This window comes from Juglans regia, chromosome 9 (assembly GCF_001411555.2).
Source record: "Juglans regia cultivar Chandler chromosome 9, Walnut 2.0, whole genome shotgun sequence".
Taxonomy (NCBI): domain Eukaryota; kingdom Viridiplantae; phylum Streptophyta; class Magnoliopsida; order Fagales; family Juglandaceae; genus Juglans; species Juglans regia.
Window position 1 is genome coordinate 18,988,223 of NC_049909.1, and position 144,179 is coordinate 19,132,401.

A 144,179-nucleotide genomic window follows, 5' to 3' on the forward strand; every position below is an offset into this window, starting at 1 on the left:
AATGATAAGTATTTTGTTACTTGAGAATATATTACTTTCAAAGTATGTTAGTAACTTAAATTCTATGATATGTTAACTTTCCTCCTTTTTCCATCTACCCACTTTGTCTATCAAGAGAATTCTCTTTTCTTAGTTTATTTCGTTTCCTTCAAGGCCGAAAAAGAAAGATAAATCTACAGTTTTTCAGCAACTCTCGAGAGACACGCGCAATACAAGAAGATTCACAAACCGCAAATTGTTAGGAGGATAGTGGCAGTTTTACAAAAATCACCGCGCATGGTTCTCACATGCCACCTCTTCCAGTAATTTTTCTCGACACACGCGCCAGATAATCAAAATCGCCACAATAAAATCTTTTAGTTCTAACTTTTGTGGCTGAAAAGAGACAAACGTGTTGCCTTCATGCGCAGTCACAGATTTCTAAGTTTACCAAAATTGGTTCAAACTGTAATTCGTCATTTTTCGCATCTATCTTACTGCTTTCCTTATTGTTTAGTAAAAAAAAAGTTCATCTTTTGGATGTTTGTCTATAGATGTTGAGTCATCTCTTTCTATGAATGATGATGTTGAGTCCCTGTTTAGGCAGAGTGTTGTCTTTTGGACGTTTGCTTGTGGAGAATATCAATAGTACTAGTGAAGATCAGACCAATCATAAAAGCAAATAGTGTATGGTAGAGTTCCAATTAATGCACTAATTGGTTTATGAGGTAATAGTTGATTTGAGAATATCCATACATGTATCTGGTCATGGATATAAATTTCTCTGATGAATGAATGATGATAATTTTCCTTTAAAAAAAATATTTAAATTGACGATTTTTCGTTTGGGAATCTTGGTATGGCAAGATGCAGAGGTATCTTGAGAAATAGACGGTGAATTGGTATTTGCCTTCTCTCTCCATTTGGGACAAACTCCAACCCAAAACAAATATGGCCTCTTATTTTGTTTGCATCTTGATTTCTTGGGTGTAATTTTTGAAACTGATTCAGCAATCATTATTTAATGGTTTCTTAATTTCACTTCTCTACCTTGACAGTTTTATAACATTGGGGATACCATTTTTTCTTTTTATTAAGTTTTATCTTTTTTTAATTCATACAACATTCATACAGAGAGAGTAATTTTGTTGCTGATCATCTTGCAAAAGAATGGGCAGTAGGTCATGTTTTGACCACTTATTCTTTGGTTATGCAATTGTCATCATTAGCTTTTGGGGAGTACAGGATGGATGCTTTAAGATTACCTCAATTTAGGCACTGCCATTACATGATTATAGTTTTCGACTTTGTTCTTTGTAATTGTAGATTTTGGTTGTAATTAGCACAATATAGAGATTTAATTTTTCTTAAAAGTTTGGTTTTGAATTTTTATAATCTTCAATTTTTTATGGTAAAAGGTTATCATTTGTCAAAAGTGAATGTTACCGTCCAGGCCATCTTTTTTAAAAAAAAAAAACACGTTCAATGAATTTCTATTTTTTAATTTTTATTTTTTATAATTTCGTTCTTTCCTTGATATTTCCCGATTCTTGCCTTGCACAATTCATGTGATACTTTTCATGATTTCATCCCTGAAATTAGGTCCTCAAAATAGCATCTCATGAAGTACTAATTGTAAAATTGGCTCTATATATGTAGGGTCAGACAGAAACCAATACACCAACACGAGTTGGCTATAGTACTACTTTGTTTTCTCAAGACTAAAGGTCAATGTCTGCCCTTGTAGCTGTGTTTCGCGTTTGCCTCCTTAAGCCGAGGCTTCTTTGTCTGTGACTAATTCCCTTCGGTAGCCGGCAACAAGTCTGAAGTCTTTGCCTTTTCATGTTTTTTTTAGTTTGTGATGTACTGTGTCTTTCACGTCTGTTAAATTACAACAAAAAGAAAGCCCCTATTCTGACTTGACTCGAACACACATGAAACATAGTTTCTAGGCGACAGAAGCAGCTTAATTTTTTCGGGATGTTCAGGTGCCCTATAATACACGATGGGTTGAAGACTTCAAAATGTATGAATTTCAGTATTGAGAATCTCGTGATCATGATGTTGACAGTCTTAGAACCAACTCAAATATATATATATATATATATATCTATATATCTATATGTGTGTGTGTGTGCGCGTTGAATTTCAGGTCAAAACGCGCAATTAGATAATAGATTTATGAGATCATGAGGTTAAATATTACCTAATTTAATCCTTTCATTTTCCGGGAGACCAAGTTAAGAAAATGATGGGAACAGTACCAAGTCATAAGGTCAAAGTCATCCTGAGTAAACAACCATCGTCACTCGTGAGCAAATTAATGACAAGGAAAACCGTGTTTACGTATACATGCATAATAAATTATCTGTCATTTGCATGTAATTAAAAAATATTAATATATAATTATTTTATTATAAAATAAATCTAACGTATCATATAAAATTACATCAATTTATAAATTTATTTTGTATAATCTTTTTAAGACTGTATTACTTCTATTCTATTAAATGATTGTCACGTAAAGATGTGTTTTACATGGCTTCCCAGTCATCCCTTTGTATCTTGTATTTTAATTCAATGGAAGTTTATTCGTAAAGTAAAATAATGTCTTTGCATGCCTGAAACGTACATTGGGGGCCGGGGTTCATACTTGCCCTATCAAATTGCGATGTTTGGAAATAATTTTTATCTCATTTTATTTTATTTTATTTCATCTCATCTCATTTCGTCTCATTTTATTATATTTTATTTCCTTCTCAAACATCATTCAAACACAAATATTTTCAAACTAATCGTTACAACTTTTCTAAACTTTCAAATAAAAAATAAAAAATAATTTTCAACCATTTCAAATTTTAAAACAAAAATTATATTAAAAATTTATATTCTAACAATATTTATATTCAATTTTTTCCCTTTATTTTTTCAAAATTTTCTCACTCCCAAGCATACCTCTATGCTAAAAGGTGTACATTTTTCTATTGTCCAGTGGAACAAAACAAACCACTAGGAAATGTTGCACATGACCATGCATGGGTTGACGTCTTCAAAATGTGGCAATATCAGTTTGGCAAATTTCCTAATGATATTGACAACACTACGTACGTACATTGACTTCATGATCAAGGTCTTAGACATAATCCAAGTAAAAGCGCGTAGTTGATTAATCGGTTGAGACTTATCAATTTATAATCGGTCTTGGGCAATCCTGGTAAAAGCGCGTAGTTGATGAAGGTCAGATAGAGAATTCAGGATAATCTTATAATATTTCGCCACGTATCGTATCAATTTATATTAATCTGTAAGGTTTTTTTAATATAAATTTTATGTGTAAATCAAATATTATATATATACATATATATATTATAGTTGCAACGTATTATCACTACCCAATATTTTTATAATAAAATTTATAGAGAATTTTTAGCCTTTTCATAAAGAAAAATTTTACTCATCATCCTCACACCACCCACTACACATAATTTTTTATTTTTTTAATTTTTTTCCTTACCAAATGTGTGGTGTATAGATAATGAGTAAAAAAATATAATTAGATTAGTAAGAAAAAATTAAAAATAATAATTAAAAATAATAAAATAAGTATGGTGAATGATGTGTGAAAATGCATGCCAATTGTGCAGTTTTTACAACTTAGGCAGCGTAAGTTCGTCTGTAAAAATTTTCTTTCAACAATATTGAAATAAAACCAATTATGCAGAGAGAGTATCTCAAGCACAGCTTCTATACTCGTAACTATTTATGTATGCCCTGTCCTTGAAATTGTTAAAGTTGGGATGTTTTTCCGTCAAAACCATCCGAGTACTGCAAGAATCTATAGATCAAAATGAACTTCAGAATGTTAGAGGCACTGTATTCCTGGAATTCGAGTTATATTGATGTGTTGTGGCAGTGCATATTTATACACTTTACAAAGGAATCAAATCTGTTACAAGGGTATCAAAAATAAGGAATAACAAAAATATAAACTTATTCTAGAATATTATTCAAAAGCTAGTTTAAATCAGAAGGGATCGTGCTAATACGCCCGAGTCTAGTGGGGTGTCAATAACGATGAAATTCGTTCTAAAATTAACAAATTTGTCTGAAACCAATGGCTTAGTAAATACATTAGCCAACTGGTCCTTGGAGCTACAGAAGGAAACTTTTAGAGTGTTTGCAGTAACTCTATCGCGTATAAAATGGTAAGTCCATGTCCATGTATTTTGTTCTATCTAGAATGGTAGACTGGATTTGCTTAGAGGTATATTGTCCCGATGTTGTCGTACCATAATATGGGTGGCTGAGATAGGAAGATGCCAAGTTCACATAGCGTTGTTTGCAACCAAATCAGATAATATGGGTGGCTGGGATAGAAGATGCCAAGTTCACATAGCGTTGTTTGCAAACAAATCAGCTAAAATGGGTGGCTGAGATAGGAAGATGCCAAGTTCACATAGCGTTGTTTGCAACCAAATCAGCCTAGCAGTTGTAGATGCAAGAAACTTGTAATCTGCTTCGGTGTTGGACCTTGCAAATGTCTTATGTTTATTAGAATTCCATGAAATGAGATACTAACTGAGAAAAACACAGAATCCACCAGTAAAACGTCTGTCATCGGGACAGCTTATCCAATCAGCATTTGTATAGGCTTGGAGGGTGAGATGAGATTCAAAAAAGATTTAAAGAACAATTCATGATTAAGTGTGGACTTGAGGTACCCAATGATCTTTTTAACAGCAGACCAATGAGGCAATTAAGGATAATGCATAAATTGACATATTTTATTTACAGCAAAAACTGTCAAGTTAGTTAAGAACAAGTATTGTAATCCACCTATAAAGCAAAGTACAATCATTAAATTCAGGGGCATAAACTGAAGAGAGCAAGATTGATATGTTTAGTATATCATGTCCAAGTTCGATGTACCACCACAAAAACACTACAATCCAAAAGAGAAAACCTAAAGATTAAATTATTAGTTTGCAACTAGTAAAATGGATAACGAGGCGATTCATCCACTGAAACAAATCAGGCTGATCATGTAATCACACAAGCATCTCCAAGAACGTCCTAGTTAAGCAAAAGAGTAAAACGGTGCTGCACGTAAAACGGATTTTTCTTTTGAAAAATTATATTTACCGTTCGCAATTATTATGCATTCTTTTTTAAAAAAATTGATAAATCTAAAACTTACATATAAAAATATATATATTTTATTTTAAAAAATTACGAGAATTACATACCTTAAAATTATTACTAATCTTTTCTTTTTACCTAAAATGATAACCTTCGGTGCCTCGTTACTTGAACAAAACAGTAGTTATTTTCTAGGTCGATCGATCTCTAGCTTCGTAGAGCAACTAGATTATTAAGACAGGGTACTAATTAGGTAGCACAGTTCGTTGCATGAGAAGGGAGAGGATTAATAAATCAGTACTAAATGTAAAAAACTGCAACCGAAAGGAGGAGGATGCTGAGGTGATCTTGATAAATCAGTAATTAACAACCACCTTTATCAAATCATGAACATTTTATTTGTAGGATTTATTATTATTAAATTATAATTAACTAGACATTCAACTCTTCAGTACTGGTCATGCGGGTATTGGTAGGAGTTATTATTTAGTGGTCTTAAAAATTAGACACATATATATATATATGTATGGTTCTTGATCAATTCTATTTTATAATGTTATATTATCCGATGGTTATATATATGACATATCATGATAAAATGAGAATAATATCTCCTCGTCGTCGAGACTAATTAATAATTAATGATATTTGGAGTAGATTTAGTTAGGTTCTCAACGTTTGTGAATATTTCGGATTCTATCTATGTTATAGGAAAATCAGGTTCTGTTAATTTTACCACTTAAATAGCTCAAACAAGGTCTTCTATAGTTCTCGGATGAGCAATAAATTTTCAAAGCAAGGATATTAATCAAGGGTATTGGCTGGATTGCTCTAAATCCTTAACTTTGTAACTTAAATTCAATGATAAGTATTTTGTTACATGAGAATATATTACTTTCAAAGTATGTTAGTAACTTAAATTCTATGATATGTTAACTTTCCTTATTTCTCCATCTACCCATTTTGTCTATCAAGATAATTCTATTTTCTTAGTTTATTTCGTTTCTTTCAAGGCCGAAAAAGAAAGATCGATTTACAGTTTTTCAGCAACTCTCAAGAGACACGCGCAGTACAAGAAGACTCACAAACCGCAAATTGTTAGGAGGATAGTGACGTTTTTACAAAAATCATTGCGCGTGGTCCTCACATGCCACCCTTCCGGCAGCTTTTCTTGACACACGCTAGATAACCGAAATCGCTACTATTAGATCTTTCAGTTCTAACTTTTGTGACTGAAAAGAGACAGACGTGTTACCTTCATGCATAGTTACAGATTTCTAAGTCTACCAAAATTGGTTCAAACTGTAATTCGTTATTTTTCGCATCTATCTTACTGCTTTCTTTATTGTTTAGTAAAAGAAAAAAAAATCGTTTCTTGGACGTTTGTCTATAGAGGTTGAGTCATCTCTTTCTATGAATGATGATGTTGAGTCTCTGTTTAGGCAGATTGTTGTCTCTTGGACGTTTGCCTGTGGAGAATATCAATAATAGTAAAGATCAGACCAGTCATAAAAGGGAATAGTGTACTGGTGGAGCTCCAATTAATGCACTAATTGGTTTATGAGGTAATAGTTGATTCGGGAATATCCCTACATGTATCTGGTCATGGATATAAGTTTCTTTGATAAATGAATGATAAAAATTTCCCTTAAAAAAAGTGTTTAAATTGATGATTTTTCGATTGGGAATCTTGGTATGGCAGGATGCGGAGGTATCTTGAGAAATAGACGGTGAATTGGTATTTGCCTTCTCTCTCCATTTGGGACAAACTCCAACCCAAAACAAATATGGCCTCTTATTTTGTTTGCATCTTGATTTCTTGGGTGTAATTTTTGAAACTGATTCAGCAATCATTATTTAATGGTTTCTTAATTTCACTTCTCTACCTTGACAGTTTTATAACATTGGGGATACCATTTTTTCTTTTTATTAAGTTTTATCTTTTTTTAATTCATACAACATTCATACAGAGAGAGTAATTTTGTTGCTGATCATCTTGCAAAAGAATGGGCAGTAGGTCATGTTTTGACCACTTATTCTTTGGTTATGCAATTGTCATCATTAGCTTTTGGGGAGTATAGGATATATTGATGCTTTAAGATTACCTCAATTTAGGCACTGCCATTACATGATTATAGTTTTCGACTTTGTTCTTTTTAATTGTAGATTTTGGTTGTAATTAGCACAATATAGAGATTAATTTTTCTTAAAAGTTTGGTTTTGAATTTTTTTAATCTTCAAATTTTTATGGTAAAAGGTTATCATTTGTCAAAAGTGAATGTTACCGTCCAGTGCATCTTTTTTGAAAAAAAAAAACACGTTCAATGAATTTCAATTTTTTATTTTTTATAATTTCCTTATTTCCTTGATATTTCCCGATTCTTGCCTTGCACAATTCATGTGATACTTTTCATGATTTCATCCCTGAAATTAGGTCCTCAACATAGCATCACATGAAGTACTAATTGCAAAATTGGCTCTATGTAGGGTCAGACAGAAACCAATACACCAACACGAGTTGGCTATAGTGCTACTTTGTTTTCTCAAGACTAAAGGTCAATGTCTGCCCTTGTAGCCGTGTTTCGCGTTTGCCTCCTTAAGCCGAGGCTTCTTTGTCTGTGACTAATTCCCTTCGGTAGCCGGCAACAAGTCTGAAGTCTTTGCCTTTTCATGTTTTTTTTAGTTTGTGATGTACTGTGTCTTTCTCGTCTGTTAAATTACAACAAAAAGAAAGCCCCTATTCTGACTTGACTCGAACACACATGAAACATAGTTTCTAGGCGACAGAAGCAGCTTAATTTTTTGGGGATGTTCAGGTGCCCTATAATACACGATGGGTTGAAGACTTCAAAATGTATGAATTTCAGTATTGAGAATCTCGTGATCATGATGTTGACAGTCTTAGAACCAACTCAAATATATATATATATATATATATCTATATATATATATATATGTGTGTGTGTGTGTGTGTTGAATTTCAGGTCAAAACGCGCAATTAGATAATAGATTTATGAGATCATGAGGTTAAATATTACCTAATTTAATCCTTTCATTTTCCGGGAGACCAAGTTAAGAAAATGATGGGAACAGTACCAAGTCATAAGGTCAAAGTCATCCTGAGTAAACAACCATCGTCACTCGTGAGCAAATTAATGACAAGGAAAACCGTGTTTACGTATACATGCATAATAAATTATCTGTCATTTGCATGTAATTAAAAAATATTAATATATAATTATTTTATTATAAAATAAATCTAACGTATCATATAAAATTACATCAATTTATAAATTTATTTTGTATAATCTTTTTAAGACTGTATTACTTCTATTCTATTAAATGATTGTCACGTAAAGATGTGTTTTGCATGGCTTCCCAGTCATCCCTTTGTATCTTGTATTTTAATTCAATGGAAGTTTATTCGTAAAGTAAAATAATGTCTTTGCATGCCTGAAACGTACATTGGGGGCCGGGGTTCATACTTGTCCTATCAAATTGCGATGTTTGGAAATAATTTTTATCTCATTTTATTTTATTTTATTTCATCTCATCTCATTTCGTCTCATTTTATTATATTTTATTTCCTTCTCAAACATCATTCAAACACAAATATTTTCAAACTAATCGTTACAACTTTTCTAAACTTTCAAATAAAAAATAAAAAATAATTTTCAACCATTTCAAATTCTAAAACAAAAATTATATTAAAAATTTATATTCTAACAATATTTATATTCAATTTTTTCCCTTTATTTTTTCAAAATTTTCTCACTCCCAAGCATACCTCTATGCTAAAAGGTGTACATTTTTCTATTGTCCAGTGGAACAAAACAAACCACTAGGAAATGTTGCACATGACCATGCATGGGTTGACGTCTTCAAAATGTGGCAATATCAGTTTGGCAAATTTCCTAATGATATTGACAACACTACGTACGTACATTGACTTCATGATCAAGGTCTTAGACATAATCCAAGTAAAAGCGCGTAGTTGATTAATCGGTTGAGACTTATCAATTTATAATCGGTCTTGGGCAATCCTGGTAAAAGCGCGTAGTTGATGAAGGTCAGATAGAGAATTCAGGATAATCTTATAATATTTCGCCACGTATCGTATCAATTTATATTAATCTGTAAGGTTTTTTTAATATAAATTTTATGTGTAAATCAAATATTATATATATACATATATATATATTATAGTTGCAACGTATTATCACTACCCAATATTTTTATAATAAAATTTATAGAGAATCTTTAGCCTTTTCATAAAGAAAAATTTTACTCATCATCCTCACACCACCCACTACACATAATTTTTTATTTTTTAATTTTTTTCCTTACCAAATGTGTGGTGTATAGATAATGAGTAAAAAAATATAATTAGATTAGTAAGAAAAAATTAAAAATAATAAAATAAGTATGATGTATGATGTGTGGAAATGATAGTAGAAAAGTTCTTACATAAAATATTAGAATTTGTAGGAAGAAAGACAGCATTAAAAACCATCGGAGTTTAAGTTCGGCCATGTCAGGGTGTATTTGGAGACTGGTTTTGAAGCTGAAAATTGTGTTTACTTAATGTGCACTCAACGAGCGCTCGAGCGAAACTTAACCCGTAAGTTCGCTCGAGTCCCGCTCGACATTGAGCTCGAGCGAGACACAAACCCTAGTGTTCACTCAAATCCCGCTTGACACCCCGATCGAGCTAATGTTAATTTGGTTGTTCGCTTAAGGCGCGCTTGACATGTCGCTCGAGCGAATAACGCGGATTTTGCCAATTAGGATTTTTAGCGTCGTTAGCTATATATTTTTCATATTTGACTTGTGTTGCACAACTTTCAGCATATTTTGAGATAGAACAATTGTCAAGTAAGTGCATATTATGTGAGAGAGAGCAAAAAGTCCTAGAGAGTGTGAGTTGAGATTGAATGATTGTAATATCTTCTGTTAATAAGATTTATGCAGCTCTGTGAATGTAGACAATTTGTTGAACCACATATATTGTGCATCGTGTGCTTAGTCGTGCTTGCTTTTACTTTATTTGTCATCGTTGGTGTGTGTGTGTTTTGCATAACATTTTGTAACAACTGGTATCAGAGCCAAGTTAGATCTGAAGGAGAGCGATGGTTGGAGATAAAGTGAAAGTATACGGGATCGATAAGTTCGACGACACTGATTTTGGGTACTGAAAGATCAAGATCAAGAACTATCTCTATAAGAAGAGGCTCCATCTTCCACTATTAGGAAAGAAGCCAGAGAGTATGGATGATATTGAGTGGACCTTGTTAGATCAACAGATTGGGAATTATTCGGCTAACCTTGTCCAGAACAGTGGCACACAATGTCAGTAAGGAGAGAACCACGGTGGATCTCACGGCGATTTTGTCAAGTATGTATGAAAAGTCGTCGACGAACAATAAAGTGTACCTGATGAAAAAATTATTTAACCTGAAGATGTCAGAATGTATGTATGTAGCCCAACACTATAATGAATTCAATACGATCACAAATCAACTGTATTTTGTATAGATTGAGTTTGATGATGAGATCAGAGTGTTAATTATGTTGGCATCGTTGACAAATAGTTGGGAGGTCATGAGATGGCTGTGATTAGTTCAGCTAGCAAGACGAAACTGAACTACAATGACATACGTGACATGGTCCTTGTTGAAGAGGTACGTAGCAGAGACTCGAGTGAGTTCTCGAGTTCAAGATCGGCTCTGAATGTTGACAATTGGGGCAAAGGACATGACTGGTCAAACTCCAATAGCAGGGGAAAGAGCAAGACGAGATTTGGGCAGTAAATCACGTGCTGGAGTTGTGGCAAACCGAGCCACAACAAGAGAAACCACAAGAATCAAGAAAGTGCTGAGGATGATGCTGTGAATGTAGTGGCAGAAGAAATACATGATGCCTTACTTTTTATAGTGCACAATCTGATTGATGATTGGGTGTTGGATTCAGGGACTTCGTTTCATATCACCTCACATTGAAAAATCATGCAGAATTATGTTGCTGGTGATTTTGGGAAGATATATGCGGCTGATGGAGAGGCATTGGATGTAATGAGAGTCAGTGATGTGCACATCACACTTTCAAACAAGGGCGTGTGGACTTTATAGCAAGTCAAACACGTTCTAGATTTGAAGAAAAACCTGATCTCTGTAGGATAACTTAATGATAGCAGTTTTGCAGTAACGTTCACTAAAGGGGCTTGAAAGATCACTAAGGATGCACTGGTCTTAGCGCATGGTAAGAGATCTAACTTTTTGTATTTAACATTAGTGTCCAGTGATGTGCAAGGAAATACAAGAGTGTAAAAATACAGACTTGATCGCGCGAAATATGTGAGGAAGCCAAAGAGAGTCAAGTTTGTTGTTCCTCATGAAAGGTTGGGAAAGTTGGCCAAGGTTGTCAGATCGGTTTGAGACTGGATACTCATAATGTAGTGGAAGTTATGAGTCGCCTTGTGGAAAACTGAAGTCGAGCTTGACTTCAGTGCGTCTTCTGGCTTGAAGACGGGATCTGTGAGCTGTAGAGATAATAGAGCTTAGTTGAAAACAATGACTAGCATGTGGAGACCCAGTCTCCAAGTGGAAGATTGCTGGAGTGTATGTGAAGACTAGTTTTGAAGCTAAAAAATGTCTTTGCATGATGTGCGCTCGACATGCGCCAAAGCGAAGCTCAACTAGTGAGTTCGCTCGACGTGCGCTCGAGCGAAACTTAATTCGTGAGTTCGCTCGAGTCTCGCTCAACACCCCGTTTGAGCCATTACGGATATGCTTGTTCGCTCGAGACACGCCGCTCAAACAAAAAATACAAATTTTGCCAATTAGGATTTCCAGCGTCATTTGCTATATATTTGTCATATTTGACTTGTGTTGCACGACTTTCAACATATTTTAAGAGAGAACAATTATCAAGTGAGTGCATATTATGTGAAAGAATAAAAAGTCATAGAGAATATGAGTTGGGATTGAGTGATTATAATCTCTTATGTTAATAAGATTTATGTAGCTCTGTGGATGTAGACAATTTATCGAATCACGTATATTGTGCATCATGTACTTGATCGTGCACTCTTTTATTTTATTTGCTATTGTTAATATTTATGTGTTTTGCATAACATTTCACAACAAGCCACTCCTCTTGTTGGCCTGTCATTTGAGGTTGCCCAAAACTCGTACCCAAAAATGCAAATTCGGACGAGTCTTTTACCTCTCAAAAAGAGTCGGCCTTTTTGTTGTTTCAGAGACACCATACCTTGCACACGACCATCATTCTGATTCCACATTTATTCTTTATTTTTTGAAAAAGAATCAAATGTTTTGGGAAAAAAAAAAAAAAAAAAAACTGAAATAATATACTCTTACGTTGTCTTATTATATACTATTATCTGTTGGAAAATAATTTGTATATTTTTAGTATGTGCAAATTTTGAAGTCTCTTTGAAAAAGAGGTTGAATCTAATTATGAAAAATCATAATTTTCATAATTTTTTAAGATGAAATTTATTTATTTTTAAATAGACTACAAAAGATTTGATACGTTTGGATAATAAGGTGATTTTAGATATTCTATTAATAATAATAAAAAAGTTATAAAAATTGATGATAAAAAATTAAATAGTAATAAAAAATATGTATAAAGTAATAATAAAATATTAAATAATAATAGAAAGATCTTAGCCTTAAATTAGTTTGGTAGATGAGATCATCTAATCTCATATAATCATCACAGATTTTTTAAACTCTCATATAAATATAATAAATAATTTAATTTTTTAAATTTTAAAATAAAAAATTATATTATAATAATATTTTATTAAACTGTTATCTTATTTAAGAGTAATGCTACATACAGTCGTGGAATGCGCAAACGCCGTGCAGTCGCTTTGAAAAAGAGTGGGGTCCACTATTAAAAAATTAATTTCTTTTCAGGTGGGTCCCTTATTTATTCACTTTTTTCAAAACGACTGCACGGCGACTGCACGCTCACGACTGCAAGTATCATTTCTCCTTATTTAATTTGGATAACTAAACGGCCCTAATAAAACTTTGACGGTCAACCATTGATCAGTTCTGTAGTGATTTTGAACACTTTCTCTACGCCGTACACCCCACGCCCAGGGCTGGGGCCCACCGTTCACCCCTCGCGAACAAACATCAGATTGTGACCTGACCATATAACTCCATTCTTTTTCCCGACCACTTGCAACAATTTCCCAATATAAATTGGCCATATCCATCTTCATTCTCCGTAGCACTGCCTCCTTTTACTAATTCCTCTTATCACAACCCTATACATACACCAACTCACATCCTCTCTCTCTCTCTCTCTTCTTGCCCTGATCTGTAAGCATGTGGAACTCCACTCTCACCCGCTTCGAAAAACTTTCACTTCAAGTATTAGAACCATGGAAATCCAGCGTTAACGCAAAAACCATATACAGAGATGAGTTAGACAAGAGGGCGTCAAGAAAGAAGCCAGGGAAGAGTTGCAGAGATCGTAGTACTGTTGCAGATTCAAAAGTGCCATTGCTTCCAGGAGATCAAGATGGGAAGGATTCTGAAAGACGAGGAGGCCGCCATGGCAGCAGTACTAGTAGTACTCATGTTGACAAAAAAGGGGTGATTAGAGTAAAAGTCAGGATGACAAAGGAGGAAGCAGCTCGAATTTTATCCAGGTGCAGAGATGGAGGGTTCCTTGAATTCAAAGACTTAGCGACTGAGCTTGTTCAAATACCAAAAAATCGTGTTCGTGTTGTGTCCCTTAACACCATCGACCTTGATCCAGTGCTTAAGAGCATTCCAGAAGAAATTGATGATGAGAATTAAATGCAAGTAGTATCTTATCAATACCCATTTTCATGGTTTTAATGTATTCGCAATTCTTTTGGAAGAACTACATAGAAACTTTCTTTTTCCTTTTTCGTTTATTTATTTATTTTTTTTTTGGTGGGCACGAGTGAATACAAATCCCAAAAGCGTAGGTGGATGGAACAGTACGATATCCAGTTCCAATAGATCTTGGGCATAAGCCTTACCCAAATTAACGTTTCTAAAGTGGAAAAAGAATTCGTCACCTTGTCCTCTCTCCATTTTGATTGGGGTTACTCTGCCGCGATGATACGAATTTAATATTTTATAAATTTTATTGATATGAATTTAATTTTTTTTAAATTGAGATATATTTAATTTTTAAGTTAAAATGTTTGAAATAAATTAAAATAAATATAATTTTTTTATGAAAAACTTAAAAAATATATATATATCATCAATAATTGATTTAAAATGAGTTAAAGTTAAGTTTATATTCTAAACACAATTAATCGATCGAGCCTCCAAATAATGGTCATGTTTTCTTCCACTAAACACATACGACCTTGATCCCCATTGTGATATGAAAGGCTTGTCAAGGGTACAATCACGGCAGTATGAGGGACAAAAAGACAGTTGAAGCCGATTGTAGGAGGAATTTAACCACTCATGACCTCATGATCTTTAAATGATTATCAGCGTGATTGCATGTCTTACTGACCGATTGACGTCCCTGATCTCCTATTCCAGTCAAACAAGATTGCAGATTTATGTTTTGGGTTTTTCCTTATATTTTTTGATAAATTGTTGCTCATTTATACTTGGGCCTAGCTGATGGGTTAACACCATTCCCATCCGATTGCTTAAAGCATCATTTTCTCTATATTATAAGATTTATATTTGGAATTTTTTTCAAATACATGCTCCATCCCATTTTTTATTTAAAGGAAAATGTTTAGGATATAAATAGTGACTCTTTATATTTGAGAAGCTATTCATCTCATAAATCACTTTTTATATATATTTTATAGGGACTAGTTAAAGATGTAGAAATAAAATAGTAGAAATAATAATAAAAAAATAGAAAAAGATTATTTTAATAGAATAGAGAAATGATAGAGAATTAGATATAGAGTTGTGCTACACATAAGCCTCACACTCTGCACACCACTTAAAAAATATATGATTTTACTCTTTTATCCTCATGTTTTATATTTCATATTTCATAAAACATAAGGGTAAAAGAATAAATTTACATATTTTTAAGTAGTGTGCAGAAGTGTAAGGCTTATGTATAGAATTTTTCTTAATATAAGATGTTTTTTAAAGATTAGTAAAATTTAGGAAAAAATTATATGCATAATCATTTTAAAAAAAAATGTAATTTACTATTAAAAAATTAATTTTTTTATATAAATTTATATTTATTCACTTTTTTAAAAAAAATTATGCGCATAAAAAAATTACAAATATCATTTTCTCAGCAAACTAGAGTGCTTCAATGCCCCGCATATTGCGGGATTAATTTTACTGGCAGCTGATCATGTTGACTCTCGACAGGCTCCTAGCTAGTTTTTTAAGTGCGCGACGCATGAAAACGATTTTTTTTTTTTTTCCTATGTGAGTAAGAACCTACTCTTGTCCTTATTACGTGCTAAATCAGGTTGACAAATTGCATATCATACTAGAAGAAGAATCGGAATTAATTAGAAAAAACATTACCACCCAAAAATCTCAAATTATATATGCCGTATAAAAGAGAAGTAACGATGAAAAAAAAAAGTTTAATATGCAAGATGTAGTCTTAGGATATACTAAAAAAACTTCAATATGCTAGAATAATCAGTACGGCCATCTCACCTCACATGCAATTTCAAGCTTCAATTTCATAATTTGTATATTAGACTAATATTAGATACAGTCTTAATATATACAAATCTCATGTAATTTCTTTAAAAATAAATAAAATCCATAATGAAAAAGCAGAATGCTTTATGTAAGTCTCAAGCGTGATCTATTTTTTTTTTTTAAAAAAAAAAAAAGATTGTGCGAGATTTACATACACTATACAACTGTACAACTTATTTTCTAATATATTAAACCCCACATGTCAATAGTATTATAGCAATTTTCTGCTATAGTTGGTATTGTCATATTCATGGATGGTGGCATGCATGCGTTATTTTCAATAGATTCATGGAAATGCGCCATAATTTACGTATGTAGACTTTCAGTTTGGGTCTATTTTTCTTTCTAACAATTAATTGGTTGAGCATCATGATCAGTTGGAGGAATTCATTTGGAACTCGGTCCCAATGATAACGAGTAATATCCGAGATTAAGTATAGGAAGGTAGTGAATGAGATCTTAAATTATTTGAAAATGAGAAATTATTATAATCATTATAAGAAAATTACTTATTTGTTACCAGTTATTTTTTTATAAAACAAGTCTATTCTCATTGTAAATAATTCGTCATAAATGCTCGTTTTTCTTATAGTATTTTTGCGATGATTTCAATGAAATCTACTCATAATTCATCTTGAGAATTACTTTTGAAGTAAAAGTCCAAATGTAGTTGGAGAAACGCATATACATGATTTACTGGTACTATATATCTATCAAGGTAGTTGGTTCTCATGAGAATGCAACTGATTCCATACAAAGCACTGCACATTTGAATATTCCATAGAATGAGTATCAATATATTGTGTATATTGAAGGCATCAGATCAATTTCCTGATTATTAAAACAACTAATTAAACATTTTATATGCACATTCATACTGGTTTCCTACACGCATTTTTCGAGAGGAAGGAAGATCAAAGAGAATGGGGAACTAAATTCGAACATGAAGGAAAAGAGATTATCTCGGTTAAGGTACTCAAAACATCCATGTCAACCACTATATATATATATATATATATATATATATATATATATATATGTCCTCTGGCTAAGAAGAAAATTTAATTACAAGTTTGGATCATAACCCACATCAAACTGAAGGAGGAGGGAAAGAAGAAACAAAGGCTGAAATAATATATTTGAACAAAACGGACTTGATCATGATGATCTGTCCATCTCAAGCAATTCAGGGCTCTCCATGATACTTTCCAAAGAAGGCTTCCATCCCTCAACTCTTGATCCTGATCTTCCTCTTTCAATCTCAATGAAAACATCTTCCATGGCCAGCTTCTTTCCTTCTTTATCCTTCAGCTGTAGAATGAACCACTCCAGCTCTTCCTTTGTCAGCACAATCTTAACCCTTATGGCACCTTTCCCAAAATTACTTTCCTGCACAAACCCACTTGCTCTCTCTCTCTCATATTCCTGCTGCTGCTGCTGCTGCATTTCCTCTGCTTCTAGCCTCTGCGTGCATGTCTCCATGCAGTTTCCCATAATTTTGGATATAATTCGTCCAGAATACGGTTCTGGGATCCTGAAACCACTCTAGCTAACAGAAAAGCTTGCTCTTTTTTTTTACGTTTCAACTAATGTATCTAAGATGGGAGATAGGAGATAGAGTAGGGGAAAGCAAACATATATATTTATAGTGCTAAAATATTACTACCACCACTACTACGTACGTCTATTAATAATATTATAGAGCAATAATAACATGAAAATCATTAGATTTGTTTCATTCATGTGTGACAAAACGCGTCCCCTATGTTTGAGTGATAGTGTCCATGTGTGCCACCCTAGCTAAGACAAATTAATTTAGGTCATGACGTGACACCAAAATGTCTCCCATGCCTGCCCTCAAAGTCACAGCTACTACTACGTACGTTGATAACTTTAAAAGACATCAAAAAAAGGATTAACTTGTAGACTTTAAGAGGAAAAAATATCAAAAGGCAGACTAAAGTATGTATATCTGGCTGCATCCAAATATATCCTCATGAATGTCAAATTTTCCTTTAGACTAATTCCCTCTCATTTTGTTGGGTGACAGATAAAAGTTCAAAAGTAAACAGAAGAAAATTAAGCAAAGCAAGCTTATACTTTACATATTCCCCAGAAAAAAAAAAACCACTTTTCTACACTTTTTTCTTATATTGACGTCTTTTTTTGGCCCCTCCATCTAGAGTTTGAAGAATTCGTCTTGACTGGTTCCCCTTTAGGAGGATCTTATTGCATATTATACTAGCTAGAATTACCACTAGCTAGACTAGAATCTAGCTAGAAATTATACTAAGGGAGCCAAATTTCATTGTAGTAGTTTTTTGATTAATATAGAAAAAGAAAAAGTCTAGAAGAAGCATCTTTCTTGACAAGGTCCCCCCTGCGCCCAAAACTTCCTCCTATCATATGATTAGCTCTATAGTCTTGTACCACCAAACGGCAAACAGGCCCGATCTATTTTTCTTGATCATCTGACCTCTCGATGAATGATCAGACAGTACCTCTTGTGTTTTCAGAGGTTTTTTTGTGTTTTGGCTAAGTAAACTTGATCATACAGTACCTCTTGTGTTTTCAGAGGATCAGTTACTTCATCCCATTTAATTACATGGTTAGGGATCATTTTAACATCCATGCAGCCATACAGATCTTGTTCCACTGCCTGCCCATTGTGCAACAGCATGAACTTGCGCCCCCACTCGCTTCTCTTGTGTCTTCAGTTAAGTTTATAACAGAACTTAACATAGCTAGTGCGCGCAAGACACAGCATGGAATCGATGTTATTATGACGACAAATGATGATTCTGTGCACAAAAAGATTAAGAAGATAAAGCCGAAATTGTAAGGTTGTAAAAGTGACCAACAGACGAATATTGATTAGGTTGTTTACAAAAACATATATTGATCACAGTAATCAATATCATGTTGCTTTTAAATAATAATAATAATAATAAAAAGATCGGAGGAACTCGACAATCTTCCAAGTTTAGGTAGGAAAAAGACTAGTTTTTATTAAAATTTTCAACCTCGAAACTGGTGGAATGCATGGACACAGAAACTTTTCCATTTTCAATGGCAGCAACAACCTACTCTTGTCCTTACTTGTTAAAGGAAGTTTAAAAGGTTGTTGATTAGTCGACGGTTCCATTTCACATTGAGTGGGTTCTGGGTCCAAATTGGGAAATCGGAACCTTGGATTTAGCGAACCCTACAACATTATTTTATTTTATTTTGTATTTGTATTAAAACATTATTATTGATGAATAATGATATATGCAATCGTGGAGTAGATAAGTACCATGCAATCGTTTCAAAAAATAGTAAGATTTACTATTAAAAAAAAATAATTTTTTTTTTTTTATATATCCCATATTTATTCCTTTTTTTCAAAATGATTATGCGACGTTTGATTACCTTATGACTGCAAATATTATTTCTCTTTACTAATTCCATTAAAACCTTAACATTTAAAGTTTAGTATTGTAGAAGTTTTTCAAATCTTAAATGGATAATATTGGAGAAAATTTTAAGACTAATAATTTCCTCAGAAAAATTATATTCAAAAGTCTCACACACCACACACCACCCTTTTAAAATTTTTTTCTCTTATCAAATGTGTGGTATATGAATGGTGAATAGAAGAATTCAATTGTTTTAAGAAGAATAAAACCAAAGAAAATTTAAAATATATATATATATATATATATATATATATATATATGATGTGCAGTGTGGAGCTTATGAATAGCAATCCTCATAAATGTAACTAATGTTATCTTATTCAGTATTTGGTCTGGCCAATTTAAGCAAATTAATATTCATCCAGTATATGCTTTACCAGGAGAAATCATTTCTTCAGTATAACATCGGCCAGCATGGTATAGAAAGACGGAAGGAAGAAATTTCCCATATTATCCATGAATATCCCACAAGATTCCTCACTGGTCAGGAAGCACCATCAAGACCTGTAACGACCCGTAAATGTAATTTCCAGGTAACCATGGGAATCTCAAATCAAATAGAAAGCACGAGTAATGACAAGAAAACCAAGAGCTAGGCTTGCAATAAGCACAGTAAATTATATCTTCCATGTCGAGTATGGGACATGTGTTTATGTAAGTACGGTTTCCATAACATACTTCTGCCAGTGGCTAGGTCCCAAGGATCAGACGTTCATGTGAATTGCAGCACATCACTGTACAAAAGGATCCACTCGTCTCTAGAACAGTGCATCTAGAGCAGTTCACAAGAAACTGCCCAATTACATTTTGAAGTTCATAAACAAATAATTTTACAAGTCAGAGCAGTTAATGATTGTAGCAGTATTCTAACTTAGAACGGCCTAAAAGCCATGTCGTGCATGTATTCTGAACCTGGAAGGCTCTATAGTCAACTGGGAAGTTTAAGGTTCACGTGCATGCAACTGCAGTAAAAATCCAACAAAAAACTCACTCTATGCGGCGGCGCTTCTTTGCAAGATTCTCAAACACCTGGTGGACATCAGCAGCTGTGATTGATTTTGATGAGTCAAATGACTCCTCAAAAAGGAAAGAGAAGGAAAAGATAAATAAAAATGCAGATCATGTGAGCGCAGTACCTTCAAAAAATAAAACAGCCAGAAGGCCAACTTCCATGCGTTCCCTTTCCCCAGTCTGCTTTATAAAACAGTACATAGGCCATTACGAAGTCACAATCAAGAGCATACCAAAAAACCACGAATCTCATCCTTCATATCAGCTATGCCACTTAGAATCTCCATTTTCTGTATATGACCAAGTTTATCAAATAAACTTAGCTACGCGCCCTCCTGTTGCAGCAACTTCTCTTTCCTCTTCTGTGTTGCCATTTTCTCGTACTCTACAATTGAGTCCTCCTTGTCCAGCAGAAAAGCAATACACTTCTGGTTGTAAACAACCAGGCACTTTTTACATCTGCAAAGGACATCACGCCAGTTTTTTGAAAGAAAAAGTGGTCTACCGTCTAAATCAGGAGAAGCAGCCTCCAGGTTAACTCCAAGAACACAAGTGGGATGTGTACTGGCATCTTTTACACATTGATTTGAAACCACCTTCTTCTGAGAATCTTCTCCAAGAGACAAACCGTTCACATTAGATGCAGACTCAGAATTAGCATTAGAATGATCTATTTTAGGATTATTATGAGCATCAACATCATTCCCTACTTTTCCAGATCCACAAGCTGCAGATTTATCTTCTATTACATTCTTATTATTGGCATCAATGGTAACATCACACTGTCTCCTTGCTGCCCATATGGACTGAGGATATCGTCCCAGAAACAAAAAAAATGGTTGAGCAGGCCCTACATATAAAATCCTCATACAGAGGTTCACTTTCCTCATCTCCTGGAACCTGTAGCATGGCAGAAAGATTAGTGAAGAACCAAGCAATTGCGATTAGATGAAAATTACTTTTGAGGTATATTTTTTTGTTTTTTGGGTGTAAAAGATGTTTGGATGGAGCTCAGAATTTATTTCACCAAAAAAGGTGAGAAGTTTTGAAAAATTTACAGTTGCCAATAAAGGCCAAGGCCTTGTATTATACCATTATCATAGCAATGTATGGTATCCTTGCCATGCAAACATGGCGTGATGCATTAAACGTAATAAGAACGAAGAAAAAGGGGGGAAACTTGAGAGCCATTGTGAAGGTACTGCTAACGACCTCATTAGAATTCTAAAGACTGAAATGCTCCTCATGAAACCAGTCCTCACAAATGCAGCACTGTATCATCTCTACTGGCTCTTCAACATCAGGATCAGGATAAGGCCTACCAAAAGTGCAATATGAGCCTCTGAAGTTATGATTATACATATTCTCAGCATTCTCTATATCCTTATTTGGAAAAAGCTTGAAGAAGAAATCCCCAAATTTTGAATTTCCACTTAAAGTTTCTCTTGGTCCAAAGCTCCACAATCTGGTTCAAGTAGAAAAATCAGTTATACTCAGTTGACATTAATATTAAAAATTCAGACAGTAAGCATGATGGAGACATGAGTTCCTATCACGACAGATATAATTTCCATGAACCATCTGACAACCTGATAGAATGCTGAATTTGGAATCCACCATAGCAACCATTCCAAACTAAGAACAACCATAGTTCCGATTAAAGTTAAAAAATGACCCCTTTTAATACAAAATCCCATGTACGCAAAAACAAGAAATGGGGGTTTGAACGTATGTCAGAAAACCACCATGCTTCTAAAAGAAACAAGAAAGCAGTTACATAAACAAGAAAGCAGTTACATTAGATCCCCTAAAGGACTGTATAAGACTCTAGTTCGAATGAAATGCAAACTCCAGCTCACATCATGGAGATAGAAACATCTACATTTTTAGAAAGAATAGAAAATTAAAAAGAATTGATCCTCTACACTCATGCATTAAATCTATCATTTTGCTTGGCTATTAAATCATTATACTCCCATTCACAATAAAAATTGTTCATACAACTCAGTTCATAAAAAAAAAAAAAAAAAAAAACAGTTAATGTAAGTAAGCAATCAGTACCAACTAGTTAGGAGTTTATCATTTACTCAAAATTTTAAGTCCTCCACGCTGAAAAGATTGTAGTAGGAATACCTCGTGACCATCATGGCAAGACAAGGAGCAAGCTGTGCAAACTCCGGCATTTCCCTCTGGGTTACAAGTCAGACATGAAAACACTGCCTGTCTCTTTATATAACCATTGGTATAAGTACATTCATTGCCTTCATCAGCCCCCAAAACCAGGTCTGCTTCCTATGTGTCACAAATTAGAGACATACAAATAACCCATTAGCTTAAACACAAGAAAATGTACAAGTACAAAACATTAATAATGTCAATAAAACGCCAACAATATTTTAGAATATAAGGGGAGGGTGACTGGAACAGAAGATGGACAATAGGAAAATAACTGCAGCTTACAATAAAACTGAGGCCCAGTGTGATTTAGTTATAGATTTATACATTTTTTTTTATAAGTTATAGATTTATACATACTGAGCTAAAATGAGATAAACATATTAAGGAAAAGAAACTGAACCTACTTCACATGGCCAAAGTGTGTGTGTGTGTGTGTATGTTTCAAACATTGTCTCTTATAATGCCAAGGCATCAATGCAATCTACATTTGAAACAAACAAGAAGATGAACCTGAAAAAGGTAGGAACGCTGACACCCCCATGAGACATGGTCGGAAATTATAGATTCTACCCTATTGGTTTAAAATGCCTAGTGTAATGAATTTTGTCAACCTTCGATATTTGTGTGAATACAAAAAAAAAAAAAAAAGTAAGGTTCTTATAGAAGATCTCAACCAATGCACAACAACTTGAATGGTATGTTTTCTTAGGTGAAATTGACGATCACAAACTTGATGCAAACCTAAAACAAAACAAAACATACGCAATTCAGAATCCTAAATTAATATCTTTTTGTCAGTTCTATAGCAACCAAACGAGTATATCAATACACTGGGTTTTTTTTTTTAAAAAACGCCAAATTATATATAAGAAAGAAGCAGACCAGCTCTTGTTCCTCCACTCCTTTAAGGTAATCTCGGATGGAAACAGTTTGCTCGGATTCATCTTCAAACGCATCCGCCATTTTCCCACCAAACTATATAACCTTAGGCAGAATCCGCTACCCGTTGGTGAACAATTATTACGCTCCGTACCTGAGATTCACTGAGAACAAGAACCAATACTGATGAAAGAAATTGTCGACAATGGGAAGTTTTGGGCGCTCTAGAAAAGGAAACCCTAGATTGGACGAAAAGGAAAGGGAAATTTCGAAGAAACGTACCTGACGCTGCGGCTGAGATATTTCTAGGGCAATCACAGGTGGATGGGATTGAAGAAGGGGAAAGTGTTTCGGGCAGAGAGAGAGAGGGGGGGTCAGAGAAGCGTTAAGGTTGAATTGTGGCAGGGACTATTCACTATAGGGACATTTTCCCGCCATATCGAGACCCCTGAAGTTCTGGCCAGGGAACTTGCCGATTCTGATGAGTTGCTGCGATTCACAAAATCAAATGCGTATAATCCGTTCCCTCCAATTGCGAACGGTTTTTTCTTTTTAAGTGATACTTGTGTGAAAGCGGGTAATCATTTTGAAAATAAAAATAAATATGAAAAAAATATATAAAAAAATTAATTTTTTAATAATAAATCATACTCTTTTTCAAAACGATTGTATGGTATTTGTACACTCACAACTATATATAATATTACTTTTTTAAATATGCTGAACTTATCAAATAAATTTTCAATTTTCATTAATTATTGACTTGATTTAGCATGTTCCTGCTTGAAATTATGCGCATAATTGAGCTCACAAGTTTTTTTTGTTGGCAGCTCAGATGTTGTTTATGTAAGAAATGCAATTCTTTATTTTTAATTATGTTATTTTTAATCATATTGTTTTGGACGTATGTCACATGTGCAACTGGATCTCCTCGGACAATCAAGGGTTAGCTTCCTTCTTGCACAAGTTCAATTTAGAGATGGCTCAGGGGTGATCTGGGGACCCTTCGATGCCTAAGTCAGTTTTCTCTAAGGGGGCTTCAATAGAAGTTTTTGCCTTAGTTAGTATGTATCTGGTGATCCGCTTTTATACAAGGAATGGGAAAGCAACTCGCACGCATCGTCAAAGGCAGTCCCATCACCTTCATACTCCAACCACCGAAAGCATTTAATGTGACGTAGTGTATCGGAGAAAACTAATTAATGTGGCATGGGTCTCTTATAGATACGTAGGCGACCTCTCGACCCGTGTCAACGGCACCTGCATTTTCCCTTCTTAGGATATGGGTGATGGTTGCTTCTCCCACACGTCCTTCAACAATCGCAACTCTTGAATGCTTAGGGCATGCCTAAAGCATTTAATGCGACATAGAGTATCAGAGAATAGTAATTAATGTGGCGTGGGTCTCTGATTAATATGTTGGCAACCTCTAGGTCTGTGTCAGCGGCGCCTGGTTTTGTCAACTCTTGTCGGAACTTCATCATCTTTCCTCGATCCCCGTTTCCACCAATTCGAGGGTCTTTTGGTCGGGCTGAATGGATCCCTAGGCCGTGAGATGGGCTTCTTATTTCTTGTTAGGTTTAGCCTACTGGGCTGGGGAGGTTACCCATTCCACATATAACTTAAAATGTCAAGTTTGAACTGTCTAATTATTAACCCACAATTTATTAAAATAAAATAATGCAATAGATAGATCATAGGTTGTGCAAGTGTCACGCACTCTTTTTGAAAAAAAGTGAGGTCTACTATTAAAAAAAAAAATTTATATTTCATATTTACTCAATTTTTTCAAAAAAAGTACACAATGCTTATTTACTCTATAACTATAAATATCACATTAATGGAGTAATTAACAGCATTGCTGATCACATTTGGGCTTGTCATGATTTTTAGCCTGTAAATGTTCTTCAAAGAATTATCTCCAAATGAACATAGGTTTTTTAGGCAAGCTTCTCCAACAATGTATATATGCTAGCTACATGTTATGTTTGGATGTTAATATGAGTTGAATTGAATTATGAATATTAATATTTTGTGGGTCTCATTGAGATGATATTTAACTTTTTTAGATTGAAATTATTTTAATTTTTTAGATTAAAATATATGAAGTAGGTTAGAACGAGTTTAACTTTTTTATAAGAAGTTAAAAAAATAGTGAATCTCTATCAATAATTAATTTGAAATGAGTTGAATTTGATTCAACAATCAAACACAATCTAAATCACACTGCTAGGACTAGCTTGTTGCAACGGACCTAGAATAGAATCATAACCAAAGACTTCGTTTGGTGAGATCCAATGCTACCCTACCCAAGCACAGTGACAACGTGCACCTTGCTTCACATCCATGACCAATCACTATCTCACCATATATTTCCCTTGCTAGTTAAAATGCATGGACGAGTGGCTAAATAACGAATGCGACCCAATGGACAATCACCATTTTACTATTTTTCCTTACCGAAGACATTGTTTTCACCCCATACGTATGGGACAATTAATAATTGTAAGGCTAAACAAATGATCAAGGGAGTTCTATGTATTGAAATTCAAGTATCACAAATACTCGATTGTTGTTGACAATAACTGAAAGACTGGTTAGGCCAAGAACTTAGACATATTTATAATTAATTAAGAGTAGTGTTACATATACTTACAGTTTTACTTATAGTTTTATTTACAATACTTATTTTGTTAGTTTTCTTTTGAATTTCAAATTTTATGATTTTCAGTCTATCAATAACTGACATGAAAAGAAGTAAGTTTTCTGTAAGTTTTTCTTAAATACATTTAGTATTTTCCATTATTATTATTATTATTATTTTATAAACAATGCTTAACTGTTTTATTCCTAAAAAAGAAATTACATCATTGCATCATGCCAAATGACTTGGGAAACAAAATCTGGGAAAGAGTCTCACCAAATCGCTATATCATCTACATGCCATGAATGTCTTGTCAAACAATGGGTTACAGAATTGGCCATTCGGCCTCTATGGTGTATTGTAACTTTTGGAAATCTTAAAACCAACCTCCTTTTCTCCTGAATCAAGCTCCCCCATATAGACATAGATTCTTGCTCTTTGTTTAGCTCTTGAACTACCAACATGGAATCACATTCAACTTGAAGATCAGCAATACCCAAAGGAAGACAAATCTAAAGCCCCTCAGCACAGCCAATAGTTCAATCTCCATAAGATCATCGACCTCATGTTCTGGTTTGTTTGATGTGAAGATCACCCTACCACCCTCATCTAGAAGAACCATACCTGTACCTAATCTACAATGATCATGGAAGATAGCACCATCTGTGTTCAACTTCAATGCACCCGAAGGTGGGGGCTTCCAACCACATTGAGGTTTGCGTCCTTTTTTCTGCTCCTCTGTTGCAGACATGAGCTCATTGTATCTTGTCAATGCATAGTCCAAGGCTTCTTCTAGAGTTAAGCTCTTATTCTCATAAAGTAATTGATTTCTTCTATACCACAACCTCCAAGCACATAGGAATAGCTTTTCAAATTCACCTTGTTGATTCGTTCTGATTAAGTGAGCCATAATCTACAGAAAATCAATCTAAACTTGAAACTCTTGCAAAAAACTAAGTTGTGCCTATAGAACTTCTTTGAAACTTGAGCAGTATAGTAGAGCATGATTAATGTCCTCCTCTTCCACCTTATACCATCTGCATTTGGCATCACCCACCACCTTTTTTGCTTGTAGATTTTTCAAAGTTGGTAGCCCATTCTTACACACCCTCCAAGCAAAGATCTTTATTATGTTAGGAACTTTTATCTTCCAAATCTTCCTCCACCATCTCCTTTGCTCCTCCCCATATGAAACCTCACCAAGTTGCCTTTCTTCACCTAGGGACATGAACAGTCTGTAAGCACTCTTGACACTAAATTTTCCATTAGACTCATGCTCCCACACCATGTTGTCAGGTCTGCTATTAGCAGGTAACATTATGTTCAAAACCTCATAAGCTTCCCTTTGAGGTAAGATTCTTTGTACCTTCTCCAAATCCCAACATCTTGTATGTTCATCTATCAGGTCTGCAACTATCCAGTTCAATTGGGTTTGAGTAATAGAATCTGAAACTGGGATTAACCTGTGCTTTGGCAACCAATAGTCAGACCACATATTAATGACCTTTTCATCTCCTACCCTCCGTCTGCACCCTTGTAACAACAAACTCTTTGCTTCCCAAATTCCCCTCCACATATAAGGAGCTGCGCCTAGCTTAGAATCTTTAAAATTCGAAGAGGGGAATACTTAGCCTTGAAAAGCCTGTGAAGTAGTGAGTCCTCCTCTTTAAGATTCCTCCATCCCTGCTTTGCTAAGAGTGCTAAGTTTTCAAGTTTTCAAGTTTTCAAGTCTTTAAACCTCATACCACCATTTGCCTTTGATTCACACATTTTCCTCCAGCTAACCCACCTAATTTTATTCTCCTCTCTCTTTTGTCCCTACCAGAATTTGGCAATCAAGCTTTCCAATTCAATGCATAGAAAGGAAGGAAGTTTAAAGCAACTCATTGTATTGGTGGGAATAAACAGGGCTACAGCCTTGATTAGTACCTTTTTCCCCATTGAGATAGAATCTTCTCCTTCCACCCTTAAAGTTTCTGCCATACCTTATTTTTAAGCTGAGAAAAAGTTTGGTATTTCCCTCCGCCCACCATGGAAGGGAGCCCCAGATACTTGTCATAATTTTGGCATTACAGCACTCCCCACAACTGCATGATCTCTGTTTGTTGATTAGGAATAACATTTTTGCTGAACATCATGGAAGTCTTTTCCTTATTCACATTTTGCCCAAATGCCTTTTCATAGATATTTAGTATATGCATTATATTCAAGTTGGTTTGTAAGGTAGCCCTGCAAAACAATAGACTATCATCTACAAACATTAAGTGATTAACAATAAGAGCATTCCAGATCTGAATCCCCTCTAATGCTCCATTCATCTCAACTTGCTTTAGAAGAGAAATAAGGCCCTCAGTGCACAAAATGAATAAGTAATGGGAGATAGGATCCCCTTGCCTTACACCTCTAGTAGGATAAATTGGACCTTTTGGCTCCCTATTTACCAATATTGAGAAGGAAACAGACTGCACACAATGCATAACCAAACCAACCCATTTAGCTCCAAATCTCAATTTTCTGCATCACTATTTCAAGGAAACTCCACTCTATATCGGTCATAAGCTTTGCTCATATCAAGTTTGATGGACATGAAACCCTTCTTTCCTTGCCTCTTCCTTTGAATAAAATGGACTAGTTCATAATCTATTAGGACATTATCTGAGATTAACCTCCCTAGTATAAAAGCACACTGTGAAGATGAAATCAAGTTGGGTAAAATACCCTTTCAGTCTGTTTGCAATCACCTTTGATACCAACTTGTACATGACATTATAAAGACTAATAGGTCTAAAGTCAGACACTAGTTCAGCCTTATTCTTTTTGGGAATCAATGTGACAAAAGTATGATTCAACATGGAAGGAAAATTACCAGAATTGAGGGCATGTAAAACAACATGAGTAACATCTCTACCCACAATATGCCAAAATTTTTGATAAAATAAAGAGGACATACCATCAAGGCCAGGGGCCTTTGTGGGGTTCATTTTCTTAAGAGCAACTTCCACTTCTGCGGTAACAAATGGCATGTCAAGCTTGTGTCTCATATCATCAGTAACCCTGCCAACTAGATTCTCCAAGAAATCAGCACTACCTCTCTCAGTATATGTTGTAAAAAGGTCTTGAAAATAATTAAGAATCACTGCATCTCTTGCTTCATCCACTTGCCAAGTCCCATTAAAGTCTCTAACACCTTTAATCATAATTTTTGCTTTTATCAGTGAAGCCTTGTAATGAAAAAATGTGGTTTTTTTTTTATCCCCTTCAGTTAACCATATCACTCTCGACCTTTATCTCCACATGATTTCACCCCTTTCCAACCACTTATGCACCTCTGATCTAGCATCCTTGATAGCCTCACGATTAAGACCCTTAGGATCTGCAAGTTGTACCGTTTGGAGTTTCTTCTTTGCCTTTTTTAGATTTTTCTGCACACGCCTAAAACTGTTTTTGCTCCACCTCTCTAGCTTTTCACCACACATACTAATCTGTTTCATCACCCTCTCTATTGTTCTTTCTCCAGTACTGTCCACCCAAGCAGTCTTAATAATCTCTTGACAGCTATTATCCTCCACCCACATTGCCTCAAAGCGAAATGGTCTCCTCCCTCTCCTTTGGACCCTATCAGACTGCAACTGTATTTTCCATTAATTAATGACTCATTTGTAGTATGACTCATTCCATTTTTGGATGTTAGTCCCCTTACTTTCAAAGTATTGATAGTCAATGTGAATGAAAATTAATTAATGAGTTGTATAAGGTATTAGGATTTCCTACAAATTTGTAATTAAAATATTTTTTTATAATTCAAAGAGATAGACGCAGTATGCAAACTCGGCTGCATTAAATGCTAAGGTTTACATTGTTTACTGATAGCCACTCTCCAAATTGTAGAAAGTGTTTAGATAAAATTAAAAAAAAAAAAGTACTTAATATGGTATGGCATTCTTCGATCCTTCACCTGCAATTGTGGCAGAATTCCATGTTGGTATCTTTACCCAAGTGCTTCCAACTTCCAAGTTTTGACTGCCCAATCTTTCACTAGAATATGCAGAAAGATTAGAAAATATACAACAATGGTTTTCTTCCCATTGCTTATGACTATTGTTAGAGATTTCCAACGGAATAAATCATAGTGTATGCTCTATCTTTCATTGGTTCGATCGAATATATATTTTAAACTTAATTAATAAAACAACTATTATTGACTTTTACAATATTTCAAATGACACGACAATTTAATCGAATTATTCAGATAAACTTTTTCAAGCTAACTTTGGAGGAAACCTTTGTTTGTTTTTTAATCCAAAAAATATATAATGACACGCCATTTAAGTGGACCAGGCAAACACAAGTCATTGCAATAATGGGTATGATTTGTTCTTTAATTTGTCCATTTCAGAGAATTAGTCGATGTTTATTTGTTAAATGGAGTAGGAAAGAATCATTCAAACACCACTAATATATATATATATATATATATATATATTTAAGATAGATTATTTGCAACGAGAATGATCATTTGGGATAAAAATAAATTTATTTTAACAGAAAATAATCATTTTCGCAGGAAATAACTGGTAACAAATAATCAATATTCTTGTATTGACGTAGGGCGTGTTTTTTTTTCTTTTTTTTTAATGAGTAATATTTATTTTCCTCCTTGTTTTTCCACCCATTTAAGCACCACGCATGCCACCATATCATACTTCAAATTGCAATTTTTGAGGGACAGTCGAGCACTTTGAATGCGTAAGCAAGTTGATTTAGTAACAATGAGCAGGTATCCGTTTAATCACGGGGACTTTGGACAAAATACAACGAAAACTTCTGGAGTCAAGATTTAAATTTAAGTTCTTTATTATGATATTTATATGAAATCATCAATTATCATAAAAGTTAAATAAATAGAAAGAGGTAGATTTACTTGTCTATATCATGTCACGCTGTTAATTTACATGAAAAACAACTCTATTCTTCATCTTTAATTTTATTATTTTTAGAAACATCAATCACTATATATAATTAACATGATATATTTTAAATAATATAAATTAATCACAATAATTGAAATTAAAATAATATTTTTTTTCACTCTAATTGACTTCTATGCGAGGATTTAATTAGTGATTAACATCACTGATCTCGTCGTTTAGTATTTTCCGGTTTCATAAGCGTTGAAGAAATCTCCATATTTTTCTAAAAAGGAAAAATTAGGAAGGGTCCATAAAATTTAAACAAAAAACTAAACTAATTATTTTATTTTATTAAAGGGCACATACTATTAATTACGCTACTAATATTATACTGATCTGAGTTTTCCTATTCATCATTTTTATATATCATTTTTTTAAAATTAATTGATTTATTTTACTTATCATTTATATATTGTATATTTGATAAGAGAGAAAAATTATATATATAGTATGTAATGTAATGACTGAATATCATAAATAGAATTTTTCTATTTTTCTTATACCCTCGAGCACACGTTGGAGGGCACATCTTCGCCTACCTCGATCGTTATTTTTTTTGAAATTTCAGCTCTAGAGAAAGTATATATATATATATATATATATATATATATATAGCCCCTCTGACTTTGGAGACTCTCCAATCTCCATCCCATTAATATTTAATTCCCACGTAGATTTGTTGCCTAGCCCCCCGCCCAAAAGCAGAGTATTTCGGACCTCTCACTCACACGAATGGCTGCCTTCCAAGTCTTCTTCTCCATCTTCTTCTTCTGCTTCTTCTTCCTTCCTCAAATAACATCAAGTGCCACCATCTGCAAACCTTCATCTTGTGAAGGCATCCAAAACCCGCCGGTGAGGTTTCCTTTCCGACTGATAGGCTCTCAAGACGAAGCCTGTGGCTATGATCCGGGGTTCGATCTCTCATGCAACAACCAAAACCAAACAATTCTCACTCTCCCTTCCTCTGGCGACTTCGTCGTCGTAAACATCGCATACTCGGAGCAGTGGGTTTATATCGGCGACCCGGAACAGTGCATTTTCAAACGGTTCTTGCACAACTTTAGTCTCTCGGGCTCTCCTTTCCTGTTGGGCCAATATCCACCTTATGATCTTCACCAGAACTCCACCTTCTACAACTGCCCGTCCAACGTAACGAATATGGACCGTCCATATTGGCCCATCGATTGCCTTGGCAGCGATGACTCTAAAGTTTTTCTCACGCGTACTGGTTACGATGTTGATTCGCCGCCACCGGCTTCGTGTCGGGCGATAGGGACCGCTTTGGTTCCAATGTTGCACAGGGATAATTTAGTGTTGATCAGGTGGGGGGAACCCAACTGTAAAGGATGTGAAGAGAGCGGTGGAGACTGTGCGCGCCAGGATGCTACGAGTTTCGAAGTCAGATGCTTTAATGTCCCGAGCAGCAGCCAAACTGGTACGTTTATAATTGCTTCGTCAAAAATTGTTTTTGCCATGGAAATGGGTAAATACGGTTTGAAAAAACCTTTTTCATTAACCTTTTTTAACCATTATTCATCCACAATCTCTCCGTCTTATATCAAATAATAAATAAATTTCGTATAAATCTTTTATAAACATATGTGTCACTCAAAAAATAAAAGTTTTTTTTACATTTATTTATGATGAGATTCATTTTTTTACAATGAAATTATGCAGAGCTTGTCTATTAATACTTATATAAATTATTTATCAATAATTAATATATATATAATAATAACAATTTTTTAGAATATAGAGAGGCTTGATCAATATATATCAACATTAATTTGGTGAAGTCAAAATAACAGAAGGAAAGGGGAATCCGAGATCAGGTCAGGTGGCTAGCTAGCTGTGTTTCATTCTACTAGGCCGTTTGGGTGTGGATGGCAGATCGCCTTCTTCCACGTCGACCATGTAACAAGTCACAGTTAAATCGTGGTTATAGTTGATTGAGTGGACGATGATCGCTTTCTTTGATTAAGAATTGTGAACGAGTCTAAACACTTCACTTACGACTTGAACACACATGAGAATTGGAGATATGGGCGGAGAGATAATCTTTTTTTTTTTTTTTAAATAAAACTCAATATTTCATTGATAGAAGTTAAGAATTACAATTTCTGTCCATAACCAAATCATTTACAATAAATTCTGCCATCTCTAATATCAAAACTGTTTTTTCTTTAAAAGTCAAAGCCTTAATCCTAGCTAAAGTGTGTGATATTGTATTTTTCTCTCTAAAAGTAAATAGTAATTGCCAATCAGCCATTATATGAAAAAAGAACTTAATATCTTCAACTATAGAACCCACCACAGACATCTCCTTAGCTTCCCTTTGGACTGCCATGATCATAGACTTTGCATCACCTTCAAAGATAGCATTATGAATGTTAAGTTCACTATACAGTTCTAGAGCCATCCTCAAAACATAACTCTCTGCCACTATAGGGTGTTCAACATGGTTCTTTTGATCACATACAGCAACTAGAGCTTCCCCTTCCTGATCCCTGATAATGATTCTCAATCTCATTCTTCTACCCTTCACATCCAATGAAGCATCCCAATTTATCTTCACTGAGTCTGGGATTGGTTTTTCCCATTTCAACGAACCCCTTCCACCACCTTGGCCCTGCTTTTCATGTTTCACTTGCCTTTTGCATTAGAGCTTTAGGACAAACTACCTTCATTTCGAACACAAACAAGTTTATTTTCATCCACTGTCTTATGAACAACGCTGTCACAAGTTCTAGTTGTTCCTTACTCAGCTTGTTCATCAGCTTCTCCCACAACAACATGAAGTCAACTTCCTTTCTATTCCATTTTTGAACCCCACATCTTGTTTCTGCTCAGTTATTATTAGCTGCTAGACACTCCCAAAGAACATACATAATGGTTTCAAATTCTGCAGAACAGATTGGGCAAGATTTTTCTGTCACTATCTTTCTTCTAAACAAATTCTCCTTAGTTGGCAATAAGTTGTTTCCAGCCTTCCATAGGAACATTTTTGCGGCACTGGGCATTGTAAGATCTCAAATATTACTCCACCTTTCATCCATAAACTCCTCCCTTGAACTTTCACCTTTGATTCTTTTTAATCTATCTAACTGTAGGAAGTATGCACTGCCAATAGAGAAATCACCTTTCTTGGAAGGGCCCGAAAACAATCTGTCTTGTGCCAATCCTCTACTCAAGGGGATGCGCAGTATCTGCTCAGCTTCATTAAGAGAGAAAATTGTTCGAATTAAGGCTTCCTTCCATTCCCCCTTTCTACTTGTCAATAAGTTCCTCAACGTTTGCCTCAACTTGCAAAACAGAAACTGGTGACTGTATAAAAAAAGATGAGGGAGTAGGTAACCACTCACCCCATATTTTTATCTTGCTGCCATCACCCACTCTCCACCTTATACCATCCTTCACCAATTCCCTGGCATGCCATACACTCCTCCAAATCAACGAGGGTTGATAACTCAGTTTTGCATCCAAGAAACTTGACTGTCGATAGTATTTCTCTTTAAAAACTACAGCAGCTAAAGACATAGGATTTCTAATTAACCTACATCCTTGCTTAGCTAGGAGAGCCAAGTTGAAAGGTTCCATATCCCTGAACCCTAATCCCCCCTTTCTTTTCTGCTCCCCCATCTTTTCCCATTTCCTTCAGCAGATACTACTTTCTCCCTGTTGTTTACCCCACCAGAATCTTGATAAAAGCATATTAATCTCAAGGCAAAACCTTTTAGGAAGTTTAAATACTGACATAGTATAAGTTGGAATGGCCTGGAGAATTGTTTTAATCAATATTAAAATTATTTTTCCAACTTGAAATTTTCTACCAAATTCTCTCATTTAAAATTTTGAAAGTATTGAATTTTAATCTTCCCACAAGGGTAGGGAGGCCTAAGTACTTCTCATAACTACCACAGGTTATAGAGTTACCAGCTTCCACTATCACATTTCTATCCCCTTCCCTAGTGTTGTTGCTGAAGAACGCTGATGTCTTCTCTTTATTGAGGAATTGCTCTGAGGCTTTCTCATACTTTTTAACACCTCTTAAAGCCTATACCACTCTTCTATCTTAGCACTTTCAAAGAGAATGCAGTCATCTGCAAATAGCAAGTGATTAAAGCTATTACCCCCCTCTAACCACTTGCACTCCCCTTGTTAGCTGTTGGTTTTCATAAAAAATCAGAAGAGTACTCAAACCTTCAACACAAATAATGTAGAGATAAGGTGACAAAGGGTCATCCTATCTCAGGCCCCCTTTTAGGCCATAATTTATAACCATGAAGACCATTTATGAGTACTGAAAATGATACAGACTTCACGCATCCCATTATCAATTCCACACATTTCTCATTGAAGCCCAATCTCTTCATCACAGCCTCCAAGAAGACGAGAGATAATCTAATTAGTTGAGAGATTAAGGTTCCGTTTATATGCTAAAAGTATTTTAGATCATGTAGTGAAATAACTTGTGAATAATTAGTAAAATAGTATGAGAATATATAATAATAATTGTGTTTCAAATAGAACCTAAATAGACCATATAGTTTGAGGGAAAGATAATCTAGGCACTTATCACGTTGTTGCAATTCTGTAAGTAGGATATCCCTTTCTTCACAAACTATGACTATTTATGAGTCATTTGGATAGTGAGTTGAGATAAAAGTTGAATAAAATATTGTTGAAATATTTTTTAATATTAATTATTATTTTAGGATTTGAAAAAGTTGAATTGATTATTATATTTTGTGTAAAAATTTAAGAAATTTATAATAATAAGATTAGATTAAATACTTTCACTATCCAAACGGGTTCGTCATCACAAATTGCCTAGTTCTACACAATTGCCGTGAGGATAAGAGCATGGTTCAATCAGTTTGTAAATAAACTATTTATTGTGGTTATAAAAATAATTAAGATATAATAGTAGATTTACTTATCTATATCCTTTAACACTGTTTACAAGAAGAATAACTTCATCTTTAATTTAATCATCTTTAATAACACCAATCACAATAAGTAATATGATATATTTTAAATAATATAAGTTAATCACAATAATTGAAAATAAAAATAATATTTTTTTTTACTCGAATTGACTTCTTTGCAAGGATTCACTCAACGTTACTGATCTCATCGTTTGGTATTTTCCGCTTTCATACGCGTTGAAGGGTCAAAATATCTATATTTCTCCAAGGAAAAATGGGGAAGACTCCATAAAATTCAAACAAAAACAAATAAATATTTTATATTTTCTAGTCTTGATTTATGCTAATTGATGTAGACTATTAATTGCGCTACCAATATTATACCCTCGAGTCCACATTGGAGGCCACATCTTCGTCGATCTCGATCGTTATTGTAAGGATTTCAGCACTACTGAAAGTACAGCCCCTCTTGACTTTGGAGACTCTCCGTTCCATTAATTCCCATGTATCTTTGTTGCCTATCCCCCCGCCCAAAAGCAGAGTATTTCGGACCTCTCACTCACACGAATGGCTACCTTCCAAGTCTTCTTCTCCATCTTCTTCTTCTGCTTCTTCTTCCTTCCTCAAATAGCATCAAGTGCCACCATCTGCAAACCTTCATCTTGCGATGGCATCCAAAACCCACCGGTGAAGTTTCCTTTCCGACTGAAAGGTTCTCAAGACGAAGCGTGTGGCTATGATCCGTGGTTCGATCTCTCATGCAACGACCAAGACCAAATAATTCTCACTCTCCCTTACTCCGGCGACTTCGTCGTCGTAGACATCATATACTCGATGCAGTGGCTGTATATCGTCGACCCGGAACAGTGCATTTACAACCGGTTCTTGCACAACTTTAGTCTCTCGGACTCTCCTTTCGAGTTCCATTATCCTCCTCATCTTCATCAGAACTCCACGGTCTCCACCTTCTACAACTGCTCGTCCAACGTGAAGAAGATGCTTGGATATCGGCCCATCGATTGTCTTGGCAGCGATGACTATAAAGTCTTTGTGGTGGGTATTGGTCACGATGATGATTTTCCGCCACCGGCGACGTGCCGTGAGATAGGGACGGCTGTGGTTCCTATTTTGCAAATGGATGATTCGCTGTTGATCAGGTGGGGTGAGCCCAGTTGTCAAAGATGTGAAGAGAGCGGCGGAGACTGTGCGCGCCTCAATGCTACGAGTCCCGAAGTCGGATGTTATAATGTCCAGAGCAACAGCCAAACTGGTACGTTTAATTGCTTCGTCAAAAATTGTTTTTGCCAGGTAAATGGCTAAATACCGTTTTAAAAAAATCTTATTTCTTAATGCTTAAAAATAGTACAACAAGTCGAAAAGGGAGAAAAAATTATTATCAGCCTGCTGTGACAATTCAGGCCTTAATCGGTGTGGATTGTAGTCCTCGATGGTGATCCGATGCGACTATATGGTATCCGTGTATACATCCATGATAGTGAATAGAAAATAAATGCATAAAAAATAAAAAGAGGGAGATACACAGATTTACGTAGTTCGACATAATATCTACGTCTACGGATCATTTAGGATAGGGCTAAAAACCGATGTATTATGTTCGGCTTCAGTCCAAAATTGACGTCGCACCAATGATGACTAGATAGCTTCAAAACCGGCCAAGTAGGGGGGAGAAAATCGACATCTTCGATGTTGGCGTGAGTTAGAGCGGTTCATCAGTCTGCCCTCAACGTCACTGTGAAGGAGGAGGCGAGTGGCAGGCTATGAAATTACAGTTGCAAAGGGAAGAAGAAGACATGGAAAAAAGAATAAAAATGAGAGTTTATTAAAATTAAGTGAGACGGTTTTGCATAATTTTTTTTATAAAACTTATAATTAAGACAACACCATTTCACTTACTTAAGTGAACCGATGCCGTTTTATATACGTATAATATATATATATAATCGGACGGTTCCACAGTTTAGGTTTGGCTTAGACTAAAACCGAACCAGCCGGCATCAATTTACTTAATTTTATACCGTCTGCCGATCAATTATCTGTCGGTTTCGATCAATTTCGGACTGCAGCGACCGATCCGCGTCAGCAACAGCCGATCCTATCGGTTTATGTAGAGCCCTAATTTGGGAGAGGGAGAATCTACTATATATGTTGTTTTACACTCTTTCATAGTCTCTCATCATCAATATATAATAAAGATCGGAGATCTATCTTTTGGGAGAGATGCTATCGCTAGAGTCCTTATCGTAAGGTTGAAGAAGTTGAAGCTATAGTCTGGCCAAAAATTCATTTGGAAGAAGCCCCTTGAAGTGGTCTGGTCTCTTCCCTTTATCCTCTATCCCTTGCCTTCTTTATGTCACATCTCATTTATTTTATGTCACATATCTTATTTTTCCTTTTTGACACATTTTCTTTCATCAATCTTTTGTCACCTTATTATTTCTTTTTTTCTTTCCTCTGAGACCCCTGCTTAAGATATTTTATCCCCTCCATTATTCATTAACCTTTTTTAGCCATAATTCATCCACAATCTCCTCATCTCATGTCAACTAATTTATATATACATATATATATACACACTAACAAATAATTTTTTGAAATGCCACATTAATAATGAATAGTCATAAATCATGATTAGGTCTTGTTTGGATAACGAGTTTTTCTCAATTCATTTAATCATTATAACTTTTCTAAACTATCAAACAAAATATAATAAATAATTTAGCATTTTCAAATTACAAAATAAAAATAATATTATAATAATATTTTATTCAACTTTTAACTCCCGTCTCATATCATCTAAACTCAACTCAAGTCACTATTCAAACATCTCATTAGTCATCACAAAACGTCTAGTTCTACACAATTGTCGTAGCAAGGTTGATCAGTTTATAAATACACTATTTTTTTTTATTGGCACCGAGTAATTATGGAGTACACTTCGAGTAATTGAAGAAAAAAAATCTTTAATCCAAAGGAGACGTAGAGATTATTTGCACCTAAAACTATTTGAACGTTAGATATGGGGGCATGCCACAAGCCCAAACATTTATCAATTGAGACAATCTCTAGGAAGTTATAAATACACTATTTATTGTGGTTATAAAAATAATTAAGATATAAATGAGTCGATACAGACATTCACATCAAGTTTAGTGTATTATTGATATATTCAATGTACTAATAAATGAGAGTGGGTGTCGATATTCTGTAAGGTCCAAGTAGATGAGCAATGCAGAAAGTGACATATAAGAATGGGCCGGAGGTTGGCTGTTGGGCAGCGGAGATTATTGGAGTTTAGAATTCTCAGTGAAGCTGTAATAATGCCAGCTCTTAAACATATCCGCCATAAAACAATAACATTAACATGGGTTAAACAAAATTTTAATAATTTTTTTTTTTGCTGATGTCATTTTTTTGTGGAGTTTTGTTACTGGAGTCATTTGAAACTTACCGCTCAAATGATCCTCTACTACTTTTGTATTTGTATTTTTTTAATAAACTATGGCACCACACGGTAGTGCCACATCAAGAAAGTCATCTGAACTAAACAGTAAATTTCAGATGACCAAATAGTATTTTTTTTTTTTTTTTTGTGTTTTGATTGCCCGAATAAAAATTTAATCCCATTAGTCATTTAATTTTTTATAATAATAAAATACTATATTTTTTATTATTTGTTTATTTTTTATCCAATTTTTTCAATGGTCATATGGTGTAGATTTACGGATCATGTCTTGTAAATATAATGATTGTATCCTCTTTATAGGTCTTCCAAGGAGTGCAAAGTACGGGATAGCCGTGGGTGTTGGTGTGCCCGGAGTATTGTGTGTGATTGGGCTCATGGGTTACCTATCTGGGCTTGTGAGGGCATATAATCGAAGTAGACGCCCCTCTAACACAGAAATCTCCAACTCAATTAATCCGCATCGAATCGTTTTTGCAACCGGACTTGATGGGCCCACAATAGAATCATATCCCAAGACTTTGCTCGGTGAGAGCCGGCGATTACCAAAGCCCAATGACAACACATGCCCCATATGCCTGTCGGAGTACCTGCCCAAGGAAGAACTAAGAACTATACCGGAGTGCAATCACTATTTCCATGTTAATTGCATAGATGCTTGGCTAAAAATGAACGCAACCTGCCCTATTTGCCGGAAGTCGCCCGATCATACGTCGGCTCTAATTACCCCTTCGTCGTCGTCTTTGTCCTCGTCGTATTTATTAGAAGTATGAAACTGTTTATCATGTTGTCATTGTATATAATTTGTTTAAGTTAAGGGATTGATTGCTTTGCTTCATTGAGTTATAAAAAGGTGGTTGTTTATATTTGTTTGATGAATAAATATGTCGGTTTTTTAAATGACAGAACAAGTAGGAGACAGTACGGCATCGATCGTTTAAATAAATAGAATCATGGACTTTTGATTGTCTCCAATTTGGGTGTGTTGAAGTAGCTAGAATTCTTGTCTTATGAAAGTGTAATTATATAATTAGCCTTGGTTCCCATTACTCCATACACAAGGCTAGCATTCATTGCAACTTTATTAAGAATATAATATAAATAAATATTTTGGTATTGAACTTACTCATTGAAGTGGAGTATGTCCCATACCGCCTGAGAGAAAGTATTAAAAATATAATATAAATAATTAATTGTCATTTTTTAATTTTCAGAGTCAATATATAGTGCATGGCTCACTTTTTCTCTGTTACATAAAGCTCCAACTCCATCATGTGATGAAAAGCTAGAAAAAAAAACACTCAAAAATTTTTTTTTTAACCTAGCTATAATATATTTTAATATATATAAAGACCCTTAAACATTCAAACATTTTTTTAATCTTTTTATATTTTAGGGAAAATCTGGCCGATTTACTGGCCGAATACGAGAGAAGGACGGGGAAACACAAAGATGCCTTGATAAGAGATCCAGAATGCAACCACTTCTTCCATGCATGCTCACTGCATGGATTCAATTAGGCTCGCATGCATTGAACGCCATGCAGTGTCCTCTGTGTTTTATCGTGGAGGCCGTGTGATCGGTAAATTTTTTGTTGCCGAGATTTGAGAATGTCAAGGGTTAAATATTACGTACATATATAGTTAGTATGTACATCCTCATTCTTCAAGTTTCAAGTCTTATTGGGTTTTGTTTAAATGCCCTAAAATTCCATCAATTTGGCAACAATGATATAAAGTATGAAAAATTATATTCTCAAGCCGGTGTGTAAATCAGCACGTATAGTAAAGTATTGGATTTTAAAAATAAATTTTAAAATTTATATTTTACAAGTTAAATCTTACCATTTAAATTATGTGGATAATATGCTCTACGTACTAATTTGATAACAAAATAAATAAGCAACAGGTAACAAATAATTGACTAATTGGGGTTTATATTTTCTATTTTCCCTATCCTTTAAATAAAAAGGCCGATAGATTTTTCTTATTGTTTTTATTTATTTTTTGAAGAAAGTAGGTGCACATGCATGAATTTTAATTTTGACGAAGCTCGTAATTAATAGGTATAAAGCATGCGTGATCCAGTGATAGTAACAAACCCATGTCATGAAAATCATGATCTTTCCGCGACGGAAATCCTTACTCTATGGACAACAAAAAGATCGATGCATGCAAGCTAGAATATGTACGCCTATATAAATCACTTATCCCTCACAACATTCATCAAAATTACCAAAGCAACTTGGTTCAAAATATTATCACCTATAACATTTTAAAAGTCCAGTCCAAACCATGAGTCATTATCAGCTAGCTTGCTTCCTAGCCATTGTTCTCTTACTGGTTTCAGGGTCATCCATGGCTGCACCCTCATGCCAAAACATTCTACGTGAAATGCGCCCTTGCGTTCCTTACCTGAGGAGACATCATCATCAGCCATCCCATGCTTGCTGTAATGGTGTCAGGTACGTCGGCAGGTACTTCAACAGCAACCGAGATCGGAGGGCTGCATGTGAGTGCTTCACGACCTCATCAGCATTATCATTATTCGGGCGGGTCCAGACTTCGGTCATCACTTCTCTCCACAGGAGCTGTGATGTCTCCATAAGAATGCCGCACGCCTCTCGTGGCCGCCTTGAATGTTCCAGGTAATTCTTTCGAGTCGTGTTCATATATATATATATATATATATTAGAGAGAAGTGTTATGTGATACTATAAATATAAATTTACAAACTGATGACATGAGTTTATATGATACATACGATCTATTTTATAATAAATATAATTTTATAATCTAATATATCACATTAAGTTACGTTAAATTTGTAGACTAATTATTTTTATGAGATCTTTTTGTGATAAAAATATTTTTTAATATTAAATTTTATTTTTTATAAATCGGTGAGTAAATATATTATTTGTTATAAAATCGGTTGTAATAATTTAAATGGCAATATTTCTGTTTAAAGATCAGGAAAATAAGTTCATATTTTGACATCTGATCATATGCAGGTTTTGATGAGAGAAGAGAAGTGCGGCCATTGAATAAACTGATCTGGCTCGAGTTCAGCAAGATGGGCCTCTATGTCTCTGTTCTTAAAATAAGATAAAGAGTATGAAATGTAAAAGCGACGCCGTTATGTTATGTTATATCTGTTATGCACGAATCAAGGATTCGGTTGAATAATATTGACTGCATGCAACTTGCTGTCCAGTACTCCTTGTTTTGCTTTCCCATATTTGCCAAATGCGACCCTTATCATCTAAAATCACCTTGTTCATTCGGCTTTGAGTAAGAGAAATAATATTTATAATTAAAGAGTTATAAGCGTCACGTCTTTTTTTAAATAGATAAATCTATAATTCATATGAAAAATTATTTTTTTTAATAGTGAATCTAATTTTTTCAAAAGAAGTGTTAGACTTACACACTTTATAACTGTATCTAATATTATTTTTTGAGTAATATTAAATACAATTTTAAGATATACAAGTCTTGCGCATTTTCTTTAGAAATAAGTGAAATCCATCATTAAAAAATAATTTTTTTATATAGACATTATATTTATTCATTTTTTTCAAATGAAATGTATGAAGGTTGCACATCCTAACATTGCAAATATCATTTCACTTTGATTTTATATACATATATGAGGGAGTTTTTCATTCAAAAGTGAAAAATAAACCACGAAAAAAATGTACTTTAAATTTTAATTACTATTTCCAAATTAAATGATTGAGACGTATTTAATTTATAAGATCCACATTATTGATATGATATGATTTAATTTGTAAAATAAAATTTTAACACATCAATATTGTAAATAGTGTATCATATACACTAGCTTATAAATAAAATATAAGTTACTATTACATCTACAAATGAATTACATAAAAATAATTTTACAAATTAATATTATTTCATTTGATATATTAGATATATTTTATAATAAAAGTAACTTTACAACTTAACGAATCACATAAAATTATGTCAGTTTGTGAGATTTCTTTTATATAATCATTTTGTACCTAAAATATTTCTTAAAATATAAATAGAAGCGTTATAAATACAAATAGATTTTATAAAAATGAACTCATAAAATGAAATAGTTTTATGTGATCTATTAAATTTATTTTATAATAAAAATAATTTTATAATCTAACGTATCAAAATACGTCAAATTAATTTATAAATTTATTTTTATATAATTATTTTATCTAAAGTATTTCTCAAACGTAAAACTACTCCAGATTATAGTCAGCAGAAGGTCGCGAATCGACTTGCTGGTCGAGTATTGGGTCGGGATGGTGCGGACGTGTCAGCTACGATTGGGCTTGAAGCGTAGACTGGGCCGTGCTGGAGCGGGCTCGAATGAAATGGGCCGATCTGGACTCGGCTTGACGGATCAGGGTAAATACGATCAGGTCCAAATTCCTCGTGGTAACTCTTTTCCGAAACTCTTCTGGGGTTCTTGGACTGTGTCCCTAAAACTCTTTTAGCTTCCTCTTCTGCCGGAGGTGGTTTCGTAAAGGTGAGCTCTCCTCCAAATCTTCCAATCTGCAGTAGTCTGTGCTCTTGAATTTCGGATTCGAACTCAAAGATTCAGTATTTGATTCGTGTTTCAAAGCATTTATTTGGCTTAGAATGGATATTGGATCGTTACTGTGATTAAGATTATGAACGAGTTTAGTGGCTTTGAATTGATTTCACGTTTGTGTTTTTGGAAGTAAACTTTGTAGACAATCGTTGTTATTTAGTTTGTAGGTTAAATTTTAGCTATGCTAACCAGTCGATGCTGTTAGGGTTTTGCTAGGGTTTAAGAATTTTGATCCGTCTTCTCGTTGTAATATTCTAATCTCGTTGTTAGACATTCTCCTCTGCTTTATTAAAAACCGAACATTTTTAGTGTTGACGTTTTGCTGGGGGTTTAAAGTATTTTGATCTGTCCCCGTCCAATCATTGTAGACTTATTCTCTCGAGCTTAATAGCCGGATACAATGTAATTTTTTATGCGTTCTTTAATGTTTTATCAAATTGAGTCTATTTCCTTTTTCTCATGATATTCTCAGACGATTAGTATTGACATTTACTTTCAGAATATCACCAATGGCTTATATGCGTAGTCTCTCTACAAGAGCGACACTTATTGCACGAAGATGCCAGCCATCTTTTTGTTATGTTTTCCATGATGACGATCGAAGACGATGCAAGATTGACGATGATTTTTCTTACCAAAGACCTGATAATTTTTCCCTGATGAGGTCATTTGGAAGTAGCAGCTTCAACAAGTCAGGGGGTTTAGGTGGCTTTCTCCCAGATAGAGGATGCTCCCACATGTTTCTTCAGCCGAGCTTCGGCCCCACATTTTGCAGGTATATGTCAACTACAGTTGGTGATGGGTCAGACAAAATTGAAATAATCAGTGATGTCCCTGGGGTTTTCACGGATACAACCATACAAGCTGTGGTTTCCCAGGTTCCAGCAGTGAACGAAGTTGCCATCGCTGCTGCTGATTCTTTCTTGCCTATCCAGGTCCTGCAGTACTTTATAGATGGTGTACATTCATTTACCGGCTTGAACTGGTGAGGACCCATTTGTAATTTTCTGTTCTTTGCTTTTCTTTTTTCTTGTTTTAAATTTTAGAATGACATATTTTGTAGCATTATGGTGACTGCTAGTGGATGCTCAGATATCAGATATTTTGGAACGTTGTTTGCTTTTAAGAAAATGCTTCAAGAATTATCACCGATAAAAAAAAAATGCTTCAAGAATTATCGACTGTTAAAAAAGAGATGATGCGCTGAGAACCAGAAATGAATGAATCACCATGAAATACCTTAAATTCTGACACTCAAAGACAGAAATTTTTACCTATTAATTCTTTAGTTTCAAGACTCCAAATTTAGTAAGGCGCATGCAAGGAGATGGTGGGTGAGCTTAGAACCATATCGCCAAATAAAATCTATGCCTGGATATCAACAAAGAGTAGTCCGGGATTTCTTAAAAAACCTCTTTAAGTCAAGAATGTTGAAATGGAATGTAACGTTTCCTTTCTTTTTTCTTGTTTGGTGCTTTCTCATGTGTACTATAGGTGTGCTAGGGTTGCACTCATTTGCGCTTTATGATGAAATTGACTTATCCAAAAAACTCCTCTTGAGATGATGAGTTAAACACTCTCCAAAGTGGCATCTTTTATGGTTGCCATTAATATTGTCACAGAATTTACTGTTTAATACTAGGTTTTCCGTTACTGCAAATAATTTATTACCATTATATGTTTAGAGGAAAATGGATGAACGATGTGCTTTCTCGCCCATTTGTTTTTAGTTTTCACCACCATCAAAGTTTTGAGGCCATTCGATGTTACAAATAGAAGATCTTTTTACTGTATTTTTATATCATTTTTTTACCTTCTTTCAGGTGGGCTTGCATAGCTTTGACAACTCTTTTGATTCGAGGAGCGACACTTCCACTTTTGATAAATCAACTAAAAGCTACTGCAAAACTCACTGTATGTGGCAACTTGTTAGTTACTGCAACTTGATTTTTCTAATTGAATTATATCATTGTCTTATGTGCTTGTTGATGATCTTATGCACTCGTACCTATTCTCTAATTAAGAAATTTTCCATCGATGTATAAATAGTCTTTGCTAACTCTTACCGGCTGTGCCATTACACATTCGTTGCTGACTTATCACTTCCACAAAGTACTTTCTTCATATCTTTTCGTATTGTTTGTGGAGAATCTATCATCTGTGCCGCAAAACTACATTAATCTATACAGTAATATTAAGCAGCAAATTTTTGTCAGACTCACATGGCATACATCTGTTTATTTTTATCTAGTGGTAATGCATCCTTTATGATTCGTGTATGTTCTGCAGCTATTAAGGCCACGCATGGAGGAATTAAAGCAGCAGATGGAGAATAAGGTATTCTGTGTGATTATTATTTGTGTCATGGTATCACTTTGTAAATCCCTGACCACCTGCAGTGGTTCTGTTGGTACAAATTACCCACGAGTCTAGTGTTACTTACCTAGGACAAGGTGCATGTTATTGCTCATTATTCAGATTTTTATATTTCACTAGTAAGTTGTTGAAGGATCAACTTGAGCACGTGCTTAGGATCCACGAATATCATGAGTAGTTAGCTCAGGTTTCATATTAGATAAAGCTACCAAGGATGTAGAATGCTACTTGAAATCAGCTTCTCATTTGTCACCCACCTTAGGTAGCAGACTCCACACTTGAATATATCTATAAAGTGCTTGAAAAGTCATTTAATTCTGGGTTTATTTGTGTTCCGAGAAATATTTAGTTATGTTCTCGAAATAGTGAAGGTCCGTCAAGATCTCCTTGTGCCGATATATACTCTTTGTGATAGACCTATATCTACTGTGGATGTGAATGCATTACGAAAGTAGATACTTATTAAAATGACAGGTCCTACCGATCTCAAAAAAAAAAAAAAAAAGAAAGACGTCCTAGCATGTGAACGTTCATCTTTCTTTTCAGGGTATGGAGCCCATGGCTGTGGCTGAAGGTCAACAACAAATGCGGAAGCTTTTTAAGGAGTAAGCTACTTTTCCATGACCTCTAAGGGAAAAGTTGTTGGCGTTCATAGTTTTGTAACTTTTTTTTAATTTAATCCCACAAAATTGTGTTGCTGATAGAGATTAATAGTTGACGTGAAAAAAAGCATGAATGAGCCCCATATGCTGTGATTGTCATATCAATTGCTTTGCAGTGTGTAGTGCAATCTCCTTGTTTAATCTGCCTTAAGGGAAATGTTTGGTGGTTTCAAGGCCATCAAGAAACTATTGAATATACTATTTTATGTTAATACAAAAGTGCATTTTGTTTATAGACTCAAGTATGAAACCTTTTGTGCCATATTCTCTTTTGAAATACAAGCTTCTATCTTTCTGCTAACCTTGATTAATCGACTCCCCAATGTGACATCAGTTTTCCTGACATCTTCATCCTGCCATTGTGATTTGGGCTTTGCAGATACGGTGTTAGCCCATTTACTCCCTTGAAGGGACTCTTTATACAAGGTCCTGTGTTCTTCAGTTTTTTCCTTGCGGTAAGATCATTTTATTTGTTCACACTATCCTGCTTATGCTAATTGATTGGTTTTATATTTTATCTCTAGATATGTCCCTGATTACATTTTCTTTGGCAGATTTCAAATATGGCAGAAAAAGTTCCATCATTCAAAGGTGGCGGAGCCTACTGGTTTGTTGATCTCACAACTCCAGATACGTTATACATTTTGCCCGTTTTGACTGCACTGACATTCCTAGTAACTGTGGAGGTAGGTACCTGTTTTATGTTTTAATTTATTTAATATTTTTGTACTTTCTGTTTAGATAGGGACCGTGATGAATTTGACTTGAGTATTTATTGAACACTATTGTTGTGTTTCCCTTCATATCATTAGGGTGAATGAAGTCCCCTTTATTCTAAGTTGACTTCCTAATTGTTGGGGTGTATGTGGAGACTGGTTTTGGAGCTGAAAATCGAGAAACAGAGTGTTTTCTTGATGTGTGCTCGACGTGCGCTTGAGCGAAGTTCGCTCGATGTGCGCTCGATAGTGGGCTTGAGCGAAGGTCAACCAGTGAACTCGAGCGAGACACAAACCCTAGTGTTTGCTCGACTCCCGCTTGAAACCCTGCTCTAGCCAATGTTGATTTGGCTGTTCGCTCCTGCGCCTCGAGCAAAGAACGCTGATTTTGCCACTTAGGGTTCCAGAGCCGTTTGCTATATATTTGTCATATTTGACTTGTGTTAGACGACTTTCAGCATATTTTGAGAGAGAACAATTGTTTAGTGAGTGTATATTGTGTGAGAGAGCAAAAAACCTTAGAAAATGTGAGTTGAGATTGAGTTTTTGTAATCTTTTGTAATCTCTTCTGCTTAATAAAATTCCTGCAACTGACGTAGGCAATTTGCCGAACCACGTATATTGTGCGTCATGTGCTTGATTGTGATTGCTTTTACTTTATTTGCCATCGTTGGTGTGTGTGTTTTACTCAACATTTCACAACACTAATTGCTTCACTTTTAACTTGTAGAGGTTGTATCATTATTCTTGTTCTACCTTTTCTTTTGCTGTTTTTTATCTCATTTTCTCCATTTTTTTCGAGGGGGAGGGATTCCTGAACTAATTTGAAGTTCAACTCGTTTTGTGTTTTCCTCAGTGCAACATGCAAGACGGTTTGCAAGGAAATCCTATTGGCAGCACCATGAAAAATGTTTCAAGGGGCCTTGCTGTTCTTGCAGTTCCGTTAACCATGAGTTTTCCGAAGGTAATACAACATTTAGTTGCTTTGGAGACATTGTAGTAAAGGACTTTTTTTGTGAATGCTGCTACATGCACGGAGTGAATCACGGAATAGTGCATGGATATGTGCAATAACCGTTACTGTTCACGCCAAGGTATCATGAACAGTCAAAACTTTGCACATATCCATGCACCATTCAATGATTCATCCTGTACACATATCATTTCCCTGTTTTTGTTCACTTCTAAGGGAAGCATTGATGTTGCAATTAATGATTGCCCTATAATGGTTGCACCCATAAAATTGGGTGTGTAATTTAGTGTTGATGGAGTCATAAGCGACTACATGAGGTGTCAGTTTACTTTATTAATTTTTCAGTGTTTGTGGTGTCATCTAAATGGTAATAGAGAGTCGTAAGTGTTGATGTATTTTCCCTTTTTCTTGCTTTGATGGTTGTTTCACTTTTAATGACATAGGAGGATATAATTTACTGTATGGCTTGAAGTCGAGCTGATGATACTTGTTTTTATGACACTGCAGGCTATATTTTGTTACTGGGTTACATCCAATTTGTTTTCGCTCACGTATGGACTGGGTGAGTCTTTTTTAGTTTCTAATTTAAGTTCAGCTTCATTTTTACCTTTTCCATCTAGGAAAGTGCAAAGCTTCTTCAGCGTTATGCAGGAATATGCATTGATTTCAGCTGTAGAAGTCTGGAAGTTGAATAAAGAACTTTGATACCCATTTTATGAAATTTTCTGCTCACTTTTCTTAAATGAAGTGCTTGTGATTTTTGAACTTTTCAGTACTTAAATCTCCTGGGGTAAAGAAGTTCTTAGGTATTCCTGAAATACCTTTGGCGCACCCGACTACTGCCCCTCAACCTGCCTTCTCCGCATTTTCAGCTCTGCAACGTTCTACAGTTGTCAAACAGGAACCTACCCCGGTGCTTCCTGAGTCAGTGAAGCGTTCAGATCAAACAACTTCTTCATCTTCAGTTATCAGTCAAAGGCTTAGAAGTTTAGAGAAGCAAGTAAAGGGGAGAAAGAAAAACAAGAAGAGGTAAGGAAAAAACATCCATAGTCAGATATCAAACCAAGATTATAACTAACGAGTTGACTGCTGTTAAAACCGGTGTAATATTCTTTGAAATGGTTACTCTATATTTATTGTTTTTGGATAAAGGGTTAACGGAGGTGGAGCCCTATAAAGGAGGGGTTATTGAATAAGATAGGTTGCAGCTCGAGTTTTTGTAAATTTTGTTAAATCAGTTGGGAATTTTGTTCTAGGATCTGTGTTTTCGGTGATGGCAGTATCTGTTATCTGCATGGGTTCAGGATTCCTTCCTGAGTTCACATTTGTTTTTTAAATATATAAATACCTCACTTATTGCGGACGAAAACCGTGTTTATAAATATTCCTTAAGGGTTACATCTCGACCAAAATTACGAAGATATGGTAGGTTTATTTTGTCTAGTTTGTTTACTCCTTGCGCTTTACATCGATATACATCTATATCATGTAAAAAGCTGTCCTAAGTCCCACTTACATCCATTGTAATTTAGTTTTAACTTGAGTGGCTTGTTTTTCAGTTTCAACCGGAGGTAGAAGAAAAACAAAATCCTCAAGGTTGTCTTGACTTTTGAGAAACTCCACCATGTCCAACACTGTTACAGATTAAAATTTGAGGTTTTTTTTTTGCACCAAAGTACTAAAATTAGAAGCAGATTTTGTTTCTGCAATTCCAAAAGTAGCCCCAAAATCTTACTGAGCTGACAAAAATGAGCTCACTCGACCTTCTGATTAGATTCTGCTCCCGCATATACATTTGACTTTTTAGTAATGATCATCAAATAAACAAAATTAATCACTTTCTGCCTCTAGTATAATCTAATTTCAACAAGCTCTCAGATTTTGTTTCGCATGAGATATTTTCGATAAATAATGCTGAATATAAGTTTTAAATAGATAAGTTTCATAAAGATTTTTTGTAAAATCAGTCTTACCAAAAAATAATTTATTTATTTTTTTATATTATTTTCCATGGTGGAGTAAACTTTTTTATAAAATGATTGTACGGAACTTAACAAATTATTACTCATTTTTTTAAATTTTGGAATTGGCTATTTTCGTGTTTCATATAATTAAAAATCTGTATTTTACCCCCATTTTCAAGATAACTTGCAGTCAAATTTCTTTTAGAATTTTCGTCGAAAGAGGGATAGACACATTGTATGGCGTTGTATACAGTCTCTCTGGTTTTGTCGCTGATTCAGAGCAGTGAGGCTACTACTTGGACGATCGTGGCCACTTTCCACGCCAGACAGATTTTCTGCTTTGGTTCTGTCAGGCTTGAAGATCCGATCTTTGCACATTCATCTTTGTATCTTTCCCACCACGAAAAAATTAAAACTCTCTGATTCTAACGCCTTTGTATCAACATTATTTGCCAACCCAACCAAGAAGAAAAAAAACGTAATTTGCATTGATTTCTCTGTACTGTCCTTTGACTTCGTTTCTCGTACGGTTTTTTTGCAGGAATTAGAAACACAGACCTAACCTACATACAACAACAACCACCACCGCCAGCTAAAATGGTTTCTTAAGTGATGCCAATTAATTTATAATTGAAGGGGTGCAAAGAAAATCCCAAATTAATGGTCGTTAAAAAGGGTGGTCCAGGAGGATTTGGGGTTATGGCAGACCTATATTTGCCAACTACTCGTACAGAAAATTTAATACATACCATATAGCGTAGAAACAAGCTCCATGATAGTGTACTTTTTTAGAGTCAGGACGGCCGCCAAGTTTGAAACGGACACCATTTTTAGATTTTCCTGCCCCAAGGATTTGTTTGTTTTCGTAGAAAAATTAAATAAGTATGAAAAATTAAAAAAAAACAAACGAGACAGACAGGAAATAAGAATAGTGATGCTACTTTTAAAGCTATCGTGTATTGAATAAGTATTTTACAATAAAATATTCTTTTTAAGTTTAAAGAAATTATATTTGTAATATTAGAATACACATATTTTGTGTACTTTATCTTTTTTAAAAAAATATTAAATATAAGATTTATATGAAAAAAATTATACATTTTAAAATTATATCTAATATTTGGTGTAACGTCGGAATTAATTGATGATAATGAAATATGGCATGTTGTTACACGTAGCAATTGATATCTATCGATTAGAAGTGTTTTGATGATGACTATTTTATGTCAACCCACCACACATCTCGTGCCCAACTTGCACTATTATTTATAGATTTGCTTTAGAGTTTCCACAATTTTTTTGTAAGACAAGTTGTTTGAATGAGTCCTAGCAGCGGCAACGTACGTGGAAGGAACCAACAATGACGTGTCAATCAATTGAAAAACCCTACCAGAATTAAGAAGATTTCAATCTTACGTACGAAAAGATGGTTTAACATTGTTAACCATCCAACCATATACAATATTTAATTCTCTGGTAAACACCATATCTATATATTTAATTAAAAACGATATTTGGAAATATTTTAAAAACACACGTCATCAAATGTTGAAGCATCATGCTCGTAATATTTAATTAAAACTAATATGATAAAATATTAATATTTTTATTTTATGTTTCCCGAGTATTACAGTCAAAATAATTATAAAAAAATTATTTTTATAATTTTATTTAAAACTCAATGATAAAACTAAGATTACTTTGAAAAAAATGATAATTATATAAAGAGAAATGATACTTGCAGTCGTGAGCGTGCAGTCGCTTTGAAAAAAGTGAATAAATAAGGGACCCACCTGAAAAAAAATTAATTTTTTAATAGTAGACCCCACTCTTTTTCAAAGCGACTGCACGGCGTTTGCGCATTCCACGACTGTATGTAGCATTACTCTTCTAGTAACACATCTCTTGGTAGATAGCCAACCCTATTCGATCAGGAATCAAAATAAGATTGGATCAGACGGCGAGGAGAAATTATTGAGAACGAATCAAGATTTTCCAATCTGTCAAGATTTGAAATTCAACACTGCGGTTGACCAAACCCAACCCATCCCCGCAATCTCACCGGACTCTCTCTCTCTCTCTCTCATATAGAGTCGAGAAAATAAAATTAAAGAAGAATAAAGAAGTCATATTTACCAATTTTGCCACTCCGGTCACAAACAGAAACAGCCACCTCGCTCTTTTACTATTGCGCTGCCTCTCTACGTGAGTGCGTGTTTATATATATATATATATATATGAATAGATAGCTAGGACATACATGCACATTCCTTAGAGATACAGAGGGTGGAGCGATCGATTTGTTGCTTCGAAGGGAGAGCGAGAGAGTCGAGAATGGCGCAGAATAGGTTTATAGTTGAGGTTGAGAAGGCCAAGGAGGCCAAGGATGGGAGGCCATCGATGGGAACGGTTTACCGCAGCGTTTTTGCCAAGGATGGATTCCCGCCTCCTATTGAAGGAATGCATAGTTGCTGGGATGTGTTCCGGTACTTATTCATTTAGAATTTTGTTTGGTTGCTGAGAAAAAAAAAAAGGTCCCGGGAAAAGAAATGGAGAAGACTTTTTTTTCTATATTTTGCTTTTTATGATTTCAAAGTAAGAAAGAAAGAAAAGCTGACTGCATGTGTTTGTTATGTTTGGATTTTAGCGAGGACGAATCTAAAAATAAACAACTTGCTTAAAATTTGTTCTTGAGGATTTCAAGTGCATAGATGACGAATTTTATTATTTTTGTGACGGTGGAATTAAGGATTTCAGTGACTTTATGTTGTAACCGAACCGGATCATGCTGCTAGATTTTATTTATAAGAGATTTTTTAAGAACCATGCTAAAATGAGTTTCTTTTTTATTTTTATTTTTCGTGCATGTGATTTAGCTTTGTGATTATTTTGTCCAAAGTTCTTTATTTTAATGAATAAATATAGTTCTCGGTTTTGCTTCTTTCAAAATCTTGCTTAACTGTGCCTGTTTATTGTCTTAGAACTTACTTTTTTTATTCCGCTTTACCATAAGATACTACAACTGTTTTTAATGATGAAAAATGGATAGAGTGATGAATTTATCTTTAGAGAAATGATTATTCCTCGAATCTTTTTGTGTACTTGTTACAGCATGACTGTCGAGAGATGTCCGGATAATCCGATGCTTGGTCGTCGTGAGATTTTAAATGGGAAGGTAAATGAATCTCGGTACAGTTTGTGCCTCTGATTTTCTGTGGATTAACTTTGATGTTCTATAACTTGTTTTGACTTTGAACTAAATCTTCATATTGTGCTATATGCCTTTGCAGCCTGGTAAATACGTGTGGCAAACTTATAAAGAAGTATATGAATTGGTAATTAAAGTGGGAAATGCTATGCGAAGTTGTGGTTTTGGGGAAGTAAGTCTGTATTCTATTATCTATTATACGAAAGATGCTTTTCCACCCAATACTTGCTTGAAATATCATCATAAGCAATTTTTGTGTCCGACGCTTACCTTTATCTATTGCTGGATTGTAGGGAGCAAAATGTGGCATTTATGGTGTAAATTCTCCAGAATGGATTATAAGCATGGAGGTGCATCTATTTTTTCTTTGATTTTTCCCTGATGTCAGTAATGAAGAAGGTGTATCTTGTAATAATTACCAAAGTAAAATGGAAAAGCTTGGGGTGGAGTCCACTCTCCTATGTTTATGCAGATTAATGATGCTCTTTGCTGCTTAGTTGTCATGGTCTTTAGTTTCTCCTAGAAACAGTACGCTTTTTCTCTGAAAAATTTTGATTAACACTGAAAAACTAATGCAGGCCTGCAATGCTCATGGACTCTATTGTGTTCCTTTATATGATACTCTAGGTATGGCATATTCACTACAATAGCATGGTTCCTAGATTACTTATAATATATTGGTATTGTTTTTCGTTAACATCCAATTAATTAAAACCAAAATACAGACCCATCTACTCTCTTGGTACTGAGGTTTTTTATAGCTTGAAAATATGATATAGTCTCTTATATATAAGACGTTCAACTTTCTTTCCAAAACTCAACCATTTATATGCATTGACCTTAAACCTTAAATCTTAAGCATCTTGTGAAATGTAATGTTTATTGCTGTTTGATCTGTTCTGGTTCACTGGTTAGGTGCTGGTGCTGTCGAATTTGTTATACGCCATGCAGAGGTTTCAATTGCTTTTGCTGAAGAGACAAAAATCCCTGAGGTACAATTATTATGTGTTTACATTTGTGTTTCCATCTAAAGTGCAGTTGTGGGTGCCTTTTAGAAAGATACTGTCATAGTCACTCCACACTTGAGTGTTACTGGAAGAGGTCACCTTTCAGTCAATGAGTGCTATGAAAGAGAGAAGTTGTCGGCCTTCTGTTAGTTTTTACCATTTTCATGGGACGGTTCTTTCTTATTAGCTTTTGCTTTGCCCTTTCAGGTGTTGAAAACCTTGCCTAACACAACAGAGTTCCTCAAAAGTAAGTCAGACTTGTCTTTTGGATTCCTTTGTTTATGCATACACAGATAAGAAGTATACACATTTTATTTTGCAGCACTTGTGAGCTTCGGCAAGGTCAGCCCTGAACAAAGGGAGGAAGTTGAGAAGTTTGGGTTGACAATATATTCGTGGGATGAATTTTTGCAACTGGTAGGATATTTAATGCTTTTCTTTATAGTGTGTTATAAATCTGTTATCGTTTTGAATGTTGAAACAAGCAAAAGGGCACTTTTTCTTGAATCATGTTGAATATATTCCTTATATTATCATATACGTTAGAAAATATCCTAGGGCCGCTGGGGAAAATATGAATTTTTGGCATGTACTATGAATAGTTTGGTTATACATCTTTCTATATATTTTTGAAATGTGTCATGGTTTACTTTTTTTTCTAACAGTCATTCATGAACCAGCAGATAATTATACATGTTATTTGTTTATAGTTATTGGTTCTGATACAAGATTTTGTTTGCCTTGTATTCATAGGGTGATGGAAAACGGTTTGATCTTCCACTGAAGAAGAAAAGTGACGTGTGTACTATAATGTATACTAGTGGAACTACTGGTGATCCCAAGGGTGTAATGATATCCAATGATAGCATCATTGCTCTTTTAGCTGGGGTGAAGCGCCTACTCGAGAGTGTTAATGAACAAGTGATTTCCTATTCATTTTAACTTATTATTTATGGAAACATGAACCAGCCTCAATCCACTAAAAATGGAGAGTCTAATTCCATTTGTTCCTGACATAAGACACTGGCGCATATGGCCATTTAATTTAATTGATCTTTTTATTTTTGTTTCTTTTTATAGTTGCAAGTAAAGGACGTATATCTGTCATATCTTCCTCTTGCACATATCTTTGACCGGGTGATTGAGGAGCTATTTATTTTACATGGTGCCTCAATAGGGTTCTGGCGTGGGGTGAGTATGATTACAAATTTATCTCACCCAGTGAATGCTCAATATCATAACTGCTTATTTTATTTCTGCAGGATGTCAAACTTTTGATTGAGGACATTGGGGAGCTAAAACCAACTATTTTCTGTGCTGTCCCACGCGTGTTAGATAGAATATACTCTGGTAAACCTCCTTTTGGGGCTGAATATATATCGAGTTTTATTATTTGATATTTTCTTATGTGTTGAAACTAATCAGAAGAATATTGACATTTCAACAAGGAAAATGCCCTTCTGTCATGTGCCATCATTTTAGTGGGGCACTGAGTTGCCCTTTTTAACTTTTTATTTTTTATTTTCATGCCATTTTACTTTGAAATTAATGCACGAGAAATTTTTCATCTCCAACTGTTAATGAATAATACTCGACCTGCTTATTTTCAGGTTTAAATCAGAAGATTTCCTCGGGGAGCTTCTTGAAAAAGACGCTGTTCAATTTTGCATATTCACAGTGAGTTCTACCCAAAGTCTTTAATTTTCATGTGCAAAATAAGCAAATGTGAGGTCTTTGGAAGTGACTGTTTATTCAGATGTACATTAGGCTCCATTGCACCCTTCTTCAGTCCTTTCAGCACGGAGGACTTCTTTTCATCTACCGTTGAGATTACTTAAGATCAAGAAAAATATGGTACACCTGTGCAAAATATGGTACACCTGTGCTCTTGAATAGAAACAACAATTTTTGTAGTAAATCATGCTCAATCACACTTGGGCTCCCTTTTGAAGTATAATTGTAACATTAAGGCCGTTTGGTTATACAGTTCAGATGAGATGATATGAGATATTTTGAATAATAGTGAAATTTTTTAGTTAAAATGAGATGAAATAGTTTGTAAAAAAAAATGTGTTTGGATAGTGAAATGAGATGAGATAGTTTTTAATTTTTTGGATTTGAAAAAGGTGTAGGTCCCACTGTTGATTAGAGAGCCGAAAAGTGCACTGTTATGCACTGTTTATGCACTGTTCACATACTGTTTATACACTGTTCACTGTCAGTTTTCACTCTTCATGGTATAAATTCACAATTGATGCTGAGATTCTTCACCAATGCCATCACCTTGTGTATCTGACTTTAAGACTTTGTCGAGCTTGGCTTTGTATTTAATGTTGTTAATTTCCATTGTCTCGTAACCTGATCATAACCCTTTTCTATTGTTTGACTGCTGTAGCAAGTTTCATAACATGAAGAATGGGAGTAAACATGATCAGGCATCTCCAATTTGTGACAAAATTGTCTTTAGTCAGGTTATGCAAATGCACATTCTATGCATTCTCCTCTCCCCCAGTGCCCCATCCAGACGTTTTTAACACCGACTGTACCTACATCCTGGTTACTTTCTGAATCTCATTGGGTTTTTTGTGCTTCCTCAGGTGAAGCAAGGTTTGGGGGGTAGGGTTCGCCTTATTCTGTCTGGAGCAGCACCTCTTGCCCCCCACGTAGAAACTTTCCTGCGAGTGGTGACATGTGCTCATGTTATACAAGGATATGGTATGCCAATCTTCACAAGTTAATTTTTACTAGATGCCTTATTTTCCTTGTGGGCTTGCATTGATGCCCATGTTGCTATTTCACGACGAGCATGGATAATTATGAGTCGGGCTACTCTGCCACCCAAAGTAGCCCGCTCAATTTGACCGCTTGGCCAAATTCACTATTTTATTTTTTTTCAATTTTTTTATTCATATTTTTTTTTTTTATCATTTTAAAACATTTTTAAAAAATATAAAAAAAATATCAATACACTAATAATCACTCCTTTAACTATTAAGTAAAAAAAAAATTAAAATACATAAGGTGTCAAAATGAGTTGGCAAAGTAGCATTTTTCTAATTATATTCTGTATCAATACTAATGTAGGTCTGACAGAAACTTGTGCGGGGACATTTGTCTCACTGCCCAATGAACTGCCAATGCTTGGTACAGTAGGCCCTCCTGTACCCAATGTGGATGTGTGCCTAGAGTCTGTTCCTGAAATGGGATATGATGCCCTTTCGAATACACCACGAGGAGAAGTATGTGTAAGAGGAAAAACATTGTTTTCAGGGTACTACAAGCGTGAGGACCTCACCAAGGAGGTCATGGTTGATGGGTGGTTCCATACAGGTTTTCCCATCTCATGCTTTCCTTTTAGATTTAACTTTTATTGTCACTTTTCATTAACTTTTAGATTTAGCCTTGCTGATGATGATCTTGGCCTCAGGTGATATTGGTGAGTGGCAACCAGATGGAAGCTTGAAAATCATTGACCGCAAGAAGAATATATTTAAGCTTTCTCAAGGAGAATATGTTGCTGTCGAAAACTTGGAGAACATATATGGTCTTGTTACTGCTATTGATTCGGTAGGCCTTTGAGCAAACAAACTGGGTCTCGTTTTGCAGGATGCATACCCTTCTGTTTTCCTTTGCTTTGGTTGCTTGTATGTAACGTGGATACTTCTACGCATGCTGTGACAGCATCATTATTGCTGTGGTACCTATAAAAAAAAAAAAAAAAGACATCATTATTGCTGTGGCCATTCCACACCTGCACAAAAATTGTTCTAATTACGAAGAACTTGAAGTTTAGTAGTTTAGTTCACAAATATGATGCTGAGTTTTACTTATGATGACCGTATTCTATTCATGCAACATTGAACCACATCAGACATAGATGTCTACCTACTAGATCTCTCTCTTTTTACCTGCACAGGAGTATGGTATGATACTTGCTGGCTCCCTATGGTCACCTCTTCTGATGGAGACAATTCAGAAGAAGTGATAATCATTCTTGTAGCAACTTAGTTGTATGGTTATTCTTTCCTCATGAAGGATATATGATTTCAAAGTTTAAGTAAAACTGCACATTGAATGGTTCAGTTTATTATCCAGCTTTGATCTGCCTAGTGAAATCTATCTTAGTTTGACACTGTTATTACCCTTCCAATTTTAGATATGGGTCTACGGAAACAGCTTCGAGTCCTCCCTTGTGGCTGTTGTGAACCCTGGCAAGGAAGCACTCGAACGATGGGCCAAAGAAAATGGCATCACTGGGGATTTCAATTCTGTCTGTGAAAATCCCGCGGCAAAAGAATACATTCTTGGGGAGCTCACGAAGATTGCTAAAGAAAAAAAGGTTTGCTGCTTACTTTCTTTGACATTCGTCCAATGAGTAAACTTCTGACTTGCAATGACTAAGCTCTTTCTGATCTTAACTTCTGCTCTTCCAGTTGAAAGGTTTTGAGGTTATTAGAGCTGTTCACCTTGATCCTGAACCATTTGACATGGAACGGGACCTTATAACTCCAACCTATAAGAAGAAGAGGCCTCAGTTGCAGAAATATTATCAGGTCTCCTCTCTCTCTCTCTCTCTCCCAAAATACATCTCACTTTAGGAATGATTTTTGAACCAGCAAAAATTCCCATTATCATGATCTATTTTACATCGAGCAGCAAAAGAATGATTTATCTTATGTATTGACACAATTAAAAGTATTAGACACAGGCTGTGGTATAGGTCTATCCCAGATGCAGCCCTTCCTATGCAGTAAATCCATTAAACCAGGTATTGATGTGTTGATGACACAGCTATCTGTATGTCCTATGGCTTTACAAGGGGAAGGATGAAATTGCTGTCATTGCCACATTGACTGTTCAACTGGAAAATCGGAAGTTCGGCACATGTATGATAGCTATTAATCAATCAGCAAGTCAGCATGATGCCATCTAGAAACCAAATATTAGGAGTGCTATTCATTTTGTTCCACTTTGATCGTGGCCTTTGGACTTTAGACTTCACATTATACCCAGAGTCTTGGCTGTACTAAAGAAAAAGATCCTTTGTTATGAAATTACTGACGTGATCTCTTCATTGCACAGAATGCCATCGACAACATGTACAAGAGCGCAAACAAGCCCCGAGCGTGAAGGGAATTTTACTTCTGGAGCCAGAATTTATTTTCTCCCATTTAGCAATAGCAATGCATTGTCCAGTTATTTTATTCTTGTGACTCTGTATAGCTCTTTTCCATAAACCAGCTGATGACTCTAAATTAAAATGTGTAACCATAGGGAAAAGACAAACATGCTCTAAAAATGAATTTAATGTTCTCAATTAATCTGTCCATTAAAGCTTCTTAGTATTCTTACAGTTGTCGCCTCGATACATCAAAGTTATAGCCGAAATATGAACGGTTAGATACCATGAAACATGTGAGGAGAATTTTGTGCAAGGTACATGGGCAACGGTTCTATGATCATGTTGTTCAAGCTTGTGTCCTCTTTTCATGTACTGCTAGGAGGTATTCAAGACAGGCGAGGAATCTCAGAAAGTATCTCATTGAATTTAACAAAAAATAAATAATAAAAAAATAGAAAAAAAAAGGGGGTTATGGGTCTAAGAAACTGGTCTTCACCAATCTTTACAAGCCTTTGATCAAATCAAGGGATAAGTTATTTTGATTGATCTGTCAGAGATTGCAGCAAGCTTAATATGTTAGTGTTCTAAACTGACTGACGAAGAGATTTTACTTTTACTTTCTTTCTGCCGGAGGAAAGGAAACTGTGTTCTGTTAAAGGGCTGTATAACTCGGGTTTCCATTTTTGCATGCCGTTTTTGTTTTTGTATGAACAGAAAAGGTTAAGTTGCGGCTATGCTTTATTGCAAGGCACTTTGGATGTTAGAATCTTGAGTTTTGTTACTCATAATCTCTACATATTACACACTATTTTCTTTTTATTAAATTAATTGAATTTTTTTACTCATCATCCATATATTACATATTTGATAAGAAAAAAAATATATAATATGTGATGTGTAAAAATGATGGATAGAATTTATCTATAATCTTAGATCACTTTCCTGCTGCTTCGAGAGAGAGAACAAAAATATCACTCTCCTTGCTCTTCACTGAAGGGACCTGACGGATGGCTTTGAGATATATCCAAACGACAAAAAACCCTGCTACCGTTTAGATGACAAATGACTGGGCTATAAATGACGTTTTTCTGCCTTTTTCATTGAACTATGTAGCAGATTATTTGTAATAGATGAATGAGATAAAAGATGAATGAGATTGAATACTGAAGAAAAATGAGAAATTGTGTATTGATAGAGATGAAAAGGCCTTCTTCGAGGGAGGCTCCTCCAATGTCTGAATAGAGAATATTCTTGATTGTTTTTGCATAACTAACTCTGTCATAGTGATAGACCTAAATAGTACTGAAAGCAGGAAATTACTAAACTGACCTTAACATATAATGGGCTGTATCTATTACATGAAACATCAAATAAAAACAATGACGAAGGCCCAGTCGGTGAAGCTCCCAGCCACGTTCCTTGTCACTTGAAGCCCGATACTCTTCTTTCATCGGCCCATGAAGCCCATAACATTACTTGAACATTCTAGGGCTTGGTCGAATTATTCTTCCCCAATTTCTCTCAAGACTTCATCACTTCGTACGCCCCTTCGCACCCGACGCTTCTCCTCTTCACCTCACTGTCCCTTAGCCGTCGTGTAACAAACTACGACTACCCACTACTAAGATATTGGTGCTCTCTGTCCTTCTACTGGACAATATGATCAGCGACGTTCAAATTATAAAATTATCGGCAGAAAATTTTGTGGAATTTAGACGACGAGAAGGAATGGGGGAAAGAAAAATGTTATTATTTTGAATAATAGTGAGATTTTTTGAGTGATATAATTTGTAAAAATTTATATATTTGGATAATGAGATGTAATAAGATAGTTTTGACTTTTTGAGATTTGTTAAACGAAAATACTAAAAGTCTAAAACCATAATTAAGTATTTCCAACTTGGATCCCGACTGGTTTTTTTTTTTTCTTACTTAATGATTAAGTAAGTATTTTTTTTATTGATATTGTGAATTTAAAAAAAAATTAAGAATAATAAACAAAATGCATGAAAAAAAGCAAAAGAAAACAAAAGGATACACACTAGGCGGGATCCCGAATTATTCCAAAAAAATAATTTCTCTTTTTTAAAAGATATTATTCTTAAAGATATTATTGTCCTAAAAAATAATTTAAATCTCAAAATATATTAGAAAGTTGATGGTTGAAATTTATAATTTCTTTTTTTAAAAGATATTTTTATCTATTTATTTTTCTATATATAAGAAATTAGTAATTTTTTATTCTAATTATAAATTACAATAATTTTGATTATTGTAATAAATAGGTATATGAATTATGTTGTAGATTTGTTTTAAATAATTTATTAATTTCGAATTTTCTAATAAAATCTTAAGATATTCAATACTCACAAAATTATCAATTTCTTTGTGAAAATATATTATTCTAATACTAACTGTGTAAGATTCTTTTTACTATTTATGCAAGAAAATAATGAGATGAGTTTGAAAATTTAGAGATAAAATAAATATGTGAAATTAACCGTTTGGATAGATAAAACTATCTCATCTGTACAGACTAGATCAGATGAAAACCGAGCCTTAATCTCACCGACAGTTGGGTCCGATTGATCTGAAAATTTCTTTTTATTATTATTATTATGCTTAATGATTTAAAATTTTTTTTTAATAATATTGTGAATTTTTTTTTTTAAAATATTTAAGGATATAAAAAAAAAATTGAATGAAAATTTTTTTTACCCTTATCAGTGGGTGTAGCACTGCTCATGGGGGGTAAGAGAAATTCATGGGAAGCGAACCACAGAAAATTTGGGCTCTGCTGTTGGACACAACAGAAATAATAATTTAGCAACCGACGGTGCAGTAAAACTAATACCCCCCCATTGCCGTTCAGCTATTTAGCTGCAGTAAAACTCGTGCCGTTCAAACGACTAAAAACGATTAGTTAAAAGTTAAATTTTTATATTAAACTATAAAATATATCACATTAAAATAGCTATATTTCAAATATAACTACAGTAATTTTTAAAAATTATTTTCAAATTTAAAAGACACTGTTTATTCATCAAATCTATTTTATATCATTTGTTTCTCTCTTGAGGTCTCAATCAATGTCTTTTTAATTTCTATTTTTAATCTATAATTTAATTAGAATATGATTACTAATTAATATATAATATTATGAATAGTAAAATATGATAAAATAAAATAAATTAATAATTAAAAAAATTAAATATTTTTGAAACTATTAATTATTTATTACTATATAATAAATAAATATATAATCTAATGTGGAGATTTAGGGCTCGTTTGTTTTCAGAGATGAGTTGAGATTAAAGTTAAAAAGTTGAATAAAATATTGTTAGAATATATTTTTAATATTATTGTTGTTTTAGGATTTGAAAAAGTTGAATTGTTTATTTTATTTTGTGTGGGGATTTGGGAAAGTTGTAATGATGAGGTGAGATGAGATGAGATGTTTTTGAAAAACAAACAAGGCCTTAATGTGGATAATTAAAATCAAATTCATCTTATATTATTATATAATAAAAAAATAGCTATTCCAATATGGAGATTTATGTGAATAGAATAGCTAAAAGTTAAATTTCTCTTACATTCATAAAAAATATCCTTTAACTTTAACTAATTCAATGAGAGTGTTCTAAGAACATTTAACTAACAGATGCAAGTCAAAACTCGAGGCTTTTTAACATGACCGACACAATCTTTTTGCTTAGATTTTGACAAAGAGTACTATTTGAGAATGAATCGTATTATTCAGAAGTTTTACATTCTGCATATCACTTAAAAATATATAACTCTATATTTTTATCTTCAAATCATATATTTTTAAGTAGTAGTGTGCAAAGTATAGAACTTATGTTTAAAATTTTTCATTTTTCATTTGACAATAGACAATATTTGATAGATAAAGTTTCGTTTAGAACTAAAATACTCTCAATACATCTCATCTTATCATTATAATTTTTTCAAATTTCATACAACATATAATAAACAATTAAATTTTTTCAAATCTCAAAATAATAATAATATTAAAAAATAATATTCTAATAATATTTTATTTAACTCATTTAAAATTATCTCATCTCATTTTATCTCATTATCCAAACCAGCTATTAACATCTCACTTATTATATATCAGTACACAAAGTACCAAAAAAAAAAAAGGCATCCTACTTGAAAACTGGAAAACCTATTTTCCACAAGCAAAATTTGGGAAGAAAAAAACATGCTACCTCTTTTCTTTGTTTTCACCCTTTGAATCAAAACTTAGAAAGCTGACTGATCCAATAGATTGATTTGATCGTCTCTCTAATTGAAGATCGACATAAAACGCCAATTTCCAGAGTCTGGCGTCGCGTAGCATCCAAAGTTCCAAACTGCTCTTTAGCATCACTTTCAAATCCACTATCCTCGATCACCTAAATGGAAATAAAACGTTTGGACTTTTTTTTTTGTTAAAGCCATTACTCTAATCCACCTCGAGTAACAGATAGAGTCAATATTGAAAAAAACCAAAAAAACAAAAACAAAAACATAAAAACATAAAAAAAAAAAACCAAAAAAAGGTTACGATTACATGGAGGTGGAGAATGATAAACACAACTCTTTACGCAACTTTTTTCCCAACTATGTTTTAAATTAATGGTATTTTTGTAAAATAATATTAAAGTATCATCATTTTACCAAAATATCCACATTTTAAAACACGGTTATAAAAATTGTTGTGCAAAGGATTGTGTGTCCATCTTTACCGGCAATATGGAAAAGCAGTTTTAAGGGTCATCCCCGGTTAGTTCAGTTCCATCTGGGACGTATTAATGCCTCTATCAAGGGGAGATGCGTGAATTGAAGAATACTGCAGTTCAAGTAGCTCCTGTTTGCTATACTTCAATCTTTGATCTGTTTCGAAACAATCGAAAATGAAAATTAGGGAGGGTTATAAGATGCTGCAGCTGGGAAATTATTAATTAGAAGTCTTACCTACAAAACATGGAGAAATGTGTATATTCCCCAGCTTCTTGTTCACTAGCAAGGTCCTTGAAGTTGATCGCGATGGAGATGGACGGCTAGAGCCAATATTGTCTGCTGGTAAGATGTGTACAAGTTCATGCCTGACTTCGATTTGAGGATGGTTTTTACTGAATGACAAAATGGCATCCTCAGTCAAGAGCCAACAACCCCTCAGATCCAACATTTTTAGAGTCCGTGAGGGAATGAATGAAGCAAGCCCAAAATTTGTCAACACACTATCACGAATGCTGAGATTTGTCAGCTTTGGGAGAGATGATAAGTAGTGCAGGGATAGATCTGTAAGGGAAGTACTTCTGAGAGAGAGATTTCTCAACTCTTGGAAGCTTGATAAAGGTTTTAGAGCATCATCCTGGACACGAGTCTGCTCCAAATTCAGCATTTCCAAATGACTGAGACTTTCTAGGGCTTGCAGCGAGAGAACTGAGCGTGGCTCAGCACCTGCCCGGTGGATGAATCCTAATAGTACAGAGAAATTTTACCCAGTTACCGATATAGATATCAATGATAGATAAGAAGAACACAAGAAAGAACTTTACTGGCATTACAGGAAACAGTTATGAATGTACATGAATACAAAAATTAGTAATTCAAACACAACTGAAAGTTATTGAGAACTTAATTGGGACCTCCTATAAGTCTTCCAGCCAACAAAAGGAATCCCTTAAGTCATTGACTGACCCAAAAAAAAGATAGTTCGAAAATTGCAGCAGGTAGATCAGAAGGGAGCTAGTCTGCTAGCTGAGGGAGCGTCATAGTAGATTAGTAGTAAATAGTAGTAGCTATTATTATGATTATTATTATAAATAATATTGCCTTCAAAATTGTCTATCTATCAAGGAGTTGGTAAAGAAACAAAGCAAGCTTTAGTAAGTTTTAATAGGGGCAGGAATCAGCAACTGCCATATTACGAGCATTCTGTTCTTTCCCATCTCAGACCCTGATTCGGAAAGCAGGGGTGCCATAGAGAGGGGGGTTGTTTGCTTGTACACAAGGCTAATTATTCAGCAATCAGTTGAAGGGACACCAATGAAATCTTCATATAATACTGTGTGTCATGCGATTTTATGAAAAAAAACTATCTGAGAAAGGAACACAATGTCATAAAGGTCATCATCATGATGTAAGGGCATTAAAATTTTTTGACAAGAAGCGGGCCAAAAACTCCTGCTGAGATCTTAAAAGTCAAAATATTTTCCACAGCCGTAGCTCATACCAGTGGAATATTAGCCAGAACATAACCCAATCAATTATTTCAGGCCCTCACCTCCTTTCAGTCACCACATACTAACATCTGTAACTCAAAAGTTAATGAATGAAGCTTTTTTCCATCTATAAGCAGAAAGAGCATTTGATAATTCATACCTTTAACATTGGTATTGCTTAAGTCGACAACCTTCATTAATGGCATATTGCTGATATATAAGACTGCGACGTCATCAATAAGTGTGGAAGACAATGATAGAACTTCAAGATTGGGAACATGCCCAACTAAAATCTCAACTCCAGCGGAGGTGAGTCTGGTGTTGCTGAGATTTAGATTTTTCAAATCCACTCCTATACATGCAATGTGCTTGACTAAATCATCTCCAATCATGACGAAGCTGAGATCCAAATGTTTCAGTGCTTTCATGGAAGGTAAGAAGCAGAATTTTTGAAGGGAAGACTTGGATAAATCCAAAAAGGACAGGAAACTTGTTTCAACATATATAAAAGCCTCAGCCTCAGCCTCACCAATGAATGTAGCTCCAGAGAAAATAAGCTTGCTTAAAGGAGCTTTACCTCCATCCCCTTCAAGTATAGAGTTAATGGTACAGTTACTCATGTTTAGGCATTCAAGTGACGACAAATTTGGAAATTTCGTGACGTTGGTCCAAGCTATATTAAGGAAGCTCAGTTTGGAGAACTTTTGAAAAACAGCTGCACCTTTGTTAGACACCTTGCTTCCCCAAAGGTCAAGGTACTGTAATTTTGTAAGAGCCTAAAAAAATAATAATAATAAAATCATCAGATTGTGCTCTTACAAATAATTTGAGAAATTCTCAGAATTTACAAAAAGGAATGGATTCAAAATTGATGGGATCGAACTTCCCTTCAATGTAAATTTTTATTATTTAGTTTAGTATACTTTAAAAAAAAGAAACTAGAAAGAAATTAAGAAATTACAATTAGGGGTGTAAGTTAACCAGTCCGGACTGGACCGATAACACTAATGGTCGGGTCTCGGCCCATTAGTTTGCAAAAGTTTGGTTTTCGGTCCAATCCTAGGTTATGATTTTTTTGGACCGGACTGGACCAGACCGACCGAAATACATATACATATATTTTTAATCATTTTTTATATAATATTTTATATAGTAGTTGTATAAATTAATTATGTAATTTTCATCTAAACTATGATCATTGACCATATATGCTAAATATAATATTAAATATTAACCAATATGCTATTAACAATTAACTAATAAATCCTATGATAAATCATAATATTATATGCAATGATACATACTCTAGTTACCTAGTATCTGCACCTAATTAAAATAGTTAGGTACATTTTTTGTAAGATACCTAAGTTACAAGTATGAAATATCCATGGACCAATTATTCATTAACCATATAAAATATTAAAATTTTAATATAGGCCATTATGTATTAACTATCATAATTCATACACATACTATTGAGTATTGAGTACAAAGTTAGTAACATCATTAATATAATTATAACTAATGAATTTATTAATGAGTTAATTAGATAATCCACATTAAAGAGTTCACTTAATTTTAATTTTATTATTGTATATAATTTTTATCATTTAATACATTTTCTAAGAAAGTAAAATGGAAGAAAAATGTTGGGCTTTTTTGTATGTTGGCCCATTTTGCACTGGCCCGGACCGAATTGGACTGATAGATAATGGTCCGGTCCGGTCTCGGGGTGGAAAATGGGTGGATCAAAATTTTCGGCCTGGTCCAAAAATCCCCCCATGGACGGACTGGACCGGACCGGACCGGACTGATTACACCCCTAATTACAATATTGTTGGAAGTGATAATGATGATAGTGGAAATGGTAATGGTGGTCGTGGTGGTAACAGCAGCATGAAGGTGGCCAAGAGCAATGTTGTTGATGGTAATGTGAAAGTAACAATGGTGTAAGGATGGGGTTGGCGGGGTGTGGAACAGGTGGTAGTGGTGACAGTAGTATGCAAGGTGGTGGTACGGAGACGGTGATGATGGTGGTTTAAGTGGCATTCACTTAAAATATGGAATTTATGAATTTTAAAATTGTGAGTGGAGGCAAAAGTAAGAAGCGATAATGGAATTTCAATAAACAACTTTCCAAAATATACACACTTGAACAAACCCAAATATTTCGCACCAATTTAAACCCAATAAAATGAGCATAACCAATGCTACTTTTATTCATTGCTAAATGGGGATGAGCAAATGATTAAGATGAAAATCAGTACGCTCATAAAATAATAATTTCAGACGATCTATTAAGTTTCACTCAGAAAAACTGGCACAGGGTCTTGAATCTTGATTTCAAAAATGCACTCTTTGTAGAAGAAAAATAGGAGGTTAAACCACCAAATTGACCACCCCCAATGGTATGGTGGAGGGATATGGAGCAAGCTCTGATTGTGGAGCAGTCATGGACCAGGAAGAAAAAAAAAACGAGAGAAGTACAATTATGTACCATGTAATTTATTAAAAACATCTCCACAATTGGAAGAAAATGAAGTACCTTGAGTGAACTCAGTGCCTGATCAGTGACAGGCAAACCCCCCAAGTCCAAGACAGACAAGTTTTTAAGCGAAGAGAGAAGGACAATTCCATTCGTGGTTACACCGGTTTCTGATGCATATAACTTTTCCAGTGATGAAATGGATATAAGATGCTGAATGCCCGCATCAGTAACCTTCAAGCATCTAGAAAGATCCAATTCCTTTAAACTCGTCATTCCTAAACCCAGAGAAAACATTTAGAAAATGTAAAAAATTGACTTTTTGAAGTCCTCCTAATTGTATGGTTTTATAATACCTGTCATAGCCCAAAGAGCTGAACTAGTGACTCTATGGCAATCTGAAACTTTCAAGGAGCGCAGGTTCCGAAACCCTCCCAAGTATGCCATCCATTCTGCGTCCACAGAGTTCTCACCTCTGAGATCAATCTCCTCCGCACTGTGTTTGAAAACTCTACGAGAGCAGAGCTAGCTTAGCAAAGACCATGATCACAAAAACAAGAAGAAGAAAAGGCAGCAGCAGCTAACATACAGAAACTAATTGACTCCAAGGGCAAAATACTAGGATTTAATGACACAAAAGGAAAACAAATTTGATATACTATAGGAACCTACACGTTTCTGAGTTTGCGACGCGAAATAGAATGATTGAATGAATTTAACCAAAATGGCTTAAAAACTTAAAAAAGAAAAATTCGTCGAATACTTGAGTTCACTCGACTTATATTATACGAAAGTTTCAGTCTGAAATTTTCCCCCACGGATTCTCAGCAACCAAATCGAGATAGTCATGCAAGCTGTAACTTATCACATCTAATAGAGACACTTCGCAACCACATTGATTTCTGATGCACGAAAAATCGAAACACGGGAGTCCCGCTCCTTAGGGCTGCTAAAAATGCTTAGTTAAACAAAATGAAGAAACGGTAAATCGAAAATATAGTTCTCTGACATGAACTGAGCCTAATAGTGTTAGTTGGCTGAATCAAGCTCAATTTTTCAATAAAACGATCTGTAAATGCAAGCAGCTGCAAATTTCACATATAATTAGAGGATTTATTTTTTAAAATATCATCCAAGTAAATAGAATTCGCAGAACTAATTATCTTCTGATAAACACACAAGAAAGTAAAAGCTGAAGCTTATCATTGATCAATTCGGTGCGATTAAAATATGTCCAAATTTCTTTTTATACTACGTTTTATGAGGAACCAAAGAGGGAATGATTTAATTAGACGTACTCGAGCAAAGAAGGGTAGAGAAGACGACGGGTGAGGAGGCGGCGGAGGAGAGCGTCGGCGAGCTGGGAGGGCAAGCGCTCGAGGCTCCGCCTCTGTCTCCGCCATTTCTCCACGCTCTCTCTGCTCTGGCACGCCGCTTCGATGCAAAGCCCGACCAACTCGCTCTCCATTATCTCTCTCCCTCGCTCGTTCGCAGCTTTTGATTCAGATTTAAATATATTAATCTTGATCTGTGGAAGGCGATTGTGTTTGCGTCTTTGACTAGCTTCTGCTGCTTCTCCGAATCACCAACGCCTTCAAGGGTGAAGAATTATTGTCGATGAAATATTCTTTATTGTTTGTGTTGGGCCTTGGCCGTAAAACGTCTCTTCAATTTTTATAAAAAGATTATATAAAATTAAATTCATAAATTTACCTAATTTAATTTAGTACGCTAGATGTAAAATTATTTTACTATAAAATATAAATCATGTCAATTTAAAATTTCTTTTTATGTAATTTCTTTTTTATAAATGCAGCACTTCTCAAATTTTTAATATATGCATTTAAGGAATAACATTTAGTACATCTATATGAAACTAACGAGAATTAGTTATCCAAATCAAATGAGATGAATTAAAAGTTAAAAATAAAATAAAATATTATTAAAATATAATTTTTATTTTAAGATTAAAAAAATTAAATTATTTATTATATTTTATTTAAAAATTTAGGCGTCAATTGACTGACACATGAAATATTTTGCATGTTACAATCGTCGGTTGACTGCCTTCAACACCTCTCTCTCATAAGGGTAGTGATAGGGTTACTATCTTATTATTACACATTTATTACTTATAATTCGTTATAAGTTTTTTATTTTTTTATCATTTTTTTAACATCCTTAACCATTAAGAAAAAATTAAAAATATATATAATTTTATTTATAATTACTTCCTTAACCATTAAGTAAAATAAAAAATTAAAAAAAAAATAAATAATAAATAAGTAGTAGAAAGATAGTAATCTTATCAATTTCCTCTCATAAACCATGCTCACTCATGTGACCAAGTGCCAAATTAAACATCGTTTTTTTTAGAGAAATGATACTTACAGTTGTGAGTGTGCAAGCGCCGTGCAGTCGTTTTGAAAAAAATAAATAAATATGGGACCCATATGAAAAGAAATTAATTTTTTAACAGTGGATCCCACTCTTTTTCAAAACAACTGCACGATATTTATGCATTCCACGACTGTATGTAATATTACTCTTTTTTTTATATATATAATGGAGGACGCACCTCTTGGTTTTATTGAAGCTCTCTTATGGGTGAGAAACCGTGGTAACAATGTAACAATGTGAGCAACCAACTACAACCCAGCTTTAACAGCAAAACAAACCATACCAAAGAATAAAATTCAACCAATTATATACAAAGCATTTCTAAAATATGGGAAGCCAAGCTTATCTGTCCGAATCAAGCCCCTGATCAAGAGAGGAGGAACAAGATTCATCTTAGTCCATGAACCTGCACATGATTTCCTTGCCTGAAAACATGACTAATTGAAAACATCTTGCTGCTCAATAAAACCATCAATTTCTCTCAATAATCTTAAAAAAAAACCAAATAGGACATTTAGCTCGTCGAAACCAATTAACCACAATTAAAGAATCCATGATCTCTATCTCTATTTTATCCAAACCGTATAAACAGATTGTTCTCACTCCAAGAAATAATGCCATGGACGCTACATAATTATTTGTGCCATGGTCAAGTGGAGAAGAGAAAGCAAAAACCATTTTGCACCTGCCTTCCTCAGGTTTCCTCTACTGCTTCCATCCACATTAAGCTTGAACCAACCATGTTTAGGTCGATGCCAATGAATAACATGCATCGGCCTCTGTCTTCTATGAACTCTCGGTATAATATGCAAGCCTTCTAATATCTTCTCATCTTGTATAGTTAAAGGCTTAATGGCACGCAGCTTCTCACTATAAGTCTAACAAGCCAGAATTCAATATTTCTCCAAGTCTCCTCCACGGATTCAGATGTTCCTTTCATTCTTACTTTGCAACGACATATCCAGAGAGCCCAAGTAATAATGGCTGGAATTATGCCAATAAGAAGCCCTTTTGTTGTCGCCAAATTAAACATCTTGTGAAGTCTGATCGACGCTAGAACGGATGTCCAGTACCTTCATATAGATCCCGTGTTTGTTTCATGAATCTCCACTATCATTAGTCGTTACTCTAAAGAAAAGCAGTTCCTCCATTTCGGATTACTTCCACTAATTCCCTACATTAGGCCATGTTGCCGATCAACCCCTCAACAAATATTATCATAAAAGATAAGATTAATATAATAAGTATTGATTTAACTGACTTTTCAATCTTAAATTTTAGTTAACGATATTATATTTATTATAGATTGTGATATTAAATATATAAATTTATTGAATGTAAATTATTATTTAATTTCATGAATCACTACTATAAGGAGATGTGATGGCTCAATGATAAGCATGCGGTGTCTCAATGAAAAAGAGATGAGTTTGAAACTTCATGGTTACCATTTGAAGATTAATTTTAACAAGCATGCATGAGATAGGCTTAGAGCCTTGCCAAGTCTAAATTTTAGCTAGAATGTTGTATTTTAACTATAACATGGATTTATAGCTAAACTAGTCCACATTGGACTAGCTATCTTGAAGTCTAAATAATAATAAAATATTAAATATTTTAATAATAATTTTTTTTTTAATATTTTACAAATTTAATTAATAACTTTATTAAAAAATAAAATTATTATTTTTCAATTATTTTTTCCCTCAACCTAATTATTCAATAAATATATTTTGTAAACCATTCACCCAACAATCATATATACAAACATACCAACATTTCTTCTACCCATAAAAACAATCCACTAAAATTATAAAACAATCTACAACCATTACAAAAATAGTCTACTAATCCATCAAAACAGTCCACTAATTACAAAACAGTCTACTAAAATTACAAAACAGTCCACTAATCCATCAAAGCAGTCCAATAATTACAAAACAGTTCATTGCCATTACAAAAACAGTCCACTAATCAATCAAAACAGTCCAATAATTACAAAACAGTCCACCATTCCATCAAAACAGTCCACTAATTACAAAACAGTCCACTAAATATACAAAAACAGTCCACTAATCATCAAAACAGTCCAATAATTACAAAACAGTCCACTAATTACATCCCACATGTGGCTGGGCAGCCACTAAATGCTCAAAAAATAATGTACTACCAACATTAGAAGTTAGAAACCTCCATAAGGTGTCGAAGGAGATGTAGATGTACATCCGGAATAGAATTTCGAATCCTTAAAAATTGCCAATTGAATATTACTGAAATATTCTTGTTGCATGGCATTCATGCCACGTACATCTAGCATCATTATCTTTAGTTCAAAATTCTTCTGCTCTAGTTCAAATTTCTTCTCCTCTAGTTCAAACTTCTTCTTCTTTAGTTCAAATATTTTGTCACTTTTTTCGTCTGCTTTCAACATAGCATTTCTCCGCTCTTCCATTGTCGTCGCTCTATCCTCGGTCATTTTAGCTAACGCTTTTTTGATCTCTACCTCTTTGCCTTCCATCGACTTCCGCTTCCTCTCCCTTTCTTTCTCTACTTTTTTGCCTGGAGGTCTCTCAGTAAGAACCTCCAGGTCCTCCTCGGCTAAATCAACATCAACTTCACCAACATATTTTTCTTGTGGCTTTCTCTTCTTACCAAAGGTAGATACGTGTTGCTGCCATTTTGGTTGGTGTCTCAAAAGACACCAACAATGTTCCATTGTAAAATTAGACCCTACCATCTCTTTATACAACATCTTGGCCTTCTCAATCTATAAAGGTGAAGGAATATGTTTTAGTTCATAAATAAGTCCAACATAAATTCATGATTAAAAATCCAATAATTACATACCTTGTCTTGCTCGGTTGCACCACTCGGGTGCAATGACTCTACCTGTGCTATATATGCACAGAACTTATTTGTCAATTTTTGAATCGTGGACCATCGATTCATCAATGAGCCCTCAGAACGGTCAACAATGTTTGGTTTTTTATATTCATGGTAAAATGTGGTAATTCTTTCCCACATTTGAGTTGACTTTTGATCAGTACCCCTGATCGCATCGATACTAATGTTGAGCCAAGCTGACACGAGGAGATTATCCTCCTCTACAGTGAAAGATGCACCTCTTTGAACTTTTTTTGAATGATGCCTCTTTTCACCGTCAGTTGTGGTTGCTTGGATTACAACATTAGAATGTTGCGTTGGGGTGCTATTACAACCTCCTCCCCCACTTTGTAATAGAGTGGTGAAGAAGGGGTCATCCTCAAAATGTGTGTCCATCCTTGAAAAAGATGAAATTTTCAAGGAGTCAGAAAATTGACCCAATATAGGTCCAAATTCACAAGATTCCAGCATATTCTGGAACAGTGACTGAAACAGCCAGTATCAACACTATAGAACTCCACAAATGCAACATATATATTATTTGAAGCAGTACAAAACAGTGAAGAACAGTCTATAACACTTCACCTTCTATACAAAACAGTCCACAGTTTTATTTGAAGCTAACTCTATTTGATTAATGCCTCTATTTACTGGAAAGTAAAGATGAATGGATTTCAAATCTGGATTGGTTATTGGCGCACATGTATTGAGTGAATTGAGTGAATGAGCTTCAATTTCAGTTTTAATTTTTTGAGTGAATGAGCTTCAATTTCAGTTTTAATGGCGCACATGTAATAGAGTGGTGAATGAGCTTCAATTTCAGTTTTAATTTTTTGTTCAGCACAAACATTATGCTTCTGGTCCTTACAGTTTACAAAATTCTTCAGATTTTGAGAAATCTGAAGAATTTTGGGGACATGAGGCGTGCATTATCTAGTATGTATTATATGCAGCTTTCACTTTCCTAGAAGATGGTCTAGTATGTATTATATGCAGCTTTTACTTTCCTAGAAGATGGTTTAGTAGATTCTTTTTCTTCCTACTTATGAGTTGATGTTGCTAGTGAGGTTGCGTTACTTCTGAGTAAACAGTGAAGAAAGTAAAATGGACTTGAGGTTTGAGATGTTTTGGCTACTACAAAAACATTTTTCTGTTTCCATCTAAAATAATAGAGAACCTACTTGCTTGCAGCGCTCTGCAATGCTGTTTATTGATCCAAGCAGCAAACATTAACAAAAAAATTCATGTTGTTTCTGAAGGGTATAGCCCAGCAAACATCAAGGTCTAGCCCAAAAAGTATAGCACAAACAAATAAATTCATGTTGTCATGGGGACTATGGCTGCCATGAATAACCTGGTGTCCCAAAAGTATAGCACAAACAAATATGGTACAGCCCAGCAAACATCAAGGTCCAGCCCAGCAAACCTCAAATTGCATCTCTTGTATATATTCCAAAGATAACTTATCATATATCAATTAACAAAAAAATTCTGGAATTAAAGATTTATAGATTTATAGATTTTCTGGAATTGATTCAGCTTGCAATGGTAATAGGCATTCTCTTGTAAGACAAATTTTCTGGATTAAATATGGCACCATAGAAACTTTAATTTGGTCTTGCCTCATTTTCTTATGAGTGTACCTCTACATCCAAAATGATGTGCAAGAAGAAATCCATTTAGAAAGTATGGCACCATAGAAAGTATTTATTTTCACAGGATAATGCTCATCCAAGCTTAAAGATAATGCTCATCCAACGTGCAAAAGTAATTGGCCATGAAAGTCTAGCTGAAAATTTTGATCTGAAGATACTTTGAGCCCTTGGAATGTCTTTCTCTGTTGCTCTTATATGTCTATCTTTCCTCATTTTTAATGTTACTCTAGTTAGGAACAAAAGATATTAAGATAAAGTCATCAGTTATTTTTTTTTTTTGATCGGTAATAAAGTCATCAGTTATTTAAGTCTACTTTGTTATGTTGTGTAGTTTAAGTTGATTTCTGCAATATTTGTGTTACATACTGATGTATAATAGTTTGACCCTCTCCATTCATAACTTATCAAACATATTGTAAAGCATATTGTAATTGAATACTGTTTTATTAAAAATAAGTTCAGACATGTTCTGCTATTTGATTATTTGACTCTATGCATTCTTAGTACAACAAATGTTTTGTTTGGCCAGCCTGGGGAAACTACTTGTATATATATATATATATATATATATATATATCTAAAGGTGAAAGAGATATTGCTATTTTCTATTCATTTTCTACTCATGAATTGCTTTATAAAGTAATATGAACAATCCCCAGCTTGGTCAATCCATATGAATCACTTTCCATGAAACCGAATGTCTGGATGGAAAAAAATGATCATGGATCCCCACAAATGGCTTGGAATATACATAAAGAATTCTCAATTTCTTGTCACTTTACAGTCTATGTGATACCATCATCACCTGAAGGATCTTTCAAACTCAGTTCTTATGTGGGACTCAAATTCATTTGTTGTGGTGTATTAAGTTAATGGTCTTATAAGTAGCAATGATCTTATGCACTACTGATATGTGTCTATACTTTCATAAAATTGGTGGCATGTTAAATATAGATGATATGTGTCTATAGAATAGTCCACGAGGTCAGCAAGTTATGTCTACCAATTCAGAAACCACAATACCCAAATCTCAAATCAGATTCCAGCACAAAAATACCAAAATCACAAACCAAAATACTGAAATCTCAAAGCAAAATACTATAATCACTAAACACTACGCATGACCACAGAAAAATACCCAAATCACAAACCAAAATACCGAAATCTCACGAGGGTTACACGAAAATACCCCAATCGCGATTTTGAAGTTCAGTTTGTAGAGGAAATGTGCAATCTTTGGACGAGGATTCACGGGCAATGCAACCTTGTGACAGAGTTCCGCGCAAACCCTAAACACAGTGTCAATCATTTGATGAAATGTGAGAAAATAGAAAGAGAAGAGGGAGAGGAAATCGTCGCAGAGAAGAGGGAGGGAGGAGCGAGGAAGAGAAATTACCTTTTGGGCTGGAAGACGCCGGCAGGACGACGGAGAGAAGGCGTCTCGCGCTTGAAGAAGATGAAGGCGTCTCGCGGGTTGAAGAAGGCCTCGGGCTACGGAGATCTCTGTTTCGGGAAGCAGAGATGAAAACGAGATGAAAACGAGGGAAATAGACCGGGAAAGAGAAAATAACGTGGGAAGTAGATGAAATAATAAAATACTAGTATAAACCATGAACAGTAACTCGCTATATTTGGAGAGGAACTTAATTTTACTGTAGCTCAAGTCTTTAACTTTATATTTTTAGCTAGTCCAATGTAGATGTTTTTTTTTACATTTAGCTAAATTATAGACTTGCATTGGCATTTGGCTAGTCCATTGCCAATGCTCTTAGAGGCTTAAGAGGCGCACAACCCATGCCCATGGGCCTAAGCCCAAGGTCTATCTGCACGGCCCGTTCGAAGAGACACAATGCTTGGGTAGGGTCAAGCCTTGCACGTGGGCTGAACAAACACAACGCTCGAGCCGAATAGATACTTGAATAGGCACAATGATTCAAAATTAAATCAGAAGAAAGAGATATATTGAGGGGAATCGAACCAATACCCTCCATTTTCCAAAGAATGCAACTATCCATTAGACTAGGCATATCTATGAAGCATTATGTCCTTTAAACTAGCAACTACTAATTGAAAACTCACAAGTTAAAAATTGTGATATTTTACAAGGTGACAATTTATTCTCTATAAATAGAAGATGAGATCCACGAATTTAAACATTATATTCTTTCATATTTTCAGGCTTATACAAAATTTTATAGAAATACTTGAAAGAAAAACTTCATAATCATTATCTGTAATTGGTGGCTTTGTTATATCCTAGAAGTGAAATGCTTATAACCCCGATAACAAACTCTTTTGAGTGGGGATAATTATCATTTTAAAGATAGTATTTTACATGCCTCAAAATCGTTTGTTTTTTTTTTATTCAGATTACTCTATCTGTTCAAATTTCTTTAACAAATGCTATGTTAAAGTCCATATTGTAAAATACTAAAAAACTGAAACTTTTAAATGGTCAGACGGAAGTAGTACTACTGTAATGTGATAATATTGTGCGTGGCACCTCTAGCTAGCAAGAAAGATATTCTAGATCACTTGAGATGCATGGCATGCATGATGATTCAACGTCTCTTTAACTTATAATATTTGTTTTCCCAAAATAAATAATTAATCGCATTCACCAGTAGTACTGCTGCAGTGTTAATTAATGTTTTACGTCTTAAACTTTGGTTTTAACTTTTTCATTGAGAATACACCAATTTATAAACTTCCACGATTTTAGTGGGTACGTGGAGTACTACGTGATCACGAGCTGTTCTCTGCTGCATGCTGCATGCAGCATGCTCCTTAGCCTCCTCTCCTTTTGGCCCGAGAGTTCAGTCAAAGGATCGATGATCTCTTCTTTTAACTCCTTTGGTGATCGAAAGGGTAGTAGGCACATGACATGATCAACCAGCTTAACAGAACAGGAGTCTGACCAAAACTAATATATTCACGATTGATCACAAAGAACTAAAAATAAAGCCATGTTTCGTGACTATAGATATATATCATGATCACGTACGTACGAACTATATCTATAAACAAAATCAATTACGACGCTTCTTTCCTTAATTAATCGGCCCGTGCATGCTAGTGCACTATTACTTTATATATCCTTCTTTATTAGAAACTGAGATAGTAAATGCGAAGTAGTACCTCAATATTCTCTCCTGCTATTTTTAGCAAATAATGAGTCTGTATGTATAATATGATTTGTATAGACTTCCGTGATTTTCGTGGATATGTGAACGTAGGACTAGGTGATCGGCTAGTCTCTCTCTACCGTATGCACCTTTTCCTTTGTCCCAAGGTCAATGACCTCTAAAACTCTTTTCGTGATTGAAAGGCCACATAACATGACCTATTTTATAATTAATATATACACGACCACAAAGAATTAAAAACAAAACAATGTTTTCTGGTCTCATGATCACGTAAGTAGGAACTCAAAACAAAACCATTTTAATTTCCTGTTTTGATCACCTACTTCGACTGCATTTCATCATCAAACTGTTATCTGGCAGTCAGCCATTACAAGAGGAATTCGTGGTTGAGTAGGACTCTGCGGCCGCTTTATATAATAAAAAGAAAGCTGGCCTTTAGCCGGCCTCGTAAATGGTTATAACATTACAAATGAGCCAACTTTGTCCCCCTTTTGATGGAAAAAAGAAGATTAGGGATTTTATCTTTTTTCTGGCCAAATATTCAGAGTTTATCAGCATATATATGACAAACTGCATGTACTCGAGAAATGCACAAATGTATACAAAATAAGTGCGTAAAAATGAATTATCTATGATTTCCACGTAATATGAACGGATATAAGTTTGTAACCTAAAAACATTAATTCATCTCCTTCAGTATAGCGTCATCTGAAGGAACGAGTCCCTTGTTTTTTTCACAGAACGGCGGAGTCTCTTGAACTCGATGGACACAGCCCTTTTCCAAGGTTGAGAACTAAAAAACACGCAGCTACTCCTGTAATGGACGTACGTACTGCGCCACAGTGATCCGAAACGCCACGTTATCTATTCGAAAGCCCACACGTCGACAGCCCGGCCATTTGCCGACTTTTGGCTTTTTACACCTCTCAATCCAAAATCACATGTACGTACCTCTGTTTCAGCGGTCCACGTCTTCCTAGCTTGGAAAAATCTAAACCTCAAACCTGTTAAAAATTAAGAACGCCATCTCTAGAGACAGGTGGCGCGCATCCTGCACGAGGAACCTTCATGCGATGGCTCGGATTCCCTCTTTTTAAAACCAGTTTGAATCAGTTCATTTCGTCGCAGTTGAGGAGAAAGTGCACGAGGAAATGTAGGTGAAGAGAGGAAAATGGTCTTCTGCGATGTCAGACTCCAAAAACCCTAAGCAGAACAGAACTGACGATAAGAAAGTACGTCCAATGGAGAGCATGGGAATTGATCTCGCTTCAAACACGAATTCATAAACAAGCTGCGCAAGAGAGACGTAAAGAAACTGATTTCTCGTGAAGTCGATGGCATCGGCAAAGACAAGGAACCGAAAACAAATATAGACATCGGAGAGCTGAGTATGGACGTTTCGTCATCCGGTACTTTGTCGTACTCCGGTGGCTCTTCGGATGATGGAGCAAAGCCGATCGAAGTACCGGTATCCGGCGGGGTCGGAGGAGGAGGAGAAAAGGGACGGAGCTTTGCACGTCCATCGCAAAGTTCTATATCGGTGATCGGACGGCGGAGAGTTATGGAGGATGCGGTGAGAGTGGCACCGAGGTTCGCTGCACCGGGACAGTACTGCGATACGTACGATTTCTTCGCGGTGTACGACGGGCACAACGGGGACACGGTAGCGAACGCGTGCCGGGATAGATTGCACTTGATTCTGGTGGAGGAGGTGGAACGGTGGTGGAGGACGTGCGGGGGCCGGGGAGTGGACTGGGAAAATGCGATGGTGGAGTGCTTCGCGAAGATGGACGAGGAGGTGAACGGCGGTGGGACAGACGACGGAGCAGCGAGAACGGTGGGATCCACGGCGGTTGTCGTGTTAGTGGGGAAGGAGGAGGTGGTCGTCGCCAATTGCGGAGACTCAAGGGCGGTTCTGTGTCGTGACGGTGTAGCCGTGCCTCTATCACATGATCATAAGGTAGGGTTGGACAGTTAACGATTAATATTAGTTTGTGGAACATCGTGTATTTATTTAAAAAAAAAAAAAAAAAAAGTAAAAAAGAGAGAAGTTTATGATTAAAAAATTAATTTTTTTATATCAATATTATATCTACTTAATGTTTTTGAAATATTATTTTTCTTACGTCATATTTAAGTTATTAAGAATTTTATTACTCATCATACACACACTATATATCATTTTTATTTTTTATTTTTTTTTAATTTTATTTTTTTAAAATTAATTAAATTCTTATATTTATCATTTATATATTATATATGTGATAAGAAAATAAAAATAAAAATAAATATAAATACGGTGCTTGGAGATAATAAATATCGATAGTTTCTTGCACGTGGCCTGGGCTGATATTGGATCTTCTTTTCAATTTGCGAATTTCTAAGATATTTAGTTACAGTACTGCAAAATATCTTTACCAATAATCATAATTGGAGGATACACTCTTCAGATCAGATATTATTCAGTGACTAGTTATTATTCATGACTGACTATATATGATTTAGTTTATGAAAATTTTATTATTTGTATAGGGTGTACTGCTCTGATCATCTACCCCGCCAGTACAATAACTGATTTTTTTAAATAATTGAAAAGTGGCATTTTTATTTTTCAAAACCAAATCCAGCAATTCAGATCGGAGACAAGACAACACATCATAATTTCAAGCAATAATTTAAAAATGAGCTTTGCGTATTCTTCTTCTATCTTCGATCCTTAGCATCTCAGAATGCCTTTGATTTTTGCTTGGGTTTAGAGAGGGTGTGACAATTAATTCCCTCAATAATTATTATTAAAATACAAGTGGTTTTTTGTAGTTACTTATGGCTACCACACAATGCTGGTACGTTGAATGTGTCCATAATCCTGCGCTAGAATATGTTGCAACTTGATCTTGTGCATTTCCCTTGAGGCTTTCTTAGGAAAAAATAATGACCTGTTTTGCAGCCTGATCGACCTGATGAAAGGGAGAGAGTGGAAGCAGCAGGAGGAAGGGTCATAGAATGGAACGGCTCTCGTGTCCTCGGCGTCCTTGCCACTTCAAGATCTATAGGCATGTTTCCAGGACTAAACATATATATATATATATATATATATATATATTGACCCAAATTTCCTGTAAATTTGTCCACTAGAAAGCTCAAGACGTTGTTAAGCCATATGCGTCTTTCTCATACTTTCTGTGCAACTGATGCAGGAGACCACTATTTGAGGCCATATGTGATTTCCGAACCAGAGGTCACTGTCACAGAGCGAACTGAGTCCGACGACTTCATTGTAATAGCCAGTGATGGTCTCTGGGATGTTATCTCCAACGAGCTTGCCTGCAAGGTCGGACAGATTTGTCTCAATGATGGTCGTGTCAAGAGGAAGTTTTCATATGATTTGAATGGAAATTGTGCAGCAGATGCAGCAGCAGTGTTAGCAAAGCTAGCAATGGCTCGGGGGAGCAAAGACAATATCAGTGTTATAGTTGTGCAGCTGAGGAAGTCGCGCTAGCTTCCCCCGACTTTCTTGTTAATTTATATGCGGGGCTCGCTTTGCGTTTTCACTTAATTCCATGCAGTACAGCTAGAGGTTTTCTGTTTTGCTTTGTTTTTCGATTTTGTAATCATAAAGAACTTCTTATATAATAAAAACATCCCTCGACCTCCATTGAGATTTTATCTACCAACAAAATACTCAGAATATATAGCTCGGATATGGGAATCTTTCCTTTCTTACCTGAAGTGCAGGTTGAGAGCATGGTTTCATTTTGTCTAGCATGGTAATGGAACTTGAGGTGATATAAAAAAACTTCGAGACCTATCTGTATAAAGTCATCAAGCACATTTGGAAGATAGCAGAAACCTCCATTGAGATTGTTTCATCTTCTTCAGCCAGGATGACACATTGGCCTTAGATTCTACTTGACACGGTGAAGGGGCCTTAAGGGCTCTCGATCCTCCAGTGGTAATGACAAAAGCCAGTAGTCAAGTGCATACTCCTTACAATCGTCCTCCCCCAATCAAAATCATAGATATACACTGAAACTTCGGCATTATTATTTGTTTTTGGAATTAAAGTGAGCTCCTGTGATCTATAATAAACCAGATGCAATAACTTAAGAGGTAAAGGAAATCAGTTTATTTCTGCAGTGTTAAGTGTGTGGATATACGGTGTTCATACCCCTGTGCTATCTTGTCCTGTTTTAAGTAGATGGCTGTCATCTTTCATCTGGTTTTTGCATATAGACGCCCGAGATGTAATTTTTTTCAACAAAAAACTGTTCTTATAGTTTACTTTGGTTCCTCGGATCACTCAATCTGTAACTAGAACCATAAACAAGCCCTTACAATTTATCTGCTAGATAAGAAGCAAATAGAGAGAATACTCTTCATACCACAAACAAGAAATGTTGCAAAGCTTACAACATCACAACACAAAAAAGAAAAGAAAAAAAAAAGAAAGTGAAACAATTTCAAAGTACAAAGAAAGAAAAGACTTCTTGAGATATATTGAGAAGTCATTTTCTTCAACTCTCAATCGTCGCATTGTCACTGCCCTTCACTCAAATCACCCTATAGAAATTAAGTGGAGGAGAAAGGGGATGAGCACACTTTTTAAACGGTCTCTTCACACCTTTCTTCCTCCAACTTTCAGCCTTATTTAACCTACTTTCATCTAAAACCCTAATACGAAACCAAAGAAAGAGGTGAAAACTGTGTGAACCTTTCTGGACTGCATTTTGTATAGCTGCACAATTCTTAAATTACGAACCCAGAAACTGTGTGAACCTTTTTTGTTTAACTCGGTTTCTTCTTCTCTTAGGCCAGAGTGTAACTTGAGACTGATACGTCTGCTGGTGAAGCCGAATGGATGTAGACGAACTCAAGGCTCTTTCCAGCAGGTAAAGAGTTCAGCCATGAAGGAAAAACATACGAATCACCGGACTTTGTGAGGCCCCATAGAGGACCATACAGCTTGGATACTGAAAGATTGAGAAATTTGAGTGTTTTAGCAGACTTGTTGGTCACGATTGTCGAATATCTGTAGTAAGATTTTCCCTTGGAATTCCATGAAGCTGTCAACTTCTGCTCTATGGCAATCGGGCTAGAAGATGATGCTGCAAAACATGATCCAAGTTAGACCCTATTTTCCAATACCCATTTTATCAAGCACAGCGCTTCTCTATTAAACAAATCGGTAATTTTGACAGGCCATTAGGGCATCAGTTATCAGTCAAGATTTAATCAGTATACTTCCTTGAACTGCAAGTAATGCAGACAGATATCATCCAAAACAGAGGCCAAGGGATACCTCTAGCTGGAAGTTATTAGTTTGTTTTCTTGCCTTAGTTTAACTTATCCAAGAGTTCCTATCTCTACTGCCTATCCAACCTGAAGACTTGGGCTCATTCTGTAATATTTTCCTTTTCATTAATGAAACTTCGAGCATTCCTTAAAAACCAAAAGATACCTGGAGCTGGAGTAACTTTGGGTTCTGAAGCTGGCTTTGGTCGAGTAACAACCTGTTTAGGTGCGGGGGGAATCACTGCAAGAAAATTTTATTTATGAAAGATCATGACTTAATGCTCTTAGAAAACTCCAAGCGAGAAATTAGGTGAGAAACTTTAATTGTGTTGTAGCTCAATTACCTGGAAGGAGCTGGTTATACCCGCTGTGACCACCACCTAGTCGTGCCAATACACCGAAAAGAGGAGCATTGTTGTAAGTAGCAGGCTCAGTTTGCTCATAATTGTCTCTTTCATCAGCAAAGTTGTCGTAGGCATCGGGACCTCCAACAACAGCACCAACAAGAACATTGGGATCACTTCCTTTCCTGCTAAACCAAGTGGCATAGCCCCCTCGGCAGCTGACAAATGAAGAGTCAACCTTAATGGAGACAATTGAGGAAGCCCTGTGGTGAACTTGTCTCGGGAAGTTGTTACCATATCCAACCATGTAACTTGTGGCTCTTGGATTATCCCCAAGAAGGTAGTCAACCTGAGGTGTTTTAACATTGCATAAGGTCAAACTGTATTTCAAGCTGAGTGAAAAACAAAGAAAAGCAGTACTTCCTTAACAAGAAATAGCGATCGATCATCACAGTACCTGTGATTTGGAAAAGGAGAGAAGCTCCGATGGTGAAACATTGCCAGAAGCACATTTCATGTATCTCCCAGCAGAAGCAAGATAGTCAGAGTAGACAGTGGCAAGGAAGGAGGCGCTTGTCACGAATTGCATGTTGTTCCACCTCTGTCGAAAGATTAGGCCGCCAGGAGTCCTCTGAACGTTGCGGGTGCCCTTTCCAAGGCACGAACACATGAAGTATTCTGCCTTCTGCTGGTACCTCTCAAACACAGGAGCATTGCGACCAGCTTTGCCTTGCATTAGGAACTGCAATATTTAAGCAAGAGACAAGATCCACTCCCCAACTTAGCAAGTTTGCAACTATGTAATCAGTTAAGACAGCATGATTCCGATTGACATGAAACACAATTATAAATCAAATCAAGTAGCTAATGCTCAGTTTCGTGTAAACATTAAGTACCTTAGCTACAAGTGTCTGAACCCCTGCATACTTGACATCCCAACCAAACTCGGTCATGCCCCATCCAGTTCCTCCCATTGAATCACCATTTTTCCCGAGGTAGTTCAAGTAGTACTGGTTGTTAGTTGCCTGATACAACCATGCAGCAGCCCAAAGCAGCTCGTCCTATGTATACCCAAATAACCAATTAATTAAAACATTCAACTACCAGACAATAATACATGTTATTGTACGTAGTAGAACGTAAAGTTAGCAGAGAGTTATGTTAACATACATTATATCCACTGACAGAACGGTAGTACTTCTGGGCAACGTTAATGCTGCTGTCATATTTGCCTCTGTATTTGTCCGCAAACTCGAATAGCTGAAAACAGAGAAAGGAACCAACTTTGGGAATTAGAAACTACTGTGGCAATGCAGGTAAAACCATATCACAAAAGGTGAGAGGTTAGTTTCGACGTGTGCACCGACGATGTTCTCACGTGAGGAAGACAACTAGTATGGCGCTTTTCACGGATCATTACATGTGGACGGTCTAAGATCTGAAAGTACGACAAATCGTACGTTCAAAAGACACTACCCGTGATACACGGGAACAGTGTCCCCATGATCCACGATGCACGCCGAAAAATTTTGCCAGTTATTCAACGACATCGTTTCCTATTTAGCTTCCCATTCGCCAACTAGTTAGCACAGTATTAAATAAAAATGGAGCAATCATAGCCATACCATTTACACTTTTTCTAAAACTTTTTAATAAAATAATATTTTTTAAAATTTTAAACACATCATTATAGTTAATATTAAAAAAATATTATTTTATTCAAAAGTTGTAAAAAAATTGCAGAAGAGTAGGAAGGATATCATTATAGTTAAAAATGTAGACTCGAACAAGTAGTTGACCTCAATTCCCCAAGTTAATGTCTCCACGTCCCAAATGTACGTGGTCTGATTGTTATAATTTTTAATTTTTAAAATATAAGTCTAAAGTTTGAAACCCCTCTCTCTTAATAATAATAATAAAAAGTTAATGTCTCCGCAAGATGTTAGGAAAAAAAAATGCATGCTCAATTTCAAATAACTATCAATAATCCTAAAATTCTGTGATCAAAATTTGCACATATTATTTTTATTTTATATTAAACTTATTGATATTTAAAAATGAATAATTTCTGTAAAAATAAATATTAATAAATTAATAATAGATACACGATATGAAAATTTTGCATATTTTTATTTTAAAATAATAAATAAATTTTAAAATACACATGAAAAAAATCGACTTTTACATGAGTGAATTTACACAATAGTACTTATGGCACAACTATTTGCAAATAAACAAATAATTTAACCAAAATGGAACTAAAACTTTTAAATAAGTTTCATATTAGATAAAATATGTTGTTATTTAAATAAACAAATAATTAATTGAATTTTAGAAGTTGTCTAACTTGAATTGTAAGGATATGAATAATTAATTTGAGGTGATTAGTTGAAGATCTTGGAGTAAGAAAAGTAGCGTGACTGACTGGCTGGCCGATTGTCAAATTGGTGCCATAAATGATAAAGAAAAAAGTCTGTTGCAAGCGTCCGGTTTAAATAGCGTACAAATAGGATTGACGTGAAAATCACTCATCTTAAATCCCTCGAATTTGAAATACTATCAGATTGTGAGAAAAAGCTGTTGAGAGAGATAGAGATGAGAGAGAGTTGAAGAGAGATAACTGATGAGAGAGACGACCCGAAGAGCGAGATAGAGAAAATTGATTAGAGAGAATGCTAATAAGAGAAAATATGTACGTTTAAAAAAATAATAATAATAATAATAATATTATGTATTTAACGTTAAACGACTGCGTATCGATTATATCTGTATATAGAAAAACTGAATGATAAATGCCCACTACAACTCGGAATTCCGAACCAGTCTGACAGAAAGTTACCCAGCATAACTGCCTAATTAACCACGACGGTGGTGCTACCATGCACCGGTCTAGCAAAAGGCTAGCGATAGTTAAACCGAATCTGATGGTTCAGCCGACGATACGCCCTCAATTTAACATGCGCCGCGTGCACACAGCATCTGGGCCACTGACACCAGTGGTCCCACCGTGGGTCTTAACTCTTAAGTCTCTTCCCTTTTTAAACCTTTGGCTCTTTAGTTTTTATTTGGAAACCCAAACACTTTATTGGAAGAGTAATGCTGGAAGAGTAACGCTGATTATCATCTTAATTTTTATTATTTTTTTATCACGTCAATATTGTGTTATTAGATAATTAAAAATTATTTATTATATTTTATTTATAAATTTATTATATAATGATATGTCATAAAATGTTAAAAAGATAATAAAAAATTAATGATAAATAAATTTTTTCTTAGTGGAATAGAAAGAGAGAGCCAGACAGACGGATTTTGAAACCTGGATGGCATGGCGGAGGAGCTCACGGGAGTAAGCGGGATTCGAGCGGCGGAAGACAATGGAGGCGGCCGACATGGCGGCAGCTGTTTCACCGCTGAGATCCGATCCGGGATTGCTCGGGTCAATCTTGTAGGCCCGGCGGTCGGTTGTCATGTCCTCCGGCCTTTGCCAGCAGTAGTGGTCACTGTTTCCATCTCCAACCTGACAACCCACGCATCAAGCCATTAACATTCAATTATTTTGGGTTTTTATGTATAAAATTAACTGTCAGCAAATGGGTATCCGTCCAAATTATGAATAAGTAAAAAACACAAAATTATACAACGTTGATTATATAATAATAAAGAGCGGTATTATTATGCAGCTCAGAGTAGTTCGCTGTAAGTTACTGTTAAGTCAAAATTAATTTTTTTTTTATTTTTTATTCATATTTTTTATCATTTTAAAATATTTTAAAATATATATATATAAATATCAATACATTAATAATCAAAATAAGGTATCAAATAAAAAAATATATATGAAATATCAAAATAAGGTATCAAATAACATTATTCACGAATAAAGACCATTTGACTTATATCGGTTAAAACAGGACACTTCCTCTCCAAATCGACTGCATTCAGATTTTTTCAAACCGGAAAGATCTTGATTTTTTTTTTTTTTTTAAAAAAAAAGAGTAATTTGTGGGCTCATTTTCCATTAAAATAAAAAATAAAAATGAAGCCTTCACTTTTTTAAGCTTTAAGCGAAAAAAAAAAGGTTTGAAGTTAACCATTCGGTCAATATGGTGCAAGTTACATCAAACTTCTGCATCAAGTGATGCTAACAAGTTGAACCTAAAAAGTAAAAAAGGAGTGTAAGAGAGAAAGGGGAGGGGACGGTTAGAAGAGAATAAATACCGATTGTTAAAGTAGGGGAGATGAAGAGGGATTAGAAAGGGAAAAGGTACCTCTCCATAGAAGACATTAGGTTCGGGGTGAGCTTTAATGAGGTAATCAGTGCCCCACTTCAAAGCATCCATGGCGTGGCTGAGCTCCCCACTTGCAGCCATTTGCTTCCCATACTCCACTATACTCCATGACATCATTGTTAGGGTAAATGCCATTGGCAGCCCAAACTTCACATTGTCCCCTGCATCATAGTACCCCCCAACCAGATCCACCTGCATATATCCCCAATATAATACAACAAATTAATGAAAAAATGTATCTTTTTTAAGAACTGAACTTTTGACTCGTATTGAGAAGTTGAGAAATTATAAATCAGCTGCCTATATTTCGAAATGGGAATGCAAAAAGATTTCAATGAGAGAACGAGCTTTACCCCACTGGCCTTGCCGTCAAGCAAACCAGAATTAGCTCTCCATTTGACTCTCTGGTTGTGGGGAAGGTAGCCAGATCTCTGAGCTTCAAAGAAGAGAATGCTTTTGCTCAGGGCTTGGCCGTAGTCATGGCTAGCCAAAGCTAAAGGAAGCGCGAGAAGCAGAAGCAGAGTCGTCATGGAAATGAGTCTCACAAACCTCTCCATAAGAACAATAACAAAACAAACACAGTAGCGGTTTCAGTGAAGAAGAAACACTCTGGTTTGTTAAAAACAACAGAGACGGATCTACTAATCAACAAAAACTATATAGATTACACAATGGGAACTCTCTGTTTTTTTAGGCCCCCACAGAAAAGTTGATTAAATAGAGAAAAACTGGCAATGCTGGGATATGATTTATCAGCTAAAATTTCTGATAAACACACCAAGATGGAGATTTTTCTTAAAGGAAGAGAGCATGGAGTGGGAGTTAGGGGGGAGGAGCTCAAGGGTCTATATATTGAGGAGGAAAGGAAATGAAAGAGAAAGGAATCGTTGGGCTGGAAATTAACTTATTAACTTATTTGTTCACTTCCATAATATTGCTCTTTTGGAGGGCTGGAAACGGTTGAGAAAAGAACAGGGACATGTGGGTGTCTCTGGCTCTAACCTGGAAGGGTCGGTGCGGATTTAATTGTATTTATGGAACAGAAATTAAAGAAGAATTACTACTGCCCATAAAGCAAAAGAAGTTACGGAACTGTGAAATAGTAAAGAAATAACTTTCAATATTAAAATAGATGGAGACGTGAGAGACTGCCTTTTGGGCTTTGGGGGAATTCCCACTCTGAATTATCGATTCTACGGGGACCCTGTTCTTTTGGGTCATTGATCATCAACGTTGTTGCCCTTATGAGTCTCTGTGAACAAGGGACACATTGAAAGTTAAAAAGTGAACAATGTCTCCGTGGCAATCATTAAAAAATTACCATATGTAAACTCGATTGTCTTGCAAGCAGCTACTTCATACAAAAAATTGTTGGACCACTAAATAGTAATTGGATGATTCTCTTATGACTCCCATGATAATGATTCAATTAAACAAGTGTTTAGGAAACACTCTCGGCCAAGTTTTTACGATGTCTATTATATGGAAAACTTTTTTTTTTTTTTTGTTTTTTTTCGCATGCACAAGAGATACATGATAATATAATAAAGAACTGAGTAATACTAAAAACAGTCTTAGAATGTATAAATTATACGCATATATATATACACACAGAGAAACAATTGGTATACACAAAATTCCAATCCTACAAATGTTGGGAACTTTCCTTCAGAAATTTCGCTTCCCATGCATCACATATGACTATATTGGACCACCTTTGAATGTGAAAGGGAATTCAAACCAAGCTCGTTAAAGTTCCATGCTACAGATATTTTGGGTGTGCACATCTTTTTCGCTTTTGCCCTTTTTCTCTGTTGTTGTTTTCTTTTCTTTTCATTATTATTATTACTATTTCAATTTACATGGTTGATGCGTTTTGCATCTTTCTTGGCGTATTTTTGCTCTAGTTCAGACTGCTCCACTCACTTGTATATATACAGATTCGTTTATTTTCACACTCTCTTTTTTTAAAGCAACTATTGGCTTTTAGTAATGCAAATGGTAGATATATCGTGAGCTTATTGCAAAAGTTTAAATTGACATGAAGATGTAGATTTAATTTTTTATATTTTTTTCACATGTGAGCCAAATTTTTATTTAATAATTAGATTAATTAGATTAAATATTTAATTAATTGAATAAAGTGTTGAGTAAAATTTTTAAAACTAAGGTCCAGTTTAGATAATGAAATGAGTTGAAATGGTTTTAAATAAAAGTTAAAAATTGAATAAAATATTATTATAGTATTATTTTTTTAATAATATTATTATTTTTAGATTCGAAAAAATTGATTTCTTTATTATATTTTGTATAAAAATTTTAAAAAATTATAATTATGAGATAAAATAAAATATTTTTATTATCCAAATTTAAAAGAAGTAGTAAATGTAATTATTTATATAATTTTACAGCACATGCCAAGATAAATTTCTAATATTTTGCGTTTGCAGCCCCTAAAATGCTGTCAATGACTGTAGTATCACCCTTACTGATTAATTTCACAATAAAAACTAAAGAGTCCCAAGTCTACAGGGTACTGATAATCCTACCCAGAAGTCCGGCATGCATTTACACATTATTGTTATTCCATGCTCATAATCATGACACGTAATTAATTAGGTGTACCGAGGAAACATGATGCTTTTAATTCCCGTACTAGTCTCCATTAATTGTGTTGTGTACACACAGCAGCACAGCTGCACAGCTTACTTGTGTTCGTTTCTCGAAACATTAACTTTGTGTAAGTAGAAATAACAAAAGGCTACCATGCCGCCCCAAACTAACTGCTCTAATATATAATTTGGTGAATTTTTATTTTATTTTATTTAATAATTAAAGAAGTAATTTTAAGGGTATTAATATTTTTTTATTTTTTAAAAATATTTAAATCTATTAAAAAATGTGAATAGAAAAAAAAAATTAAAATACAACTAGTAATAAAATTGAACGGACTAATCTAGAGAGTAGAGTAACTCGATTCGTAAAAATAAACACCTGTCCATTTTTTTTTTATATGAGAGGAGATACCATGCCGCCCATATTTGACTGTTACAGAATATCGCTGGGTAAATTTTTTATTTTATTTAATAATTAAAAAAATGATTTTAAATGTATTAATAATTTTTTTTATTTTTAAAAATATTAAAAAAATATATAAAAAAAAGTAACTACAAGTACGAAAAGCAGTGTTGCGCCTAGTAGGTCCGCTATTTTTTATTAGATAAAATGATGGATACAGTAGATATAATATATTATATTAAATTATGTTAATTTATAAATTTATTTTTTATAAAGTTATTATTTATATATATATTTAATAATAAATCAAGATGAGTGAGACGGTGAGGGTACGGTGGGCATGTGGCAGGTAACATACCATAGCATCAACACGTGAAGAAGGTGGATCGTTATCAGTCGGCCAGAACCCATCGTTGTTGCTGAAGCTCTCTTTAATTATTTATGGAATAGTAATTAATGTTTATTTTGTTCAGGCATGCTAGCAGAGAAGCTTTATTACGATGAAAAATTGATAAATATACGTCATTTTTTATAATATTTTATATAATAATATTTTAAAATAAAAATTATTTTTATAAATTAATTTGTAAAAATAATATTATTTTATCAAAATATTTTTATTTTACAATATATATTATATATCCGTGCCTGCACCCTTCTCCAAATAATTAATTAATATTACCCTTCTTTATTTTTTGTTAGCCCCATCCAACAATCATGGGTATTAATTATGGCTCGTGCTGGCAAAAACACATGTTAGCCTGCGTTGTTTTTGAATATTTTATGAATTCTATTAAAGATTTATTAGATGTCTTTGAATAATGAAATAAGTTTAAATGAATTTAAAAAAATAATAAATTTTATTAATAAATTAAGACGAGGTTCACATCTAAACATAGACTTATTTGTTTATATGCTCAATGTATATATTTTATATAGAGATTGATTTAAATTAATAAAAATAGGAAAAAATTTTCATTTTGTATCGAATAAAATGCATGTTAATGTGAAAGTTTAGGAAGATGTTGAGGACATGAAAAAGGTGGCGGTGTTGTTACCTTAATTAATCGTATACGTTTCCCGGAACTGGAAGATGATAGCTGCACGTCACGTTAGATACAACCTGTAGCAAGGGATTCGAAAACCCGACAATCCGACCAATTTACCACGTGTAAACTCCATCAAAATTGAGTTTTCGGAATTGATAGTCTAGATCCACCGACAGTACTTTCATATATTAAAATTAAATTTTTAATAATAAATTTTATTATTTTATAAAAAAAAATGGACGAGACGTACATATTTTTAAGTTATGTTTAATATTATTCTATTTGTATATTATAAATTTAGATTTAGATATAAAAATTGTTTAATTTCATCTTATTATTATAAATTTTAAAAAATTTTAAATAAAATATTATAAATAATTCAATTTTTTTAAATATTAAAATAATAATAATATTAAAAAATAATATTTTAATAATATTTTATTTAATTTTCATCAAAATTTATCTAATTATCAAAATAATAAATTAAAAAGTAATTTAATATACAATCGTGTATAAACGTTACGTAATTATTTAAAAAAAATTATTATTAAAAAATTAATTTTTTTTACATAAATAATATATTTTTTTTTTAAATATCTTTTTTTATAGATAAAATTAAATAAAAAAATAAAAAAATGAAAAGAGAATAAGAAGAAGAGTGAGAGAAAAGAGGAAAATGCTAAAAGAAGATATGGTCAAAAAGATAGGTTCCCGCGTCAGAACGCTTATTCACAACCGGAATCAACGGTCTCCGCCGAAAAACGATAAAATTTTTATTTTAGTTTGTTCAAACTTACTTTTTTAAAAGTAAAATTTAAAACTTAAAAAAATAAATACATAAAAAAAATAACAGTACGACGCGACACGTACGTCAAAGAGGATACTTTCCGGAAGAACTGGCTGGTGCCGGGTTTTTTCGGCAAGGTTCGCCGGAAATACTTGCCAGTGGCTGTCGGCGGAGATTATTTTAAGAGCTTCCCATAATACCTTCACCAGGCAAATTTGGAATTAAGGTCTTTGACAATTTTAGTGACCCCAAAGTGTTGTGTATCATTTAAACAGAGAAACGTACGTTTAGTATATCATATATTATTAAAAGATACTTGTAAAGGGTACAAATTTTAAAAACATTAAAAATAGATTAGAATAATACTAGATACAATTTTAATATGTCCAAGATCCACGCACTCTATTTTAAAAAAAATAGAATCCATCGTTAAAAAAAAAATTATATAGATCATATATTAATTCAATTTTATTAAAAAATACGCGAGACTTACACATACTAAAAATGCCAATATAATTTCTCTAAAAATTATATGATTATATGTCTGCATTTATAAATAAAGTCTTGATCCGAAAACCTGACCAAATGAGTAACAAGCTCACAAAATCCTTTAAGAAAGCAAAGGTCAATAACTTCACATACATTTTTCAAAATGGTGCATTGGTCCTATTTGGGAAGGCCTACATGGCTAAAATGAGGAAGGAAAAAGTCTTCCTTCTTAGTGGAGGTCTTGTTGGTCGATACCCCAACAGTGTCCCCTAAAATAAGAGTTACATATATAAATATATATATATATATATATACATATATATGATGTTTGCAGTTATAGAATGTGTTTGTGCATTCTTTTTTTAAAAAGTAAGTAAATATGAGATTCACGTGAAAAAATTAATTTTTTAATAGTAAACCTCACTCTTTTTTAAAAAGAGTACTCGATGCTTGCACAACTCATAACTGTATATAGCATATGTATATCTCACTTTTCTATATTTTCTATGAGTTAGATATTCTTTTTCTTTTTTTTTTTTTAGAAATGTTGGAGCATTCACATTAGCAAGGGATGATTCAAACTAATTTGACATTGAAATGTATGCTGCATCTTAATTGGTGGACAAAAAGCCCAAAGAATTCCAAATTTCAAAGGTACATATTGCTTCCTACATTTGGGGGACAGTTGCCACTTGATTAACTCAATTGAAATAAAAGAATTTAGTGGTTGCTCCACTACTGAGTACTGGCATGTGTTCTAGATGACCTTGCACGCCAAGAGTTTCTAGTTTAACAGGGTAGGTGTTAAACCTACTCTTGCACCCCAAGACATTGATCAGCATGAGTTGGACTTGTCCACTTTGGTTATTGAGTCTAAACCTACTCTCAAAGCACTCTTATATGTTACAGACTTATATTTACAAGTCGATGTGGAATTTATTAAAGTAGTTACTTACATAGTTTTATTGAGTCTAAAAATCTTTAAAAATATCCAAAAACAATATTCTAAACATCAAAATGGAAGAAATAACCCGAATGTTCTTAAAAAGAACAAATATGACATGAAAAAGTGGGATATTTTTGGTTGATGGAGGTGATTGGGCACTTTGAAATGCTCAGTTTTAAGGTCGGTAACTCATTCACCGTCGTTGGCTAGATTACTGTGGGTTGAGATTAGCCGGTGACCCTCTTTATTTTTTGGAGGCCAGCCGCAGGGCACCATTTTCAGAGTGCTTTTAGAATAGCTACTTTCACAAGTGGTGTGGTAGTTGGTAATGATATAGCCCTCTTTATATGTCTAGGTAATTAAGAATCATAGCTACTACCCATGTCATGGATTTCAGAAGGGCCTTCCACTCATTATATCGAAAGGTAGCATGTAATTTAGATTGGGATTATATCTTTTTTTCAATTGTAACGATTAAGCCAAGAAAAATGATATTTACAGTTTTAAGATGTACAAGTCTCGCGCACTCTCTTTAAAAAAAGTGGATAAAATTAGAATCTACATGAAAAAATTATTTTTTTTTAATGGTGGATCCCATTTTTTTTTCAAAATGAGTGCGCAAGACTTGCACACACTAAAATTGTATCTAGTATTATTCTTAAGCCAAACTATATATAGCGGGCTTTTTGTACTTTAAAATGAATGGAGGATTTGAAATCTCCATAAAATCACTTATAAAATCCAACTTTACTTATTAAGTAACTAATGTGAGGCTTCGCACTTATGACTATCTTTATAATCTACCTATTTTATGTGGATTATTCATATTTTTAATGTGGGACTGTAGTATTGATATTCTAAGAAGGATTTGCCATAAAACATATTCCATGACATGGTGTAGATGATGCAAGTAGGTGGTAATTAATAATGAGAAATTATACTCTTAGGCCGGTTCCCTTTACCAACACCACACACCGTGGCGTGGTGAACTCGATCTAGTCGCCACATCATGGTTTTACACTCCTCAAAGGAGGGGATTCGCACGCAGTCTTGTAGATGATAAATTTTCTCCCTCATATCCCTTCCTCCCCATTCTCTTCTCATGCAAACTCTAAACTTCTCCCTCAAATCCCTTTCTTCGCCCTCTGTTTGTCGCCCTCACTCCCATCTCTCACACTCGAGGCCGCAGTTCCTCTCCTCCCTCTCCTAACTTTTGTAGCCCTCTTACCTACACTTCTCTCTCACTTCCCACCCGTAGCCCTTTCTCTCTAAACCCAATCTATGACCCGAAGACATATACAACGAGTAATGCATCCAGATTTTGCTCAACCATGAATCTATGCCTGCGTTTTGTAATGAGCCCTCTTGTGCTGTGATTGTTTCGAAGTTGTGTCCCCTACATCACGTTAATTTGAATATTTGACATTTCAGTATGTTGTGTTTAACATTTGAGATAGAATCATCTGCAATTTGCAAATTTTGAAGTTTGGATGTGCGTTGGTTGAATGTTTGGATTTTTTTGGTTGTGTCCATAAGCTATTTGAATGATTGTTTTGGTTATGCCCTCACTTTGTGTGCGAGTGCGCATGCGTGCGCGTTCGTTCTGGGATGGGATGATTTGGGATATTGAGGAGGGCTGAATAAAACGCACATTTTGAAAAAATAATTAAAATAAATCCACTTCACCGAGTGTGGGGTGTTGAGAAAACAAGGGCCTAAGAGTAGAATTACTCATTAATAATTGGACAAGAATAGAATCAAACTTTGCACTGCCCTACCCATCTACCATTGTGCATTGCTTTTTTTATCCTCTCAAAATTTCTTTAGAAACTAAAAAGAAGATGGAACCTTGTCCTCCACTTGTCCTTGGACTAGGTACCAAAAAATCAACATTTTTTAGCAAATAAAATAAAAATAAAACTCACCTTTCGTAAGTCCTTGCATGCACATAATAGGATGTAAATTTTTTTTTCATTAATCGTTATTTTTCATCCCATACTTTATATTTTATGAAAAATATTTATACATATTATGAAAAATAACTGATTTTATAAAAAATTATAAATATAAGATATGTGATGTCAATAGTTATTGATTTGTAGGAAAACTTTAATATAATAGTTTGGTCCTTTTAAAGCAAAGATAATGGCTTGCGCAATATATGATCCTCTCACCATAATTGTGTGGCTTTGTGCTAGGGCCCTAGCCCTAGCTAGGCATCTTAAATATCTGCATGCAATACGGAAAAGAGAACCTTTGCCGATAGCGGGCTACAAACTGCAGAAGCTTCAACCATATTAAAAGCTAAAGAAAAATAATAATAATAATAATAATAATAATAATAATAATAATAATAATAATAATAAAAGTTGCGTGGTTCGATCTTGATGCGTGTTCTAGCAAACTGCAACTTTTGGAAGCTAGACGGAGATAGACTGATATGAGGCACGTGACCCCATTTGGATCTTATATGATATGAGCACGTCCCCCTTCTTGAGAATGAGAGACATTAATCACTTTAATGGCATGGGAGTGATGGGGGTCACCCTCATCCCCTCCCTCCCTCCCTCCCTCTATTGCCTTCTCTGAACTTCATCAAACATCTCTCCGAATGGTATTAGGTATTATTAGGATTTGCCTACGAACATGTTCCTATCATACACCATCATATGTGAAATCCCAAATACAAAACTAGTTAATATGATTGACAAATGTTTTATTCATAAATAAATCTTACAAAAGTAAATTTATAAACTGATGTGATTTAAAGTGATCTGATAGATTGTAATATTATTTTTTCTGTAAAATTATTATATAAAATTATGTCAATTTGTAAATTTGATTTTATGAGATCTCTTTTAAAGAAACAACACTTCCTTGTAGAAGAATATTGTTAACAAAAGAAAGAATAAGATAATCTTAATTAAGAGAAAGACACTTAGAGGGAATACAAATAATATGGCTAGAGAGTAATTAGGGACTAGGGAGGAAACTATAAGGGACTATTTGGATACTTGGAATATCTTAATATATCTAATAAAATAGTTTGAGTTAAAATATTTTATTAGATTTTGAAAAATGAGAGAAAAAAAATTGAATAAAAATATTAAAAAATTGTTTGAATGTAATTTTCTAATATAATTTCTATTTTAAAATTTAAAAAAGTAGTATTATTTTTTGTTTTGTTTGAAAGTTTAAGAAAATTGTAATGTGTAGGTAATGTTAGATGAAAAAATTAAAAATTTGAAATTGAAGAATGCTTTATATGTGAGTGATATTTGAAAAAAAAAAAGAGTAGTGCTACTCTACCGGCCGAGTAGCACCGCTCGTTGTTACCGGTAGTTGCAAAAGTATTTTTTTTTATTCACATTTTTAATGTATTTAAATATTTTTAAAAAATTAAAAATAATATATCAATACACTTAAAATTATTTTAAACCGAACAGCACATTTGAGACGGCAAAGTAGCATTTTTCAAAAAAATACTGTTTAAAATTATCTGATAATACTTGAGAACGGTATTCAAAAAGGGCCCCAAGCGGGATACATAAAAGAAGTAAATAGTAAATACCTTGAAAGATTTGGCATATATCACCTCCTCAATTGAGTAATTTTGTCCTTATCCCACATGTACACTGATATATCCCCCAACCAATCTGTGCATTGCTAAAACGTACCCAACTCAGTAATCCACTTTTTTCCTTTGTTTACTTGTGCCTTAATTACATGAATTAAAACCAACCTTATGGGCAACTGAAGAGGTATTATATATTATTAGTTGAATAGAGCTATGACTGATAGATATCCAATTAAAAGAATCATGTCCAGGAAAAACTGATGAAAAAGCAAATTAAAGCTTTCCACTTTAGTACTTTGTTTTTGAAGTGGACTTTTACAACTCAGCGCAAATCAAGCAAGATTCATGAATATATATGCATATAAAGCTAGGGATGATCGAGCCAATCAAGGAGAGAAATATGGTACTGCGGAGGACTATATTATCTCTTTATTTTTGGTATTATCTCTTCTCCAGGCCAATGCATGCCAGATACGACTTTATAAATCAAGGACTCTCGACCAGTACCACCTGCTCCAACTCATTGTTTGTCATTTATATATCTTCCCATTATTTGCACCAGATACGTACGTTGCGTACTGCAAAATTGTTGTCTATGCCTCCCTCCACTTCATTATATCTTAAAGCGAGCTTTCGTGCACGATTTAATTTGGCTTCTTAATTAGTTTGTAATGAGGTTGTTTGGACCGCAATTGCATGCTTGATTAGCGGTAGTACTACGCTATATACTTCTATATATTGGTGATATATATATATATATATAGTAATGAAAATTATATTTTAATTAAGTCGATCGGAATTCAAGATGCCGCACCATCTACATTGCTAATATGACAAGATTTAATTTGTAAGAGCGTCTACAAATATGCATATGTAAAATATCCTCTTTTGTATAACCACTTTGTCATTCAAGCAAAATTTCTATATTGGCTTATGCATATTTATTATTAATTTTTTGCTAAAATCAATTTTTTTTATATATATTTTACAATTAGCATCCACTATATACATTTGACATTAATAATACAAATGTAATAATAAAAAATATAATTTTTTTATATATTATATTAAAAATATAATAAAATGAAAAAAATATATATAATATATTATAATAATAAAATAAATGTGCATGTGAAGGTTTTGTTGTGTTGTTAAAAGAGAGAGAAAATAAAATGATTGTGAGAGAGAGAGAGAGAGTGGGTGGAGAGATAAATAATGATTAAAATATATTTTGAAGAGTGAATAGTAGTTATCCAAATTTAGATAAGTATTGTTCATAACTAGCTAAATATTTGAATATGCATAAGCCAATATAAAAGATTTTAGGATTATATTATACAAATATGACTTTTCATATACATATGTATAGACCAATATAGATGCTCTAAGAACTCTAATTTGCGACAAACTTATTTAGTTTAAATAATGTTAATACTCAACATCAATCCACGATATGTCGAAAGCCATTGTCACCATGAATCATTGAGCATCTTCAATAGATTAGTCAAAGTTAAATGATAATTTTGATGAATGTAAAATAAATTTGATTTTTGGCTATTCAATTTATATAAATCTCTACATTAGAATAACTATTTTTTCATTATATAACAATAAAATAATGTAAGATGAATTTGGTTTTGATTATTCACATCAAATCTCTACATTGGATTATCTATTTATTCATTATATAGTAATGAGTAACTAATAATTTAAAAAATATTTAATTTTTTAATTATTAAATTTTTAATTTGATTATATTTTACTATTCTACCTATTATATATTAATTAATAATCATATTCTAATTAAATTAATATATCAATTGTAATAAAATATGTGATAGAAAGAAAGGAATAGAAAAATAATTGATAAAATATATATTTGATGTATGTACAGTAACCTTTAAATTTGAAATTTTTTTTGAAAGTCACTGTAACTAGATTCCAAATAACTAATCCATTGTGAGTATATTTTGCTCTCTAATAGCTAAATACTCAATGAATTTAGTTTTTAGCTAATTTATTGAGAATGCTCTAATAAGCTCTTTTTAGTAAAAATGATTTGCCAAAAACTTTTTACTGCAACATATATGATGATTAGAAATATTGCAGTATATATCATGATCCAATACTCACGCGTAGGCACTGCCTACGTAGTGGTGGCTATTTTTATCCATACGTGAGCTGGGTGCTCCTGCCGTTAGGGCTCAAGATGCCGACGCTTGCGGTGGGCGTGACGTCCAGGGTCACATTGGCGCTTGTGGTTCTGTAGTTTAGTTGTTAGTTAGTAGTTGTTTAGTTGTTAATGGGTTTTATTTATAGTTTTTTTGGTTTATTTTAGTTTTTAATAAAATAGAAATAGGCTATTGGATTTAGTGTCCATAGCAGTACTCCATACTTTTCTTCTCTGGAAGGATAGAGGGGGACTTCAAGTTTTGTTTTATAGAGTGATTTTTCTGTTATGAGAGAGTTTGTTGAGAAGTTAAGACAATGTCTGTTACAAAGAAATTTATGTGTGAATAAGTCCCAGAGCTGATGCGTAGTTTGACTTATAGTCTAGATTTTTTTTATGTATTGATAAGTCATAGTTGTACTTCGATTCATTAATAAATGAGTATGTTTCCATAAAAAAAAAAAAAAAAATACTCGATGATCTGTCACTTCCATATTTGCCGACTAAAACAAAGTTGTATTTAATTCATTGCTGTCGTGTTGGTTGTCTGTAACTAATGTGGGCTACAAACACATGCACTTAGTGAAATTACCCCACCATGCGCTCATGAAGATCATCAAGATAAAAGATTATTTCCGTTCATATATACTTCATACGCTCGCTGATTAACCAACTTATATGCATGCAGCACCTTGTGAGATTTTTTATGTAATTCAGCGGGGCATTATTTAACCCCAAAATGGTGAACTTTCATCATTATACTCGTACACAAACATAATAACTGCGAACACAAAAGAAAGATCAAGGCTATCATCTACCCTATATTTCGGAAAAAAATGGAAGGGCGCGGCGTGCTAGAACATATGAATATTTGTTATTAATGATGATCAGTAAAGGGGCACACACATTGAGGCCCCACAAGAATGAGATGTCCCAAATTTCCTAGTACTCGTTCACATGCAAGGTGAGTCCGTATGAAATAAAGATTCATTTACGATAATTTATGACAAAATTATAAAGAGTCCCGCTTTTAAGCAGTCTGACTATTTTTTATAGACAATCAATCTTCCTATTATGAGTTGTCACATCAGAAATTACACAAAATAGTAAACAGATGCAACCATGCACAATCATAAACCTAAGTCACCGGAGCCCCTCCCTCTCGAAACTCATCTCATCATCGCAATTTTTGTTTCATCTCTTCCATCTCTTTACTCTGCCGCCCAAGAGCCTTGGAAGTTCCACCGCCACCATCTCAGTTTGAAGCTGATAGATTTAAACCCATAGCTGCGAAATTGAGAGAACCCTTCCAATGCAAAACAACTTCCAATGATTGCTGCTCCGTGAACGATAGCACCAAGTGTGAAACGTTCAAACGTCGCCGATACCACAGTTGCGATGACCGGTTTGCAGGCGGGATGCTCAGACCCTATTTGCTTCCTTAGGTTGGCGTTGATTCCCGACCAAGCCACCATCAATGCAATCCATGCCAATTGGGAGCACCTTCGCCAATTGCACGAAGCCGCACTAGATTCATACAATAATTTTTTCTTTCTCTTTTCCCCTGCTTATTTACCAGTAAAGCATCAAGGAAAAATAATAGAAATGAAAAATTTTGATCTTTGTGACAAATTGGTCGTATTTCAAGTTATTCCATTAATCCATTAATTTTTTTCATTAGCGATTGTAATGAACCAACTTTGGACATTAATCATTAATTTTTCTTTATTTTTTGGGAATAATTTAATTTTTCGCGCAAGGGGTCCAGAAAGTTTCAACTCCTACTGGGGGTTCATCAACACCATTAGGAGGGAATGATTTTTACAATTTTACAAAAAATACAACTTCAAATGCGAGGGCTCAAAAGAACACCTACCTTAATCAAAATCTCCTATGCCCTAATTGCCATGAGCCAATTTTTTGCAGTAGAAACAACTCCGCCTCCTTCAAATAGCTCTAAACCATCCACCTCATGGAATTCTATTAAAAAGCAGCAAAACTCCAATCATCAATCAACTGGTAAAAACACGATTAACTCGAGAAATAAGTATGACCCATCACCAAATGTTAGAGCAAGAGGGGAAAAATTATTTCTTCTTTCGTGCGAGAGGGGCGAAGTGGATGACCTAGGGATTGACTGTCGGTCACACCATCACCAAATTGTGAAGCCTACATGGCAATCAACTATTGGGGGTTGTTATTTGTGGGTAATTAGCCCAATCAATCCTAAGGTTTTCTCAATTATAAATATATTGTGGAAAGATAAAATACCATAACCCATAATATTTGGGCTCAGCCCACTAGACCACCACTAGAGACGAGAGGAAATAAGAAAGAGACAAGAGAGACATGAGAGCATACAAGTGTCATAGAGGTTAAAGGGAAAGAATGAAGAGAATGGAAGTAGACACAGGCAAAGGAGACCAGCCACCTCATGACAGGCTGGCATGTGCAGTGAAGGGTCAGACACGCAACTACCAACAGTTGCAGAAAGATGATCATACAACTTCTTAGGAAGATTGACACTCTCTCTTAATCAGATCTTATTCTCAGCAACCTCTCGAGAAAGACAACGTCTCAAACAGAAAGATTTCTAACTTTCTTTGTATAGTGTGATATAAGAAACAATGAGTGACTGTAAACAAATATATTATAATAGAGACTCATCTCCCCAAACCCTCGTGGACGTAGGCATGTTGCCGAACCACGTAAATCTTGGTGTTAATCTTTCTTTACTTTTTCTATACTTATTTTTCATTCACCGCCATAGGCGTAGGCACTGTCACAGTATAGCCGCACCAGAATACTGTCGGGGACTTCAAAAAACACCCAAACAACTCAGTGGGCCGGAAATAAATATTTCTTTCCTTCTGGCCTGTTGTGCGATTTTTACAATATTAACCGTTATTGCTTAATTCTACGAAACACGACATCAACATGTATTGCAACTAAAAAGTTGGTGGCATATCTTGCGTCGGCGGGAGCTTGGACCGTAAAACAGTGTTCATTTGTTTGCAAATCACAGCCGTCAATGCCTCTCTAACAACGGTGATTCAGCGGCCAATCATAAATGCCAGGACATCGGGACACTTCTCTCGGGGCCCACCATGTGGTGGTTCCGGACATGTACATCTATCTCATCCCGCCCAAAAAATGGGGAGCTGCACCACTGCACGTTCTGCGTATGACCGTACGTGGTCCGGTAGGGAGGAAACGCGTGGTGGACTTGATGCTACGCTTCACATGCACGTAATCGGCCACCATGGTATTCGGCCGTAAACCGATAAATTAGACAGTAACGAATATAAAAAAGTAACCTTAAAAGAAAATGGACAAGAAAGGGGAATAGAAGGAGAGTCAGGAAGGGACGTGGTCCTGAATGCTGTTTTTTGTTCGGCATGCACGTTGGCATCCTCGGACGCGTTACACGCACGCACGAAACCCAATAAAACAAAGAGGTCGGCAGCTTTCTTTCATGTTTTCACCTAAACATTATTATTATTATTTTACTTCGCTTGGGTCCAGTTTGATAGGGACATATTTCACATCTCAATATGCATATATCATATAAATAACGGAGAGGTAATTCATGTGTGTGGAATCCAGTCGAATCCCATATGCAAACAACAACCGATAATACAATTAATTATCTAATTTGTCTTAATCTATAGTCTTTGAACATGCGTTAAAGGTTTAAAGCCATTGATTCTCGCTCATTGCAAAGTTACGACAGAGAGTAGAAACCACAAAAGACTATATTAAAACCTCGAATGTATATTTCAGTTGCTAATACTAATAGTCATCGACAAAAAGTGAAAGGAGACGGTGGTGGTTGGCAATGGCCAAAGAAAACCATATTCAGTGGCCTCGTTTGTTTTTGCAAATGCAAATGAGATGAATTAAGATAAAAATTGAAAGTTAAATAAAATATTATTAAAATATTTTTTTTATTTTGAGATTTGATAAAGTTGAATTTTTTATTTTATTTTATATAAAAATTTAAGAAAGTTGTAATGATTAAATTAGATTAATTGAGTTAAAAAATTTCCTGAAAACAAACGAGGTAGACTTCCAGGTTCCCATCAATCCTTGTCCCTTGATCAACTATAATGGGCTACTTGCAAATATAAACGATGAACAAAGCTGGGTCAAGATGTTGTGGTACATGTTTGTTGTGATGAATTCCAGGCCAGGCCCAACCCAATCAACTCCCCAGATCAGATCAGCATGAGGACAAAACACAAATCCTAGTTGAAATTCTAGACCAGGGTCTTAACAAGTTATTGAACTTCCTCTCCCAAGAAAAAACGTCCAGTTACTCACAACGCAAACATCAGCTACATGGATTCTCTTCAAACTAAACGGGGATTTAAATATCTGCAGGCCGGTGTTCTTGTAGAAGAGGTTTTAGGATTTAAAGTATACAACAATTGTCATACCGAGCTTCATATAGATAGAATTGGGGCATAGAGCATACTAAAATGCAAATCAGAAGCTGGACGTGTAAAGTATCAATAGGAAAATGGCCAGAAGGCTAATGGGTGTAATCCCATAAAGCATACCATAAACAAGCAAATTAAGTATATGAACTTTCCTTAAGAGTTCTTTTTCCGCCGGGGAAAGTGAAAAAATCAATAGGCTTGAAGGAAGTGCATATTATAGGAACAAAATTTACCTATCACACTCTTCCCCGTTTCTCCCATTCTAGTGTTATGTCAACACTGATGCAACTAATCTCTCCAACCTTCTTTGTTCAATCGACGTGAAGCCAGGCCTTTGGCTGAGAGGCTTGGAGTATGGGGCATTGGTAGTGTCCTTGGTGCCTCCTCATCATTCCAGCCATCACCCCAACTGTTATCCCAACCTTTGATAGAGTCTGCCTCTGATTTTTCCACAAAGGAAACTGGAAGCTCCATTTCTATATTTTGATATTTGGAGCCATTTCCTGAAAAATGCCTCCGCTTGAAGCTGATGCACGTCCAAGCTGATACCAGTATCAGTAATGAAGCAAATAAGACTAGTGCAGCGGTAGGGCTTCGTTTCATGAAGCTTATAAATGCAAGCTTAGGGGTATTGCCAAACCCCTGGGAATTGTGTGCAATCAGATCCCTAAAATCAAGGCTGCAATTGCCACTTCCTGCTGTTAAGATGATCAAACTGTCAGTTCCTCCTTCTATGATAGAAACCTTTACCTGCACAATTTAGGTATCGATACTTATCAAAAAAAATTTAGGTATCGAGTCACAACTCTACAAGTCTCTTAAGTATTTCTTCACATGGAAAACCAAGCAAAAAAGCCAAGCAAGCTTGTCAATTCTTCTGAGTGAATTCATTTTCCGACTTAAAATGCAATGCTCTGTGAGAAAAGCCATAACCATCAATACTGTCAATGCTATATGTAAACATCTTTATATGAGAAATGCAAGCCGCAAGTATGACAATTCATGCCAATGTGTATGCCTCCAAAATTCATATCTGAAATTTCAAGAATTTACATGGGGCAATGAACATAAAGGTTTCAAGAGCCCTGTCTTAAATGCACCCTATGGCTATGGAAAAATGTAAGGACGAGATGATTAATTCTTAACTAAGTAGGTCCATTCTCAATTAAGGATAAATTAATAATATTTTGATGTAGGTATTTGAATCCCAGATCATTGTGGAGCAGGTGCTGCATCCAGAACATAGACTGAAACAATTCAGTATAACAACTTTATGTACATTTCATCAAGAGCTGATAAGGAACATAACTTTTCAGTCTTACTAGATATTCTAAGAAGACAATATAAACATATTCTTGCATAAACTTCTCTACCGTGATTCTTAGCAGATAATCCCAGTTTAGGTTCAATAGTAGTATCTTCCTTGAAGCGAATGGGGGCAACACATTAAAAAAATCCAATATCACATCCCATAACACCAGAGGCTATTGAGTGTCATCAAGAAGGGAAAGGGAGGGGGGAATAAAGAAAGGAGTCAGATTATATGTGTCTACTTCAATTGAAACAAGGAGATAAACTGAATTGGATTCAGACATTTTCGATGCAACACAGATTGATGTAGTGCCACAAATTCATATGGTAATGAGGGAAAACTAAGAACAGAAGAGATGAAGGGAATAATTTATAATTTATGTTGGAGATAAGAACTCCACACCTCAGTAGGAATAACAATCTGCCAGTTGTTAAGAATGGATTACGCAGCAAGAACTCCAAATAAATAACACAAAGCCTCATCCCAAAAACAAGGAACAGTTAGTATTTTGGAAAGATACCTTTTTGTGTCCTTTCTCTTGAATTTGAACTTTTCTTTCCTCTAGCAGGACAAAATCAGGAGCAGAGATAGTAGCAACAAGGGGGCCTTTTCCTTTGTTCTGAATTAAAAGTAACAGATCTGGAGATTCTGAAGAATTTCCAACCACCATTACATTCAAAAAGGTAAACATCAATTCCAATAAATACAAGGTTAAAGGAATTCCAACATATTTGAGCCTGTCAGACAAGCAATAATATATATGATCAATGTTTTGAAAACATAAGACATTCAATGATCCTGCATTTTACATAAATGCTACTATAACTCAGACCAACTCAGATTTAGATGGATCTACTAATTTAAAAGTGATCCATGAACAAGCCCTCAACCAAGGATCCATTCTCCTATTCCTTGCCAATTGACTGGTACATTTTGTCATTTATTGCAGAACAGAGAGTCCAGACTAGAAGTTAACTGCATCTGACTGCCAAACCCTGTTTCCCATAATGGACAATTATCTGAAATGAAATGTTAAAATAGAGATGGATTTTACAGTCCAGAGGTAATGACCAATTATGTAATTGAAAAACTAGATATCTTCACCGTGTTTAAAAAGTGATCATGGATTCTCCAAACCCATGTTGTTTTTTACAGTAAAGTAAACAAGGAAGGCAATTCTCACAGGTTACATCCTCAATCTACAGCTCAAAACCATAGAAGAATATTTCCTCCTTCATTATCACTTTTTTTTTTTTGCCAAATGCTTTCTAATAGCTGGAATCTTGCCAATTCATTAGGAAAGAAAACAATTTGACATAAAAAAAAACTTGTTTAAAGCTGCTGCTTAACAACAACAACAACAAAAAAAACAAAAAGCCCTGCTAATGGAGTTGGCTTCAAATGTATGTGTGGATAACATCAAATGTCACAATCAAACAACTAAGACGAGCAAGATTACCAAATGCCAATTAACAGGGAGAAAAACAATCTCAGTTACACAGTGTCAATGCTTACCATCCCCTGGAACTCTCAAACATGCAACCAACTTGTGATCCTCGTCCGTGCACCTATTCGATATATCACATTCTTCACCCCGAGAACCCTCATTCCTCCCTGACGTGGAAGAGACCACACCCCCTTCGTTGCCCACCTTCCTAGCCACATCCTTGGATTCAATGTCTTTTTCATTATCGCCCTCCTTCACTTTTGATTCCTCACTCGCCCTGCCCTCGCCCTTTTGCACATCATCAGCTTTGCTCGACGATGATTGCCCGCTTGAATTCCTCCCATCCTTCCCCTTCTCAACAACAAGACCCTTCTTTGATCCATCCACTTCGTTTCCACTATTTTTTACCTTGCCAAATTTAGTAGAATTCAAAACCAAGCTCGATCTACCTGTATTCTCGTTTGAAGCATCCGTTTCATTCCAGAGAAGAGCAATTCCGGGGTCCAAACCAGTGTGTGCACTTGCATTCACCATCTATATTCAAAATGCATAATCAAAAAAACACTTCACAACTTAAAAAATGAATGAATTTCCTTTTCTCCATTGTTTACCTTCAAATCGGCACGAGAGCAATCAACGACAGGTAGTAACACGAAGAGGCCCACCAAAAGAACAAACTTTGACTCCATGTTCCAATCAAACCCACTTGTTTGAATTACAAAAAGGCCCTATTTTCATGGAGATGAAGGTAAAAGCTAAAAGACAAGATTTGTCGAATGGGGAGAAAACAAAACAAATATGTGTAGATGAATTGAAGAGAGACCCAACTTCCAAGTGTGAGATTCCTGACCTGGAACACGAAAAAGCTTCTGCACGCATTTTTCCCATGCGCTTACCACTAATCGAACAAGCTCCGCCTCTAACCGAGCTATGTCGAGCTGGTGCTAGAACAGTCTGGGACCAAACATGCCCGGGAGAAGACCGACCGAGTTCCAGAGAGTCAAAAACCCAAAATCCTGGATTATTTATTGCCATCACCACGAATACCGTTTCGTTTAGGTCGGGATCAAACGAAACGTTTTGTTTCGTTAAGCCTCGCAATAGTACTAGTAAATCAAGAAAAATAAAGTTTGATCCTAAAGTAATATGAAGATTATGAAAAGAATAATAAAATAAGAAATAATTAATAATTAGGATATTGTGAAATTATATTATAAAATGAATGATTGTTTAACAAATTGAAACATAATTTTATTTCTTAAAAAAAACGATTGAATTGAAAAATAGCAGTCCAACTGCATTTGCCATTTGCAAGTAATTTGCTCTTTTTTGAAGTAAAAAAAGTCGTCAAATCAAACAATTTGTTAGGCCTACTACTAATTTCTTATCTATTAGTGGTAGAATCTAGATGACGTGAATTAAAACAGCATATGGCAAGAGTCAAGACGGGGACCCAAGCAAGGTATATGCATAGCCCATTTGAATGGCATAAAATAAAGGAAAATGATTCACTTCCCGCAATTATTCACTTTCGGACTACTGCTGGTAGCTTCCGCTTTCATTTTTATTTTTATTTTTAATTTTTTTTACTTAGTAATTAAGGATATTTTTTAATAATATTGTGATGTTTTTATTTTTTTTTAATATTTAAAAGTATTAAAAATACATATATAAAAAAACAAAAAAAAAACTCCTATGACTAACCGAAGCTCTCAGGAAGCTACGAGCGGTGGCTATAGAGCCACCTTAAAACAAATTATTTTCATTTAATAAAGCCACATGCTTGCAAAGTACTACATCCAAAATGAATAATGTTATATACAAATCTTAAATAGATAAGTTTCATACAAATCTTTTGTAAAAATACGAGTCATACTAATAAAGAATAAATTTTTTTACACTTTTTAAGATAGAGTGTACTTTTTTACAAAAGCTTTTATAGGACTTGTCTACGTGGCTCTCATATATTTATAGTTTTGCATTAATTTTAATATCTGTTCAATTAAATTATTATTTCTTATAAAATACAAAACAGAACGTGAAAGCATGGAAATATGCCTTGAAAGGCCAGGAAATGGAGCTATAAAGTAAAATTGGGTTGTAAAGGTTCGAAAATGGGCCTTAAAAATGGCCCAAACGATTCAGCCTTGTCAAGTGTGCGGAGACCGGACAACTGAGCTCCCCCACCCACCTGCTTACCCAGTCGGACCGAAAAGGAATGTCAAGTTAAAAATTTAATAAATAACTAGTTTCTCTAAAATAAATCTACTGTTAAAATTAGTGCAATGTTAAGCCTACCAAAGTCCTATATTAAAGTCTACTGTACTAAGAAGAAGGAAAAAAAAGCAAAGGGAGAAAGAGAAGGCTTGACAATGACAAGACTTGATTGGATATAAATGAAAGATGTAACATAAAAGAGTACTGCTATGGGTCAATTTGGGATCTAAAAAGTGTCCAGTATTTTTTTTTTCTTCTTTTATTTATGTATTTTTTTAATTATTATAAATATTTTTTAAAAAAATAAAAAATTCACAACATTATTAAAAAATATTTTTTTAATCATTCGATAAAAAAAAATTTCATTTGAGATATTTTTTGGATCTCGAATTCGGGATCCAAAGCATTTCTCAACATAAAACTGGATGACAAAATGTAAAATAAGATAAATGGATTTGAAAATAGAAGAGCTGCAACAAAGATAAGAACATATAAAGAGAAGAAATGAGTCAAAGAATTCTTAGATGATTTTTCCTAAAGAGCTCGATTGAAATGTTATTGAGAGCTTAATGGGATGGAGAGCTTATCATTAAATTTTACATCTGATGATGTTTTAAAAATTGCACAACAGGTTAAAAAGGGAGAAAGAGTCATTTTCAGCCCACTAAGGCGACTTGGGCCTCAATTGGTGTTGTTAGAAGTTCCCGGTAGTGTGCTAGTGCAACCGTACAATGTCGGTGCGTACGTTTATAGCGATGAAATACGTAAAGAAAATAAGAGAAGATGAACACATGAGTTTACGTAGTTCGGCATAATGCCTACGTTCACGGGCATTTGGAGAAGAAAAATTCACTATAATATTCTTGTTTACAGTCTCTCATTCATCACTATACAATGGTGGTTTTGGATACATATAATGGAGAAAAATTCTTCATTGGAGCTCCATGCTCCTAGGTTCAAGGAGAAGTCGAAGAAGAAGAAGAACTAAAGAAGAAGAAGATCTCCCTGGAAGTCGTCCGGATCCCCTAACACCAAGGCTTCTGCGCTCCCTAAACCCCCTAGTTACTAACATGATGAGTTGGGCTAGGCTGGTCCTTGGGGCTTCATTATTTTACCTCCTCACAACATCCACAATCTGTAGATATTAGTTTTAATGTTGAACTGTGTAAATATTTGTCTTTTTTATTTTAAGTTAAACAAAGCACTCTCTCATTTTGTTCTCTATTGAAATAGTATTTAGGTAGTGGATGTGGATGTATTGAATGTTACTCTAGTCTATACTATGTAGTACACTTCGCCACTAAACTGTGCTTTCTAACGTTGGTATGAGAGTCAAGATTTAGTTGTTCCCAGTTTATATTTTTTCTTGCATATGCTTGAATTATGGGTGCCATTTTTTGTCCTCTAATTGTTTTAAAAAAGTCGTTTAGTGTGTGCGAACCAGTGGTGCTGCCACAGTTTTTGAAATCTAGGTTGAGCCGTCATGAGCAGTGAAGTATTGCACGCACCATGCAAGGTGCAGCACGCACCAAGCAGGGTGCAATGCCACCTAAGTGGTGTTGCGCACACCAAAGAGGTGGTGCGGCAACACCTTTGTTTTCTCCGAATAATGCCTTGTATCGGCAGCTCAAGATGAGGTAAACTGCAGATGCGGCTATCTGTAGTTTTTTCTATCGTTGAGACGGTGGTAGCTGGCAACTATGGTGGCGACAGCTGCCTTACTGCAATCAGTGGCATTGTTCACATGAACAATGCCCTACTAAGAGGTTGAAGATGACTTTTAAGTCATCTGGGCTGGGCATGGTCCCTTCGGCCCATTAGTTTTCTTCAAAAACAAAAACATCTGGGCTGGGCCATTCAGGCCTTCTGTGTCTCTTTTTTCTTTTTTTCTTTTAAACAAAAAAGGCGGTATGGGCCGTTTTCGCGGCACAACATTGTTTAAATCCTTTTTTTTAAACACAAAAAAAAAAGGATGAAAGTGGCACCCTTGGGATTCGAACCCAAGACCATCGGTTAAATAAGGGCAGCACGCACCACTTTTACGACTTTCCTTTTGTTTAGGTAGGGGTTTTAAATGTATTTATTATACATTTATTTTGTATATAAAAATAATATTAAAAAAATTATTTTGCATAATTTAATATATACTTAGATATATTGTTATATTACTTGTGATCTTTTATTTAATTTTTTTATATTAAATGTGATTACATGTGGATGTATGCTTATATTCATGCTTCTTTTTTTCTTTTTCTTTTTTAAATTCCATAATGTTATATTACATGTGATCTTTTATTTAATATTTTAGATTAAATGTGATTACATGTATGTGTGAATTGAGCATGTGGATATGTGATTTTTTTTTATCATTTATGAATGTTAGGCTTGAATGTTTAGACATTAGTCTTCATTTCTTTCAGTGATAAAATAGAAAATTCTCACTAAGTAGTTTTAGTCAAAATTGGCAGTGTGAATGATACTCCACAAAGCTGACTCGATTTTGCGCTATGTGTTTGATCACTCCTGAATCTATAGTCCACATATGATAAGAATAAGCAATCATCAAATGGCTAGTTACAAAAACAATACGAGAAAATTCAGAGCATACTTTCTTCGGCTCAGTGCAGTCACAAGTGAAGTTGCATTTCTTTCCGCAGTTGAATCACTCAAATTTTGATTTGTTTTTCTCGCGTTTGTCCCTCTTGTTGCGCTGAGAAGTTTCTGACATTTTCTTAACTTGTCCAGCAACTACCCCTATCTTGAACTTATTGCGGCTAGGCCTAGATGCCTTTGCGCCGACCAGACTCAGCCACACGCCCACATAGGCTGAATGTTTGGGCTTAGCAGCCTCTAGCTCCAAGTGATGCGAGACATCATCAAAGTCATTGATATTCTCATTATGTATCAGATTTTGGCTTATATTTATTCAAGAATTCGGTAGTGATCGTATCACTGCCTAGACTTGTTGTTCATCAGTCAAATTGTTTCATGCCATCCTAAGTTCGTAGATCATGGTCGACATAGCCCTAAGATGCTGTTTTATCGTATGATCAGAGCGCATGTATATCAACGTGGGGAATGGAGTTAGCGTGGAAGTGTTGGGACTTGGTACCTACAAGCTGGACTTGCAGGGTGGCCGCCGCACTCTATTTCTCTATAATGTGCTATATGCTCCCTAGATCCGAAGAAACTTATTTTTAATAGTTACCGTATTAAGACTTGGTTTTTGGATTGTTTTTTAAAACAATGGTGTTTCCTTTTATTTGGGCAATATGTTTTATGGTTATGTTTTTTTATCAGACGGTTTTATGATATTAGATTTGGATTATTCAAATATGAAATTATTCAAATATGAATGAGTCTATTGATTTTCTTTCAGCATCTTATAATTTGGATTCATATAAATAGCATGTTAGGCTTGGCCACATAGGACAAGATAGAATGATTTGGTTAGCTAGAGAATGTCTGATAGGCAATCTCACGCAAGGTCATCTTGCTCACATGTGAATATTGTCTTATGAGAAAAGTCAAAAGAAAATCGTTTAGAAAAACCACTTAGGCATATGTAAATATTCACATGTTAACCAGATGCGAGATCCTCTTTGATGCTTTGAAGGTGAGCAAATGGAAGAACTCGAGAACTCGAGTTAGACACTTAAAAAGTGGCTAGACTAAGATTTGTACGGTGTTAATAAAGACATATGCTCTTTAAGAAATAAAAATCCACCATAGCATGTCTTCATACTACATATGCTTATTCGATTCGATCAAATGAGTAAGTGAATAAATAGTTTTCTTATTTCTCATTGTATAAGTCTCATATTTTTTAAGTATCATTTATTTACTTTTGATTATTTCATAAAACGAAAGTTGTGATGTCTGCTATTTCAACATTCTATCTATGGCTCTGATTGTTACGTTCTAAAGGCATATTTTACTCACGCGTTGTGGAACATGAGAACCGGACTAAAACAAGCAGATCGAGAAACCGACATAAGCTCATCTCTGACAATGTAATATATACGTGATGTACCTTAATCTGATTGTTTCAACAAACTCCCCAACCAGATCGATGATATCGATGACCTTCGTTACATCCACAGACATATCCATGTGGCGTGCGTCGGTGCTGCATACATTCAACGTCAACTTACCCTACCTTTTCAGGGTCTGAATCTGATAAGAGCACAAAGCTTTCAACAAAGCCTGAAACCTTTTTTTTAATATAATTAAAATTAAAGAGATGGATCTGTTAAGGCAGCAGATTTTCCTGCCTCAGAACAACATAGTCAAAGGGAAGTTTCTGGAACACTTGCTAAAGTTCTACAAGGATATCTTGCAATAGAAGGATATCTTGTAATAGAATAGCTAGGTGTCATAATGTGATTAGAAGGAATTCTGTATAGAAATTATATCTATATATTGGCCAGCGTATGTACTAAAGAAAATACGAGAAAATGAAAAACTGAAAGGTGATTGAGGCCTTTTCACAAACAGTTTATCCTCACTGTCTTTACACACTGACTTCATTAGGATCTAATTTCATGCACAATCAAATCCAAGCCACGGTGCAAAGAAGTTGGCTTTCCCCCGAAATCATAACATTGTACTTCCGATGAATGTGAATCTGGGAAATGCGTTTGCCTTTTCTGAAAGATTTTGGGCCATGAGTTGGATGTTGATGGTCCAACATAAGATTTTTTTTTTTTTTTTTTAATCTCTTATTCACATGGCAGCTTTTAGTCCCATTTCTTCGCCATTCTAGGACAGCCCCACAATTGTAGGCCATGTCAAAAATATTAACACATCGAAGTCGTTATAACTGGAGGATCACCATAAATAGCCTGATAACATCCATTCATCGGAACAAAAAAATTAATTAAATTTATAAATTGAGATGAGTTAATGAGATATATTAGATATATTTTATAATAAAAATAATTTTATAATTTAACATATCACATTACGTTAATTTATATATTTATTTTTAAAATATATTTGTAGTCAAAATATTTCTAAAAAAAAAACCATTATTTTGATTATTTTGCATAATTAATTGTTTTCTTTTTAAATTTCTGATTGTTATAGATAATTGATATTGAACTGATGGAGCACAATTCAAACCTCATGTTCATCTTATATTTGATTATTTTTAATTATATTAATTAATATGACATATTATAAACAACGTAAATAACTAGAAAACTAAATAAAATATATGGCATAAATAAGTATGACTATAAATATGAAAATTGAAAAGGGCAAAAGAGAAACCCCATGTTACAATGTGCCAGAGTCCAAAGTAGCCATGCGTTTAGATGTGGTTCACACCCATACAGAGTCTGTCCCGACTGTACGTGGGGGGACCCTTTCCGTGTGACCCAATCACCTACCTCCTGACAGATCTCCACCACATGGGCTTTGGGCCCATGTGGGAGGCTCCAATAGACCCAGCCCTTCTGGTCAGCATGACGTCATTTTTTCTATCACAGACGAGGCCGTTGTTCTGCTGGGAGTAATAATATATTTTCACAATTATATTTTAAAATAAGAATATTTTTATAAAATAATATTTCTCATTTTAAAAAATAATTATATAAATTATGAAAAGTATTGTGATTTTCCTTTCTCTTGCAGGAGATATTTGGAATCCTAATTTGTTGTTGGCGGTGAAATAATTCACGAGACGACAACGTGGGGCAGGTTTGAGTGAAGCTCTAGAACCAGAATGGGTAATGCGTGTCGGGTCCTTGAGCGAGGACCACGTAAGTAGCTAGTCGGCGTCGCCGGATGGCTTTATGGCGACCAAGTCCGCATACGGCCAAAACACACCTTTTTGAGTTGGTCAAACTTTGAATTTTATTATATTCTAAATCTAAGCTTTATTTATTTTATTTGAATTTAAGTTAACTAAATATAAATATTTACTTAGTATTCATAAAAATTATATCCTACACTACGTGAAATTATTATTTATTTTAAAATTTTAAGATTGTGAAAATAAATAAATTTAATAATTTATATTTATCGATATTTTATCATCATTTTCATGTTAATTTTATTAGAATCAAGATAAAACAACATACATTCTAAAAAAATAAAATAAAAAAGGCAATAATAAAACGTAGCTAAGCTTGAAACGTCGGTGTGAAGATGGAAAAATTGAAGGACAGCAAGAGATTCCATGCTAAAGGCACAGAAAGGGCCAAGGCGTACTGAAAAACGGAGCGAACCATATGGGAGGATTGACTTCTGGGAAGCTGCAGTTAGGTCTGTTCACATGCAAGCAAAAAAGAGGGAGAAAAAAAAGAAACAGAGAGAAACTTTTGTAGGGTGGGGGGGGCATAGGGAGAGAGAGGATGGGGGGTTGTCCTTAATTTCACGAGCATTGTTTCGAAAGTCTATCGTCCAGTTGCCCAGTCTTACCTTTTCAAGTCGACCTTTACGTCTTTGTTGCACCATACTTGGACGGGTCCCACTCCTTTTTCTCATTTTGATAACCCTTGCATGGGAATGAAGAACAGGTCGATCAAGGAAAGTCACCCTCTTGGCTTATCACAGATCTCTCCCTATGGCTCAACTAGCTTAAGCAGCTTGTCTTTTCATGAGTTCAAGAGCCAAATAAATAATTTTGGACACGTAGGATTCACAAGATAAGTGTTAAAATTACAAAACAAAATATATAAAAACAAATTTATAAATTAACGTTCGATTTATTTTATAATAAAAATAATTTTATAATTTAAAACACTAAAACAAATCACTTTAATTTATAAATTTATTTTTATAAGATCTCTTTGTAATCAAAATATTTTTCTATTCACAATTTTAATGCTTACATTTTGTAAATCAAAACAAAATAGAGGACACATTATACTTAGATTACACAAGTAAAATATAAGTTACTTGACGTGAGACTCGTTTAAATTGTACAAAAGAATTAGAAATAAATTTTTTATATATTAATTTAAAAAATGCTTAGTATGTTAATAAATTAAAATAAATATCTAATCATAGAAAAATTCATAAATGAATTCATAACAAAATTATAAATATATATATACGTGCCCTAAATATTATAATATATTACTCGTTTATTTTCACAGATGAGATTAAATGAGTTGACATTAAAATTAAAAATTGAATAAAATATTGTTATAATATATTTTCTTAATATTATTTTTATTTTAGAATTTAAAAAACTTGAATTTTTTATTTTATTTTGTGTGATAATTTGATAAAGTTGAAATGATTAAGGCTACATTTGAATACTGAGCTGAGCTCAGTTCTTTATAAATAATAGTGAGTTGAGTAGTGAATGAAGTTACGTGAGACCTATTTAAACTAAGTTTAAAATTTATTTAGATGTTAAGATTAATTTAATACTTTTTATGAAAAATTGAAAAATGTTATGAGTCTCATATATAAAGATGTGTTAAATTAAAAAAGATTATGAGTCTCAAGTGTAAAGAGATTTTTAATTGAGATAAATTTAATAATTTGAGAATTGAATATTTAGATATTAAATTCAGTTTAAAAATAAACTGAACTGAGTTGAACTTAGCTGAATCTTATAACTAAACATAATCTAGATTAGATGAATTGAGAAGATTATAAAAACGAACCAGGCCTTAGCCGAGCCGAGTGAGCTGGGAAACAGTTTCTCATGGCACGAGACGAAACAAAAAGCAGATCCGTTTTGGGGGAAAGGGAGGACGCGTGGCACATAAGGTATGATGCCGTGGACTTTAGACGAAACTGACTGTGTATGTCATAAATTAAAAAAGGTTATCTTTAATGAACGACAGCAGCAGCATCGTCATCATCAGAGAAACAGAGAGAAATTTGGAGGGTAGTACGGTCCACTGGGACCACACGGAATCAAACTGAGAAACCCGGATCAACACTCGATCCTCCTCATGATTCACTGTCTTCATTACGAGTATTGGTGCTTCCACAATTACTACAATACCCCTCAAGTTATTGCCGTCAAACAATAATAATTTAAGCGATTTTATAAAAATATATTTATAAACTAATGCGTTATATTTATTTTATAATTTTACGTAATACATCAACACATATTTATTTATCATTTTATTTTTATAACTTAATAAACTTTCATCCTTTTGGATTATGCTTAATAAATAATAATTTATCACTTGCATTTGTATCAAAGAATTATTTTAACTCATCTCATATTATCATTATAATTTTTTAAAATTTTTATTTAAAATATAATAAATAATTTAATTTTTTAAAATCTAAAAATAATAATAATATTAAAAATAATATTTATTTAAAATTTAAATTTTATTTAAAATCATCTTATTTTATCTTATCTCACTATCTAAATCTTACCTTAGAGAGTGGTTCGGTAGTATGTAATTTTTCTTTCTTTTTTTTTAAATTTAGTATGAGTTCTTAAAATTTATAAAAATTATAGAAGAGACTGTTCCATCAGTTTGCATGAATATGGAAATTGCTTCATTTAGAGTATTCTCATTGGATTAGCTAAAAGCTAAATTCTATGAGAATTTAGCTATTAGGTCAATAAATTGCTCACATTGAATTAACTATATTTCAAATATTTAGAATATAACTATAGTAATATTCAAACTAATTTTCAAATTTGGAACACACTATTCATTCATCAAATCCATTTTATATTATTTCTTTCTCTTTCTTTTTAATATTAATTATTTCTCTCTCCATTTTAAATGACAATTGAAAAAATATAATTAGAATACAATTACTAATTAATATATAATATTATGAATAGTAAAATATGATAAAATAAAATAAATTCATAATTAAAAAAATTAAAAAATTTTCAAAATTATTAATTACTCATTATTATATAATGAATAAATGGATAATCCAATTTGGAGATTTGATGTGAATAGTCAAAATTAAATTCATCTTATATTATTTTATTGTCATATAATGAAAAAATGGCTATTCCAATGTAGAAACTTATGTGAATGTAATAGCTAAATGTTAAATTCATCTTGCATTTATCAAAAATATACTTTAACTTTAGTTAATCCAATAAGAGTGCTTTTAAAACATTAGCATTGGTTTATGCATATGCATATGCAAAATTATCTCTTTTGCATATCCACTTTGTCATTCAAGCAAAATTTCCACATTAGCTTATGCATATTTGAGACAAAATAAAATTTATTATTATTACTTTTTTGCTAAAATCAATTTTTTATATATATTTTGCAATTAACATCCACTACATACATTTGAGATTAATAATACAAATGTAATAATAAAAAATATAATTTTTTAATAATAATATATTAAAAATATAATAAAATGAAAAAAATATATATAATATATTATAATAATAAAATGAATATGCAAGTGAAGGTTTGTTTTGATGTTGAAGGAGGGAGAAAATGAAAGGATTGTGTGAGAGAGAGTGGGAGGAGAGATAAATAATTATTTAAATATGATTTGTAGAGTGAATAGTGGTTATCCAAATTTGGATAAGTACTATTCATAGATAGCTAAATATTTAGATATGCATAAATCAATGTAGAAGATTTTAGAGTCATATTATGCAAATATGACTTTGCATATACATATGCATAGACCAATACTAATTCTCTTATACAAGCCATTTGCATTACGTTTTAGATTTTGACCACTCACATGAAGGGCATCGAAGTCATTTCGTAAGAGGCCACTCTGTAAATTGGACTGGAGTTCTAACCACTTTGGACTTTTGCTGTTATGAACAGAGAGAAAGTTTAAAGAAAATCAATGAAGGAGGGCTCTACCCTGCAGTCTACAGCTATAAATACACTGATGCCGGAGTTCAATCTTTTCTCAATACAGTGATTCTAAATCCTTCTTCTTCAATAGCAGGAAAAATAAAAGCCCATCCAGTCCTCGTTCTCTTGAGTTCCAAAACTTCTAATGCTTCTGTTTTCTCTCATGGCGACTCCTTTCCTCCAGTAAGCTTTTCCTTCTGAAACCCACCCAACGTTCCTTCTTCTTCAGTTATCCACAACTCCTTGGATCACTCTGTTTCCGAACTAAAGTTCAATTTTCTTTCCTCTTTCCTTTTTCATCCCCTCTGTTTTATGTAAGGAAAGAATATAAAACTGTCTTCAACCTTCGCCATTTTTGTTTTCTTTGCCTTCCTTAGCTAATTTTCACCATCTCTCAGGGAATAAAGGACCAATTTTTAGTGGCCTTGTTTCCTACGCATTGTTTTTATAACAAAATTTTTCTGTTCCAATTTTCACGAAAAAAAGCACTCGGAAAAAAATTCCATTAACTATGGAGACAATCCCAGACCAAAACCTTCCGTTTACGTTCACCGTCGGTGCCGATCTCCGATCATCTTTATCGGAACTCATATTAACAGGTGGCACCAACACTCTGGACTCAATTTTCTCTCGTTGCCCTCCATCAAACACCATCACCAGCTCGGTTTCTGAGCCTCTAGGTTCCTCGGTATACCTCCGCCAGAGAGATCTTCTCCAGAGGTTCTGCCAGGAAAGCCGAGGAAACGGTGCGTTTACTCTCAGTTCGGTGGCTTACCCATTTCAGAGCTCTGCCTGCACAAGCAGCACAAGCGGTTACATAAATCCATGCAAGAAAAAGCTATACAGAGGAGTAAGGCAGAGGCACTGGGGCAAATGGGTGGCCGAGATTAGACTACCCCAGAACAGAATGAGAGTCTGGTTGGGTACCTATGACACGGCCGAAGCCGCTGCTTACGCCTACGACCGTGCTGCTTATAAGCTTCGTGGAGAATATGCGCGCTTGAATTTCCCAAATCTTACTGACCCAAGTATGCTAGGTTTCGGAGACTCTGCAAAGTTGAGTGCTTTGAAAAGCTTGGTGGATGCTAAAATCCAAGCGATTTGTCAGAAGGTGAAAAGAGAGAGAGCTAAAAAGAATGCGAAGAAAAGCAGAGCAAGTGTTGGGAGTCATGGCAATGAGATTGAGAAGGCAATGAAGGTTGAATCGTCTCCGTCGTCATCTACGTCATCGTTCCCGGTGTCGCCATTGGATCTGGGTGATAATTGGAGCAGCGAATTGTTATCATCAGAAGTATCTGAGGACGAGTTTTTGAAGTGCGAGAATTCACCGACCTCGGTTTCAACAGGCTGCCCAATCTCAGTGGCAGAGGAACCTGAATTAGAAGGATGTTCGCTGGCGACGATGCCGTCTTTCGATCCCGAATTGATCTGGGAATTCCTCGCTAATTAGAAGAGTGCTTTGTTTCTCGAGCTGAATTGGTGAAAATTGTTGGGTGGATTTAGGATTTTAGAGGTATTTCATTGGATGTTAAGCAGGGTTTTTTAAAGTGTAAATGTTAGTGTTGGTGGGGGCTCTGTAGGCAATTTCTTTATTGTTCCGAGTTAACAGTGTTAGCCTTAGAATTTTGTAGGGCTACTTGTAGCTGAGTAAAGGGTTGTTATAACTTTTGGTTATGTCTTAGCCTTCTGCCTTTTAGTACGAAGGCATTAAGAATATTTTGTAAGAAGTACTCGCTGCCATGCACAAAGGGATTTCATATGTGAATCCTGGGGGCTACTTTTAGTTATGTTGCCATGTTTTCGAGTTCTGGAATAAAGTCCACAGTTTCTAGATTTTGTTTTTCTAAAATCAAAGATCAGGCCACGAAGAAGAGCCATTATAATAAGAATTTTGCTACACAACCTCCATCACATTCTACCTTCCATATTTTTTTTAATTTTTTAATTTTTTAATTTTTTTTGTTAATTTTTTTAAAATTATTTCAAATTTTTTATTCATTATTCATATAATAAATATTTGATAAAAGAAAAAAATAATAAAAATTTAAAAAATTGTAAAGTGTGGAGTGTGAGGAGGTTGTGAAGATTTATTATTATAATAACGCCCCGACCCCCGAAATACAAAATACAATTTCTAGACCAATTAATACTAATGTATTTCGGAACATATGTTAATGTACTATAAAGCCATCGAGAGAATATAAAAAATACCACAAACTGACATGATTTGTTGTGATTCATTAGATTACAAAATTATTTTTATTATAAAATAGACATAACAAATCACATGAAATCACATCAATATATTGAATTACTTTTGTGTAATTTATTTATCGCTACAACACTCCCCATTTTATTAACTTATATAACTTTATGTGGCATATAAAATTGTATACCTCTTTTAACGGTAAAGTAGATTTGAATGTCATTTCAAAATACTTGAACTAGAAAGACTTCCTTTTAAGGTTGCGTTTGGATGTTGAAGTGAGTTGAGTTGAGTTGAGATAATAAAATATTGTTAGAATATTATTTATTATTATTATTATTATTTTAGGATTTGAAAAAGTTGAATTGTTTATTATATTTTGTGTTGGGATTTGAAAAAATTATAATGATGAGTTGAGATGAGTTGAGAGAAGTTGTGAGTTCTTTTTGTAAGTCAAGTATTTCTCTTCGCAAGAGCTAGCCCCTGACTAATTGTCGGTTGTGTTAAAAGTTTAAAAACGTACGATAAATGGTTGATATAATTAATGGATGGATATTCTAAGAGGCTTACCATGCCAATAAACTACAACTTAATCAAGATGTCGATTTAAATTTGCTTCGACAAGAGTGGGCAAAATATGCCCTTTTACATGACGGATAACAGAGAGCAATACGGTTTGTCATACATATTGAGAGTAAGATCCAGCCACGTTCCACGGATTATATTCGATTCCATGCTTCCTCAAAAATAAGAAAGCCTTGTGGGAGGAGGTGGTCCAGGTCCTGTTTGTGTGGCCGACTCTATTGCCCATACTACAACTGATAAAGACCGTGATGCATGCTTCTTTAGATTAGAACGACAAACGCATTGGAACCGAACCCCCGCAGCTTTTTATTCGTTTTGAGAAGTTGGGAATTTTCGGCTCCCATACTTCGATGTATGATGAGAGGCCGCAAAACCAAGGGATATCCCAAAAAATAAAAGTGAACCTAAGTGCTTGATTGCAGGTTAGAGGGCCTATCCCCTAGGGAATAATGGACAATACAAAATGCCCCTATCTGCACGCAAGCAAGACAGGGACTTGGACTGAATTAAATCTTTAGACCCTTGTTATATTGCATCTGAAAAATGGATGCACTTTCGTCAGGGAAACAGTTTATAGGGTATCATGCAAGATTAGGTGCGTAATTACTTGTTGATAACAACACAAAAGTCCACTGAACAATGAGAAATTCCTAGCATCTTTCTTATGAAGACTGATATATATTTGGCAGCAACCATTCAGAATGGGCACAATATAAAACTTCATATGCATAGTCACCTTTTAACAGTTGGGAAAATGATAGATGTTCCGCTAAATGGTGACACATAGCATGTAGTTTTCTGGGCGAGCATTATTGCAACATAATTGCAGCAGAACATACCAGAGGAAACTAGAATGTGCGCTCAAACCAGAATTTTGACTTTAAATAAAATGGGGTCTGCCAGCATATGTTTGTCAAGTTTCCGATCGTATCAGTTCCTAAAGGAATCCTGATAGCCAGATACGTGGCGATGAAATAGAGAAACACTTACCAAGTCAGGGAATGTTTTGAGTGTTGCAGTTTTGTGTTGTAGGGATTTAGTATCTCCTTCTGCAGTATTTCATGAATTCGTAGGAAACTGGTGCTTCCTTTTGTAAAACTTTTTTTTTGATAAGTTCTTCCTTCTGTAAAACTAGATGCTTCCATAGAATATCTAATTAAGGAAGAGGGGTTTATATATGTACATGGTGCTTCAAGAATGTGCATAAGAGAAGGCAGTAGACATGTTCAGCAACAGATGCTCTCTGTTCATTTGTCAACCTGCAGGAGTGATGACAATACAGTAGGAAATTGATGTGTGTGTGTGGGTTGTATAACTTTCTAGCTTTTCCCATTACAAGCCCAACAATGAACACTACGCGGACCACTATATACCCACGGAATACGAATACGATTAAAACCAAAATCATCTGCAACGTAGGATTAAAACGGGTGATATTCAGATTGACATATATGACCGAGTTTTCCTATGAATAGAGTGAAGAGATAAGAGGCATGTTTGAGATCATCTCTACATCATAGCTTTTAGTTAGACAAAAGACATGAATCTGTGTTACTTTCAGATCTCAAAAACTTATTTAAAATTAATAGCGAGTAGCTCCTGTCGCTTTATATTAAACCTCATTATTGTTAGTGGAAATTTATAGTAGAGAAAGTAACTTTCTAGTATCATATCTCTAAATATAACCCCTCTAAGATTTAACTGTTTAAAAAGAGCTAAGAAGCCGCTCCTATTGTGCTCCTCTAAAATACAATCCGTGTAAGATCTGATACCCACCTGACAATTGAACATACAAGATCAGATACCAATTAGTCTTTCTCCCCCTCTTTTCTCCAAGGAAGAGAACAAATATCAACCCAACTTCTGAGGGAAGTATCGATTCCTTTGATAGCAACTGTCATTGTTGGCTAGCAGTCCACTTAAACATCAGCTATTGAGCAGCAGTACCTAACATCATCAGAATTTATAATAATCCGTGGAAAGAAATGCAAGTCAAACAAACAAGCCCTCGTGGTCGAACTTGCAGTTAAATTGTGCCTATTTTAGTAAATTCAAAAGTTGGTTACCTTACAATATAAGGAAACAAGCTGCTTCTCCACCGGAGTTGGGGGGAGGGGGGCTGGAAATTTATGGCCAGTATGCATTCTAAGAGGAATATGGCAACTTTGATCAGAGTTATAAGGTTGAACTTAGCACATTTTGCACCTTAAAACTAAAACTTTTATTGGGTTAAGTACAACAATTCTTATGCGAGACAAAGTTAAGCAATGACCGTCACGGGAAACACTATCAAATTGTCAGGTTTACACTCGGTAACCATGTCCTCCCTTGCGTTTTCGATTTCGGCTCTGGTCATATTTGAGAGCTATATCGATTCTCCAATTAAAAAACTGCATTGTTTCATATTTCCAAATCTAATTAATCATAAACATAAAATGACAATCAGGATTAATCTGTAAAGGAAATAACAGATCAAATTAACCTCACCAAGGTAATAAACCCTAACCCCAATGGAGGAAGAAGCATTACAATCAATATTGATATAAAGCTTGACAAATCAGTTGAAGAAATCACAAAACGATGCTTACGAAAGCCGATTTCAAGGGTAATCGGAGCCGATGGTCGTGAGTCGTGACCGCAGGATCGGGGATGGGATTTTGAAATGGTGGGAAGAGAAGAGGGAGAGTGTGTCTCTTTCGGCGGAAAAACCTGGGGACTTGGGCTGAACTTCTGTTAGATAATTGGGCCGGAGAAAGTTGACAGGAGTCTCGATGAAAGAAAGCCCGAATGATGGAAAATATTCTTCCACGGGTAATGCTGGGCATAAGCGGGAGGCTGCAGTACACCTTAAATTTTTTTTTTTTTCTTTTTTTTCAACTTAATACTGTATATTGAGAATATAGGTTGATATTTTTTATTTTTCATTCGCCCCCCTCCCCTCTCTACGTAAAGACCGAATTAATGATAGAAAGATTGAACTGATAAAAAAGAAATAATTCATTTTAAATTTGACGTGACATAAACGATTATATATCAGTTGTATCTAAAGATTATATACAGAAGAACGGTTTATTTTGACCGTTTTCTCATTCTTCCACTTTCCACACCTATACTGCCACGTCATCACCACTTCTACTGACTTGCAACTCCACGTCAGTGCTCTATCTATGCAGCTGGCTACTCGCGCTCTAGCTTTTGTCTCGTTGCAACCACTCCATGTCATGGAATTTCACTTCGACTTGTCTTTCTTCATTTCCCATCCAACTCATCTCACGCATCCTATCCCATCTCCACCTCCGCGGAAGGATTGATGGGTCGCGACTTCCCCCACTCGAGATTGGATACAATTTCCAATTTTTTTCTGTGGTTGTCGTAGAACCTCCAAATTGGCGGCGCAATATTTTGGGTGATAGTCAACAAATAATATTTTAACATAATTAGACCTCATTTGTAATTTGAAATATATATAAATAATAATGCAATAATTTGAATTAATATATTTTATTAAATTTAAAAATGTTTAAATGAAAAGTTAAATAAAAATTTAAAAAATTATCTCAAAATTATTTTTTAATATTATTTTTATCTTAAAGTTTTAAAAAGTTATATTAATTTTTATGTTTGTTTTGATATTTATAAATGTTGTAATTATTAGATAATTGATTAGATGAGAAAGTTCAAGATTTGAAATTATTATTATTTTGTGTTTAAGTAATGTTTGATGAGAAAATTATAAGAAGTTTTTAAAATTCTTTATCTTATCTTATTAGCCAAACTATTAAAGCCTTTAAATATGAGTAATATTACGTATAATATTGTGTAGTCATTTTGAAAAACAGTTAAATTTATTATTAAAAATTTAATTTTTTTTTTTTCATGTAAGTCTCGTATTTATTTATTTATTTTAAAATAATTATACGATACTTATGCAATCACGATTGTAACTATCATTTATAAGAAATGCTACTCATCATCTCAATTATCATAACTCTCTCATTATCTCATGATGTGACATTAAATGATTGAATATTATTTATTATATTTCACTTGTGAACTTATCATCTAATATCATATCATAAAATAATAAAAAAATAAATGATGAATAACTTTATTTATCATTGCTCTTTAAATATATGCATGTGATTTTTTTGAAAATTGCTATCCATCTATTTATTTTATCGATCCTTGACACAACACGATCAAATGATGAAAAGATCGAAATTAAAAGAAAAATAAAAAGCATTACTCAATTTTTTATAAAATGAGAGTTGTTACTCATCATCATTTTTTTTATTATCTTTTCGTTATCTTATAATATAATAATAGATAATTAAAAATTATTTATTATGAGTCTACTATCTAATTACACGTTATACAAGGATGAAATGGCGATGAAAAAAATGTACAAAGAATAAATTTTTTTTTATAACATGTACAGCCATTGGAGATAGATGCAAGTCAAAGAAACCAAGTCTCTCCCTCGGGAAATGGGCCTGCAATGCAAAGCGTTAAATGAGGCATCCGACCTGTAATGGGGCGATGAGCGATCGATTTTACGTTTTAAGCCCAAGAATATGAAACAAATACTATTAAAATGAAGCGCATTCAAGACGTGCCATGTTTTCTTTTTTAATATTATCAGTCCGGCAAACGGGATTGGGTTGCCAAAGAGTGAGGCTCTGGACCTTTCGCTATTGGAGCTTCCAGTGGCGGTGCATTTTGGACGCTTCTGTCGACCTTCCTAATCCCATTTCTTCGTAAACCATCCATTTTCCGGCGATTTTCGAACGATTGGCTAAATCAACTGATCACCGGTTTCCGGTTAGATACAGTATTGATTATTCTGGGGAGCTTCTTTTTTCTTTTTGTTCTTTTTCCCTCTAGTCACCGTGGTCCGTGATGGTGACCAATGACCATATCGCCACGAACAGCAACGGGTACTGCAAGATGGAGGACGAGTATGTTAGGAGGCACCACCGGCACGAGATCAAAGAGCACCAGTGTAGCAAGTCCCTTGTCAAGCACATCAAAGCCCCAGTTCCTCTAGTAAGCTCCATTTCTTTCTATGTAATATGTTAGTTTTATTTCTTCTTGTTTTCCTCAAGGTCTTGTGATTTCACAAAGACCCGCATGCAGATCCAAGATCATCGCCTTAGTTTGCATATTGTCATGGAAAGTAGTGGATTTTATTTGTAAAAGAAATTAATCTTTAATTCAAAGGAATTGGAACTTTTTAATGATATTGTTTTATTGAGCAAAACAAGAAAAACAAATTATAAAATACTAGTTCTTGAAAGCCGAGAAGGAGGGATTGGATGATATTTGTTACTTTGTGATTGATTGTTGGTGTTTGGGCAATAGGTTTGGTCTTTGGTGAGGCGATTCGATCAGCCGCAGAAGTACAAGCCGTTTGTTAGCAGGTGCATTGTGCAGGGTGACCTTCAGATCGGGAGCGTTAGACAGGTGAATGTTAAGTCGGGATTGCCAGCCACGACTAGCACGGAAAGATTGGAGCTTTTAGATGATGAGGAGCATATCTTTAGCATGAGGATCGTTGGAGGAGATCACAGGCTGAAGGTATAAATTTGATCCTTTCTTTTCGTTTGAGAATCTTTCGGTCCATTGGTGAATCGGGTTGAGGTTCTTAAAATATAAATAAAGATGTTTAAACTGTCGCTGTTTATCCATAGTTTTGGCGAGACTCAACTTTTTTTTGTTCTTCATTTTCGGTTGATGTCCTGGAATATGTGGAAGCATTGCTTGTTTACCCCACAAATTAGTTAGGTGATATTCAGGATACCCTGCTGTCTATTACTGCAAGGATAAAGGTTCAGAAATGCATAATTCTGTCACAAGTGATTGAGAGATAGATTTGTGTGAACATCAAGTATCATCTTTTTCTCCACTCTTTTAGACAGTATAAATAGCTTGAAGATCAGACCAGATTTGACTATTGGCGCTACTATAAGAAACGGCTGGGTTAAGATAGGCCTTTTGAACCATGAAATGGGGTTTTACAGGATATTAAGAATATGGGGGAAAGTGTAAGTAAGAAACTATATAATAATTTACTTATAATCAATTGTCAAAAGTTATAGCTAATAAATGTACTCGTCCATGAAACAGCCTCAAAATGGCCTTGTTTTCAATACAGTGGCATTTCTTTTCGTTTTAAGTATCGATAGGCTTTGAATTTTATATGCCTATCGTCCTAGAGCACCTCAACTGAACCCTATATCTTTCACTTGTGCATGTGATGAATTTATGGCTTTGACCAAATCATGTTTTACTTATAGCTTGTCCTATCTATTCAAACAAATTCATTTCCCTTTTTTTTTTTTATCGTATCTTATACATTCGTTGTGCGGTAGACCTATTGATGTTGGCATAGAACATTCATTTTAGTGCTCCAACCCTTTGCCCCTCTTTCCTCACTCTTGCAGAATTACTTTTCTGTCATTACCGTCCATCCAGAGATAATCGATGGGAGGCCAGGGACATTAGTGATCGAATCATTTGTGGTAGATGTTCCGGATGGGAATACCAAGGATGAAACTTGCTACTTTGTGGAGGCCCTTATCAAGTGCAACCTCAAGTCACTGGCTGATGTCTCGGAGCGATTAGCTGTGCAGGACCGGACAGAACCAATTGATAGAATCTAAGTATTGTGAAGTTGAGGCAGTATTCAGGAGGGCTATGAATGCCATCAGTGAACAATCTGAGGTGTTGGATGTCCGAAGCTGAGTAGAGAGTTTGGTATTCTTGCGTTTTCTTCATTCCACTGTAAAATAATCTCGGGATATCTCGTGTCTATACTAGCTATTAATCAAGCTCATCATAGCCATCCAATTACCCGAAAGAAGGAAAAAAAATCAGTTTTCTTTTGTTATCGCTTCTTTTTCTTGGTAAACCCTTATATGGCTTTTCTTGGTGACAATAATGGTGCATCTATCGAACTTGGGATGTAAATATTTATGTTTGACAGGAAGGCGATGTTCATGTTCTTTGCTTTGCATTTTCTTTTGTTGAATAAGTTTGATACTCAGAGGTAGAATGAAGTAAGCATCCAGTGTATTAGTGGTTCCTCTTGCTCCGGCAATGTCTAGCCTTTTCAAACTCTACCTACCCTCCACATAACAGAAGTTTAATTTTATGTTTTGTTCATCTATGTTTTTCCTCTTCCTATACTACTACTTTCTTTCCCTCTTCTGAGTATCGAATAGGGTAATCTTTTTTTTCCCCTCTTAATTTCATTTAACAGTAGAGCTGAGCAGCTGAGCTTCTACCCTGTATCAGATTGCGTGCCCTTGTTTTGACTTTTTCCTACTTATAAAATAGTTTGTCAGATTTAGACTTGTTAGGTTGCAATTGGAATAAAAAGTGGAAAGATTGCAAATTCGTAAGATCTAATAAGATTGACCTAGTTGAAGTAAATTGGTCATCCCTTTTGATTTCCATATCAAATTGAGGTGATATTGGTGTTGTTCGAAAATAACTCAATTATTTACAAATTCATATTCACAAGAACCTTCAAATTCCAATATTTACGAGATCAAAAGAGATCGACAATATAACGATAAAAAAATTAGACAACAAGTTTTCTCAAGTGAAAATACCGAGATTTACTTTTTCATTAAGGTTTGGACTCTCTAAATGACACGCTCAAGCCCTAAGTATATATAGAATATAATATGCATGATTTCTAGGTCATGGAGAGAGGCCAAAGTTGTCGTCTTCATTATATTGAAGATCAATAATCTCTTAATAAACAAACCTCTATCATAATATTTTGCTCATGTTCAAATATTGTTAAGTTCATTGATGTAGACGTGCTCGTTGGCCATAATGATTTTTGAAGCTACCTAGGTGCAGAGATTGAGTTGGTGCTTGTGGTGAAATTATAAAAGGTCAATGGGCTAGAGTTACCACGTTGCAGAAATTGAGTGGGACTGTTGTATTACAAGCTAGATTTAGTTACTTCAATGGTTTTGTAAGGACTCGTTTGTTTTCAGAGATGAGATGAGATGAGATGAGATGAGTTGAGATTCAAGTTAAAAAGTTGAATAAAATATTGTTAGAATATATTTTTTAATATTATTGTTGTTTTGGGATTTGAAAAAGTTGAATTGTTTATTTTATTTTGTGTGAGGATTTGGGAAAGTTGTAATGATGAGGTGAGATGAGATAAGATGAGATGTTTTTGGAAAACAAACAAGGCCGTTTCTAAATTAGTTGTAACAAACTTAATTTTTAAAGTGGATTTTAGATGATGACTTATACCTGAAGTGGTTTTAAATTTTGAAAACGTTTTTTAAATGAGTTTTTATTTTATTATCAAAATTGATGTATTGATTATTTCATATGACCTAATTGATTTGATTGATTGTTAATTTAAATAGTCTAACAAATTTGAAAAATATCAAATCACCTCCTTTAATTATATTTGGTATGTGAACCACTTTCAAGAGTATTTTAAAAAGTTGGTTTCAAATGAATATTTTGTGAATTAAATTTAAAATTAAAGCTTTGATCAGTCAAATGTCAATTGGGAATGCTCTAGTAAATGGCGGCCTAGAGACTCGATGATAAATGTGCCGTTCGCGGGTCTGTAATCTGTATCCCCCGTACCTTCTGCTTTCCAGTGTTGCTTTTATCTGAAAGACAAAAAGATTACAGTCGTCGTCGTCTTCTTTTTTTCTTGATAATTCTTGGATCTATAACTCACATTATTTGAAAAAGCTATGCTTACCGTTGGCCTCCCGCTGGTATTTTTCTTTTTATTTTTTATTTCGTGATTAAGTAAATATTTTTTTAATAATATTATAAATTTTTTTTATTTTAAAAAATATTATAAAAATCATATATTAAAAAAAAGTAAATAAATAAAAAAATACATAATGCATTAGCGAGAGTTCCAACGGCAACTCTCAACAGTGAGCGTAGACCCACTCTTTTATAAAAGAGTGAGTTTTATATTAAGAAATTTTTTTTTTTATAAATCTCATATTTATGATTATTTTTTAAATAATTATATCTCCCATTCATTTTTCTTTAATTTTTCCTATGAATTCAATACTTTTTCCTGTTTTATTTGATGGAGTGCTTTACATCCTAATCACAGCAAATATATATATATATATATATATTTATATATATATATAAATATATATATTATCAGGGGCTTAATTAAAAAAGTTTGATTTTTGTCATTTTTCTTGCAAACAAATCATTCCCGATAATTGTATGTTTATTTAAAAAGGGTTGAATTGAAACGCTTAGTTTGGTCCGACTTGTACAAGATAAATATGTAAAACCCAACTATATCATTGTCTAATGGATAGATATTTTCTTAAAATTTTTTACTAGACTTTGAGAGCTTAAAATAAAAGGGAAATATATACAAGAAGTGAGTTTTATTAGGGTTGGTAACATGTGATACGATCCGTTAATTCAACACGAATACGACACGAGAATAATGAGTTTGTGTTTGGTCTTAACGGATTTGGGTCAAGACAATCTGTTTTGACACGATTACTTAATGGGTTAATATTAAGTCAACCCGTTATAACTCGTTAAGAAATTTAAAATTACAATAAAATCTTTATACTTAAAAGTAAAATTGTTTGAGATTTTAATTTCAATATTTTTATTGTCTGTATTGTAATTTTAGAGTTGTACTTAGTTTTATATTTTTTTTAATAAATGTTGTGATTTTAACATTTATATAAAATTATGCTAAACTTAATCAGGTAAAATGAGTTAATTTCGGGTCTGTTCAACCCATTTACATAAATGGGTTAAAATGGATCAGATTGTCATGTTAATCTATTTCGTAGTATTCACTAATGGGTAAAAATGGTTGACACGACACAACCTATTTTGTTAATGGATCAAGTTTGAGTTTGAGATTTTGACACGATAAACTTAATGAGTCGTGTTCGGATTGACTCATATAATATAATATATACATATATTGACAAGACACAAACACGACCCAATTATAACATTTATTACTACTCAAAATCATACAAACAATAATAAATGTTATATGTCCTTTTCATAAATCTATATTTTTCTCACTCGTACTCAAGGTTTTGTCCATCCAACCACATTTATACTTAATTCATTAATAAATATTTTACTTCATTAAATACTCAATAGATATGGTGGTCTAATTTATATATTTATCTCTCTCATTTTAGGTCATTTAAAAGCTCTTGTAAAAAACTAAAGAATCCAATTCATTTTAAGTCCTTGAGTTGGAGTATTTAATGAAAAGAATAAAGTTTTCTGATTAAACGAAACAGAAAACATCAATAAATTGTTCAACAAAACAATACGAAATGATCAAAATTACAATGTATTATGGTTTGTATTAAAACCATGCTAACCAAATAAAATGTATGATACTGTTGCAGCATATACAGGTATCCGTTACAGTCTTATTAATCACATTATTAAACCTTGGCCCACTCACTGCTTCAAGTTCTCAGTGCGTTGCAGCTTCCTGCTCTAGCGCAGTGCTCTATCTGCTCTGCTCCACACACTCGAAAGACGATCGCCGGTAGACGTAAGCTCTGTTATGAAATCCCGCTAATTACTTCCTTTGAAACTACTCTCGGTTATCCGATGCTTCATCAGAGCTCAATCTCACAGGTATTTCTCTCTCTCGCTCTAAATTTGGTTCTCCCGTTGCTGAAATAGTAGCTCATATGCTTTTCTGGGTTCTTAACCTTTTCTTTTCAATTATTTAATGCAGATTAATTGCCGTTAGCCTTTCGCTTGGAGCTTTCTCTTTGTACCATTTTCTGGATCGACCTTACAATTTACATATCCGATTTCTGACGCTTTTTTCTTGAATATTCTGAACCAAATTTGATATAATTTTTGTACTTTTCTTCTTGTAATCACCACTGAATCACGTTTAGCCCATTTGTTTTCCTTCTCAAAGAAGATCTCTTTGTTCATTGCTCTTAAATTTATCTAAAGTACTTTTTGTGGCCTTTCTCTTTGGCTCTCTCCAACCACTTCCTTTAGAAAAACTCAGAAAATCCACATCTCTGCTGATTGCCCTTGAAAAGACTTGAAAATTACGAAAATGCTTCGGTTCGTAGTCTCGATTTTGCTCTGCTTCTCAACCATTGCCCCGTTTCTGAGCTCCGTCGCGATTGCGGCACTGATATCGTGCTCCGGGATGGTACCGATGAATTATCGGAACGAAAAGATATCTATAACAGACTTCGGGGGTGTCGGTGACGGACGGACGCTGAATACGAAGGCTTTTCGGGCGGCGATATATCGGATTCAGCACCTGAGGAGGAGAGGTGGCACGCTTCTTTACATACCTTCCGGGGTGTACTTAACAGAGAGCTTCAATCTCACTAGCCACATGACCCTCTACTTGGCGAAGGATGCAGTTATCAAAGCCACTCAGGTACTCTAGTCTAATTAATCATTTTTTTCACAAAATTCCAATAATTTGGCTCTAGCTGTAGTTAGCGTGAATGCCTGATTGCTATGATAAATCCACATTTGCTCCAAATTACTTGTACAACTTATTCTGGTTGGCTAGTAATTGGCTTAATAACTTGCTGTTGTTACTAACATGTGGAGACCAACATCTCTTAGTATTTGTTGGGAGTAGATAGTCAAAGAAGATATATCTCACATTATTAAGTATTACTCGCATGAATCTTGTGTAATTTATTAGATGTCCAATAAATATAATGGGATCCGTTGCCTCTCTCCTTTTATCTGGACCAACAAAAACTCTAGATCCAAATACATGTTTTGGAACGGGATATAGGACTTTAGGTTATTTGCTGCATTGCATGTCGAAAATTTGATTATGATGGCGATCGGATTTTGCTTGGCTTAGCCGGAATGATGGTGGAGAACTTTGGGGATTAGAAGATTTATATGAACCATGGTGGTGGTCCGGGCTTAAAAAGGAGAGGAATGTAGTGGGTCTAGTGTATAGTATGGTTGCATGTGCACTGCATTTACAGTAGGAACGATTAATGTCGTTGGACAGCTGTGTGCATGGCTGGTGGGCTTGTCTTACTTGATAGTGTAAACATTAGCACATGTAGGATTTGAATACTTTCCATAATTTTGGTTCCAACGTTAAAGGCTTGTTCTTCATATTATAAAAGCATACCATCCGTAACACCCACAAATCCTTGATGAGAGATATCAAAACAAAAGCCCTATTTAATAATTAAGGTACTTAACTTCCTGTTGGGGTTAGGAAGTCCCTACATCAACTGCGGCTGTCTATGCTCTATGCCCTTAAAAAGAATTCGCCTAAAAAGAGTAATGATAAACAATCCGTTTTACAACTATCTTTATAACTTTATTTTAAATGGACTGTAATTATGTAATATTTGATATTAAAATTAAAATAAATCATAAAATAGGTATAAGAATATCATTATTAAAAAATAACTGGCTCTGTTTTCTTTTTCAGTCATGTGCATGCTTAGGAGTATCAAGGCCACATCTACTAGACCCTTTTCCACCTATGTTCAATCGGCATGAGTGAACTTTTACATATGTGGGTCTTTTACAATTGGGTCAAGTTCGTCTCTCAGATAGTAGAGCCAAGTAATGACTCCTTTTCTCCACCTCAGTCCTTGAGGCTTGTGGCATATTCCCGGGCCATGTTAGGATGGGACTAATTTGATTGACTTTGACCTAATACTCCTAGTTATGGCACTCACAAATGTGATTTCCTGTCGGTTGAGTCTTGCATTACAATATTTCCCTTCTCTGATGAAGAAGGGGAAAGTTAAAAGAATTGAGAACCTTAGATGACTACTGCCTTAATTCTTGGCCCTTGCTTTAGTTAATTCTATGCTCTATTGAATTTTTCTTCCTTGCTTGATGATTCAGGATACTTGGAACTGGCCTTTAATTGCTCCTTTGCCATCTTATGGAAGAGGGAGGGAGCGTCCAGGAGGAAGGTATATGAGCTTTATTCATGCAGATGGAGTTCATGATGTGGTAATCACTGGTGGGTATCAACAAGAACTTGCATCGTTGCTTTAGGCAGCTTACAGCATAATTATAGATTCCTTCTCCAATAAAGCATCTTAAATCACTTTTTTTTTTTTTCTAAGCAACTTTAGCATTTTATAAATAAACGAAAGGATTATAGAATACAAGTTTCAGTGGGATGGAAGTCCCCTACAATCATTTCAAAACTAACATATATATCACAAAAAGAAAAAAGAGGGATATGGAGCCAACTCCCACCCATGTCCCACTAGGTGATGCTGCCTGAAGCGGTTTTTGTATAGTCTGATAAAACAGACTATATTACTGCGGCTTTAGTAAAGGTGGGTGTGCTGCATCTTGTCGGTTTGGACTGGTTGAAAGAGATTGCCACGCCCACTTTCACTTGATCCTCATTTTGGGAAAGCAGGAACAAAGGATAGCAGCCCAAAACAAAGTCGAGTTGCCGGCGAAGGACCAACACTGGCTGTGACGGCACGTGCAGGTCATGCGCCGCCGTAAGAATGGAATGGAAGGTCAGATATGAAGGATCCAAAGCCTTTGATGCCGAAGGGGTCGCGCGTGTCAGCAGAAGCAGCCCCAGGACGCCGTGGTGCGTGGAAGTTGTACACGGCATAAGTCGCGCGTATGACGAATGCACCGAGCAAATGAGCGGAATCTTTCCGCGAACTTGAAGATCGGCGACTGGAGATGCAGAAAAGGCAACACGTGTTGGTTGGAGGACGCCAGAAAAGCAGGAGATCGGCTTGTGCAGCGCTGTGGAGAAAAACTTAAAACAGAAAACAGAAAAACCTAATACAGGAAAGGAAAACTATAAGCTAGTGGAGGAGGTGGGTGGAGCCGAAGCTCCAACCCCCCTCCTCCCAGTGGACGGGCTGGAATCGCAGAGATAGGTAGAGAGGTTTTTTCGCCCGGGCTGGGAAAGAAAACTAAAAAACAGCAAAGTCCAGTTCTCAATGTTCAGCATCTTAAATCACTTAATAATAAAGAATTAGAGATATCAAATAATGATAAGGATGATGATGATGATAATAATCAGAGAACCTTTTGTCATGTACATGCTGCATGTTAGAGAAGCACACATATAAGTAGGTAGCTGGAAATATGCTTCCATGACATGTAATGTTTAGTTCAATTATTTGAGTGTATGTTGACTATTAAAAAAAATTTTAAAATGTAGTCCTTGTATTGAATAGTAATAAAGCACATGTTTATAATGAGTGGTTCTTTTGACATGTAGTGATTGTAAATCTCAACCTAGAACTACATGTTTCAGTACCTAATTTCATCTCATATTTCATATTACAATGTTTCTCTGATTGTTTTTTTTTTTCACAGGTGAGAATGGAACAATTGATGGCCAAGGAGATATCTGGTGGAAAATGTGGAGGCAGAGAACTCTTCAATTTACCAGACCAAATCTCGTTGAATTTGTGAACTCTAAAAACATCATCATTTCTAATGTGATTTTCCGGAATTCTCCATTTTGGAACATTCACCCTGTCTATTGCAGGTAAGCATTAAACTTTATTTGCAAGTTTTGTCTAAGGATCAGGCTTCACCACAGTGTATTCATTTGTAAGTATCTTTGAGAAATTGAAGATGTGTAGCTCCACATTGTACATGGAACTATGTCATCAACCGGTGGGTAAAGATGAGGCTCAATTAGTCTAATTTTAATTTTGAAGTTACTGATCATCAAGTGTGAGTGTGTACTTGAGCGCATGTGTAAATATGTATTAAATTATTTGTTCAGAATGATATAATTAAATATTGGCATTTTTAAGTTCTATTGGGGGCTGCATGAGTGGCACAATAACCATGCAATAACGGCTCTTAACTTCAATGCACTCCAATAATTAAGTTAGCAAATCCTTTTGATACTTCAATGCACTCCAATAAGATTTATAGTGACCACCAATAAATTCACGAGTTTTTCATTGGATTTACAATATGGTCATTGTTTCCTCGGTCCTTTTTAATGTTCCTCGCTACTAGCCTGGTACAAGTTACAACCCAGGATTGGAGAAATAGAGTCGTAATTTAATCTCGTACGTCTGCCTTTTTTGCAGCAATGTTGTTGTCCGCTATGTTACAATATTGGCTCCACCTGACTCTCCCAACACTGATGGCATTGATCCAGGTACTACTATCTTTAGTGCTTTATATGTAATCCCGCCACCACTTATCAAAGTAATATGTAGTCTCTCCAACCTATTCATTAATTTCTTCATTCTTCAGATTTATATATGTGTTGACCCTTCCTGACACTTAAGATATCTGCAACGATATAGGGGTGGCTTACGGCTAAGATAGATAGGTGGGTTTAACCCTGAGTTAGACCCCAAAACTGTTTGCCCATTCTATTGATAGTGTTCACCTTTGTTGCTTAAGTATCTTATGGTTGGAATAACGATCAAATATTGCTGATACTTCAAAATGCGTGATGTTCAATCATGTTTAATTCTGTACATCCTTACGAGTTATGATACAGATTCAAGCTCTCATGTCTGCATAGAGGACTCATACATATCAACCGGAGATGATCTTGTGTCTGTGAAGAGCGGGTGGGATGAATATGGAATTGGTTATGGTCGTCGTAGTTTTGACATCACAATCCGACGGATAGCAGGATCATCTCCATTTTCTGGAATCGCTATAGGAAGTGAAACCTCCGGTGGGGTGGAAAACGTGTTGGCAGAACACATAAACCTTTACAACGTGGGAGTCGGCATCCATGTGAAGACGAACATCGGTAGGGGAGGGTTGATAAGAAATATTACAGTATCTGATGTGTACATGGAAATTGCTCGAAAGGGGATCAAGATTGCAGGCGATGTTGGCGACCACCCTGACGACAGATTCAACCCAAACGCTCTCCCGGTGGTGAAGGGAATCGCTATTAAGAATGTTTGGGGGGTGAAGGTTCAGCAAGCGGGTTTAATACAAGGCCTGAGAAACTCCCCATTCACAGGTATTTGCCTCTCTAACATCAACCTTCTTGGTGCGCCACTGAGAAGGTCGAGAAGTCCTTCATGGAAGTGCTCTGATGTGAGTGGAGCATCTCACCAAGTCAGTCCGTGGCCCTGTTCAGAGCTGTCCAGCACCCATCCAATAAATTCGTGTTCCAGTCACCTCTGATATGTGTTTCTTTGAGAGATGTATTAATTTCCGAATGAAAAACAAAGACTTGTTTCCCTACCATCTGCTATTCGAATCCAAATTATATGCACCACTTGGGATTATATGGGGATTAATCAAATATAGAAACAAGCAAAATTACTCGAATTATCAGTAATTAATCCGTACAAGTCCTAAGTAGCAACCAAAATAAAAAGCACAGAATCGGTATACATTTCGTAGCACAACTAGACGTTAACCATGCATATAACGCTTCTACATCTCTTACGGATGCAATGATTATTTACAAAGAAAAAGACTCCCCCAGAATATATAGGTTGATCACTCACATCTTCAAAACTGCATCAAAAACTTGCGAAACTTGTTCATGAATCCACTCTCGTGTTCGTGTTGTCCCTCCATCTCTTCTCGCTCCACGGGTCGGTGATTCCTCTTCTTCCTCTTCTTCATGTGCTCCCTTCCCTCCACGTCATCGTGCCCGTGGTGAAACCTGGATCCCTCGTGGCCGAATTTGGCCCACCTCGCCGGGATCTGATGCACCCCTCCCCGAGGCAACGGACGATTCGAGCTCGAATACTTCTCGTCGGACAAGATCATATCGTCTCCATACGGAACCTCACGGCCATAGAAGCGCGGGCCCCACGGCTTCAACTCGTGGATGTGGTGGTGGTGGTGGTGGCGGTGGCGGCGGCGGAAATGGTGGCCGCGACGGAACGTCATCGGGAATGAATGCCTGGGGAAGTGACGGTTGATCGGACGGAAACTGACCATTGTCAAATGGACGGAACTAGTTTCGGATTCTTTGGCGCCAGATCCGTGCAGTTTCGGATCGGTTTTCTTGGGTTTGAACTCGACCATGGTGGGGAGTTCGGACCCGGGTTTCTCGCTCGGCAGGAGGACGGTAGTTCTGGTCGTTTCGGTGTCAGGTTGGGGAAAGGTGAAGAAAACAGTCTTCGGTTCATTGACGATGGCGTCGTTCTGGATCGGATCTGACGAAATACGGGCATGGCAGAGTACAAACAAGAAGAAGGTAACAGTAACTGCGAAGACGAGCTTGGCCATTTCGCGGTGATCAGACATAATGATGGAGAAGAGTAAGCGGAAATTGAGGAACGATGTTAATATATACAGAAGCAATTCTTCTACATAGGGAATCAGGGATGGATAGAAAGACATTGTGTGGGCCCTGGGAGCAGGTGGCTTTGGGCGGAGTCTTGACTGCGCGCAAAAGACGGGCAGGAAACAAAAAGAGTGGACCCACCACGTGTAATTGTACGAGGTGTTTGACTTCTCTGTGACTGGACCTCAGTGTGTGCGAATTCAACGTTCGGTGTCTTTTTTAAAAAAAAACATTTAAAAAGAAGAAGTAGGTTGTTTAGACAACTATTTTTTCAAAAATAATGCTAGATAAACTTATAATTTTACTTATATTTTTATTTATAAGATTTATTTTATTAGTTTTTTTTCAAAATTTAAATTTTAAATTTTAAATTTTATAATTTTCAACATATCAATAATTGATATGTAGAAAAGTAAATTTTTTTATAAATTTTTCTAAAATACATTTAGCATTTTTCTTTTTCTAGTGCAAAATAAATACTTTGCAAATGTAACTGAATTAGCAAGCCTCATCCTAAAAAATCACATTATCATTATTATTCAAGACTTAATTAATTATTGATAATACCACATTTTTATAATGAGATGAGTAGTATTTTGAGTAATACTAGATACAGTATAAGTTTTATGCATTTCTTTTAAAAAATAATGAAGCTTAGTAATAAAAAATGAGTTTTTTTTTTATATAGGTATCAAATTTATCATTTTTTTTTAAATGAGTGCATGTGTAGTTTGTACATTTTAGGTTTGTACAAATCATTTCCTTAGTATTTTATATCATATTTGTAGATTACTAAATAGATTATTTGTGTTATAAATATGAGTTTAACAAAATATGAGTTTTGAATATATGTATATGTATGTATATATATTCCACTATGGAAGTAATGAGAATTAACAAATTTTATGAGAGAGGTTTTGAGTTAATATTCATATCAGAAACTTTAATGAAAAATGTAATATAAATAATTTTATTTTTATTTCACCTCCACACATTTAAAAAAACAAAACAAAATTGTCCCATGTACCCGAAGAGTTTAGCAGTGATTTCATTTTTTGTTTTCAAAACGAAAATCCATTAGAAAATGAACCGTCATTGACTCATTTTACTTCAATTTTAGAGGTATTTGTAAGGATCAAATCAATAGCCTATAATTTAATTTTAAAATAAAGTAAAAAATCAAGACAAGATATAAGGTTAAAAAGAGATGAGTCATGCTAAGTTGCTGCCCAACAATGACTACTGGACGTGCCATCTAACATAAATTTACATTTTTATTTTTTTCTTTTTATTTTTCTTTTTTTAACATATTTAAATATTTAAAAAAAATAAAAAAAAATACATCAATATACTAAAAGTTGCTTTCTTAATCATTAAGTAAAAAAAAAAATTAAAAAATTTTAAATACATGAGCGGTCAAAGTGAGAGGACAAATTCAGGTAACATACTACCATTTTCCTTGCATAAGGAAAGTTGACTCAGATTCCTAAAAGGAAAAGATTTCACAAAGTAAGTTGGACTCAATTACTCAAAGGAAATAAACTTCTATATAAGGAGAAAATTCCCACAAATCTGATGAACTCTACAAAAGCTCCATACGCCAAATTCCACTATACATAGCGACTCCAAAGGATCTTCCCTAAATTTATCCACTATATTGTGAAATATGTGAAGTCATGAGAAATTGTAAAATCATCCATTATAATAGATTTTGCCCCCAAACAACCCGTGAACGTAAACATTATGTCAAACCACTTAAATTCATGTCTCTTTTTATTTATTTTTATTTGCTTGTTGACTATTTATGTTATGGATGAACACAAAAAATACCATATCGAAATCCGAATTATCATCGTGGGCCGATGATGATTCTTTCCTCCATTCTAGCCTCTTGTGCAAGTTAATGTATTTAACAGCACCAATGCTCATTTTTTTCAGTATTGTTATATGCAAAATTTAGTGATGCTTCTACAGAAATATTCTTGGACCCAATTAGTGTAAGTATGCATCTAGTGATTTTATGTAGAATTTCTGAATTTTGGTGTTATGTTTTTAATTTTTATTGGTAGAACGGGCAGAAAGATTGCTCCCAACTGAAGTGCTAAACAAACGAAACCAAGACCTCAAAAAATTGTTGTCAGCTGTGACGTATCAGAAATCAAAGTTCAAATTGCGTGTTAATATTTAATCGAGTTACTCGTGATTGCTTGGCTGATAAATACACAACTATTAATATAATTGACAACTTCTATAAAAACAAATTTATGTTTATGATATTAAAAATCATATATACATTATTAAAATTTGTATTTATATATATATATATATATATATTACGTTTGTTGAATATAGAACAAAGTATTATTGTTGATGCAATTTTTCAGTCTGGTTAGAACCCAACACTAGGGTCGAATTGCCCATGATGATAAATTGGGCGTTGATATGGTGTTGGGATGTTCTTTCAATAAGTAAATAATAAATAAAACATATAAAATATAAATAAAAAGAGATATAAAAAGTTACCAAATTTGATATAAAAGTCTACATCTATGGACCGTTTGAGAGTAAAATATATTATGTTTAATAATTTTATAATTTCTTATAACCTTTCTAAAAAGATGTCAGAAATATGGAGAGAGATCATTGAAGAGTGTAGAGAAGTGGCACGTTTGTATAGATCCCCTTCTTTTATAGTGTCATTCGACTCATTCCTCATTTGGAGTAGCTTTATATTACTTTACCATCTTCTATGTTAGTCAACATTTTTTTAGCTTTATTTATTTCTTATTTTATTGCTTCTTTTTATTTTCGGCAATAAGCTTAGAATGAGCTAGATTCGTACTGTTTAGATAGTGAGATGAGATGAGATAATTTTAGATAAAAGTTAAAAGTTAAATAAAATATTATTAGAATATTTTTTTTTAATATTATTATTATTTTAGTATTTGAAAAAGTCAAATTATTTATTTTATTTTGTATGAGAATTTAAAAAAGTTATTGAGTTCAGATGAGATGAAACACTTTCACTATCCAAACAGGGCTAACTCATTTTATATCCAAAAATTCTAATTTAATTCAAATAAATAACATATATATTTTAATCAGATTAAAATTTTTGATCCATCCATAATTAAACTAATCCACCATAACTTTCAACATCGTGCACTATTATTAAAATAATCTAACATAAATTTATTTAAATCAATTATAAATTAATTAAATAAAATTTTATCAATCTCTTTATAAACTTGTGATTTATGAAAGTATAATTTTACAGATGGATGTGGAAGTACCATCTTATGAAATAGGTTTTTTGCACTTGAAAAGAGAAAAACCTCTCTTGCTCACAAGTCATCAGCCCCAAAATCTATTCAAATAAGGAAGTAACCGGGCTTTATCTGCGCATTGGATATGAAGCATACTTGGGCTATCATTGGGCCTTCCATTCGCATTACATATATACACAAGGAATAATAGACCACAATCCGACCTTAGAAATTAATGTCTCGCTTTAAAACTCTGATCACGATCGTTATACCTTGTATATGTGACCATCGTCTCTATCTCTCAGGGAAGAGAAATGTTTTGGGTCTCGAATTTAAGATTCAAAAAATGTTTCGAATGGGTCTTTTTTTTTTTTCACCGAATGATTAAAAAATTATTTTAAAATAATGTTGTGAATTTTTTATTTTTTTTAAATATATTTATGATGATTAAAAAAATATATATAGAAATTAAATATTTACGTGTCAATCCACGTTGCGCCCTTTGTGAATTGACACGTGGCGTGAACCAACTGGCAATGCACTGTTGCAGAAAGCAGAATGCAGTCTGCAGCTCCTAAGGTCGACGAGGTGCTCTCACGTGCACAGGCTTTCGTCGTCTTGGAGGTATCATCGACAAAATGCACTATTTAATTTCTGTGGCTGTTAAAATTTGTCAACCTCTATTCATAATGCCGACAAAATAGATTATTATTAGGTAGAGAAGGAAGAGTGAGATGTTGGCAATCTCCCCCTTCTCCTTTAACGAAAAGCTACAGAGACAATTTATCGATTTTCTGTTTTTGTTTATTTTTTTATTTAATGATTAAGTAAATATTTTTTTA

The 144,179-nt window shown here is 34.5% G+C and overlaps 12 protein-coding genes, 1 long non-coding RNA gene and 1 pseudogene across 17 annotated transcripts; 8 read left to right on the top strand and 6 right to left on the bottom strand.

The window, feature by feature from the left end:
- Positions 1-16,917: 16,917 nt before the first annotated feature.
- Positions 16,918-17,437, bottom strand: LOC108993753. The gene has a single exon (XM_018968765.2). The coding sequence runs from the start codon at positions 17,343-17,345 to the stop codon at positions 17,010-17,012; it is 336 nt and encodes a 111-aa protein (XP_018824310.1). The 5' UTR covers positions 17,346-17,437; the 3' UTR covers positions 16,918-17,009.
- Positions 17,438-19,787: 2,350 nt separating this feature from the next.
- Positions 19,788-23,881, bottom strand: LOC108993734 (annotated as a pseudogene).
- A 7,798-nt stretch (positions 23,882-31,679) lies between these two features.
- On the top strand, positions 31,680-40,298 carry LOC108993791 (putative RING-H2 finger protein ATL21A). 2 transcript variants are annotated; one of them, XM_035693790.1, is made up of 2 exons: positions 31,680-32,426; positions 39,704-40,298. In XM_035693790.1, exons 1-2 carry the CDS (start codon positions 31,724-31,726, stop codon positions 40,171-40,173), a joined length of 1,173 nt encoding a protein of 390 aa, XP_035549683.1. In that variant the 5' UTR covers positions 31,680-31,723; the 3' UTR covers positions 40,174-40,298. The 2 variants fall into 2 exon arrangements, with proteins under 2 accessions (XP_035549683.1, XP_018824365.1); XM_018968820.2 differs by lacking the exon at positions 31,680-32,426 and adding an exon at positions 36,342-37,189.
- Positions 40,299-41,649: 1,351 nt separating this feature from the next.
- On the top strand, positions 41,650-42,625 carry LOC108993793 (non-specific lipid-transfer protein-like). The gene is made up of 2 exons (XM_018968823.2): positions 41,650-42,047; positions 42,414-42,625. The coding sequence occupies exons 1-2, from the start codon at positions 41,695-41,697 to the stop codon at positions 42,418-42,420; spliced, it is 360 nt and encodes a 119-aa protein (XP_018824368.1). The 5' UTR covers positions 41,650-41,694; the 3' UTR covers positions 42,421-42,625.
- A 1,217-nt stretch (positions 42,626-43,842) lies between these two features.
- On the top strand, positions 43,843-49,981 carry LOC108993790 (mitochondrial inner membrane protein OXA1-like). The gene is made up of 10 exons (XM_018968818.2): positions 43,843-43,933; positions 44,499-44,984; positions 45,823-45,913; positions 46,289-46,336; positions 46,922-46,980; positions 47,417-47,492; positions 47,592-47,723; positions 48,610-48,717; positions 49,234-49,288; positions 49,500-49,981. Exons 2-10 carry the CDS (start codon positions 44,509-44,511, stop codon positions 49,757-49,759), a joined length of 1,305 nt encoding a protein of 434 aa, XP_018824363.1. The 5' UTR covers positions 43,843-43,933; positions 44,499-44,508; the 3' UTR covers positions 49,760-49,981.
- A 2,868-nt stretch (positions 49,982-52,849) lies between these two features.
- LOC108993803 (long chain acyl-CoA synthetase 4-like) lies at positions 52,850-60,226 on the top strand. 2 transcript variants are annotated; one of them, XM_018968837.2, is made up of 19 exons: positions 52,851-53,176; positions 53,802-53,865; positions 53,981-54,070; positions 54,192-54,248; positions 54,477-54,525; positions 54,814-54,890; positions 55,113-55,152; positions 55,228-55,322; positions 55,659-55,826; positions 55,986-56,096; positions 56,168-56,255; positions 56,516-56,582; positions 57,301-57,376; positions 57,503-57,620; positions 57,990-58,235; positions 58,333-58,472; positions 59,062-59,244; positions 59,339-59,458; positions 59,988-60,226. In XM_018968837.2, exons 1-19 carry the CDS (start codon positions 53,025-53,027, stop codon positions 60,033-60,035), a joined length of 1,989 nt encoding a protein of 662 aa, XP_018824382.1. In that variant the 5' UTR covers positions 52,851-53,024; the 3' UTR covers positions 60,036-60,226. The 2 variants fall into 2 exon arrangements, with proteins under 2 accessions (XP_035550086.1, XP_018824382.1); XM_035694193.1 differs by lacking the exon at positions 59,988-60,226 and having other exon boundaries at positions 52,850-53,176; positions 59,062-59,243; positions 59,337-59,452.
- Positions 60,227-64,111: 3,885 nt separating this feature from the next.
- LOC108993802 (toll-like receptor 3) lies at positions 64,112-70,361 on the bottom strand. Of its 2 annotated transcripts, XM_018968836.2 has the most exons (7): positions 70,047-70,361; positions 69,105-69,259; positions 68,809-69,026; positions 66,424-67,039; positions 65,011-65,517; positions 64,782-64,929; positions 64,112-64,448 (listed from the first exon to the last, which is right to left on the bottom strand). In XM_018968836.2, the coding sequence occupies exons 1-6, from the start codon at positions 70,214-70,216 to the stop codon at positions 64,820-64,822; spliced, it is 1,776 nt and encodes a 591-aa protein (XP_018824381.1). In that variant the 5' UTR covers positions 70,217-70,361; the 3' UTR covers positions 64,112-64,448; positions 64,782-64,819. The 2 variants fall into 2 exon arrangements, with proteins under 2 accessions (XP_018824381.1, XP_018824380.1); XM_018968835.2 differs by lacking the exon at positions 64,112-64,448 and having other exon boundaries at positions 64,461-64,929; positions 70,047-70,360.
- Positions 70,362-79,937: 9,576 nt separating this feature from the next.
- LOC109010123 (probable protein phosphatase 2C 8) lies at positions 79,938-82,506 on the top strand. Its single transcript, XM_018990841.2, has 3 exons — positions 79,938-80,792; positions 81,780-81,885; positions 82,030-82,506. The coding sequence occupies exons 1-3, from the start codon at positions 80,223-80,225 to the stop codon at positions 82,329-82,331; spliced, it is 978 nt and encodes a 325-aa protein (XP_018846386.1). The 5' UTR covers positions 79,938-80,222; the 3' UTR covers positions 82,332-82,506.
- Positions 82,507-83,182: 676 nt separating this feature from the next.
- On the bottom strand, positions 83,183-89,601 carry LOC109010124 (endoglucanase 6-like). Its single transcript, XM_018990842.2, has 9 exons — positions 89,114-89,601; positions 88,740-88,952; positions 87,788-87,988; positions 85,639-85,728; positions 85,365-85,529; positions 84,926-85,210; positions 84,469-84,817; positions 84,291-84,365; positions 83,183-83,937 (listed from the first exon to the last, which is right to left on the bottom strand). The coding sequence occupies exons 1-9, from the start codon at positions 89,315-89,317 to the stop codon at positions 83,639-83,641; spliced, it is 1,881 nt and encodes a 626-aa protein (XP_018846387.1). The 5' UTR covers positions 89,318-89,601; the 3' UTR covers positions 83,183-83,638.
- A 15,617-nt stretch (positions 89,602-105,218) lies between these two features.
- On the bottom strand, positions 105,219-109,003 carry LOC109010125. Of its 2 annotated transcripts, none has more exons than XM_018990844.2 (5): positions 108,848-109,003; positions 108,609-108,725; positions 108,066-108,531; positions 107,071-107,198; positions 105,219-105,988 (listed from the first exon to the last, which is right to left on the bottom strand). In XM_018990844.2, exons 2-5 carry the CDS (start codon positions 108,684-108,686, stop codon positions 105,527-105,529), a joined length of 1,134 nt encoding a protein of 377 aa, XP_018846389.1. In that variant the 5' UTR covers positions 108,687-108,725; positions 108,848-109,003; the 3' UTR covers positions 105,219-105,526. The 2 variants fall into 2 exon arrangements, with proteins under 2 accessions (XP_018846389.1, XP_035550187.1); XM_035694294.1 differs by having other exon boundaries at positions 105,777-105,936.
- An 11,023-nt stretch (positions 109,004-120,026) lies between these two features.
- Positions 120,027-121,867, top strand: LOC109010126 (ethylene-responsive transcription factor ERF061). Its single transcript, XM_018990846.2, has one exon. The coding sequence runs from the start codon at positions 120,514-120,516 to the stop codon at positions 121,450-121,452; it is 939 nt and encodes a 312-aa protein (XP_018846391.1). The 5' UTR covers positions 120,027-120,513; the 3' UTR covers positions 121,453-121,867.
- A 2,600-nt stretch (positions 121,868-124,467) lies between these two features.
- Positions 124,468-125,581, bottom strand: LOC109010127. Its single transcript, XR_001999163.2, has 3 exons — positions 125,281-125,581; positions 124,860-125,183; positions 124,468-124,740 (listed from the first exon to the last, which is right to left on the bottom strand). It is a non-coding gene; the product is annotated as an uncharacterized LOC109010127 (long non-coding RNA).
- Positions 125,582-127,358: 1,777 nt separating this feature from the next.
- On the top strand, positions 127,359-129,808 carry LOC109010128 (abscisic acid receptor PYL8-like). Its single transcript, XM_018990847.2, has 3 exons — positions 127,359-127,839; positions 128,155-128,370; positions 129,237-129,808. The coding sequence occupies exons 1-3, from the start codon at positions 127,693-127,695 to the stop codon at positions 129,453-129,455; spliced, it is 582 nt and encodes a 193-aa protein (XP_018846392.1). The 5' UTR covers positions 127,359-127,692; the 3' UTR covers positions 129,456-129,808.
- A 3,436-nt stretch (positions 129,809-133,244) lies between these two features.
- On the top strand, positions 133,245-139,055 carry LOC109010129 (probable polygalacturonase). The gene is made up of 6 exons (XM_018990848.2): positions 133,245-133,449; positions 133,553-134,227; positions 135,688-135,808; positions 137,149-137,323; positions 137,883-137,953; positions 138,305-139,055. Exons 2-6 carry the CDS (start codon positions 133,892-133,894, stop codon positions 138,949-138,951), a joined length of 1,350 nt encoding a protein of 449 aa, XP_018846393.1. The 5' UTR covers positions 133,245-133,449; positions 133,553-133,891; the 3' UTR covers positions 138,952-139,055.
- The last annotated feature ends 5,124 nt before the right edge of the window (positions 139,056-144,179 follow it).

Bases quoted from the DNA above. Each gene is read 5' to 3' on its own strand.
- LOC109010128 (XM_018990847.2), top strand. From the start codon at position 127,693: ATGGTGACCAATGACCATATCGCCACGAACAGCAACGGGTACTGCAAG. The intron at 127,840-128,154 runs GTAAGCTCCATT...TTTGGGCAATAG, and splicing joins TCAAAGCCCCAGTTCCTCTA to GTTTGGTCTTTGGTGAGGCG. The intron at 128,371-129,236 runs GTATAAATTTGA...TCACTCTTGCAG, and splicing joins GAGGAGATCACAGGCTGAAG to AATTACTTTTCTGTCATTAC.
- LOC108993803 (XM_018968837.2), top strand. From the start codon at position 53,025: ATGGCGCAGAATAGGTTTATAGTTGAGGTTGAGAAGGCCAAGGAGGCC. The intron at 54,071-54,191 runs GTAAGTCTGTAT...GCTGGATTGTAG, and splicing joins GAAGTTGTGGTTTTGGGGAA to GGAGCAAAATGTGGCATTTA. The intron at 58,236-58,332 runs GTTTTCCCATCT...TCTTGGCCTCAG, and splicing joins TGATGGGTGGTTCCATACAG to GTGATATTGGTGAGTGGCAA.
- LOC109010124 (XM_018990842.2), bottom strand. From the start codon at position 89,317: ATGGAGAGGTTTGTGAGACTCATTTCCATGACGACTCTGCTTCTGCTT. The intron at 84,366-84,468 runs GTAATTGAGCTA...ATTTTCTTGCAG, and splicing joins GTATAACCAGCTCCTTCCAG to TGATTCCCCCCGCACCTAAA. The intron at 83,938-84,290 runs GTATCTTTTGGT...CATGTTTTGCAG, and splicing joins CAAAGTTACTCCAGCTCCAG to CATCATCTTCTAGCCCGATT.
- LOC108993791 (XM_035693790.1), top strand. From the start codon at position 31,724: ATGGCTGCCTTCCAAGTCTTCTTCTCCATCTTCTTCTTCTGCTTCTTC. The intron at 32,427-39,703 runs GTACGTTTATAA...TCCTCTTTATAG, and splicing joins CCCGAGCAGCAGCCAAACTG to GTCTTCCAAGGAGTGCAAAG.
- LOC108993793 (XM_018968823.2), top strand. From the start codon at position 41,695: ATGAGTCATTATCAGCTAGCTTGCTTCCTAGCCATTGTTCTCTTACTG.
- LOC108993790 (XM_018968818.2), top strand. From the start codon at position 44,509: ATGGCTTATATGCGTAGTCTCTCTACAAGAGCGACACTTATTGCACGA. The intron at 45,914-46,288 runs GTATGTGGCAAC...TATGTTCTGCAG, and splicing joins AAGCTACTGCAAAACTCACT to CTATTAAGGCCACGCATGGA. The intron at 48,718-49,233 runs GTAATACAACAT...ATGACACTGCAG, and splicing joins TAACCATGAGTTTTCCGAAG to GCTATATTTTGTTACTGGGT.
- LOC108993753 (XM_018968765.2), bottom strand. From the start codon at position 17,345: ATGGGAAACTGCATGGAGACATGCACGCAGAGGCTAGAAGCAGAGGAA.
- LOC109010123 (XM_018990841.2), top strand. From the start codon at position 80,223: ATGGACGTTTCGTCATCCGGTACTTTGTCGTACTCCGGTGGCTCTTCG. The intron at 80,793-81,779 runs GTAGGGTTGGAC...CCTGTTTTGCAG, and splicing joins CTCTATCACATGATCATAAG to CCTGATCGACCTGATGAAAG. The intron at 81,886-82,029 runs GCATGTTTCCAG...CAACTGATGCAG, and splicing joins TGCCACTTCAAGATCTATAG to GAGACCACTATTTGAGGCCA.
- LOC108993802 (XM_018968836.2), bottom strand. From the start codon at position 70,216: ATGGAGAGCGAGTTGGTCGGGCTTTGCATCGAAGCGGCGTGCCAGAGC. The intron at 69,260-70,046 runs GTACGTCTAATT...CTGCTCTCGTAG, and splicing joins CTCTACCCTTCTTTGCTCGA to AGTTTTCAAACACAGTGCGG. The intron at 69,027-69,104 runs GTATTATAAAAC...CTCTGGGTTTAG, and splicing joins AGCTCTTTGGGCTATGACAG to GAATGACGAGTTTAAAGGAA.
- LOC109010126 (XM_018990846.2), top strand. From the start codon at position 120,514: ATGGAGACAATCCCAGACCAAAACCTTCCGTTTACGTTCACCGTCGGT.
- LOC109010125 (XM_018990844.2), bottom strand. From the start codon at position 108,686: ATGGAGTCAAAGTTTGTTCTTTTGGTGGGCCTCTTCGTGTTACTACCT. The intron at 108,532-108,608 runs GTAAACAATGGA...TTTTGAATATAG, and splicing joins GCTCTCGTGCCGATTTGAAG to ATGGTGAATGCAAGTGCACA. The intron at 105,989-107,070 runs GTATCTTTCCAA...TAAATTGTGCAG, and splicing joins AAGAGAAAGGACACAAAAAG to GTAAAGGTTTCTATCATAGA.
- LOC109010129 (XM_018990848.2), top strand. From the start codon at position 133,892: ATGCTTCGGTTCGTAGTCTCGATTTTGCTCTGCTTCTCAACCATTGCC. The intron at 134,228-135,687 runs GTACTCTAGTCT...TTGATGATTCAG, and splicing joins CAGTTATCAAAGCCACTCAG to GATACTTGGAACTGGCCTTT. The intron at 137,954-138,304 runs GTACTACTATCT...GTTATGATACAG, and splicing joins CACTGATGGCATTGATCCAG to ATTCAAGCTCTCATGTCTGC.